This window comes from Oncorhynchus tshawytscha, linkage group LG29, assembly GCF_018296145.1.
Source record: "Oncorhynchus tshawytscha isolate Ot180627B linkage group LG29, Otsh_v2.0, whole genome shotgun sequence".
Lineage (NCBI taxonomy): Eukaryota > Metazoa > Chordata > Actinopteri > Salmoniformes > Salmonidae > Oncorhynchus > Oncorhynchus tshawytscha.
This window is the reverse complement of record NC_056457.1, coordinates 6,432,120-6,576,298: the sequence shown is the minus strand read 5'-3', so window position 1 is coordinate 6,576,298 and position 144,179 is coordinate 6,432,120. Positions and strand designations below refer to the sequence as shown.

Here is a 144,179-nt window from a genome sequence, read left to right as displayed (position 1 = left end):
TCGGTCCGATGCCATTAAAATGTCATTTACCACCTTCACAAGTGCCGTCTCAGTGCTATGATGGGGTCTAAAACCAGACTGAAGCATTTCGTATACATTGTTTGTCTTCAGGAAGGCAGTAAGTTGCTGCGCAACAGCCTTTTCTAAAAATTTTGAGAGGAATGGAAGATTCGACATAGGCCTATAGTTTTTTATATTTTCTGGGTCAAGGTTTGGCTTTTTCAAGAGAGGCTTTATTACTGCCACTTTTAGTGAGTTTGGTACACATCCGGTGGATAGAGAGCCGTTTATTATGTTCAACATAGGAGGGCCAAGCACAGGAAGCAGCTCTTTCAGTAGTTTAGTTGGAATAGGGTCCAGTATGCAGCTTGAAGGTTTAGAGGCCATGATTATTTTCATCATTGTGTCAAGAGATATAGTACTAAAACACTTGAGCGTCTCTCTTGATCCTAGGTCCTGGGAGAGTTGTGCAGACTCAGGACAACTGAGCTTTGAAGGAATACGCAGATTTAAAGAGGAGTCCGTGATTTGCTTTCTAATAATCATAATCTTTTCCTCAAAGAAGTTCATGAATTTATCACTGCTAAAGTGAAAGTCATCCTCTCTTGGGGAATGCTGCTTTTTAGTTAGCTTTGCGACAGTATCAAAAAGGAATTTAGAATTGTTCTTATTTTCCTCAATTAAGTTAGAAAAATAGGATGATCGAGCAGCAGTAAGGGCTCTACGGTACTGCACAGTACTGTCTTTCCAAGCTAGTCGGAAGACTTCCAGTTTGGTGTGGCGCCATTTCCGTTCCAATTTTCTGGAAGCTTGCTTCAGAGCTCGGGTATTTTCTGTGTACCAGGGAGCTAGTTTCTTATGAGAAATGTTTTTAGTTTTTAGGGGTGCAACTGCATCTAGGGTATTGCGCAAGGTTAAATTGAGTTCCTCAGTTAGGTGGTTAACTGATTTTTGTCCTAAATAATATGAATGACACTAATTGGCAGTGTTTTTACAACTAATGTCGGTTTGCCTGAGGCTGATGCCATGCTGGTGTTTGTACACATGCGTATACACACACTCTCATTCAAATAAACACATACAAGAACACACATATACTGTACATGTAACAGTGCCAGACATGCACACAAACATATACAGTTGGCATTGCTGTTATTATTTCAGTTGTCCTTGATGTCGTTTGTTTTAAAATTATTATTTTCTTTTCTTTTTTTGCATTGTTGTTTGCTGTTTCCTTATCCCTATCCCAATCTTTTCCTTTTTTCTCTAGTTCATTCTCTTGGTTGTTGGTGCATTGGGGGGTTCTTGGGGGTGGGGAATGGAATACATTTGATTTTTTATTTTGTATTTTTCTTCGCTCTGATTGGGAATCTGTCAGATGACTGGTATGATGGAGTTGTTGAGCGGCTTCACTGCAAGTATATTGTATGTTTCGAATATTCAATACATTTAAAAACAAACAAACAAAAACAACAGCAAATGTACAAAAGGGGGGAGGGGGGGGAGCAGTCAATGAAAATTGTCCGGTAACAATATTATTAATTGTTCAGCAATCTTGTGGCTTGGGGGTAGAAGCTGTTAAGGAACCTTTTGGCCCTAGACTTGGCGCTCCGGTACCGCTTGCCTTGCGGTAGCAGAGAGAACAGTCTATAACTTGAGTGACTGGAGTCTCTGACAATTTTATGGTCTTTCCTCTGAAACGTCCTATTATATAGGTCCTGGATGGCGAGAAGCTTGGCTCAGGGACTTGGGCCATTCCCACTACCCTCTGTAGCGCCTTATGGTCAGATGCCGAGCATTTGCCATACCAGGCAGTGATACAAACGGTCAGGATACTCTCGATGGTGCAGCTGTAGAACCTTTTGCGGATCTGGAGACCCATTTTCAGTCTCCAGAGGGGGAAAATGTTTTGTCATGCCCTCTTCACGACTGTCTTGGTATGTTTGGACCATGATAGTTCGTTGGGGATGTGAACACCAAGGAACTTGAAAATCTCGACCCGCTCCACTACAGTCCCATCGATGTTAACGGGGGCCTGTTCGGCCTGGCTTTTCCTGTAGTACACAATCAGCTCCTTTGTCTTGATCACGTTGAGGGAGAGGTTGTTGTCCTGGCACCACACTGCCAGTTCTCTGACCTCCTTCCTATAGGCCATCTCATCGTTGTCGGTGATCAGACCTACCACTGTTATATCATCAGCAAACTTAATGATGGTGTTCGAGTCGTGTTTGGTCACGCAGTCGTGGGTGTACATGGAATACAGGAGGGGACTAAGTACACACCCCGGAGGGGCTTCAGTGTGAAGGATCAATGTGGCAGACGTGTTGTTGCCTGCTCTTACCACCTGGGCGGCCCGTCAGCAAGTCCAGGATCCAGTTGCAGAGGGAGGTGGTTAGTCCCAGAGTCCTTAGCTTAGTGATGAGCTTTGTGGGCTCTATAGTGTTGAACGCTGAGCTGTAGTTAATGAACAGCATTCTCACATAGGTGTTCCTTTTGTCCAGGTGAGAAAGGGCTTTGTTCATGTTGGCTACCGAGAGTGTTATCAAACAGTCACCCAGAACAGCTGGTGCTCTCGTGCATGCTTCAGTGTTGCTTGCCTAGAAGCGAGCATAAAAGGCATTTAGCTGGTCTGGTAGGCTCACGTCACTGGGCAGCTCGCGTCTGGGTTTCCTTTTGTAGTCCGTAATAGTTTTCAAGCCCTGCCACATCCGATGAGCATCAAAGCCTGGTGTAGTAGGATTCAATCTTAATCCTTTATTGACGCTTTGCTTGTTTCATGGTTCGTCTGAGGGCATAGCGGGATTTCTGATGTGTCCGGATTAGTCTCCTGCTCTTTAAAAGTGGCAGCTTTAGCCTTTAGCTCGATGCGGATGTTGCATGTAATCCATGCCATCTGATTGGAATCGGTATGTACAGTCACAGTGGGGACGACGTCATCGACGCACTTATATATGAAGCCGGTGACTGAGGTGGTGTATTCCTCAATGCCATTGGATGAATCCCGGAACATATTCAAGTCCATGCTAGCAAAACAGTCCTGTAGTGTAGCATCCATGTTATCTGACCACTTCCGTATTGAGCGAGTCACTGGTACCTCCTGTTTTAGTTTTTGCTTGTAAGCAGGAATCAGGAGGATATAATTATGGTCAGATTTGCCAAATGGAGGGCATGGGAGAGCTTTTTATGCATCTGTGTGTGGAGTAAAGGTGGTCTATGATTTTTTTCCCCCTGGTTGCACATGTGGTATGCTGGTAAATATTTGATTTAAGTTTGCCTGCATTAAAGTCCCAGGCCACTAGGAGAGCCGTAGTCAATGTTTTTACTATACTATCTACTGATACTTAAAGGAATTGGACACAAGAACATTTTATGGGCTAAAGGAACATGATCGAGCAGTTTCGGTCATTCCCTCTGACAGTGAGGACAGTGAGCTTGAGGAGAGTGACAATGAGGACAGTGAGCAAATGGTCCCATTCTCGGGTGGTTGATGGCCTTCATGATCTTTATGGCCTTCCTGTGACATCGGGTGGTGTAGGTGTGCTAGAAGGCAGGTTGTTTGCCACCGGTGATGCATTGTGCAGACCTCACTACTCTCTGGAGAGCCATACGGTTGTGGGCGGAACAGTTGCCGTACCAGGCGGTGATACAGCCAGACAGGATGCAATCGATTGTGCATCTGTAAAGGTTTGAGTGCTTTTGAGTTTGAGTGTTTTTGTTGAAAAGCCGAATTTCTTCAGCCTCCTGTGGTTCACCACGCTGTCTGTATGGGTGGACCAATTTAGTTTGTCCGTGATGTGTACGCTGAGGAACTTAAGACTTACTACCCTCTCCACTACTGTCCCGTCGATGTGGATAGGGGGGTGCTCACTCTGCTGTTTCCACGATCATAAAGTCCACGATCATCTCCTTTGTTTTGTGACGTGGAGTGTGAGGTTATTTTCCCCACAACACACCCCGAGAGCCCTCACTTCCTCCCTGTAGGCCGCAAACTTGATGAATGGAGGCGTGCATGGCCACGCAGTCGTGGGTGAACAGGGAGTACAGGAGAGGGCTCAGAACGCACCCTTCTGGGGCCTCAGTGTTGAGGATCAGCGGAGTGGAGATGTTGTTACCTACCCTCACCACCTGGGGGCGGCCCATCAGGAAGTCCAGTACCCAGTTGCACAGTGCGGTGTCGAGACCCAGGGTCTCGAGCTTGATGACGAGTTTCGAGGGTACTATGTTGTTAAATGCTGAGCTGTAGTCGATGAACAGCATTCTCACATAGGTATTCCTCTTGTCCAGATGGGTTAGGGCAGTGTGCAGTGTGGTTTCGATTGCGCCGCCTGTGGACCTATTGGGGCAGTAAGCAAATTGGAGTGGGTCTCGTGTGTCAGGTAGGGTGGAGTTGATATGGTCCTTGACTAGTCTCTCGAAGCACTTCATGATGACGGAATTGAGTGCTAAGGGGCGGTAGTCGTTTAGCTCAGTTACCTTAGCTTTGTTGGGAACAGGAACAATGGTGGCCCTCTTGAAGCATGTGGTGACAGGAGACTGGGATAAGGATTGATTGAATATGTCTGTAAACACTCCAGCCAGCTGGTCTGCGCATGCTCTGAGGACGCGGCTGGGGATGCTGTCTAGGCCTGCAGTCTTGCCAGGGTTAACACATTTAAATGTTTTACTCACGTCAGCTGCAGTGAAGGAGAGCCTGCAGTTTTTGGTACCGGGCCGTGTCAGTGGCACTGTGTTGTCCTCAAAGCGAGCAAAGAAGTTGTTTAGTCTGTCCGGGCGCAAGACATCCTGGACCGCGACAGGGCTGGTTTTCTTTTTGTAGTCCATGATTGACTATAGACCATGCCACATACCTCTTGTGTCTGAGCTGTTGAATTGCGACTCTACTTTGTCTCTATACTGACGCTTAGCTTGTTTGATTGCCTTGCGGAGGGAATAGCTACACTGTTTGAATTCGGTCATGCTTTCCGGTCACCTTGCCCTGATTAAAATCAGTGGTTCGCGCTTTCAGTTTCGCGCGAATGCTGCCATCAATCCACACTTTCTGGTTTGGGAATGTTGTAATAGTTGCTTTGGGTACGACATCGTCGATGCACTTGCTAATAAACTCGCTCACCGAATCAGCGTATTCGTCAATGTTGTTGTTTGACGCAATGCGGAACATATCCCAGTCTACGTGATCGAAGCAATCTTGAAGCGTGGAATCAGATTGGTCGGACCAGCATTGAACAGACCTGAGCTCGGGAGCTTCCTGTTTTAGTCTCTGTCTATAGGCTGGAAGCAACAAAATAGAGTCGTGGTCAGCTTTTCCGAAGGGAGGGCTGGGGAGGGCCTTATATGCGTCGCTAGTTAAAATAACAATGATCCAGGGTTTTACCAGCCCTGGTTGCACAATCGATATGCTGATAGAATTTAAGGAGTCTTGTTTTCAGATTGGCCTTGTTAAAATCCCCAGCTACAATGAATGCAGCCTCAGGATATGTGGTTTCCAGTTTACATAGAGTCAAATGAAGTTCGTTCAGGGCCATCAATGTGTCTGCTTGGGGGGGAATATATGCGGCTGTGATTATAATCGAAGAGAATTCTCTTGGTAGATAATGCAGTTGACATTTGATTGTGAGGAATTCTAAGTCAGGTGAACAGAAGGACTTGAGTTTCTGGGTGTTGTTATTATCACACTACATCTCGTTAATCATAAGGCATACACCCCCCCCACCCTTCTTCTTACCAGAAAGATGCTTGTTTCTGTCGGAGTGATGCGTGAAGAAACCAGCTGGCTGTACCGTCTCCGATTACAGTCTCTTATGTCTCTCTGGAATGCTCCCCTTGCTCGGATTTCATCTACCTTGTTGTCAAGAGACTGGACATTGGCAAGTAGTATGCTTGGGAGCGGTGCGCAATGTGCCCATCTCCGGAGCCTGACCAGAAGACCGCTTTGTCTGCCTCTTTTACGGCATCGTTGTTTTGGTTCGCCGGCTGGTATCCGATCCATTGTCCTGGGTGGTGGGCAAAACAGAGGATCCTTTTCGGGAAAGTTGTATTCCTGGTCGTAATGATGGTGAGTTGATATTGCTCTTATATCCAATAGTTTCTCCCTACTGTATGTAATAAAACCTAAGATTACCTGGGGTATCAATGTAAGAAATAACACGTAAAAAAACAATACTGCATAGTTTCCTAGGAACGCGAAACGAGGCGGCCATCTCTGTCGGCGCCGGATTATCCGATCCAGTTGCTCGCTTTTTCTGTGGCTTATCCAAGAAGGCTTGAACTTTAACCATTTTATTTGAATTTACAGATGGCATACAAGTTTGTTATTAAGGCACAAGAAAGTCCACATGTTCGAGAAGGCATTTCTGCCAAAAAACACATTTTGATTAAAAAAATGTTTTTTGTTCAAACTGCTCTCCTGTGAAGTCGTGACTTGAAACATATGCCTAGTTTCCTGAATCGGGTCACATATGATACTGTACACATCTGTATACTACCACAAGATGTACACCAGCACAGGAGCATACTAGGTTTGTGCTGCTCTTGGATCATCTTACCCCCACCCAGAAGTAGTTTCAAACACCAGCCTGATCTCATAGAATTACATTTTCAACCTCTCCCTGACAGTCTGTAATACCTACATGTTTCAAGCAAACCTCCATAGTCCCTGTGCCCAAGTCCCATAATCCCTGTCTAAATGACTATCGCCCAGTAGCACTCACATCTGTAGCCATGAAATACTTTGAATGGCTCACATCAACATCATCATCATCATCATCATCCCAGACACCCTGGAACCTCTCCACTTCGCATACCGCCTCAACAGATCCACAGATGATGCAATCTCTATTGCACTCCACAATGGCCTTTACCACCTGGACAAAAGGAACACCTCCTTGATAATGCTGTTAATTGACTACAGCTAAGCATTCAATACCATAGTGCCCTCAAAGCTCATAACTAAACTAAGGACCCTGGGATTAAACACTGTAGAAGGCACACAGACCCCCCTCGCCCATTCGTCGAGATATGTTCAGTTTCCCTGTAGGCCTATTTGGCGGGGAAACTGTGAAGCCAGCTCTATAGCCTATTGCCGATTTCTGTTTCACATTTCTTTAATAAAAGGCTCAATGTCTGTATGTAGCTTTTAATTAATTAATGCCTAACTGTTCTTTATATGGCCTAAAATAAACGTGTTACTATGGGCAGAATATTACCTATAGGCTATAGCATACCGGATTTTTATCTGTTTATGAAAATTGAAAATTTCATGCGGGGAAAAATGAATAGTAAAAAGCCGACATTTCAATTAAAAAAGAATTAGTCACATGACTATAGAAATGGAAACATTGTGATTTTAGAGACACAAAGTAACAATGGGGTTAGGCTATACTGGGCTCTCACAATCATTATTTACATCATTACAATTCAATCAAGTCACAATTTCAGCTTTGGTATTGATAGTGAGTATGTTTCCCTAGTGAGGGGAGACACATGGATAGGCCTACTTTTAGCTACTTTGAAACTACTTATGTTAGCTAACCCTTTCCCTGACTCCTAACATAAACCTTAGCCTTAACCCCTCTGTAACATATAATACGAATTGCAATTTGTAACATACTGTATGAATTGAAATTCGTAACATATCATAAGAATTGTACTTCATAAGAATTGTACTTCATAACATATCATGGATCCACAAAATAATACATACCATACCAAAAGTAAAATACCATACTAATTTGAGTGTCTCGGATTTGAGTTTACTAAGTTACGTCTAAACCTGAGACTAAATACACGCACACGCACACACACACACACACCACCCAGAGGTAATCAGCCTAGCTGAGGTTTTCCAGCTTGAGCTAAGCCGATGGTTAAGAGTACGTCCCAAATGGCACCTTATACCCTATATAGTGCACTACTTTTGACCAGGACCCATAGGGCTCTGTTATGTAGGGTGTCATTTGGGATGCAGAGCACAGGGCTTTGTACCCAAAGAAACACAGCAGGGAGGAATGTCAATTATTACCAAATTCAGGAAGGGAAAGATTACAAACTCCCATGAAATGGAGGGGCTTCAAAAGGTATAAAAACTGCCTTGTTCCCCTGTAAATCGCTAGAAACTTGAACCAGATGTATTGTACCGGAGTGCATTTGTGCAGAAACATAACATCGTTCTTGAAGATTGCCTAAAATGTTATTAGATAGGCTAATGTAGGGAGCTGGTGGTGTGTGTGTGTGTGTGTTATGCTGCTGGAGTAATGATGTAATCACAGTTATAACATTGAAAGACCAATGGATGGGGTAGCTAGAGGAAAACAAAGGACCTGTGAGTTCAAGTTACTTCTGTAAATACAGTATATCTACACTGATTGTACAAAACATTAAAACAAACATTCCTCATATTGAGTTGCACCCCTCCCCCTTTTTGCTCTCAGAACAGCCTCAATTCATTGGGTCATGGACTACAGGGTGTCAAGTGTTCCACAGAGATGCTCCACTGCTTCCCACAGTTGTGTCAAGTTGGCTGGATGTCCTTAGAGTGGTGGACCATTCTTGATACACATGGGAAACTGTTGAGTGTGAAAAACCCAGCAGTGTTGTAGTTCTTGACACAAAGTGCTGAGCTGGCAGCTACTACCATACCCTGTTCAATGGCACACACACACACAATCCATGTCTCAATTGTCTAAAGGCTTAAACATCCTTATTTAACCTGTCTCCAACCCTTTATCTATACTGATTGAAGCAGATTTAATAAGCGACATCATTAAGGGATCATAGATTTTTACCTGGATTCACCTGGTCAGTCTATTCCATACACTCTTAAAAATAAAGGTGCAAGTTGGAACCAAATACCGTAAGGTTCTTGAGAGCGATGCCACAGGGGAACCAACCGTAAATGGGATGTTTTTTTTTTTCCAAAACCAGAAATGTTTTGGCCATAATAGGACCAGAATTGTGGCTTTGCTGTAGGGTTTAAAGATTTATTTATTTCCCAGGCTGCCTTTGAAGTGAAATATCCACAGAGCAGTTGTTGTTGGGGTTTAAAACCTCTCTGGTACCAGTGGGACAGTAGCGTCCCACTTCGACAACGGCCAGTGAAATTGCAGGGCGCCAAATTCAAAACAACAGAAATCCCATAATTAAAAGTCCTCAAACATACAAGTATTAGACACCATTTTAAAGATAAACTTATTGTAAATCCAACCACTTTACAGCGAAAGCACACCATGCGATTATGTTTGGTCAGCGCCTAGTCACAGAAAACCATACAGCCATTTTCCTGCCAAGGAGAGGGCTCACAAAAGTCAGAAATTGTGATTAAATTAATCACTAACCTTAGATGATCTTCATCAGATGGCACGCACAGGACTTCATGTTACACAATACATGTTGTTTTGTTCTATAAAGTTCATCTTTATGTCCAAAAACCTCGGTTGAAATTGGCGCGTTATGTACAGTAATCAAACAAACATCCGGTGCAACGTCAAATTACAGAAATACTCATCATAAACATTGATGAAAAATACAAGTTTTATACATTGGATTAAAGATAAACATATTGTTAATCCAGCCGTTGTGTCAGAGTTCAAAAAGGCTTTACTGTGAAAGCACACCATGCGATTATGTTAGGTCAGCGCCTAGCCACAGAAAACCATACAGCCATTTTCCAACCAAAGAGAGGTGTCAGAAAAGTCAGAAATAGCGTTAAAATGAATCACTTATCTTTGATGATCTTCATCTGGTGGCACTCCCAGGTCTCCATGTTAGACAATAAATGTTTGTTTTGTTCGATAATGTCCCTCTTTATGTCCAAAAATCTCAGTTTTGTTGGTGCGTTTAGTTCAGTAAGCCAAAGGCACAAAGCGCGCTCTCAACATCCAGACAAAAAGTCCAAAATGTACAATAAAAGTGTGTAGATACATGTCAAACGATGTTTAAAATCAATCCTCTGGTTGTTTTCAATAATATTCAATAATATTTCAACCGGACAAAAGCTTCGTCAATAGAAAAGGAGAAACAAGAAATGCGCAATCCCAATCATGTACTGGACTCATGTCTGGAAATTTCCACTGTCCACTCATTGAAAGTACTGTATCTCCCTCATTTTTCAGAGTAAAAGCCTGAAACAATGCCTAAAGACTGGCCACATGTAGAAGAAGCCATCGAGATCGTGAACTGGATCCTAAGTCTTTGTATGGTGGATAGGCTTTCAATGGAAAAACAGCCTTTCAAAATAATAGTACTTCCTGGATGAATTTTCCTCTGATTTTCGCCTGCCATATCAGTCCTGTTATAGTCACAGACATTACTCTAACAGTTTTGGTAACTTTAGAGTGTTTTCTATCCAAATCTACTAGTTATATGCATATCCTATCTTCTGGGCCTGAGTAACAGGCAGTTTAATTTGGGCACGCTTTTTATCCAAAATACCAAATGCCGCCCCCTACCCTAGTGAAGTTAACTGCCTTGCTCAGGGGCAGAAAGGAACATTTTTCCACCTTGCCAGTTCTAGGATTCAAACCAGCAACCTTGCGCTCTTAACCGCTAGGCTACCTGCCGCACAGTTCCCAGTACCACCCATGACTGTGTTTGTTAGTGACAGAGACAAGGTTGTTGCATTAATTCATTTTCAGTCCTGTGGCCTTCACCATGTGAGATCCTAAGGGAATATGTTGTCATTCAAAAGTAATTCTTCAATACAATAGATTTTCCATAAGGCCTTATTTTAAGGGCCTAGTTTTATTCTAATGCAGTGGCCTGAGTAGCATAAGATGAATTAATGAATTAATCAATCAATCAATTTACATGCAAAAACATAGATATTGAAACAAACATAAAAAATCAACCTGCAAGAGCTGAGGAAGAATCATTTAAGAAACTTTATTTTTTTTCAGTGTATATAGGGGATGTGGTGTCATTTGGGAATCACCTCCATATAGCTAGATAAGTACATCAACTTCCATCCACAGAGGCTTGTATAGCCTGTAACCTGATTTGAGGCTCTCCGTTCAGCTCGGTAACTGAGGGAAGGCTCCCTCCTTAACACAATTACCTCTCATTCACAAACATCCATTTGAGAGCAGAGCTCTGCCGGACCACCACTCAGAGGTGAGCTGGGGATTTTTACCTGGAATAAACCCAATCTTCATGGTTCAGTCCCAACACTATTCCCTACATAGTGCACTACCTTTGACCAGGGCCCAGAGGGCTTTGGTTAAAAGTAATACCCTATCTAGGGAATACGTGCCATTTTGGATGTGGCCCATGTCACAATGTGTCACCAATTATACAGCTGTGCCAGCAGGATGATTCAGAACAGGGTCACCTTGGACCGTATCTCTGCCTCATCTAGGGGAGATTGGACTGGTTCAATTGTGAGTTTGGTTGGGGCGGGAAAGGAGTGGAGGGCTGACTTTTTCTTTTCATTAAATCTCTTTTATTAAAGGAATGCTGGAAGGGACAAACTGGGGAGAGAGGGGAGGGTTGATTCAGGTGAGAAGAAAAATGTGTCCCAAATGGCTCCCTACTCCTACAGTTCACTGCTTTTGAAAAGAGCCCTATTGGCCCTGGCCAAAAGAAGCGCAATATAGGCAAGATGGTGCCATTTGGGACGTAGGTGAAAAGGCTGGTCAGTTGTGGTGATGATGGTGATAAGTCAGTTGATGTGTTGTCAATTCTCTCTGTGAACTGACAAAGATCAGTGAGCGGCAGCTTGCGTCTCCACGCGGAGCAGACGTCTGTCAGTTTGCATTGTCACTCAGGCCAGGGCCAAGGTCGTCTACAGACCATATCTGTCACTTTCTAGGGGATACTAGGAAGTGACAGATAGTCAATGGCTTTTTCCCTTTTATAATTAATATATGCCATTTAGCAGACGATTTTATCCAAAGCGACTTACAGTCTTGCGTGCTTTTTTGATTTTTGATTTTATATATGGGTGTTCCCCATGCTCTACCAACTGAGTTACAAGGGACTCTTCTTCTCATCATCTAGGCATGTATGAATGAAGACCACAGACTCAGACCCATAGGCCGCCAGTGGGACAAATTCTAAGACATATTTGGAGGAAATGCGACTAAAAGATTAACATGACATTTTCTGGAAACTAGTAGCGATACTGGAGTAGATCCCTTTTTCTTTGTTGAATCATTGGAACAAAACTGTTCCAATGATTGAAAGCGGATGAGGGAGACCAATTTGAAGCATTATTTTTAACTGAATCAGATACAGTTTGAATCTTAAATCTCTGCGACTTCTCCACCCTATCAATAGTCAGCCAGACCTCTGAGTCTATCAAAAATACGTTAATCCGCCAGCTTCATTCTCATCTCTCTCTCGTTCTGGTTCCACAGCTTTCTAATTGCCTATTGTTCTGTAGCTGTACAGTCCGGATCGTGCACTGACAAGCAACCAACCAGCATCCTCACAAATTCATGTGAAGACCACTACAGAGGTTTCACAGGGCACTCAGCAATTCTACAGTTGTTTTCCTCTCCCTCTCTCCATCTCTCTTGCTCTCTCCATATCATCTTTCTGTCTGGTAAGAGTATATGTCAAGATGTAACGTCCTCATGCATTTGTCATTTGTCAATCAGTTGTCCTCTCCTCTCATCCACATGAGTTGCTTACATAAAATCATAAGCCTGACTGAATGTTCAGATATTATGTTCAGATAGGTTCAAAGTCATCACAAACAATGACCAACATAAAGACAAAAGTATGACAACAGACTTAATACCAGTCTGTCCCAACATGTCAACCCCCAGATAATTTAACAGGGGGACAGGATCAAACCTATTTTGCTCAGGCATCTAGCTAGCAGCATGAGGTTTTGAGTTGCAAAGCTACAGGTAATTTACTAAAGTTACTGGAATTTTCAGTAATTTATGGCAATATACAGTAATGGTAACTTTGGTAAATTATACTTGAACAACTTAAATATATATACAGTACCAGTCAAAGGTTTGGACACCTACTCATTCCAGGGGTTTTCTTTATTTTCACTATTTTCTACATTATAGAATAATAGTGAAGACATCAAAATGATGAAATATCACATATAAAATCATGTAGTACACAAAAAAGTGTTGAACAAATGGTAGTCACCTGGAATTCATTTCAATTAACAGGTGTTCCTTGTTAAAGGTGAATTTATGGAATTTATTTCCTTAATGTGTTTGGGTCAAACAGTTGTGTTGTGACTAGGTAGGGGGAGTATACAGAATATAGCCCTATTTGTTAAAAGACCAAGTCAATATTATGGCAAGAGCAGCTCAAATAAGCAAAGAGAAATGACAGTCCGTTGCTTTGAGACATGAAAGTCAGTCAATGTGGAAAATGTATGGTGCAGTCGCAAAAACCATCAAGCTCTATGATGAAACTGGCTCTCATGAGGACTGCAACAGGAAAGGAAGACCCGAGTTACCTCTGCTGCAGAGGATAAGTTCATTAGATTTACCAGCCTCAGAAATTGCAGCTCAAATAAATGCTTCACATAAAAATGAGTTCAAGTAACAGACATATCTCACCAACTGTTCAGATGAGACTGCGTGAATCAGGCCTTCATGGTCAAATTTCTGCAAAGAAACATCCACTAAAGGACACCAATAAGAAGAAGAGACTGGCTTGGTCCAAGAAACACAAGCAATGGACATTAAACTGGTGGAAATCTGTCCTTTAGTATGAGTCCAAATTTGAGATTTTTGCTTCCAACCTCAAATCAAATCAAATCAAATCAAATCAAATTTTATTTGTCACATACACATGGTTAGCAGATGTTAATGCGAGTGTAGCGAAATGCTTGTGCTTCTAGTTCCGACAATGCAGTAATAACGAGCAAGTAATCTAACTAACAATTCCAAAAAAAAACTACTGTCTTATACACAGTGTAAGGGGATAAAGAATATGTACATAAGGATATATGAATGAGTGATGGTACAGAGCAGCATAGGCAAGATACAGTAGATGATATCGAGTACAGTATATACATATGAGATAAGTATGTAAACCAAGTGGCATAGTTAAAGTGGCTAGTGATACATGTATTACATAAGGATGCAGTCGATGATATAGAGTACAGTATCAACGTATGCATATGAGATGAACAATGTAGGGTAAGTAACATTATATAAGGTAGCATTGTTTAAAGTGGCTAGTGATATATTTACATAATTTCCCATCAATTCCCATGATTAAAGTGGCTGGAGTAGAGTCAGTGTCATTGACAGTGTGTTGGCAGTAGCCACTCAATGTTAGTGGTGGCTGTTTAACAGTCTGATGGCCTTGAGATAGAAGCTGTTTTTCAGTCTCTCGGTCCCAGCTTTGATGCACCTGTACTGACCTCGCCTTCTGGATGACAGCGGGGTGAACAGGCAGTGGCTCGGGTGGTTGATGTCCTTGATGATCTTTATGGCCTTCCTGTAGCATCGGGTGGTGTAGGTGTCCTGGAGGGCAGGTAGTTTGCCCCGGTGATGCGTTGTGCAGACCTCACTACCCTCTGGAGAGCCTTACGGTTGAGGGCGGTGCAGTTGCCATACCAGGCGGTGATACAGCCCGCCAGGATGCTCTCGATTGTGCATCTGTAGAAGTTTGTGAGTGCTTTTGGTGACAAGCCGAATTTCTTCAGCCTCCTGAGGTTGAAGAGGCGCTGCTGCGCCTTCCTCACGATGCTGTCTGTGTGAGTGGACCAATTCAGTTTGTCTGTGATGTGTATGCCGAGGAACTTAAAACTTGCTACCCTCTCCACTACTGTTCCATCGATGTGGATGGGGGGTGTTCCCTCTGCTGTTTCCTGAAGTCCACAAAACCTCCGTGACTTTGTGACGCAGAGTAGTTGAATGGATGATCTCAGCATGTCTGGTTCCCACCGTGAATAATGGAGTAGGAGGAGGTGTGTTGGTGTGGGGGTGCTTTGCTGGTGACACTGTCTGTGTTTTATTTAGAATTCAAAGCACACTTAACCAGCATGGCTACCACAGCATAATGTAGCGATATGCTATCCCATCTGGTTAGCGCTTAGTGGGACTATCATTTGTTTTTCAACCGGACAATGACCCAACACACCTCCAGGCTGTATAAGGGCTGTTTGACCAAGAAGGAGAGTGATGAGTGCGGCATCAGATGACCTGGCCTCCACAATCCCCCGACCTCAACACAATTGAGATGGTTTGGGATGAGGTGGACTGCAGAGTGAAGGAAAAGCAGCCAACAAGTGCTCAGCATATGTGAGAACTCCTTCAAGACTGTTGGCAAAGCATTCCTCATGAAGCTGGTTGCGAGAATGCCGAGAGTGTGCAAAGCTGTCAAGCCATATCTCAGACTGGCCAATAAAAAGAAAAGATTAAGATGGGCAAAAGAACACAGACACTGGACAGAGGAACTCTGCCTAGAATGCCAGTATCCCGGAGCCGCCTCTTCACTGTTGACATTCATATTGGTGTTTTGCGGATACTATTTAATGTAGCTGCCAGTTGAGGACTTGTGAGGCGTTGGTTTCTCAAACTAGACACTCTAATGTACTTGTCCTCTTGCTCAGTTGTGCACCGGGGCCTCCCACTCCTCTTTCTATTCTGGTTAGAGCCATTCTGGTTAGAGCGCTGTTCTGTGAAGGGAGTAGTACACTGCGTTGTATGAGATCTTCAGTTTCTTGGCAATTTCTCGCATGGAATAGCCTTCATTTCTCAGAACAAGAATAGACTGACGTGTTTCAGAAGAAAGGTCTTTGTTTCTTGCCATTTTGAGCCTCTAATCAAACCCACAATTGCTGATGCTCCAGATACTCAACTAAAAAAGGCCAGTTTTATTGCTTCTTTAATCAGTACAACAGTTTTCAGCTGCGCTAACATAATTGCAAACAGGTTTTCTAATGATCAATTAGCTGTTTAAAATTATAAACTTGGAACAGTGTGCCATTGGAACATAGGAGTGATGGTTGCTGATAATGGGCCTCTGTATGCCTATGTAGATATTCTATTAAAAATCAGCCGTTTCCATCTACAATAATCATTTATAACATTAACAATGTCTACACTGTATTTCTGATCAATTTGTTATTTTAATGGACAAAAAATGTGCTTTTCTTTCAAAAACAAAGACATTTCTAAATGACCTCAAACTTATATCTGTGTCTATATTGTTCATGAGTTTCTAGTGGATAGACCATATGGTTCAAGAAAAAAACGCCTAATTAATGAAAAAAGCATCTACAGCCAGACTAAGCCTGTTTGGCACAAATTATTTATTTTTTACCACAAAGACATACTGATAGTACATACATACTGATAGTAAAATGAGTGTGTAAAAAATCGAATTAAAAATCCTGAAATACTCCTATTAGCAATGGTATTCACTAAATTAATGGTTTGTATATATTTAGGATTGTCACGTTCTGACCTTAGTTCCTTTGTTATGTCTTTGTTTTAGGTTGGTCAGGGTGTGAGTTGGGGTGGGTAGTCTATGTTCTTTTTTCTATGTGTTTTGCCTAGTATGGTTCTCAATTAGAGGCAGGTGTCGTTCGTTGTCTCTGATTGAGAATCATACTTAGGTAGCCTGTTTTTCCCATTTAAGTTGTGGGTGATTGTTTTCTGTTTTGTGTCTGCACCAGACACAACTGTTTCGGTTTCATTTCGTTCGCTTGTTGTTTTTGTCATTAAGTGTTCTGTTCTATTAAATATCATGAACACTTACCACGCTGCGTTTTGGTCCAATCCTTCATACTCCTCGTCAGAGGAAGACGAATCTCGTTACAAGGATCATGTTTTAAAGCTTTATCATTACATATTATTTAAGTATTTAATATATTTTACATGTGATAATACCACAGAGGGTCAGAAATACAATGCCTTGCTAAAGTATTCAGACCCCTTTTGATTTCTTCACATTTTAGTGTGTTACAAAGTGGGATTAAAATGTATTTAATTGTAATTTTCTTCAACCATATACACAAAATACTTTAATGTCAAAGTGGAATATTTTGTATTTATTTTTTGGGATTGATAAATGCAATAACTAAAATACAGTCAGTCATTGCATAAGTATTCAACCCCTTTGTTTAGGAAAGCCTAAATTAGCTCAGGAGTAAAATTTGTTTTAACAAATCACTTAAAAAGTTAAATGGACTGTGTGAAAGACTAGAGGTTGACATTAATATTTTTATATTATTACTACTAAACCTTCCTCTGGCCCCATGCATACAACATCTGTAAGGTCCCTGAGTTTAGCATTGCATTTCAAGCACAGATTTAACTACAAAGACCAGGGAGGCTTTTCAAAAGTCTCGTAAAAAAGGGCAATGATTGGTAGATGGGTAACAATAACAAATCAGACACTGAATATCTCTTTAAGAATGGTCTAATTAAAATTATACTGTGCATGATTAATTAAACCACCACAAAGATAAAGTCATCCTTCTGAACTGAGTTGCAGGGAAGGAATGAAACTGCTCAAGAACGTTAACATGAGGCCATTGGTGATTTTAAAACCGCTACAGAGTTCAATGGCCATGGTGTGGGAGAAAACTGAGGATAGTTCAACATTGTAGTGACTCCATAATAATGACCAAAATGACAGAGTGAAAAGAACACATATACAAAATATTCCAAAAACATGCAACTTGTATGCAACAAGGCACTAAAGTAATAAAGTAGTAAAAAAACAAAACATGGCAAAAGAATATACCCTTTGGCCTAAATGCAGGTAACTGCATCCTTATTTTCAAGCATGGTGGTGGCTGCATCATAGTATGGGTATGCTTGACATCAGCAAATAATAGGGAGATTTTCAGGATAAAAAGAAACAGGATAGGGCTAGTCACAGGCAAAATCCTAGAGCAAAACCTGTTTCCGTCTAAAATGACATACCCAAATCGAACTGCCTGTAGCTCAGGACTTGAAGCAAGGATATGCATATTTTCATTACCATTTGAAAGGAAACACTTTGAAGTTTGTGGAAATGTGAAATGAATGTAGGGGAATGTAACACATTAGATCTGGTAAATGATAATACAAAGAAAAAACATGTGTTTCTTTATTTCATTTTTGTACCATCTTTGAAATGCAAGAGAAAGGCCATCATTTATTATTCCATCCTAGGCGCAATTTAAATGTTGTATGTGCAAAGTTTTGGACTGAAAATGTTGTATCAAGACTGCCCAAATGTGCCTAATTGGTTTATTAATACATTTTCAAGTTCATAATAGTGCACCCTTGTCAAACAATAGCATGGTATTATTTCACTGTAATAGCTATTGTAAATTGGACAGTGAAGTTAGATTAACAATAATTTAAGGTTTCTGCCCATATCAGATATGTTTATGTCCTGGGATTTTTTTTGTTTGTTACTTACAACATTATGCTAATCACATTAGCCTACGTTAGCTCAACCGTCCCGTGGGGGGACACCGATCCCGTAGAGGTGGATTTAGGGAGCTGAATACTTGAACTGCCTTCGGAAAGTATTCATACCCCTTGACATATTCCACATTTTGTTGTTACAGCCTGAATTCAAAATGGATTAAATAGATTTTTTTCTCACCCATCTACACACAATACCCCATAATGACAAAGTGAACCTGTATTTAAACATTTTTGAAATAAATAAAAAATTACATACTGAAATATCTCATTTATATAAGTATTCACAACCCGAGTCAATACATGTTCTAATCACATTTGGCAACGATTACAGCTGTGAGTCTTTCTGGGTAAGTCTCTAAGAGCTTTGCACACCTGGATTGTACAATATTAGCCCATTTATTATTTTCTAAATTGTTCAAGCTTTGACAAATTGGAGCATTCACTGCCTTCTTGGTAGATTTGGCCTTGTGATTTAGGTTATTGTCCTGCTGAAAGGGGAATTCAGTGTCTGGTGGCAAGCACACTGAACCAGGTTTTCCTTTAGGAGTTTGCCTGTGCTTAGCTCCATTCAGTTTTTTTTTATCCTGGGAAACTGCCTAGTTCTTAACGATTTAGAAGCATACCCATAACATAATGCAGCCACCGCTGTTGTACTCAGTAATGTGTTGTATTGGATTTTCCCTAAACTTAACACTTTGTATTCATGACAAAAATGTATTGCTTTGCCACATGTTTTGCAATATTACTTTAGTGCCTTGTTGCAAACAGGATGCATGTTTTGGAATATTTGTATTCTATACAAGCCTCCTTCTTTTCACTCCGTCAATTTGTGTTAGTATTGTGGACTGACTAAAATGTTGTTGATCCAGCCTCAGTTTTCTCCTATCACAGCCATTAAGTCTCTAACTGTTTTAAAGTCACCATTGGCCTCATAGTAAATCCCTGAGTGGTTTCCTTCCTCTGGGAATTAGGAAGGACGCCTGTATCTTTGTAGTGACTGGCTGTTATTGATACACCATCCAAAGTGTAATTAATAACTTCACCATGCTCAAAGGGATATTAAACATCTGCTTAATTTTTTTAAGCATCTACCAATAGGTACCTATCTTTGCGAGGTCCATGGAAAGCCTCTGTGGTCTTTGTGGTTGAATCTGTATTTGATATTCACTGCTCGACTGAGGGACCTTACAGATAATTGTATGTGTGGGGTACAGAGATGAGGTAGTAATTTAAAAATCATGTTAAACACTATTGCAACGTATTAGTCCATACAACATGTGTTGTAAATTATGTGACTTGTAAGCAATTTTTTAATCCTGAACTTACTTTTGTATATATAATGTATGTGGACACCCCTTCAAGTGAATGGATTCGGGCTATTTCAGCCACACCCGATGCTGAAAGGTATATAAAATCGATCACACAGCCATGCAATATCCGTAGGAAAACATTGGCAGTAGAATGGCCTTACTGAAGAGCTCAGTGACTTTTTTTGTATTAATCTTTAAAAGTGATACTTCCACTTTAACATGCGTTTTGTATATATTGTTGACAAAAAAATACAAGTAAATACATTTTAATCCCACTTTGTAACATAATAAAATGTGAAGCAATCCAAGGGGTCTGAATTCTTTTGCAAGGTAATCTAACTAGACACCTGTGAAAATCTGAGGTACCCTAAAAGGCCACAAGATTACAAAAGTTCTAGTAGTTTACTGGTAAGTTTCCGGAAATATACCCTCCCTTTGCAACTCTACTGAGGATGCATCCCAATTCCCCACATATATTGCTATACACTGATTATACCAAACATTAGGAACACCTTCCTAATATTGAGTTGCACCCCCCTCCCCCTCCCTTTTCCCTCCTCCCTCCAGAACAACCTCAATTTATCGGGGCATGGACTCTACAAGGTATCGAAAATGTTCCACAGGGATGTGGCCAATGTTGACTCCACTGCTTCCCACAGTTGTCAAGTTGGCTGGATGTATATTATTGATACACATGGGAAACTGTTGAGCGTGAAAAACCTAGGTGCATTGCTGTTTTTGACACACCGCTGCGCCTGGCACCTACTACCATACCCCGTTCAAAGGCACTTATATTTTGTCATGCCCATTCACCCTCTGAATGGCACACATGCACAAACCATGTCTAAATTGTCTCAAGGCTTAAAAATCCTTCTTTCACCTGTCTCCTTCCCTTAATCTATACTTGAAGTGGATTCACCTGTTCAGTCTAGGTCATGGAAAGAGCATGTTTTGTATACTCAGTGTATAGTGCAGTAGTTCTTGACTAGAGCCCAATGGCCATTGGGGACACAGTCCCAGAGAGAGAGGAGTAGTAATACAACCCCCATTCAATTTCCCTGGTTCTGAGAATGAAGAGTAACAGAACAGAGTGAAGTGAAGCTCATCCATTACATTAGACTTTTCAGTGAACCTCTCAGTGCTACTTCTAAAAGATCTGTCATATCCCTATCTGCTCCATGCCACTCTCACAACACAGCCCTCATCATAGCTCAGTCAGCCTGACTGTCCAAAAACCAGGGCACACCGTTTTTTTTAAAACTCTGAAACAAATCAAATTAAATTGTATTTGTCACATGTGCTAACAACCTTACCATGAAATGCTTACTTACAAGCCCTTAACCAACAATGCAGTTCAAGAAATAGAGTTAAGAAAAATATGTATTGAATAAACTAAAGTGAAAGAAAAAATAATCTAAAAGTAACACAATAAAATAACAATAAAAATGCTATATACAGGGGGTACCAAGTCAATGTGCGGGGATACGGGTTAGTGAAGCACATTTTTTAAGTGACTATGCAAAGATAATAAACAGCGAGTAGCAGGCGTGTAAAATCAAAATCAAATGGGGGGGGAGGGGGTCAATGTAAATAGTCCGGGTGGCATTTTGATTAATTGTTTAATTGGTAGAAGCTGTTAAGGAGCCTTTTGGTCCTAGACTTGGCGATCCGGTATCGCTTGCCATGCGGTAGCAGAGAGCACAGTCTATGACTTATGGTCAGATGCCTAGCAGTTGCCATACCAGGTGGCGATGCAACTGGTCATGATGCTCTCGATGGTGCAGCTGTAGAACTGTTTTCTTTAAATGTTTTCTTTTTTAACTCTGTTTATTCAGTTTTACACACAAGACAACACAAAACAATATAAATAATATACTCAACTAGAAAAAATGCAAATAAAAAATAATAGCTTTAAAGATACCATACTTTAGACAAGATAAACACACCGGGCAGAAGGCTACAAAGGTTAAAGGGCAATCTGTAGTACAGGGACAGAGCAGACACCTCACCATTGTTCCTGTAAACACACAAGGGATATGGGTGGTGAAATGCAGCCACTCACAGACAGTCATGGCCACGGACCGACCATCCACCAAAAGCAAAGTTTACAATGCTTTAAAAAATAATATTAATAATTTTATGTAAGTGTGAACAAAATAAAAATAAAAACAGGGCAAAACAGGCTCACGTTTTAGTTTCTGACCGGGCATGATGAACAAGGCATCCGCAGGTCACAATCAATAAGCACTTCATCAACCTTAATGTCCCCCCCCCAAAAAAACGTGAAGAAATGCTCATCCAGCCCTTAAGTCAGAGGAGTCAAATACAGACTTATTTTTGTTTTAATATGAATGACATCAGATGATGGACTGTTTAAAGTAAGACCGGAATGGAGCCCAAGCCTCATAAAACAGTTTGGGGTTCTCACGTGTATTAAATTACATTTTTTCTATGGGGGAACTGCCATTTTCCAGTTCTGTAGTATTAGCCGTCTAGCTAAATGAGATGTATGAGCAAGTGTCCAACTGAATTCTTGACAGGGGGGGGGGTACTTATGGGCAGTACTCCAAAAAGGGCTGTAAGGGGAGATGGATAGATAACAGTGTCATATATATCAGAGAAACATTTAAATATGAATTCCCAGAAACGTGACAGTTTGTGACAGCCCCAAAACATATGATGTGGCTCGTTCCGTTTTACATCGGACACAGGTAGGATCAAAATCAGAGAATATTCTTCCTAGTTTGGCCCCGGACCAGAGGATACGGTGAACCACCTTGAATTGAATGAGGCTGTGTCTAGCGCTAAAAGAGGATGAATGCACCCTGTGCAGCACAGATTCCCAGGTGTCTTCCCCAAGTTCCTCCCCTAAATCCTTTTCTCATCGAGTCATTTTTTGCGACGAGCAATCCCGTATCCGGGAGCGTAATCATAGCCTCAAGCTCATTACCATAACGCAACGTTAACTATTCATGAAAATTGCAAATGAAATGAAAGAAATATATTCACTCACAAGCTTAGCCTTTTGTTAACAACACTGTTATCTCAGATTTTCAAAATATGCTTTTCAACCATAGCTACACAAGCATTTGTGTAAGAGTATTGATAGCTAGCATAGCATTAAGCCTAGCATTCAGCAGGCAACATTTTCACAAAAACAAGAAAAGCATTCAAATAAAATCATTTACCTTTGAAGAACTTTGGATGTTTTCAATGAGGAGACTCTCAGTTAGATAGCAAATGTCAATTTTTTCCAAAAAGATTATTTGTGTAGGAGAAATCGCTCCGTTTTGTTCATCACGTTTGGCTAAGAAAAAACCCAGAAAATTCAGTCATTACAACGCCAAACTTTTTTCCAAATTAACTCCATAATATCGACAGAAACATGGCAAAGGTTGTTTAGAATCAATCCTCAAGGTGTTTTTCACATATCTATTCGATGATATATCATTCATGGCAGTTGGGTTTCTCCTCTGAAGCAAACGGAAAAGTACTGCAGCTGGAGATTACGCAATAATTGCGACGGAGGACACCAAGCGACCACCTGGTAAATGTAGTGTCTTATGGTCAATCTTCCAATGATATGCCTACAAATACGTCACAATGCTGCAGACACCTTGGGGAAACGACAGAAATTGTAAGCTCATTCGTGGCCCATTCACAGCCATATAAGGAGTCATTGAAACACAGCGCCTTCAAAATCTGGGGCACTTCCTGTTTGAAATTTCATCTTGGTTTCGCCTGTAGCATCAGTTCTGTGGCACTCACAGACAATATCTTTGCAGTTTTGGAAACGTCAGAGTGTTTTCTTTCCAAAGCTGTCAATTATATGCATAGTCGAACATCTTTTCGTGACAAAATATTGCGCTTAAAACGGGAACGTTTTTCATCCAATAATGAAATACCGCCCCCAGAGTTCCAAGTTCCACTCAACGAAGTCAAAAGCTTTTCCCGCACCAAATAAGGGTTCTGTAAGTCATTAATGATTGCATATACATCTGAAATTGCACCCCTAGGAAGCTTGTTCAGCTCAAAGATGCTCTCTATAGCTGTATTTGCAGGACTATGGGGAAATTCAGGTGTGTTAGCTCTGACAAAGTTCCTAGTCTGGAGATAGCAGAAAAAGTGGGAATTGGGGAGGTTGAACTTTTCCTGTAGCTGAGCAAGAGGCAAATGTATCATCAAAGAATAATTGGGCTAAAGAGGATAGTCCTAGTGAGTGCCAGATGCCAAAAGCCCCATCATTTAAAGATGGAGGAAATAAAATGTTCTGATTGATTGGGCCTGATAGCCTTTAGCCTCCGAGGCTTTTCTCTAAACAGAACTGATTCCAAATTTTAAGAGACTGCTTTACAATTGGGTTGACACACCTTTTGCCTAGGGACACTGGGAGAGACGAGCACAACACAGAAGAAAGTGCAGCAGGTTTACATGAATCAAACTCCATCTGGACCAAGAGTAGTCTAAGGCCTGTAGGATCAGTCTGCAGCCAGTACAGAAGGGCTCTGAAATTTGCAGCCCAATAGTATGTCTGAAAATTTGGAAGAGCTAAACCACCCAATGCCTTAGGCTACTGTAAATGTTTTCTACCAATCTGTGGTACCTTGCCATCCCAAATAAAATACATCAATGTTTGATCCAGTGAATTAAAAAAAGATTTTGGAATAGAAATGGGTAAACATTGAAAAAAATGTAAAAATTTGGGCAACACATTCATTTTAATAACATTAATCCTTCCAATAAGAGAAAGAGGTAGTGAATTCCAAATAGTAAAAGATTGTTTCAAACTGTCTGCTAGAGCAATAATGTTTTCCTGAAACAAATTTGAATATTTCCTTGTCACTCCCAAGTAGGTGAATTGATCCTAACCACTAACCTAGTGGTTAGAGCGTAACCGGAAGGTTGCAAGTTCAAATCCCCGAGCTGACAAGGTACAAATCTGTCGTTCTGCCCCTGAACAGGCAGTTAACCCACTGTTCCTAGGCCATCATTGAAAATAAGAATTTGTTCTTAACTGACTTGCCTAGTTAAATAAAGGTAAAATAAATTGATCCCGGACAATCCTAAACTGAAAACTTGTAAAAAAGCACTCCGCCCACAACCGTAAGGCTCTCCAGAGGGTAGTGAGGTCTGCACAACGCATCACCGGGGGCAAACTACCTGCCCTCCAGGACACCTACACCACCCGATGTCACAGGAAGGCCATAAAGATCATCAAGGACAACAACCACCCGAGCCACTGCCTGTTCACCCCGCTATCATCCAGAAGGCGAGGTCAGTACAGGTGCATCAAAGCTGGGACCGAGAGACTGAAAAACAGCTTCTATCTCAAGGCCATCAGACTGTTAAACAGCCACCACTAACATTGAGTGGCTGCTGCCAACACACTGACTCAACTCCAGCCACTTTAATAATGGGAATTGATGGGAAATGATGTAAAATATATCACTAGCCACTTTAAACAATGCTACCTAATATAATGTTTACATACCCTACATTATTAATCTCATATGTATATGTATATACTGTACTCTATATCATCTACTGCATCTTTATGTAATACATGTATCACTAGCCACTTTAACTATGCCACTTTGTTTACATACTCATCTCATATGTATATACTGCACTCAATACCATCTACTGTATCTTGCCTATGCCGCTCTGTACCATCACTCATTCATATATCTTTATGTACATATTCTTTATCCCCTTACACTTGTCTATAAGGTAGTAGTTTTGGAATTGTTAGTTAGATTACTTGTTGGTTATTACTGCATTGTCGGAACTAGAAGCACAAGCACTTCGCTACACTCGCATTAACGTCTGCTAACCATGTGTATGTGACAAATAAAATTTGATTTGATTTAAAGCAGCCGTATTTACAGGAAAAAGCTCACTCTTTCCTAGATTCAGCTTGTACCCTTAGATTGATCTAAACTTTTTAAGAACAGATAGGCACGTGGCAATGAGGTATCAGGGTTGGAGATAAACCAAAGGTTGTCAGCATATAGCGAGACTGCTCTAATCCCGTCCTGATTATACCTATTGCGATGGCAAGGGGCTCGATTGCTAAAGCAAACAACAAGGGGGAGAGTGGACAAACCTGTCTGGATCCGCGGTGCAAAAAGAGTCAGAGGACAGGTTGTTGGTCTGTACCGAAGCCATGGGAGAAAAATAAAGAATCTTTATCCACGCAATGAATTTGAGGCCAAAGCCAAATCTATTAAGGGCAGCTGTTAAGGTAGTCCCACTCAACGAAGTCAAAAGCTTTTCCCGCATCAAGTGAGACCACCACCTCTGGGTCCCCTGACGCTGGGTAGTACAGTATATTCATAAGGCGTCTAATATTGAAAAACATATTCCTATTTCTCACAAAGACGCAGATAAAGACGCAGATGAGGAGTTTGTCAGAGTGTATTACTTGGTGCAGCGTGCCTTCCATACGAATGGTGAAGAGCTTGGGTAAGATTTTGTAATCACAGTTTAAAAGTAAGATTGGGCAATAGGATCCACATTCCAGGAGGTCTTTGTTTTTCTTTAATAGTAATGAAATTGAAGCCTGAAAAAGACTAGGCTGTAGCTTTGAGGTATTATTAAGGCACTCTGCAAATAACCAAGACAAGAATGGGCCAAGCAGACCAGAAAAAAAATCCTGTAAAATTCGGTTGGAAAACCTTCCGGACCTGGTGATTTACCATTTTTCATTGCGGACACTGCTGTTGCAATCTCCTCAGGTGTATGTGAGTCTGATTCAATTGTAGGCATATTTAAATTATTAAAGAATGAATCAATCAGCAAAGGGTCTTGAGGAGATTCAGAGGTGTATAGCGCAGAGTAAAATTGTTTGAATTGATCACTGATCTCTTTATGTATAACTGTGATGGCACCAGACAGGGTCCTAATTTGTGGGATTAAACGTGAGGCCTCAGATTTACAGATCTGATGTGTAAGGAGTTTACTGGCCTTGTCACCTTGTTCATACACTCTGTATCGAGCTCGTAAGAGTAACTGTTCAGCTTGCCTGGTAGAAAGCACATCAAATTCAGATTGGAGTAGTTGGCGCTCTTTATATAGATCAGACGAGGATCTGTAGCTTACTTCTCATCCAATGTGGCTATGGCTTCGCTCAGGTCCCGAAGTCGCTAGGAGCGAGCTTTGTTTTGGTTGGCTGTATAAGAAATAATTTGGCCACGTAGGTATGCTTTGAGAGACTCCCATATGGTAGAGCAGGACATACCTGGCGATTAATTAATTTCTAGGAATGAGGTGATTTCAAAAGAAATGAAATTGACAAACTCCTTATCTGAGAGTAAAATGGGGTTAAGACGCCATTGATACCACCTACTGTATGTGAAAAATGCAAAAAGATGCAGAATAATCTGGCCATGTGCATGAAGTTCCCTCAGCGCTCACAACAAGCAACCTCTGACAAAAGTCCCTCTACTTCTATTCGAGGTGAAAATTATGAATCAGACATCTTATTGATAGCAACAGCTCATGTCATGGTCCTCCTGGAATCAGAAGTTATTTTGACTCAACGGAGGAACGTAGTCAGAGAAAGGCTGATGAACGTCTTGCTCGAGCTGTGTATGCAACTGGTTCACCTCTGATGCTCACAGGCAATGTGCATTGGAAGAAATTTCTGAATGTTCTTCGCCCAGCATACACCCATCCAACCAGACATCAATTCCCATATATTCCCATTAATTCCCACAGAAAGTTTTCACCTCTGAATTTTCCCCAAAATGTGCAACCCTAAGCGTGATCACACAGTTGTCTGGAACAACTAGTGCTCTGCTGCATGCTTCAGTGTTGCTTGCCTCGAAGCGAGCATAAAAGGCCTTTAGCTCATCTGGTAGGCTCGCGTCACTGGGAATCTCGTGGCTGGGTTTCCCTTTTGTAGTCCATAATATTTTTCATGCCTTGCCACATCTGACGAGCATCCAATGATGGATTGTGTGTTTCAGTGATGAGTTGAGAGGGCTTTCTGCTGAAGGGCTGATTAATATGCCAATGCTGCATGTCAAGAGGATGCGCTGTCCCACAAATGTTGCTTTAAAAGTGGCAAGCACTCTGATGCCAGTCACTAAACTATACAGGATCTGTATGGTTTACTTGATCTCATCTGCACACAAAGCCCCCCGTGAGGGATGCATGATGGGATTGGGATGAGGGAAGGTGTAGTGGTGGTGTTGTGTGTTATTGTATTTTTGTCTGTACTGAGCAAAGCTGTCACACAAGTAGGCGCAGCAATATGGACGCTGGATGGCTAACCTTCTCATTGCATTGTTGGAATCCCAAATGGCACCCTATTCCCTATAGTGTACTACTTTTGACCAGGCACCGGCTCTTGTCAGAAGGCATGCACTATATAGGGGATATGGTGCCATTTGGAATGCACAATAGGTCGATTATCCTAGATGCCACAGGAAAACCATTTTACCTCTCTGAAGAACCAAAAATGTTTTTTTTTTTACAAAACCAGAAAGGTTTTGGCCTCCAGAATCAGAATTGGATAGTTTTAAGCCTTATTTGCATATTTCCCAGAGTGCCTTTCGAGTGAATTTGAGAGTTACCATAACACCCATGACTGTGTTTGCTAGTGGTAGACATCTACCACTGTGGTGTTAGGGAAAAACACAAAACCTCTACCCTTGAGGTCCTGAGGAATGAGTTTGGGAACCGCTGTCATAAGTGAATATGTTGTCATTTAAATTGTATAATTTAAAGCAAGGCAATACAGTACATAATTCAAAAGCCCTTCTTTTGAGGGCCTAGTTTCACCCTAATACCATCTGAAACTCCTAGTTCACAGGCCACATCAGGACTGCAAGTAACATTATGCTGGCTTGCAAAGTGATGTGTAATTCAAATCAAATCAAATTGTATTTGTCACATACACATGGTTAGCAGATGTTATGCGAGTGTAGCGAAATGTTTGTGCTTCTAGTTCCGACAATGCAGTAATAACCAACAAGTAATCTAGCTAAGAATTCCAAAACTACTAACTTATAGACACAAGTGTAAGGGGATAAAGAATATGTACATAAAGATATATGAATGAGTGATGGTACAGAGCGGAATAGGCAAGATAGTATGGTATTGAGTACAGTATATACATATGAGATGAGTATGTAAACAAAGTGGCATAGTTAAAGTGGCTAGTGATCCATGTATTACATAAAGATGCAGTAGATGATATAGAGTACAGTATATACGTATACATATGAGATGAATAATGTAGGGTATGTAAACATTATATTAGGTAGCATTGTTTAAAGTGGCTAGTGATATATTTACATAATTTCCCATCAATTCCCATTATTAAAGTGGCTGGAGTTGAGTCAGTGTGTTGGCAGCAGCCACTCAATGTTAGTGGTGGCTGTTTAACAGTCAAGATGGCCTTGAGATAGACGCTGTTTTTCAGTCTCTCGGTCCCAGCTTTGATGCACCTGTACTGACCTCACCTTCTGGATGATAGCGGGGTGAACAGGCAGTGGCTCGGGTGGTTGTTGTCCTTGATGATTTTTATGGCCTTCCTGTGACATCGGGTGGTGTAGGTGTCCTGGAGGGCAGGTAGTTTGCCCCCGGTGATGCGTTGTGCAGACCTCACTACCCTCTGGAGAGCCTTACGGTTGTGGGCGGAGCAGTTGCCGTACCAGGCGGTGATACAGCCCGACCGGATGCTCTCGATTGTGCATCTGTAGAAGTTTGTGTGCTTTTGGTGACAAGCCGAATTTCTTCAGCCTCCTGAGGTTGAAGAGGCGCTGCTGCGCCTTCTTCACGATGCTGTCTGTATGGGTGGACCAATTTGGATCAGTTTGTCTGTGATGTGTACGCCGAGGAACTTAAAACTAGGGGGATGTTCCCTCTGCTGTTTCCTGAAGTCCACAATCATCTCCTTAGTTTTGTTGACGTTGAGTGTGAGGTTATTTTCCTGACACCACACCCCGAGGGCCCTCACCTCCTCCCTGTAGGCCGTCTCGTCGTTGTTGGTAATCAAGCCTACCACTGTTGTGTCGTCCGCAAACTTGATGATTGAGTTGGAGGCGTGCGTGGCCACGCATTCGTGGGTGAACAGGGAGTACAGGAGAGGGCTCAGAACGCACCCTTGTGGGGCCCCAGTGTTGAGGATCAGCGGGGTGGAGATGTTGTTGCCTACCCTCACCACCTGGGGGCGGCCCGTCAGGAAGTCCAGTACCCAGTTGCACAGGGCGGGGTCGAGACCCAGGGTCTCGAGCTTGATGACGAGCTTGGAGGTCACTATGGTGTTAAATGCCAAGCTGTGGTCAATGAACAGCATTCTCACATAGGTATTCCTCTTGTCCAGATGGGTTAGGGCAGTGTGCAGTGTGGTTGAGATTGCATCGTCTGTGGACCTATTTGGGCGGTAAGCAAATTGGAGTGGGTCTAGGGTGTCAGGTAGGGTGGAGGTGATATGGTCCTTGACTAGTCTCTCAAAGCACTTCATGATGACGGAAGTGAGTGCTAATAAATAAATAAATAATTTATTAGTGAGTGCTAATAATTCCTATTGGAATCCAGCCAGATTGTTTAAACATCGAAACTGGAACAACCATTTCAGTAACGGATGCAATAAATCCAAGAAACAGATTGGAATAGTATAGAAAAAATATGTGTTAATGACATTTGAGTCGCATGGGACGAATCAAACAATTTATTTGCAAAAACATAGATTGAAACAAACAATTAAAAAACCTACCTAGAGCATACGTGTGGTTTTGGTTAAACTTGGGTTATGAACACCAACACTGAGGTTATTTTTACACCACTGAGTGTTAATTTAACTCTTTACAGTGTTAATGAAAGCCTTGAATCAACACTAGAAATGTTACACTGAAAAATCAACACTGGCCAATTTGCTGTGTGCTATGAAAGAGACTGAGGAGGGGTCAAAAGTAGTGCACTATACAGGGAATAGGGTGCCATTTGGGATGCAGAAAAGTATGGGGCTGTTGGGATGTGAACTGAACACATTTGTGGTTGCTTGCATCTCATTGTCATTGTGTTATTTTATGGGACAGATGTGTGAGACAAGGGTGAGAGACTGGAACAAGGAATTGCTTTAGCGCGTCATACCTACTGTATTTCTGTCTGCTTGAATAGCGAATAGCTCATATACACATGAAACTTGAAATTACCCCAGGAATCGATAGAACATCGCTCAGAGATGCACAAATACGATATAACATTCAAAAGAGGGAATCGTACTTTAATGTACTGAATAAGGCATAGGATACCATTTGGGACATACCCAATCGTCTATAAGATGTCCCAAACTCCCTCAGCCCCTGCAGCAACATCACTCATTTACAGGCTCCAGGGTAGATGGCTATAACAAAGGCTTGAGTGAAGCATCGCACATTTAAATTACATTATCGTCCATAATTAAAGCAAAGAACAGCTTTCCACTGCACTGATAGGAGCAGGGAATTCCAGAGGGATGTGGGTTCAGTAGTGGACCCCAGAGGGATGTTGGTTCATTTCCCAGACACATCAGGTATTCATTCCCACACCTATAATGTTTTTTATTAACAATTAATCTCAATTAAAACAAATTTCCCCCATTCAACCTAGAGTTAGAGTTTCATTACAAGGAATGTAAAGTAGCCTATGCAGGACATACTGTATCACTGACACCAGCGTCATGGCTTTGACTGAACCATGGTTGTATGTCTCACCCTTATGGAAAATCACAAGATGAAATCATGTAAAAACATGTGTTTTGGAACACTTCGCGTGTTGATGTGGATTTTCACGTGATCGCAAAACCTTTCACATGTGGATTCAAAGATTCACATGGGATTTCACAGATGCCCTGCAAACAAAAATGGTCTTAATGATACACACAATGCTTTAATCTTACGTATTTGACTACATTGTGTGTTTATTTATACAATAATTTTTATTCAACATGTCCTTACCTGGAATTTGAACTCACAACCTTTTGGTACACTGCATTCTAATCATCCTGCTACACAACCATGTCTGTGGCAATAACATATTTCACCTGTGTTCCTGTATTCCTACACTTTGGACTTCAAAGTAAATCTCAGCTTTGTTAAAACTACACAATTATATTTATCATAGAGATTCAGGAGTAACATTAAAACTGAATAATATGCCAAATCAGCATTCAACAATACAGAAAACCCTCAAATTGCTGAAATAAGTCAATTAAATTAGTGATGAGAGAATAGTCAGAATAAATGAAATAGCAGTGCAGATGCCACTCTTTTAGTAGGTGCAAAGGAGTATAGTACAATGTGTGTTGGACCGTTACAGCCTTTATGGTGCAGCAGAAAGGTCAGTGTAATTCAAATCCAGAGATTGTGAATTCAAATCCCAGGTTGGTTCATACCTTAGCTGAAAAATGATAACACATGCAAATGCATGTCATCATGTGAAGTTTAAAAAACGTTTCACATGTGAAGTGTTACAAAAACACATTTTCACATGTGAAATGTCACAAACTGTTTTTAAAAAATATCCTAAATGTTTTTTAATAAGTTACCAGCTACTGAATTGGTTGTGAAAATAGTGGAAACAAGTTTTAATGTACCTTAAGAGATGTATTTTTACAGTAAACATACTGGAAAACAACTAACTGTATTCAGGAAATACAAAGAAATTCAAATTCAAATTATTTTCAATAATTTTGGAAATGGGTTCACTTTCAGAATTGACTGGAACTTAAATGGAATTGATCTCATATTGGTCAGCACCCTTGGGCCGCAACCGCACCTAGAATTTGAACTCACAACCTCTTTGATGCCAGCAAACTGAATGTACTGCTTCACCAACAGGTTTATTTGCAAGAACACATTTCTGCACTTTGCAAAACGTTTCCTGGAATTGAGTCAATAATTGTGCCATTATCTGATAACACCATCAAAAAAGTAGCTGTGCTCAGGGACACTTGACATTAAGGTCTAGATTCAATCAGATAAAGCATGAACATGCTATTGCCAACATCAGCATAGCTGGTGCAGATCCGTAAGTGTGCATTAACACTTGAGATTTGAACCGGCAACCTCTTGGTCTGGATTGCATTATTGTCTCAGCAGTTCCACAAGATGGTTATTTGCTACCAAGAACATAGATCCACACACTCTCAAATAGAATTCAATCTAGTACAGGCTTATCTGAAACACAAACCAGATAGAATATAACAAGGAATTTTTCGAACTATTGAATAGTTTGGGGTAGGCCTCGTCTCTGACAAATGCTCCTCATAGCCAAATGCTGATGACAGGTTGCCCTATGCTGGGGAAAGATGATGGGCGTTAAGGTTATTATGCTGGTGGTGATGGGGAGGTGGAAGGTCGTTGGAAGACTGTTGCTGCAAAACAACAAGTGGGTGACACAAGGTTTGAGTTTACTTATGAATACTCCCCTAGTTTCATGCCCATTGGTTGAAAGGAAAGAGATTTTTGCACGAGTGAGCCAATAGGTTAACCAGCAACAGTGGCGGGATTGCATTAGTATGCCATGCTCATAGGCTGAAGTTAATAGGTGAATGACATTCCACATGCTTGCTAATAGGAAAGGAGGAGGAGATTATGACACCCGATAAATACCTGCCATGCTGATGAGGTAACATAGACACTATCATATACATACTGTACCTGATATGCTCATAAGGTTTCATTATAACCACTACCATATAAATCCCTGATTTGCTGATGTGAGATAGGAAGCGATGTGAATTGAGTTTACTAGATTCATGAAAAGTGATGATCCATTCAGACCAGCCTTATTGATTAAACTTTACTAACTACATCAGTACGGTTATGGTACAGTGTTGTTCCCAGGTGTACAAAAAGGTAAAAGGTACACATACGGTACCTTCAGAGGTACAGATAGCAACTCACATGGTACTAGTTGGAACCTTTTAAGGTACATGTGTATAATCTAGTATTATTGTTCAATTTTCTACCAAATATATTGAATATAATGCTACGTTTATAACCAGGTGGGAGGTGGGAATTTACCATTTGTGAAGTCATAACTATCAGTTAGATGCATTTATGTGCTTTGAAACATCAATCTTTGAAACATTATTTGGCTAATTGCCAACAAGCTGCGTCCACCATAAACTAAAAGTACAGCTATCATGCTTGTAAACAGAGTTTAAAACCATATTAATAGATTGCTGTTAAGAAAAAATGTTTTCTTGTTACATTAAACTGCAGATAACCTTAATAAATGCATTTGCCATTATTTCATTAGTAGGGGATGTCCGAGGTCTGCATGTGGGAGAAGTTGGAGCTCTGGGATGATTTTCCACTCAGGCATTTTCCACTAGTAACTAAACTCAGCAAAAAATAGAAACCCTGTCTTTCAAAGATAATTTGTAAAAATCCATTGTAAAGGGTTTAAACACTGTTTCTCATGTTTGTTCAATGAACCATAAACAATTAATGAACATGCACCTGTGGAACGGTCGTTAAGACACTAACAGCTTACAGACAGTAGGCAATTAAGGTCACAGTTATGAAAACTTAGGACACTAAAGAGGCCTTTCTACTGACTCTGAAAAACACTAAAAGAAAGATGCCGACGGTCCCTGCTCATCTACGTGAACGTGCCTTAGGAATGCTGCAAGAAGGCATGAGGACTGCAGGCGTGGCCAGGGCAATAAATTGCAATGTCCGTACTGTGAAACGCCTAAGACAGCGCTACAGGGAGACAGGACAGACAGCTGATCGTCCTCGCAGTGGCAGACAACTTGTAACAAAACCTGCACAGGATCTGTACATCCGAACATCACACCTTCGGGACAAGTACAGGATGGCAACAAAAACTGCCCGAGTTACACCAGGAATGAATAATCCCTCCATCAGTGCTCAGACTGTCCGCAATAGGCTGAGAGAGGCTGGACTGAGGGCTTGTAGGCCTGTTGTAAGGCAGGTCCTCACCAGACATCACCGGCAACAACGTCGCCTAAGGGCAGGAACCCAGACTGGCTATAACAGCCTCCACTGCAGGCCAGTCAAGTTCTTCCACACCGATCTCGACAAGCCACTTCTGTATGGACCTCGCTTTGTGCACGGGGGCATTGTCATGCTGAAACAGGAAAAGGCCTTCATCAAAGTGTTGCAAAAAAGTTGGAAGCAGAGAATTGTCTAGAATGTCATTGTATGCTGTAGCGTTAAGTTTTCCCTTCACTGGAACTAAAGGGCCGAGCCAGAACCCTGAAAATTTGCCAGAGACAATTATTCCTCCTCCACCAAACTTTACCGTTGGCACTATGCATTGGGGCAGGTAGTGTTCTCCTGGCATCCGCCAAACTCAGATTCATCCGTCAGACTGTCAGATGATGAAGCGTGATTCATCACTCCAGAGAACATGTTTCCACTGATCCAGAGTCCAATGGCGGTGAGCTTTACACCATTCCAGCCGACGCTTGGCATTGCGCATGGTGTGTGCGGCTGCTCGGCCATGGAAACCCATTTCATGAAGCTGCTGACAAACCGTTCTTGTGCTGATGTTGCTTCCAGACTCAGTTCGGAGTTGCTTCCAGAGACCGTTTAGAACTCGGTATTGAGTGTTGCAACTGAGGACAGACGTTTTTGGCAGTGCCATTGTGTGAGCTTGTGTGGCCTACCGGTTCGCGTTCGAGCCGTTGTTGTTCCTAGACATTTCCACTTCACAATAACAGCACTTACAGTTGAACGGGACAGCTCTAGCAGGGCAGAAATTTGCCAAACTGACTTGTTGGAAAGGTGGCATCCCATGACAGTGCCACGTTGAAAGTCAAGGAGCTCTTCAGTAAGGCCATTCTACTGCCAATGTTTGTCTATGGAGATTCTATGGCTGTGTGCTCGATTTTATACACCTGTCAGCAACAGGTGTGGCTGAAATAGACAAATCCTCTAATTTGAAGAGGTGTTCACATCATTTTGTATATATGGTGTATTTACTTTATTTTTACTGCAACTTTAGGCAAAGCGCAGAAATGTATTCTTGGTAATAAATGTCTAGACAATCTCCATTATGTCCATAGACCTACTTCAGGTAGCTAGAAACTAATAGTGAGGTTGACTCCCAAGTAATCAGCATACTAACATTAACACCTTCATTTAGCTGTAAAAATACGGAAACTACTTTTAGATTTACCATCATACAGTGTTCTGAGAATGTCCTAAAAAAGTCATTGGGACATCCCTGGAACAATAATGTAACTAGACAAAACCTGGAGGGGACCATGACTTTACATTTGAATTAATGTCTGTCATACCTTTTTAAGTAAAGTATTCTAAATTACATTTGACATCTCAGCTTTCACATGTGCTCAAATGTTGTCACATGTATAGTGTTATGGTACAGTATCACATTCCTCATGTTGTCACATTTATTTCACATGAGATCGTGTTTTCACATGTCATGTGTAGTTTCATGTTCTCACATGTTGACATTTTGCATCCCCATGTTGTCACATTTATTTCACATTCATTTAATGTGAGATCATGTACTCATGTGCTTACATGTCACATGTTGCTTCACTTGTATTCACATGTTATCACATGTTATCACATATGATCACTGAAATTCATCTGTTTTTTTGTAAGGATCACTGATGTAATGGACAGGTCGTAGAAATTCAGTGAATAAAGAAATTCAGTGTAAACACGAAACTGACAAAGGTGAAGACCATTAATAAAAAGCCAACTTTCCCCTACTTGACTACGCAACGGATCACCTACATTGTGTCACACAAGGTGGCTCTCTCTACACATCGGAAGTGCTAAACTCAAATTGAATTGTTTCACAATACCTAGCAGTTAAACAGAACGGTCTTCATAATAGAGGAGAATTAATATTAGAGGGCGTATCCATCTGTGCGGAGGCTGATATATCAAGGGTGAGAGAGCGCGGAGGGAGGGTCTTCGTTTGGTTGGTAGGAACAGGCACGCTGTAAACAACCACTCCGTGAAGTAGCCCACTCAAACTACATCAAGGCGAAGCCAGCATTTTTTAAATCGCTGTCTATCCAGTGTAGTCTATACTCGTGCGGCTGAGACAGCCCAGGTACAGACATAACATATCAAACAGACACTGAAGCCGAATGTGGATTGCTGCTGTACTTTCAGTATAGATGACACACAGCGGATATATAAGGTGAGATTGAGATGATATTGTTGACGTGTATATTGTATGGTAGGCTTTAGTGTTTGAGTTGTCTAAACAATATAAACTTATTTATTGGATAAGGCTACAAATGTTCAGTAACATACACTGTCTGCAGCTTGCTACCCTCGTTAGCTTGGTGCTTTATCCTTTCTCTGATAATAATGTTACAGGAAACGTTAAACATGTGTTATGACACCGATTGCTGCAATAACACATTGATTGCCCCTTTATATTTTAAAATAATTTAGCCTACACATCAAGCTTCAGTTTGGTTGACAAATAAGTGTATCATGCAATGCATTGATGGGGAGGTCAAAATTCCAATATATCACGTTTTTTTTTAGAAAGCTAATTGGTATTTCAAAATGTCTACCCTGTTAATAGTGTTATGTAAAAACTGTGTTACAGTCTTTTTGTAGTTGCTTCTATTTGACTTCAGAGCCCACTCTGCTCCCTGATATGGAGAGAGAACAGAGAAAGATAGACAGACCATGACATAATAGGAAGGTTTTGCATTGTCTCCAGTCCATCGCATGATTTGCCTATTGCTTGTAGGCCTAGGATATAGAGTAGGGCCTAGTCTGATTTAATCTGGCTGTAATACACAATTAATTGGTATATATCTACAGCCTGAAACAAATGCCTGCAAATGTGTGTAAATGTTCCTTACAAGCCAGAATGTTGAATACAATTAAATGTAAACTTACTCTACTAGTTGTCTGTGCGGTATGTCCTTCAGCTGCTCGAAATTTGAGACAAAATATCTACAGGAAAATATATTTGTTTACCCAACATTTTAGAGAGCCTGTAGGTATGTAGTTCGTTTTGGCACCTAGGTTAAATTTGTTTTATATTAGATATTTAGTTTTCTCTCGTCAATAGCTATTGAACCAAGCATGCCATGACAGTGAACTCCGAATATTGCTGTATATACCAATTTATTCAAGTTTTAATGTCATGTGCATGTACAGTGAAATGCCTTCCTTGGAAGATCTAAACCCAACAATGCAGTACTTCATATCATTGTAGTACTAAATATAACATAAGGTAGAACAAGAACACACAAGATATCAAAATAATAAATAAGAACATGAGAAAGTAAGAAGCTATATACAGTACAGGGTCAGTTTCAATACCATATTTACAATGTGCAGAATACTGGAGTGAAAGAGGTAGATATGTATAGGGGTAAGATCACTAGGCATCAGGATGTATGATAAATAGAGTAACAGCAGCGTATGTGTGCAGAGTCAGTATAAATGTGTGAGAAAATTGTGTGTGTGTGTGTGTGTTGGAGTGTCAGTGTGCTTGAGTGTATAGAGACAGTGGAAAAAACAAATACAAAGAACAACTCAGTGCATGTAGCCATTTGGTTGCTATTTTGCAGACTTATGGCTTGGAGATAGAAGCTGTTACGGAGTCTGTTGGTGTCAGACTTGATGCACCGGTTACTGCTTGTTGAGTTGAAGCAGAAAGAACAGGCTATGGCTTGGGTGGCTGGAGTCATTAACAATTTTCCAGGCCATCCTTTCACACCATCTGATATACAGGTGCTGGATGGCAGAGAGCTCCGTCCCAGTGATATACTGGGCTGTCTTCACCACCCTCACCCACATTCCCAGCGGGTCAGAAGTTTACATACACTCAATTAGTATTTGGTAGCATTGCCTTTAAATGGTTTAACTTGGGTCAAACGTTTTGGCCCATTCCTCCTGACAGAGCTGGTATAACTGAGTCAGATTTGTTGGCCTCCTTGCTCGCACACACTTTTGCAGTTCTGCCCACAAAATGTCTGTAGGATTGAGGTCAGGGCTTTGTGATGGCCACTCCAATTCCTTGACTTTGTTGTCCTTAAGCCATTTTGCCACAACTTTGGAAGTATGCTTGGGGTCATTGTCCATTTGGATGACCCATTTGCGACCAAGCTTTAACTTCCTGACTGATGTCTTGAGATGTTGCTTCAATATATCCACAAAATTTCCCGACCTCATGATGCCATCTTTTTGTGAAGTGCATCAGTCCCTCCTGCAGCAAAGCACCCTCACAACATGATGCTGCCACCCCCGTGCTTCACGGTTGGAATGGTGTTCTTTGGCTTGCAAGTGTTCCCCTTTATCCTCCAAACATAATGATGGTCATTATGGCCAAACAGTTCTATTTTGCTTCACCAGACCAGAGGACATTTCTCCAAAAAGTATGATCTTCGTCTCCATGTGCAGTTCCAAACTGTTGTCAGGCTTTTTTTATTGCGGTTTTGGAGCAGTGGCTTCTTCCTTGCTGAGGAGCGTTTCAGGTTATGTCGATACAGGACTCGTTTGACTGTGGATACAGATACTGTTGTACCTGTTTCCTCCAGCATCTTCACAAGGTCCTTTGCTGTTGTTCGCACAAAAGCACATTAATCTCTAAGAGACAGAATGCATCTCCTTCCTGAGTGGTATGACGGCTGCGTGTTCCCATGGTGTTTATACTTGCGTACTATTCTTTGTACAGATGAACGTGGTACCTTCAGGCATTTGGAAATTGCTCCCAAGGATGAACCAGACAAGAAGATCCACAATTCTTTTTATGAGGTCTTGGCTGATTTCTTTTGATTTTCCCATGATGTCAAGCAAAGATGCACTAAGTTTGAAGGTAGGCCTTGAAATACATCCACAGGTACACCTCCAGTTGACTCATGATGTCAATTAGCCTATCAGAAGCTTCCAAAGTCATGACATAATTTTCTGGTGTTTTCCAAGCTGTTTAAAGGCACAGTCAACTTCGTGTATGTAAACTTTTGACCCACTGGAATTGTAATACAGTGAATTATAAGTGAAATCATCTGTCTGTTAACAATTGTTGGGAAAATGACTTGTGTCATGCAAAAAGTTGATGTCCTAACCGACTTGCCAAAACTATAGTTTGTTAATTAACAAGAAATTTGTGGAGTGGTTGAGAAACGAGCTTTAATGACTCCAACCTAAGCGTATGTAAACTTCCGACTTCTGTATATGTACATATTTACGTCAATTACCTAGTACCTCTGCATATCGACTTGGTACTGGTACCTCGTGTATATAGCCAAGTTATTTTTACTTTTTGTTTATTTATTTCTTTTTAAATGTTTCTATTTCTATTTTTTTTCTCTGCATTTCACTGTTAGTCTACACCTGTTGTTTATTAAGCATGTGACAAATAACATTTTAATTGATAATTTCACAAATGCAAAATATAGACTTACTGTACACTTTTATCTGGCTTTATCACAGTTGCAGGCAACAGTATTTTTCAGTTAGCACACATTTCTGGCGACCTTCTTCTGTTACACACAGGTGTTCGGATTATGCTAGATAACTAATTAGCGCAGGTGGTCGCCTCTGTCTTCCGTAAACAGGCGCTGTAACATGGATATATGGCCGTGTGGGAACACTAACCATATAAAGGTGTGTAGTAATTTAACCTTTTATTTTTTTGAAAATGATTTCTTGCTGATATGAAAGATAAGGACCTTATGCTTCCAATATCGTATGGCAAGCAAAGCGTGTTCACTTGCAGAATGAGCGTCGGGGCTCTTAACCAAAGTCCCCTCGGCTTAAGGCAGTTAGCGTATATGAATGGGGTCGGTGGCAAAGAGCTTTGATAAGATAATACTGAATATTTGAAAGCCTGTTTTAACAGTAAAGGATACTAATACAATCTGTAAATAAGAACCATTGATGGCATTGACTTGTAAGCATAATCAGAAATGACAAGGATAGCAAAACAAGATATTGTTTTCAAAACCGGATGTTTTAGAGAACCACACATAGCAGAGATACAACATTTGGGGGGAGATTTTCAGTTTCAACATTTCTTTAGCCCCATCCCTCAGCAGTTTACCAAAACAAGAGTTGGAGGTGTCCACTTTGCCCTTTGTTCCCAAACCCCTACTTTCTTTAGATAAATATATGGATACTATCCATTGGATAGTTAGGTTTCTGAACTGTGTTGACAAGTATTTTCCAATACAAATTAAAAGGCTGGAAGGTAAGAATGCTGGAGGTCTGGATCATTTTAGGTTCACAAAGGTGGGCATGGCACTTTGGTCGATATTTTTGCATACACAGTAGCTGAGGTGTGATGTCAGTGGGAGTATTAAAAATAAATACAAAAATACACATTTCTCCAGTATAAATAGAGCAGTGATTGACACCCAGTCTTATTTAATCAATGTGTTGGTGGGAGGACATATGACAAAGAATACCAATTCAATTTAGGTTTCAGAATGAATATGCCTCTGTTGATTTTACAGTTGGATAATCTCATGAATAAATAGAGAAATATTCAATGCCAGGGCTTTCATCATCTCTTTCATACATCCTTCTATATTCACACCCTTCAGGTGTTTGTCTAACATCTCCTGGGAACCTTCCTCCCTTTCTCTCCTCCTCCTGTTCTTAATACAGACTTTCTACCCAACTCTCTCTTTCTCACCACCCCTCTCCCTCTCTTCATATCTCCCTCTCTCTCTGTGTCTCTCGGTCTCTCCCCCTCTCTCTATCCCCCCTCTCTCGATCTCTCCCCCTCTGTGTCTCGCGGTCTCTCCCTCTCTCTATCTCTACCTCTCTCTCTCTCCCTGTCCCATTTTCCAAAACTGCTCCACCACCTCCACTGTTCCCTTCATTAATTTCTCCTTTCCCAAGATGGCTTTCTCAGTACCTCTCCTCCTCCTCCTCTTCTCCTCTCTTCCCTCCATTTGCATCCTGGCGCTACGCTCCACGCGTCTGGCTGGAGTCAGATGGCTAATTGTGTCCCATCTGTTGGGAGAGGTCTGTGCTAAATCCAGGCTAAGGCCCTATTCTGAGATGAAGGACAGTCTCTGAGGAGTGGAGTGGCGAAACAGATTTCTACTTTTCAATTCATATTACCTCCTTGCCTTACCTTTCGTTGTGGCTGGCGACATCACATTCTTGGTCCACAGCTCAAATTGACTGTAAATATCACAGTAGCCACTAAGCCACAGTAAGAACAAACTATTTAACAATCCTATCAACTTTTCTTCTAAAACATGTTACAATGGTTAATAATGCAACAATTCACAAGCATGTGCAGACAATTAAAGGGTATATTTTCTCATCTTTACACATTAACACATGGGGCGGCAGGGTAGCCTAGTGGTTAGAGCGTTGGACTAGTAACCGGAAGGTTGCAAGTTCAAACCCCTGTGCTGAAAAGGTACAAATCTGTCGTTCTGCCCCTGGACAGGCAGTTAACCCACTGTTCCTAGGCTGTCATTGAAAATAAGAATTTGTTCTTAATTGACTTGCCTTTTTTTTAAATAAAGGTAAAAATTAAATTAGCAAACAATACACAGCTAACTAACTCTATGCTTAATGATCTAGTAATGTTTACCCCCCATATGAATGACACTGTTTGCATACAGTGTCATTCATACTATAATATAGGCTACACAACTAGGTAACGTTAGCTAGCTAAAGAAAATTATTTCTGCATCCTCACATAAACGTTGTGGCTGTAGCTTAATGCTAATGTTCAGCTGAACCATAGCTGGAAAGGAGAGCTCTTAGGCTTACACTGGCTACAGTATTAAAGTTACCTTAGAACAAACCAGGCTTAATTTTATCAAAATCATGGAAGTCATTACAGGGCTGGACATTAACTTTGTCTTTTGGATAAGTAAGACTGATTATTTATTTTTTTGGTCTGAAAGCTCAAGTCAATTATCCCCCTAAAATGAATGGTCTGTACACCGTTGGCCAAAAAGGTGGCTGAAAATTGTCTTTTGGATGCAAGAAACCACTGCACAAAATACATTTAATTATTATCACTGCTATTGACAATGGAAGGCTGCTGGTCTCTGATCCCTGTATTATATCTCCTGCCATTGTGGCTTTGACTAATGCACTTGGGGAAAACCATCCACGTCGCGGACACCAACACCTTCTTCGCCCGCTTTGAGGATAACACAGTGCCCCCGACACGGCCCGCTACCATGGACTGTGAGCTCTCCTTCTCGGTGGCCGACTCGAGTAAGACATTTAAGCGTGTTAATAACACTCTCACTGCTGCCGACCCAGAAGGCATCCCTAGCCGCATCCTCAGAGCCTGCACAGACCAGCTGGCTGGAGTGTTTACGGACATATTCCCAGTCTGCTGTCCCCACATGCTTCAAGATGGCCACCATTTTTCCTTTACCCAAGAAAGCAAAGGTAACTGAACTAAATGACTATCACCCATAGCACTCACTTCTGTCATCATGAAGTACTTTGAGTGGCTAGTGAAGGCTCATATCACCTCTAACTTACCTGACACCCTAGACCCACTTAAATTTGCTTACCACCTCAATAGAGCCACAGATGATGCAATCACAATAGCACTGCCATATCCCATCTTTACAAGAAGAATACCTATGTAAGAATGGTGTTCATTGACTATAGCTCTGTATTCAACAACATAGTATTCCATAGTAGCACCATAGTAGCTCATCATTAAGCTTGAGGCCCTGGGTCTGAACCCCGCCCTGTGCAACTGGGTCCTGGACATCCTGACGGGCCGCCCCCAGGTGGTGAAGGTAGGAAACAACATCTCCACTTCGCTGATCCTCAACAGTGGTGCCCCACAAGGGTGTGTGCTCAGCCGCTCCTATACTCGCTGTTCACTTATGACCGCGTGGCCATGCACGCCTCTAACTCAATCATCAAGTTTGCAGACGACACAACAGTAGTAGGCCTGATTACCAACAATGACAAGACAGCCTACAGGGAGGAGGTGAGGGCCCTGGGTGTGTGGTGCCAGGAAAATTACTTTACTCTACGTCAACAAAACAAAGGAGCTGATTGTGGACTTAAGGAAACAGTAGAGGGAGCACCCCCTCATCCACATCGACTGGACCGCAGTGGAGATGGTGGAAAGGTTCAAGTACTTTGGCGTACACATCACTGACAAACTGAAATGGTCCACCCACACAGATAGTGTGATGAAGAAGGTGCAACATCACCTCTTCAACCTCAGGAGGCTGAAGAAATTTGGCTTGGCACCTAAAACACTCATAAACTTCTACAGATACACAATTGAGAGCATCCTGTCGGGCTGTATCACCTCCCGGTACAGCAACTACACGCCCGCAACCGCAGGGCTCTCCAGAGGGTGGTGCGGTCTGCACAACGCATCATCGGGTGCAAACTACCTGCCCTCCAGGACACCTACAGGGCCCGATGTGACAGGTAGACCAAAAGGATCAGGGACAACAACCACCCGAGCCACTGCCTTTTCACCCTGCTATCATCCAGAAGGTCGAGGTCAGTACAGGTGCATCAAAGCTGGCACCGAGAGACTGAAATACAGCTTCTATCTCAAGGCCATCAGACTGTTAAATTGCATTCACTAGCACATTAGAGGCTTTGGCCCATATACATAGACTTGAAATCACTGGCCACTTTAATAATGCAACACTAGTCACTTTAATAATGTTTACATATTTTGCATTACCCATCTCATATGTATATACTGTATTCTATTGTACTGCATCTTAGTCTATGCCGCACTGACATTGCGCGTCCAAATATTTATATATTCTTAATTTCATTCCTTTACTTAGATTTGTGTGTGTTGAGTGTATTGCTGTGAAATTGTTAGATATTGCTGCACTGTTGGAGCTGGAAACACAAGCATTTCACAACACCCGACATAACATATACTTAACACGTGTATGGGATTTTGATATCCCCCCACAAAGTAAAATACTGCACTGAAGGATACTGTATAAAACACATGTGGTCTGCCAACAATCCATCTGGAGAGCTACTGTGTGTGTGCTGGCTCTTGACTCAACCTTAATCAAACACACCAGAGTCATCGTATCAAGGTCCTGTTGAGCAGCTGATTTCTGGGGTGTTTGAGCAGGGCTGGGGAAGAAGCCTGCACACCCAGTACCTCTCCTGGACTCTCCTGGATAATGGTTGGCCACCCTGCAACATTACAATTCCCACCAAATACTTTTTAAGTCGGTTATTAAGTAATTCCCTCACTCAATGAACCAGGGATCAAGTGGCTAACGTGTGTGAGGTAGCTAACGAAGATGTTTATCTATATTTAAGTCTTGAATATTCAGTGTTCCGGCCAGGGAGATATTGACAGTATAGGCATTAGGCTACTTGTCAATTAGGCTATTCTAATATATATTTTTTTGTATTACTTTGTCAGAATTACATAGCCACTATTGAATAGAGGAGAATCCTAACCAATTTTGAGCACTTAGGAGACTGTTTTACAACTGGAGTATGCAGCATTGGTTTCATCAACTGCACACCTGTATCAACTGTTTGTCGGCCATTTGTGGTTATAGTCTACACGAGTGCCGGTGGAAAGTTATTTTAGGACATCAGACATGACAAGGACATTAATACATGCTAATAGCTAAATAGTTAACCATCCAAACTACACTATGTTTTGAATTGGCTAACTCGTTAGTCTGTTTTAGGCTTTATCATTATTGTACCTGCTCGCTCTCTCTCTCCTCTGGCAATGGCCCATTGAAACACATGCAGGTGAGCTATACTGCAACTGGGCAAATAACTCATGAACTAGCAATGAATAGCAACAAATGTGCACAGGCAGCTAGGTTCACTTTGGTCTCAAAAACGCATCTTGAAAGCCATCAATAATTATACTCCTATTTGCTGTGAGATCTGTCAATGCAGGCCTACAATTATACTCCAGTGCACTCTGCAGAGATTGGGAGGTAAGTGCATAACACATCGTATCCGAGGTACACTTTGGTGGTGTCTAGACTTGACAGTTCATATATTTCTGTATTGTGATAATGGAGTTCTGATCATGGACTTCCGAACACGTCATGAATATACATTTATATTTAAATGTGTCCACCATGTCCATGTTGTGTCCATTCCCGATCTATATTCAAGTTCCAGTATGCATTCTACAAACTGTGGAATAGGCAGCATATGATAATACCATAACAACTGATGGCAGTAGCTAACTACTGTAGCTAAGTAGCCAGCTAACCTCTGTAGCTAGCCACCGAGTTAGCAAGCAACACTAAAGGGATTGCAAATAAGTCTCTCGTAATTTATTTCGAAATATTAGCTAGCTGGCTAGCATTTATGAGGCCTGGCAAACACGTTCCCCATACTCTAGAAATGTATTTCCTCCAACGTTATAATGAAAAGGTGCCTCTAGGGCACAAAATACATGTTTTCTGGAGACTTGTGGGAGGAATGCTGATGACGTTGCCCACTATGCGATTTTGGTAGCCGGATTGCGTCCAGACTGAGGAGGGATCTTCAAAAAATGACAGATCTGAACAGAATCGGACCACAAAGCGGCTTTTGTGCGTCTTGACCCGTCTTGTCAATGAGCTCTTCGTATTCTGATAGCAGAAGTCGCATGTAATGTCAAGTGTAGATGACCTTTGATACAATTCTGATCGGAGTAGCCTAATTGTCTGATATTGGGATTTTTGCATAATGTTTTTTAACATGTCCTTTTAAACAACTTAATCCCTTAATCTATAATCTGCTTGTCCGGCAATTATTTTTACTTGCCCTGGGCAAGCGGACAAGCTTTAATGTCGAGCCCTGCATCATATGAAGTAAAAGCAAATTGCTATAATAACATTTGCTGTAAGAGTGCTGGCTCAACAAGATATTTCTGTTTACACTGCCCTGCTTAGAGGGGAGCAATTGTCGGACGAGTGTCGTGTGCTACCTCTGTAGGTAGCGGTCAAGACGTGACAAGTTCATAAATTTACATTGCATTATGTGTTCCCGAAGAGACTTTTATCAAAAATACAAGTGTGACCCTCTCATTTGTGTCAGGATTTTTGTGTTCCCGAAGAGACTTTTATCAAAAATACAAGTGTGACCCTCTCATTTGTGTCAGGATTTTTACCATATTGACTCAGTTCTGCTGGGGGCAATGGCACCATGTTAACCACATTCAGTGGGCTCAGATTCACAGATACACATCTTAGTTTTTTTCCTAGTTGTTCATGGACTCTTACTTGTGCTGTTAGGCTTGGGATGTGATTGAGACATTCCTGTGGCATTGACTGACTTGACAGAAATGTGCAAAATAATGCTCCCTCCCTCTCCCATTCTGTAATATTTTGTACATGTATCAACGAGTTGTATTGGTAACCTCACTCCTTAGATTGAAATGCCTCCACCTGCACCATCACGTTCTTGTTAGCGTTGTTGAGGGCAGAAATGCGTGTTTGTGAGACAGAGGACACAAGATGAATCCCAGTGAGTGAGGGAGATACAGTATACTGTTAATCAAGCAACAGAGCCCCATTACATAAGGATTGGGCTGAAGTGCAGACAGATCAAGTCTTCACTCTTTCTCTCTCTCACGTCTTCTCAAATTCAAGCTGCTTTATTAGCATGAAAAACATTGCATCAATATTGCCAAAGGAAAACTGTATACAATATACATTTAAAAAAATAATGAAGAATTATAATACAAAAATAATACAAATAACAGTAACAGTCAATAGTAGAACTATAATACATATAAAAGGCTAAACATGAAAAAAGAAACTACAACTAACTTAACTGTTATCCTCAACATTACATCAGTACTACAACTACAGTCATCATCATCACTATTACTACTACTACTACCATCATCATCATCATCATCATTCAACTGCTATTTTTACCATCACCCCTACTACCCATACCACTACTATTTGGAATAATGATCACAACAATCATAATAATAATAATATTAATAGTAATAACAATAATACTAATAATTATTATGTTACTGCTTACTATGCTGATGTTATTACTCAGTGTCCCTCAGCCTATGGCAAGGCAAATACATATTTGGTTGGAAGAGGAGCCGTTGCTCCTTCGACCCATGAGTATTTTTTGTTTTTTCTCTGGGTTTAATAAATAAAAATGTGGAATAAATGTAGTAGTTTCTGTGAATAATTCATGTCTTGGTGACAAATATTTCTCACAGTAAAGGAGAAAGTGCATCTCTGTTTCTACCTCCCCTCTCGTGTAGTGACCACATACACCCTCCTCTTTGGGTAGCCATGTTTTTTTTCAGTCTGCCAGTTTCTATTGCCAGTTGGTGGTCACTCAGCCTGTACTTGGTAAGGATCTGTCTCTGCTTCGTATCTCTGACAGTGTAGAGATAATCTGCCAATTCATATTCTCTGTTGGGGCCAGATAGTAATTTAGTCGGCTTTGGGATTTTGTTTTGTTTTTCGTTGTAAATATTGTTGTAAATATGAGTCCTTTAATTGGTTAATGATTTTGTTTATTTGAATTCTTTCTTTTGAAGCAGTTCTGGTGTCAGCTTGGTTGGTTAGGTCCAACACCAGCTGACTGAGAGGGCTCGTTTCTGGGCTCAGCTCTTGGGTTTGAAGTGTGCTTTAAATCGGAGACTTGAATTTGGACTTGAATTTAGTTGTAGACAAAATTGTAATGATCTTTTTTTGTACTTTCATTATCACTAGAAAGCGACCTAATCCTGCACTAGATGAATTAGTTGGGGCAGGGCCTAAACTTTGGTTTTAGAAGTGGGGGGGACATAATTATTATTATTATATTCGCTTTTTATCAGGTTGGATAAACACTTGAAACAGCCTACCCGACTGCTCGGAGGCATTCGCATGGTCCTAAAGCACACCATTGCCTTGCGCAAGCGCTCTCTCTCTCACTCTTGCAAGCTCTCTCTTCCTATATACATTCTTTCTCTCGCTCTCACAATCTCTAACTCTTCCTATATCCCTCCTCTCTCACTCTCACTCTCACACTCTCTCTCTCTCTCTCTCACTCTTTATATATCCCTCCTGTCTCTCTCTGCCTCTGCCTCTGTCTCTGTCTCTCTGCTTTATTGGCATGGAAAACATATGCTTATATTGCCAATGCAAGTAAAATAGATGATAAAGAATAAAAATGTACAGTTGTAACTAGTGCGATGAGAGTCAGGAAGCAAGTTCAGTGAGTGTGTGTTTAAAAAAAATAAACACAACATAATTAGAAACAAGAACAACGCACAGACATGACACAGAAATAATAACTCCTGGGGAAGGACCCAAAGGGAGTGACATATATATATAGGGAAGGTAATCAGGGAAGTGATGGAGTCCAGGTGAGTCTGCCGCACAGGTTTGTGTAACGATGGGGACAGGTGTGCGCCATAATGAGCAGCCTGGTGACCTGCAGGAGAGGGAGCACACGTGACAACAGTAAACATTACACTCACAAAATGTACAAAGGAATAGACATTTCAAATGTCATATTATACAGTGTTGTAACAATGTGTAAAGAGTTAAAGTACAAAATAAAATAAATAAACATACAGTGCATTCGAAAAGTATTCAGAACCCTTTACTTTTTTTTGTTACGTTACAGCCTTATTCTAAAATGTATACAAAAAATTATATTAATCAATCTACACACAATACCTCATAATGACAGCATTTTTGCAAATGAGAAAAAAAAACATGACACATTTCCATAAGTATTCAGACCCTACTTTGAAGCACCTTTGGCAGCAATTACAGCCTCAAGTTTTCTTGGGCACACCTGTATTTGGGAAGTTTTTCCCATTCTTCTATGCAGATCCTCTCAAGCTCTCTCAGGTTGGATGAGGAGCGTCGCTGCACAGCAATTTCAAAGTCTCTCCAGGGATGTTCGATCGGTTTCAAGGCTGGGCTCTGGCTGTGCCACTCAAGGACATTCAGAATCTTGTCCCGATGCCACTCCTTTATTGTCTTGGCTGTGTGCTTAGGGTCCTTGTCCTGTTGGGAGGTGAACTTTTGCCCCAGTCTTTGGTCCTGAGCACTCTGGAGCAGGTTTTCATCAAGGATCTCTCTGTACTTTTCTCCCTTCATCCTTCCCTCGATCATCACAAGTCTCCTGGTCCCTGCCGCTGAAAAACATCCCTACAGCATGTTTCTGCCACCAACCTGCTTCACCGTAGGTCTGAGAGTTTTTAGGTGCCTTTTTGCAAACTCCAAGTGGGCTGTCATGTGTCTTTTATCGAGGAGTGGCTTCCGGCTGGCCACTCTACCAGGCCTGATTTGTGGAGTGTTGCAGATGGTTGTCCTTCTGGAAGATATTCCGATCTACACAGAGGAACTCTGGAGCGCTGTCAGAGTGGCCATCAGGTTCTTGGTCACCTCCCCGATCAAGGCCCTTCTCCCCCGATTGCTCAGTTTGGCGTGGTCGGCCAGCTCTAGTTAGTCTTTGTGGTTCCACATTTTTTCCATTTAAGATTGATGGAGGCCACAGTGTTCTTGAAGACCTTCAATGCTGCATACATTTTTTTGGTACCTCTCCACAGATCTGTGCCTGTCTCAGAGCTCTACAGACAATTAATTTAGACCTTTATGCTCTGACGTTCACTGTCAACTGTGGGACATTAAATAGACAAGTGTGTGCCTTTTACAAATCATGCCCAATCAATTGAATCATGTTCAATCAATTAATTGAATTTACCACAGAAGGACTCCAAGTTGTAGAAACATCTCAAGGATGATGAATGAAAACAGGAATCACCTGAGCTCAATTTTGAATCTCATAGCAAAGGGTCTGAATACTTACGTGAATAAGGTATTTCTGTTTTTTTTTCTGGAAACCTGTTTTCCCTTTGTCATTATGGGGTATTGTGTGTAGATTGAAGAGGAAATGATTTTATTTAATCAATTTTCGAATAAAGCTGCAATGTAACAAAATGTGGAACACTGTAAATATGGGTTGTATTTACAATGGTATTTGTTCTTCACTGGTTGTCTTGTGGCAACTGGTCACAAATATGGATGCTGTGATGGCACACTGGTATTTCACCCAATAGATATGGGAGTTTATCAAAATTGGATTTGTTTTCAAATTCGTTGTGGGTCTATGTAATCTGAGGGAAATATGTGTCTAATATGGTCATATATTTGGCAGGAGGTTAGGAAGTGCAGATCAGTTTCCACCTCATTTTGTGGGAGAGTGTGCACATAGCCTGTCTTCTCTTAAGAGCCAGGTCTGCCTAGGGTGGTCTCTCAATAGCAAGGCTATACTCCCTGAGTCTATACATAGTCAAAGATTTCCTTCATTTTAGGCCAGTCATAGTGGTCAGGTATTATGCCACTGTGTACTATCTGTTTATGGCCAAATAGCTTTCAATTAAAAAAATAATATATATATACAGTGCCTTGCGAAAGTATTCGGCCCCCTTGAACTTTGCGACCATTTGCCACATTTCAGGCTTCAAACATAAAGATATAAAACTGTATTTTTTTGTGAAGAATCAACAACAAGTGGGACACAATCATGAAGTGGAACAACATTTATTGGATATTTCAAACTTTTTTAACAAATCAAAAACTGAAAAATTGGGCGTGCAAAATTATTCAGCCCCCTTAAGTTAATACTTTGTAGCGCCACCTTTTGCTGCGATTACAGCTGTAAGTCGCTTGGGGTATGTCTCTATCAGTTTTACACATCGAGAGACTGAAATTTTTTCCCATTCCTCCTTGCAAAACAGCTCAAACTCAGTGAGGTTGGATGGAGAGCATTTGTGAACAGCAGTTTTCAGTTCTTTTCACAGATTCTCGATTGGATTCAGGTCTGGACTTTGACTTGGCCATTCTAACATCTGGATATGTTTATTTTTGAACCATTCCATTGTAGATTTTGCTTTATGTTTTGGATCATTGTCTTGTTGGAAGACAAATCTCCGTCCCAGTCTCAGGTCTTTTGCAGACTCCATCAGGTTTTCTTCCAGAATGGTCCTGTATTTAGGACGCTAGCGTCCCACCTGGCCAACATCCAGTGAAATTGCAGAGCACCAATTTCCAAAAGAGAAATACTTATTATAAAAATTCATAAAACATACAAGTGTTATACATCGGTTTAAAGATTAACTTCTTGTTAATCCAACCGCTGTATCAGATTTCAAAAAGGCTTTACGGTGAAAGCATAACATTCTGAGAACAGCGCCCAGCTGACAAATCATTACAAACAGTTACCAGCCAAGTAGAGGAGTTACAAAAGTTAAATTAATCACGATAAAATTAATCACTTACCTTTGATGATCTTCATATGGTTGCACTCACAAGACTCCCATTTACTTAATAAATGTATGTTTTGTTCGATAAAGTCCCTGTTTATACCCAATAACCTCAGTTTTGTGTCGCGTTTTGTTCAGTAATCCACAGGCTCAAAGGCAGTCACAACAGGCATATGAAAAATCCGAAAAGTATTAGTAAAGTTCGTAGAAACATGTCAAACAATGTTTATAATCAATCCTCCGGTTGTTTTTAGTCATAATAATTAATAATATTTCAACCGGGCAATAGCTTCGTAAATATAAAAGGAAAACAAGAAAGGCGCACTCTCGGTCGTGCGCAGGAAACACCTCTGGGGACTTTCCCAGACCACTCATTCAGAGTGCTCTAACTCCCTAATTTTTCAAAATACAAGCCTGAAACAATTTCTAAAGACGGTTTACATCTAGTGGAAGCCATAGGAAGTGCAATTTGATTCCTAAGTCATTGGAATCTGTATTGGCAGTCAAAGGAAAACTGCAAACATAAAAAATCGCACTTTCTAGATGGATTTTTCTCAGGTTTTCAACCTACCATATCAGTTCTGTTAAAATCACAGACATTATTTTTACAGTTTTGGAAACTTTAGAGTGTTTTCTATCCAAATCTACCAATTATATGTGTATCCTAGCTTCTGGGCCTGAGAAACGAGCAGTTTACTTTGGGCACGCCTTTCACCCGGAGGTGAAAATAGTGCCCCCTACCCTAGTGAGGTTAACTTTGGAAGCTATAGTAGCTTAGAATTTTGAGAAACGGACTTATTAGAATCAAATCAAATTTTACTGGTAACATATACATGTTTAGCAGATATTAATGCGAGTGTAGCGAAATGCTTGTGCTTCTAGTTCCGACAGTGCAGTAATATCTAACAATTCCTCAACAACTACCCAATACACACATCTAAAGGGATGGAATAAGAATATGTACTTATAAATATATGGCTGAGCGATGGCCGACCGGCATAAGGAAAGAGGCAATAGATGGTATGAGATACATTACTCATCTTATATGTATGTACTGTAAGATATGTAAACATTATAAAAGTGGCTAATTGCTGTTTAACCGTTTGTGTTTAGGGAGCAGTATTTTCGAATTTGGCTAAAAAAACATACCCGTTTGAAACCGCCTATTTCTCAGCCCCAGAAACTAGAATATGCTTATAATTGTCAGATTAGGATAGAAAACACTCTAAAGTTTCCAAAACTGTAAATATATTGTATGTGAGTATAACAGAACTGATATTGCAGGCGAAAGCCTGAGGAAAATCCAATCAGGAAGTGCCTCTTATTTTGAAACCTCAGTGTTCCTATGCATGCCTATCCTCCATTAAAAAGGGAGATCAACCAGATTCCTTTTTCCATGGCTTCCCTGAGGTGTCACCAGTCTTTAGACGTAGTTTCAGGCTTTTATTTAGAAAAATGAGCATGAAGGATCACATTGCGTAAGTGGAAGGGTGGGGGCTCTCAGAATGAGTTTTGCGCAACTGAGTAAAGCGGCCATTGTTTCTCCCGCTGTTATTGAAAAAGCTACACACTCGGTTGATATATTATCGAATATATATTTTAAAAACAACTTGAGGATTGATTATAAAAAACGTTTGACATGTTTCTATGGACATTATGGATATTATTTGGAATATACGTGTGCGTTGTCGTGACCGCTCTTTCCTGTGGATTTCTGAACATAACGCGACAAACAAACATCGCTATTTTGGGTATAAAAATAATCTTTATGGAACAAAAGTAACATTTGTTGTGTAACTGGGAGTCTCGTGAGTGAAAACATCCGAATATCATCAAAGGTAAAGAATTTTTTTGATTGCTTTCCTGATTTTTGTGATATAGCTACTTAATGCTTAGTGTACATAATGTTATGTTGTGCTATCGATAAACTTACACAAACGCTTGGATTGCTTTTGCTGTAAAGCATAATTTCAAAATCTGAGACGACAGGTGGATTAACAAAAGGCTAAGCTGTGTTTTGCAATATTGCACTTGTGATTTCATGAATATGAATATTTTTTAGTAATATTATTTTGACTGTGGCACTACGCTATTCAGCCGTTGCTGATGACGGTACAGTGATGGTTGGCGTCAATGCCTTGAGATAGAAGCTGTTTTTCAGTCTCTCGGTTCCAGCTTTGATGCACCTGTACTGACCTCGCCTTCTGGATGGTAGCGGGGTGAACAGGTAGTGGCTCGGGTGGTTGTTGTCCTTGGATGATCTTTTTGGCCTTCCTGTGACATCGGGTGCTGTAGGTGTCCTGGAGGGCAGGTTGTTTGTCCCCGGTGATGCGCTCTGCAGACCGCACAACCCTCTGGAGAGCCTTGCAGTTGCCATACCAGGCGGTGTGTGGGTGAACCATTTCAGTTTGTCTGTGTATGTGTATGCCACGGAACTTAAAACTTTACACCTTCTCCACTACTGTCCCTTCGATGTGGATAGGGGGATGCTCCCTCTGCTGTTTCCTGAAGTCCATGATCATCTCCTTTGCTTTATTGACGTTGAGTGAGAGGTTGTTTTCCTGACACCACACTCCAAGTGCCCTCACCTCCTCCCTGTAGGCTGTCTCGTTGTTGGTAATCAACCCCACTGCTGTTGTTGTCTGCAAACTTGATGATTGAGGTTGGGGCGTGCATGGCCACGCGGTCATGGGTGAACAGGGAGTACAGGAGGGGCTGAGCACGCACCCTTGTGGGGCCCAAGTGTTGAGGGTCAGCGAAGTGGAGATGTTGTTTCCTACCTTCACCACCTGGGGGGGGACCCTGTCAAAGTCCAGGACCCAATTGCACAGGGTGGGTTTGAGACACATGGCCTCCAGCTTAATGATGAGCTTGGATGGTACTATGATGTGTAATGCTGAGCTCTAGCCAATGAACAGCATTCTTACATAGGTATTCCTCTTGTCCAGATGGGATAGGGCAGTGTGCAGTGTGAAAGCGATTGCATTGTCTGTGTAGCTGTTGGGGCGGTATGCCAACTGAAGTGAGTCGGTAAGGTGGAGGTGATATGATCCTTGACTAGTCTCTCAAAGCACTTCATGGTGACAGAAGTGAGTGCTACGAGGCGGTAGTCATTTAGTTCAGTTATCATTGCGTTCTTGGTGGCCATCTTGAAGCATGTGGGGACAGCAGACTGGGATAGGGAGCAATTTAATGTCTGTGAACATACCAGCCAGCTGGTCTGCGCATGCTCTAAGGACATGACTAGGGATGCTGTCTGGGCCAGCAGCCTTGCGAGGGTTCACACATTTAAATGTCTTACTCATGTCGGCCACGGAGAAGGAGACGGGGGGGCCGCAGTCCTTGTTTGCGGGCCGCGTCGGTGGCACTGTATTAACCTCAAAGCGGGCAAAGAAGGTGTTTAGTTTGTATGGAAACAATCCGTCGGTGTCCGTGACGCGGCTGGTTTTCATTTTGTAGTCTGTAATTGACGCTGCCACACACGTCTCGTGTCTGCCGTTGAATTGCGACTCCACTTTGTCACTTTGTCTCTATACTGACATTTCACTTGTTTGTTTGCCTTGTGGGGGGAATAACTACACTGTTTATATTTGGCCATATTCCCAGTCCTCTTTCCATGGTTAAATTCGGTGGTTCGCTATTTCAGTTCTGCGCAAATGCCGCCATACATACATGGTTTTTGGTTAGGGTAGGTATTAATAGTCATGGTGGGTACATCTCCAAAGAACTTCCTTATAAACTCACTCACCGAGTCAGTGTATAGATCGATGTTATTCTGAGGCTACCCTGAACATTTCCCAGTCCGTGTGATCAAAACAATCTTGAAGTGTGGAATCCGATTGGTCAGACCAGCATTGAATGGTTCTAGTCACGGGTACATCCTGATTGAGTTTCTTCCTATAGGATGGTAGGAGCCAGATGGAGTCGTGGTCCCTATACAGAAAGGGGGTATCCTATGACAGTGCCAGGTTTAAAGTCACTGAGCTCCTCAGTAAGGCCATTCTACTGCCAATGTTTGTCTATGGAGATTGCATGGCGGTGTGCTCGATTTTATGCACTTGTCAGCAACAGGTGTGGCTGAAATAGCCGAATCCACTCATTTGAAGGGGTGTCCACATACTCTCACTCTCTCTCTCTATCTAAAATGAGCTTTCCATGAATACAACCAATAGGCATATTGATACACCAACTGTGCCCCAAATGGCTCTCTATTTATACAACAGGTGGGTCTAATCCTGAATGCTGATTGGTTAAAACCACATTCCATCCGGTTTCTATTCCACAAATTGCCACCGGCTAAATCTACGACTTTAAAGTCCCTATTTACTCCATCTGACTGCACAATCCACTGTCTCATCAGCCCAGCCAGGTAACTTATAAACACTATAAAAAGCATCTAAACATTATCTCACATTTCTTTTAGACTAACATTTTGTTTTCAACAGTGGAGATTTGTATAAATATTGCTGTTGGTCTCTGACATTTGCAGCATTGTTTCAATATTCAAATTCGATCTCCTGCTGTCCCCTACTAATGAACGTGTCGGGAGTCGGAGACAGACAGGCAGGCAGCATTTCTCAGCCAGTCGAAATCATGAATTAGCTGGCATTTTTTTATGGATATATTCCACAAATGTCCATTGAAAAAAGGTTAAACGAAATGCAGCTAATATGCAGTCTTTCCAGCTTAGTTTGAAGTCACTGTGTTACTGCAGTTGCGTTATTTGATAGCTCCTCTGAACAACAATGTCCTTACGAGTGAGCACATTTTCTACGACAGGCAAAATTGCGCCTCATTAGCGCCAAATTGCGCCCAGTCAGTATGGCAATGCAACATTTAGAACACGTCCATAGATACAGAACAAAAAGACTGGGTCTTGTCTCAAGCGACCCTATATTTGTGTCGGGACTATATCTTGTGGAAGGATGAAATTGTATGAATAAATTAATCAATAACGTTTTTAATTACAATGTCAATCATTCTTTGAATATGTTGGCAACCCGTTGTATAGAACACAATGCCCTCGAAGCGGGTGTTTGGACAAAAAACGTAGTGCACTGTATAGGGAAATAGGTTGCCATTTAGAATTTACTCACCCACTGACTTATCCTTAATGACAATATTAAATGCATTTCCGAGGCCTTTCTTGAGCTCCGGTATTTCATAAATACTGTTTTTCTTTCTTTCTCACCTACTAGTTTTGCTGCAATGTCTCCAAATGTAATCAATCACCATCTCTAAGGTGTTCTTGTTTTAGACATCTTCTTGTTAATTATTACTGTTATTTCTAGCTTCCTGGATGTATTGTAAACTTGGGTGCGTCCCAAATGGCACCATATGCCCTACATAGTGCTCTACTTTTGACCAGAGCGCTATGGGAACCCAATTGGAGCTGATAAAAAGTAGATCACTACATGGGGAATAGGGTGCAATTTGGGGCACAGTGGGCAACAGCAAATGCGTCCATTGTTGTCAGATCAAATTAATTTACTCTGCTTCCAGCGTGCTACTAAGACAGGGGTAAGGTAGAGAGGTAGCATCTGCCGTGGTGGCAGTGATTATTTTAGCATCTGCAGCGGTGGTAGTGGTTATTTTGTTGTACTGTGTGCTGTAGCTAACCCTTCACAACATTGAAAGGTGAAAGAAAGCATTACCACACTAACAGTTGTTGTCAGTGCACACCATGGCTTCACAGCACAGGTGGTCTTCTGTTACATTTTGTTTTGTTCTGAACAGACCTTGTTGATTTGCGTACGTACGTACTGTACGTTAGTAGGTAGTGTACTAGCCAGTGTGTGTGGAAGGTTGGGGACACTGAAGTGACAGTGGTGAATGAATAGCACGGTTTGATACTGTTCAATTAATTTCATTCCAGCCACTAATATTAGCCATCTTACCCTCACCAGCCTCTATTGTGTCATGTGTTGGGTCAATTCAGTTGTAACATTGATGCTTTGGCAATATTAACTCAATGTTTTTCAGGCAAATAAAGCAATTTGAGAGAGAAACATAGAGATTGCGATGAATGGCTGTCACAGTAACATTGATAGTTGCAGTGTAATATCCCTGAGCTGTGAATGTCTAACCCTATACAAACTATACAATGATGTAGAGACAGAGAACAGCGATATGACCCCTAAGTGTGTCATTTGTGCGTCCCAAATGACACCCTTATCCCTTCATAGTTCACTCTTTTGACTTGGACCCATAAGGCTCTGGTTAAAAGTAATGCTCTTTAAAGGGAATAGGGTGCCATTTGGGACACACACGTTGTAATTTACTTGGTACAGTCATTGACCTGACACTGCACATGACCCATGACCTTTTTATTATCCAGTCGATGAAATGCAGCCAATGGACTAATCTAGCATAGTTCACTTCCTACCACTCAGATGTGTGGCTTATTCTCTCTCTCTTTCTCTCTTTCTGCTTATTCAGATTGAGGAAGGTTGGATGAGCGTCTGTGGAGCAGACTGGCGAAGAAATGTTTTCTTTTCAATGTATTTTTTTATTACATCCTAGCCTTCACTTTTGTTCTCCATGGAAAATAATTTTGAAAGTTGAATTTATGTTCCCAAAATGTAATAATGATGGTGTTGCTGCTTCCTGTTGACAAGGCATTATGATAATAGCGCAATGTCAAAACACAGTTAACATTTCCAAATCCATAACCAATATGCATAAACAGTTTGTGATATATTGAAAACTGAAATGTACTATCTAAACATACTGTTGAAGTCATACATTTACATAGCCAAATATATTTAAATGTAGTTTTTCACAATTCCTGACATTTAATCCTAGTAAAAATTCCCTGTCTTAGGTCAGTTAGGATGACCACTTTGTTTTAATAATATGAAATGTCAGAATAATAGTAGAGAGAATGATTTCTTTCAGATTTTATTTCTTTCATCACATTCCCAGTGGGTCAGACGTTTACATACACTCAATTAGTATTTGGTAGCATTGCCTTTAAATTGTTTAACTTGGGTCAAACATTTTGGGTAGCCTTCGACAATACGTTGGGTGAATTTTGACCCAAATTCCTCCTGACAAAGCTGGGGTAACTGAGTAAGGTTTGTAGGCCTCCTTGCTCATACACGCTTTTTCAGTTCTGCCCGCATATTTTCTATAGGATTGAGGTCAGGGCTTTGTGGTGGCTACTCCAATGCCTTGCCTTTGTTGTCCTTAAGCCATTTTGCCACAACTTTGGAAGTATGCTTGGGGTCATTGTCCATTTGGAAGACCCATTTGCGACCAAGCTTTAACTTCCTGACTGATGTCTTGAGATAATATATCCATATAATCTTCCATCCACATACTTTTCTCACCTCAAGATGCCATCTATTTTGTGAAGTGCACCAGTCCTTCCTGCAGCAAAGCACCCCCACAACATGATGCTGCCACCCCCATTATTTACGGTTGGGATGGTGTTCTTCGGCTTGCAAGCCTCCCCCTTTTTCCTCCAAACATAACGATGGTCATTATGGCCAAGCAGTTTCTGTTTGGCCACATTTCTCCAAAAAGTACGATCTTTGTCCCCATGTGCAGTTGCAAACCGTAGTCTGGCTTTTTTATGGCGGTTTTGGAGCAGTGGCTTCTTCCTTGCTGAGCGGCCTTTCAGGTTCTGTCGATATAGGACTCGTTTTACTGTGGATATATATACTTTTGCACCCATTTCCTCCAGCATCTTCACAAGGTCCTTTGCTGTTGTTCTGGGATTCATTTAAACTTTTCACACCAAAGTACGTTCATCTCTAGGAGAATGCATCTCCTTCCTGAGCGGTATGACGGCTGCGTGGTCCCATGGTGTTTATACTTGCGTTCTATTGTTTGTACAGATTAACGTGGTACCTTCAGGCATTTGGAAATTGCGCCCAAGTATGAACCAGGCTTGTGGAGGTCTACAATTTTTTCCCAAGGTTTTTGGCTGATTTCTTTCGATTTTCCCATGAAGTCAAGCAAAGAGGCACTGAGTTTGAAGGTAGGCCTTGAAATGCATCCACAGGTACTCCTCCAATTGACTCAAATTATGTCAATTAGCCTATCGGAAGCTTCTAAAGCCATGACATCATTTTCTGGAATTTTCCAAGCTGTTTAAAGGCACAGTCAACTTAGTGTATGTATACATCTGACCCACTGGAATTGTGATACAGTGAGGTATAAGTGAAATCATCTGTCTGTAAACAATTGTTGGAAAAATGACTTGTGTCATGCACAAACTAGATGTCCTTACCCGACTTACCAAAACCAAAACTATAGTTTGTTAACAAGACATTTGTGGAGTGGTAGAAAAACGACTTTTGATGACTCTAAACTTAGTTGGACTTCAACTGTAGATGTACAACAATACATGTACAGTTGATATCACATCATAATCATATCACTTTTTTTTTTAAAGCGTGGACCTAATAAACTGCACACACATCAAAAACCCTACTGTTGTAGCAATAAATTACTTACAGTATAAAATTGTCAGATATAAATATTTTTTTATACAGACTAGCTAAAGGAAAATGTGAAAATTGACAAATTATTCAATGTATTATGACAATTTTCTGGTGGCTCATTCGGCCATGTGGACAATAGGCTTTTTCGCTCATCTCAGTCGTGAAGAGGAATAACTTTGTAGGTGTTTCTGATTAATAAAAAATGCCATGCTGGTGGGTGGTAACAGCATAATATAATAAAAAACCCAGCCCTGAAAATAAATGTAGGCTGAAAATAATGTGTCATATCATAGGAAAAGACACCGCAAATTAAACAAATTTGCTCAAAGTGGGCAGTTCAGATCTGTCACTTCAAAGCCAACTATATCATACTTTGACTAAAACAATGACTAATTGACTTAAATCACGATCGTCTTTCAGCTTGAAAAAGTGGATTTCTTCTGGTGTGGGTGTTTTAATGCAATTTCACATAACTCAAAACAAGTCTCATTTGTCTACACATTTCAGCTGTTTCAACAAACATTGCTCTGCTATTATGATTTTTACTGTAGGAGCACAAAATTCTGTTTACTCTGTCATGCCTGGAGGGGGGCAAGTCTAGGGACATTGTTGTGTGCCATCTACGGAGGTGGTGTACGATAAACCGCATCTCGTACGTAAACCGCATCTCGTACGTCGTATGTCTTAGATTACAGTAGTACGTCTAGCTGCAGGTATTTTTTTTATACCTCGAATCTATCATAGTGTAAAAACGGCCTCTCTCTCGCGCGATTCAGCCATTTTAGCATTTCTGCATTAAGCAGAGGATGAAAGAAACTATTCTAGTTTGAAATGGCTGCACTGAGGAGGGCGCGGCGCGTATCTTGCCGGTGCAATAATTTCTTACGACCCTCAAACACTTCTGGATCATGAATCGGAAGCTACACATATTTCAGCCTCCCAGACCTGGAATACTACATCCACTCCTTTGTTCCCCGCACAGCGGGATTACCTGTTGCTGCTGACCAAGATGACCAAAGGCATGACCGGTGATGGAGAAGAGGAAGGAAAGGGGGCTATACGTCTTTTCAGCTAGTCTCCTCTTCCTAGTATCCTGATGGCTAATGTCCAATCACTGGAAAATAAACTTTGAACTCCAAGGAGGGCTTCATTTGCAGAGGGACATCAGGGAATGCTATGTCTTTGTTTTTACAGAGACATGGCTTGCTATAAAACCAGATGGCTCTTCCATTTTCCATACAGATGAATCTGTACCATGCTGAGAGCCCATACTGCAGCATTCAATGTCAGCAGAGCGAACCCAGATGACTCGGTGGCACACGACCTGTACAAGGCAAGCTCCGAAATCCATTCCGGACACAAAGAAAACTTGAATCGATGTTCAACAACTCATACTCGTGATGCATGTGGCAAGGACCACAGAATATCATGTACTACAAAGGCAAATCTAGCTGTGAGGTGACCCCCGAAGCCTCCCTCCCAGACAAGCTTAACACATTATATGCTCGCTTCGAGGCAGACAATACCAAGCCATCCAGGAAGGCTCTCGCTGCTCAGGACGACCAGGTTGCTTTCGCTGACTGAAGCTGATCTGAGAAATTTAAATGCAGGGGACATCTTCTCTGACATCTTCAACAACCTGTCCCTGTCCTAGGCTGTAGTCTCCAGCTGCTTCAAGGAGAGCACCATCGTCCCAGCCCCCCCCCCCAAAAAAACAAGGTTACAGCCCAAGTCACTGCTGCCCCATCACTCTCTCTCTGGTCATCATGAAGTGCCTCAAAAGTATGGTCATAGCCCACATCAAGGCCAGCAAGCCAGGCACACTGAACCCGCACCAACAGATCCACGGAAGATGCCATTTCCATCGCTATTCACACTGCCCTTATTGTTCCCTCCAAACTTGACACCAAGCTCAAAGCCCTGGATCTGGATACTCTGCAACTGTGTCCTGGACTTCCTGATGGGCAGATCCAGACTGACTCTTAACACAGTGTCCCCCCCCAGGGGTGTGTCCTCAGGCCTCTGCTGTACTCCCTGTTCACCCTAGACTGTGTGGCTTCATATGACACCTACTCTATCATATTTTTTTGCCGATGACACCAGGGTTTTAGGCCTGATAACCAACAATGACGAGACAGCCTATAGAGAAGAGGTAAGTAAACAACAATCTCTTCCTCAACGTGAGCAAAACAAAGGAATTGATTGTTGTTTTCAGGAAGCAGAGAACATGCCCCGATCCACATCGACGGGACTGAAGTTGAGTCAGCAGTTTCTCGGCATCCACATCACCGAGGACTTGACATGGACCAACATCACCACCACTCTTGTCAAGAGGGCGCAACAGCGTCTCTACTTCCTAAGGCGGCTGTAGAAATTTGGCATGCCACCCTGGTTCCTCTCCAAACACACCTCTGAATCATCGAGAGTTTCTTGACCGGTTGCGTCATGGCCTGGTACAGAAGTTGCTCCGTCCACGACCGCAAAGACCTCCAGTGGGTGGTGAAGATGGCCCAGTACATCACAGGGACCGTATTCCCATCCATCAAGAACATCTACTAGAAACGGTGCCTGAGGAAGGCACGCAGCATTATGAAGGATCCCACATACTCCAGCCTTGAGCAATTCACTCCCTTACTTTTGGGCAGACGGTATCAGAGCATGAGGTCTGATACCAACAGGCTCAGAGAGAGTTTCTATTTACAAGCCATCAGACTGCTGAACACTTGAACTGGACTGACCACCTGCACTGACTCTCCACACCTTAGTACACATGCACTCACTCACGCACACAGGCACTAATCCACACATGCACACTTCTACACATATACAGTGGGGTCTGAAATGATTGACACCCTTTATAAAGGGTTAGGGTTGTTTATTGTATGCTCAAAAAAATGAGGAAATTATTGTGGATGCTACCTTGATTACGGATGATCCTGAATAATGATGACTGAGAAAGTTACATACCCCCAAGACATGCTGACCTCTCTCAATTATCAGTAACATGGAAGGTTAGCATGTCTTGGGGGTATGATCTTTAACCCTCAGAAACTTTCTCAGTAATTATTATTTACAATTCATTCAGAATTATTATCCGTAATCATGGTAGCGTCAACATTAATGTAGAAGTGTTTAGAAGCATATTATATTATTGTTGACAATAAAAGTGACTCTAAAATGACACACCACATTATTTATCATTCATTTCTATTGGACACAAAATATTCTGAAACGCAACCAAAACTAACTGCAAATGCATCCAACAAGTTTGTAGAATCACAAGCTTGATGTAGTCATTGCAAGCTATGAATATGGAACCAAGCTTATGATCACTTTTTATATAAAATCATCTTTAGAGGTGTCAAACAATTTCTACCCTAACCTTTTTGATATAAATAAATATTACTTGTTAAAGAAAATATCTTGCTTTGAGCATTTGTATTAATATAAAATATAATTTAAAAAAATGTAGTATACAATATAGCTCAGTATTTGAATAATTTATTTTATACAGTTATTGTTGCTCATCTTTATCAAGGTTGTCCATTTCAGACCTGACTGTACATTCATGCTACACACACATCACTGCTACCAGACTCTTATTATTGTTGCTAAATACTGCACAATTGTAACAAGGGTGGCTTCCCCAAAACATGTGTCAATATTGGACTATAAATTGTGCCTTCCTGTATTAAACTTACACAAAAATAAAACATTATAATCTACTGCCATTTACTTTGTTAGAATTATTTTATTATTGCTTATAGATGTTGCATTATCAAGAAGGAACTTGTAAGTAAGCATTTCGTTGTACGGTGAATACAATGCGTATCTTGTACATACAACTAATACAACTTGAAACTTGTCTCTTTTCCACCCTTCTGTCAGATATAATCAACATATTTTGCAAGATTGTATCCTGTGATTCTAATCATGAATGTGTCCCAAATGGCAGTCTATTCCATATGGGCCCTGGTCAAAAGTTGTGCATTATAAAGTGAAAAGGGTGCCGTTTGGGGCGCACTCCATGTCTGCCTCTGAGATCGTTGTGTTGACATCACGCTACTGTGTAGTTAGCAACAGCATCATCAGCAGGACAGACACAACAGTGCATTCAGAAAGTATTCAGACCACTTCCTTTTTCCATTTTGGTATTTTACAGCCTTATTCTAAAATATTTTTAAAACAAAAATCCCCAGCAACCTAAACACAGTTCCCCATAATGACAAAGCACAAACATGTTTTTAGAAATGTTTGCAAATATATAAAACATACAAAACAGAAATACCTTTTCTTACATAAGTATTCAGAACCTTTGCTATGAGACTCAAAATTGAGCTCAGGTGCATCCTGTTTCCATTGATCATCCTTGATGTTTCTATAACTTGATTGGAATCCACCTGTAGTAAATTCAATTGATTGGACATGATTTGAAAGGGCACACACCTGTGTATTTAAGGTCCCACAGTTGACAGTGCATGTTAGAGCAAAAACCAAGCCATGAGGTCGAAGGAATTGTTCATAGAGATCTGAGACAGGATTGTGTCGAGGCACAGATCTGAGGAAGGGTACCAAAGCATTTCTGCAGCATTAAAGGTCCCCAAGAACACCGTGGCCTCCATCATTCTTAAATGGAAGAAGTTTGGAACCACCAAGACTCTTCCTAGAGCTTGCCGCCTGGCCAAACATGAGCAATCGGGGGAGAAGGGCCTTGGTCAGGGAGATGACTCGAACAAAGATCCTGAGTTCCTCTGTAGAGATGGGAGAACTTAACAGAAGGACAACCATCTCTGTAGCACTCCACCAATCAGGCCTTTATGGTAGAGTGGCCAGACGGAAGCCATTCCCAGTAAAAGGCACATGACAGCCCGCTTGGAGTTTGCCAAAAGGCACCTAAAAAGAACTCGCACCATGAGAAACAAGATTCTCTGGTCTGATGAAACTAAGATTAAACTCTTTGTCTTAAATGCCAAACGTCACTTCTGGAGGAAACCTGGCACCATCCCTACAGTGAAGCATGGTGATGGCAGCTTTGTGCGGTGGTGATGTTTTTTAGCGGCAGGGACTGGGAGACTAGTCGAGATTGAAGGAAAGATGAGAGATCCTTGATGAAAACCTGCTCCAGAGTACTCAGGACCTCCGACTGGGGTGAAGGTTCATCTTCCAACGGGACAACGACCCTAAGCACACAGCCAAGACAATGCAGGAGCGGCTTTGGTACAAGTCTGAGTGGTCAGACAGAGGCCGGACTTCTCTGGAGAGACCTGAAAATAGCTTTGCGGCAACGCTCCCTATCCAACCTAACAGATCTTGAGAGGATCTGCAGAGAAGAATGGGAGAAATTCCACAAAAACAGGTGTGCCCAGGCTGTAATCGCTGTCATAGGTGCTTCAACAAAGTACTGAGTAATAGGTCTGAATACTTATGTAAATTTGATAATATTTTTTTTAATCCATTTGCAAAAATGTTTAAAAAAAATAAAAAATAAATATTTTTCATTTGTCATTATGGGTATTGTGTGTAGATTGAGGAGGAAAACAATTGAAGGCTGTAAAGTAACAAAATGTGGAAAAAGTCAAGGGGTCTGAATACTTTCCGAATGGGAATAGGGTGCCATTTGATATGCCAACTGTCTGGCTCTCACATTCACAGCATCATTATTTAATGTGGAAATTGACACAAACAGTGGTAATTTCTCCTCATAAAAACGTTATGAGAACATCAGTACGACGACCAACACAGTGGTAATGTTATGATTGTAGTGTACGGTAACTTAAGCATATAGTGTCCTTGTAATGATGGGGCGGTGAGTCAGAAGCAGGTGCAGGTGAAACGTTTTTAATAAAACAAAACCAAGAACACGACACCTAACATAAGGCAGTACGCCGATACACAAGTACATTTGCTTTTCATCGATCTGTTCTTTTTTTATTTTAAATAAATGATTGGAAAAATGCAACACAAAAAAAACATGCTTCCCTTAGGTGAGGTGTTATTGACTCTGTTTTCATGTTGGTGCGTGTTTCATTTATTTATAAAAACACTCAGTCCCTGAACTTACTTCATAACTCTCAGTGCAGTCGTTACAGAATAACACCTCACCTAAAGGAAGCATCAGGGAGTGTTTTTAGTTTTTTTTTATGTCAGTGTAAATGACGTCGGGTCCGGAAGCCGCTACAGTCTCTCATGCCTCCGCCGCATCGCCAGGCTCCTCTGCTTACACCGGCTCTCCAGGCTCCCCTGCCTCAGACGGTCTGTCAGGTTTCCACACCCCAGCCAGCTCGACAGGTACCCGCGCCTCAGCCGGCGTGCCAGGTTCATGACACTCACCTAGACTCCATCACCTCCTTGATTTTCTTCCCTAAACAGTTGAAGTCGGAAGTTTACATACACTTAGGTTGGAGTCATTAAAACTTGTTTTTCAACCACTCCACAAATGTCTTGTCCTAACCGACTTGCCAGAACTATAGTTTGTTAACAACTACTTTGTGCATGACACAAGTGATTTTTCCAACAACTGTTTACAGACAGATGATTTCACTTATTCACTGTATCACAATTCCAGTGGGTCAGACATTGACATACACTAAGTTGACTGTGCCTTTAAACAGCTTGGAAAATTCCAGAAAATGATGTCATGGCTTCAGAAGCTTCTGATAGGCTAATTGACATCATTTGATTCAATTGGAGGTGTACATGTGGATGTATTTCAAGGCCTACCTTCAAATTCAGTGCCTCTTTGCTTGACATCATGGGAAAATCAAAAGAACTCAGCAAAGCCCTCAGAAAAATAATTGTAGACCTCCACAAGTCTGGTTCATCCTTGGGAGCAATTTCCAAACGCCTGAAGGTACCACGTTCATCTGTACAAACAATAGTACGCAAGTATAAACACCATGGGACCACAGCAGCCGTCATACCGCTCAGGAAGGAGACACGTTCTGTCTCCTAGAAATGAAGTACTTTGGTGCGAAAAGGGGCATGCTTGCAAGCTGAAGAACACCATCCCAACCGTGAAGCATGGGGGTACTTCGCTGCAGGAGGGACTGGTGCACTTCACAAAATAAATGGTATCATGAGGAATAAAAATTATGTGGATATATTGCAGCAACATCTCAAGACATCAGTCAGGAAGTTAAAGCTTGGTCGCAAATTGGTCTTCCAAATGGACAATGACCCCAAGCATACTTCCAAAGTTGTAGCAAAATGGCTTAAGGACAACAAAGGCAAGGCATTGGAGTGGCCATCACAAAGCCCTGACCTCAATCCTATAGAAAATGTGTGGGCAGAACTGAAAAAGCGTGTGTGAACAAGGAGGCCTACAAACCTAACTCAGTTACACCAGCTCTGTCAGGAGGAATGGGCGGAATTCACCCAACGGAATTCACCCAGGAGGAATTCACCCAACTTGTTGTGGGAGGCTTCCTGAAACGTTTGTCCCAAGTTAAACAATTTAAAGGCAATGCTACCAAATACTAATTGAGTGTATGTTAATGTCTGACCCACTGGGGATGTGATGAAAGAGTAATAGCTTAAGTAAATCACTCTCTACTATTATTCTGACATTTCACATTCTTAAAATAAAGCGGTGATCCTAACTGACCTAAGACAGGGACTTTTTTACTAGGATTAAATGTCAGGAATTGTGAAAAACTGAGTTAAAATGTATTTGGCTCAGGTGTATGTAAACTTTCGACTTCAACTGTATCTGTCACTGACTCTGTTTCATGTCGGTGCGTTTTTTGTGTTTATTGTTCTGTTTATTTATAAAAACACTCACTCCCTGTACTTGCTTCCTGACTCAGTCCTGGAGGTTAGGGGCCTATCCCAAATGCCACCCTATTCCCTGAACAGTGCACTACAATTTTACTAGAGCCCTTGTCAAAAATAGGGCACTATTCTGGAAATCGGGTGTCATTTAGGACGTAACCGATCTTGTGCTTGGTATGTAAGTGGGGTTTTGTTTCATTTCTCCCTTCTGTTCACTGGCCAGGTAGCTGGATATTTTATTCTCCCTCTATTTTTGCTCCCTCTCTGCCTGCCTAGCCATAGGCATATCATTTTACTTTCAGATTTGACTCGGGATTGAATCAGAATGTTAATTCCCCTACTGAAGAATTGCCTTGCTGTAGTGATATCTAGGTTCAGCTGCAGTCAACAGAGTCGTTTTTTTTGCTGGGTAGGACTTACTGGGAGAGACTGGGCTGCTGGAAAGGAGGGAAGGGGCTTTAGCGGAATCTTTAATAGGTTATTATCCCTGGAGGGGAAGTGTGTGAGTGTTTGTTGAAACGGCCGCCCAACTGTGTTGATTCTGCTGGGGTGGAGTCGTTGAAACGCATACGCCTGTGGAGCTCCAGATTGTGGATTTATTTCCTGGTTCCATAAGGACACAGAGCATGTGTCTCAAGTTGCACCATATTCCCTACATAAGGGCACTACTTTCGATCAGGGCCCATAGGGATCTAGACAAAGTAGTGCACTATGTAGGGAATAGGTTGCTATTTGGAATGTAGAAACAAACATCTCCCATAGGGCTGCTTCTCAGTGAAACCTTGCCAATGATCTAAAAAAGGAGAATGAGGGAGAGAGCGAGAGGCAGAGTCAAATCAAGGATATACAGTAGCTTTACACAGAGGATGCTTTTTCAAGTCTGTTATACTTTCATATTTTCAAACCATCTCAGTCAGTTTAGACACACTTTAGTGTACTGCCACGCTTTCGCTCTCTTTATCCCCTTTTTAATTTATTTTACTACCACAATGTTGATGCTGTGTGTGTGTGTGTTTGTTACACAGTGCAGTCTTTCCCATTTAGGCTCACACTCTTACTTATGTGCTTGGCAGTTGCAGCCAGATCTTGGCTGTGTGTGTAAAAAAAAAATCTAAAAGTGAGGGGAATGGGAAGGTAATAAGGAAGGAGTCTTCCATTTCTTTCACACTGTATTTCACTCTGTTTTACACACTAATGTCGGTAGATATAGGCGATAGATGTTAGCTTTTGTATGGGATCTGTCTAACATGGATAATGCCATACTTGACTGTTGCTGTATGTTGTACAGTAGTAGGTGTGTGTGTGCGTGTGTGTGTGTGAGTGTGTGTGTGTGTGTGTGGTATGCTCTTGATTCATTAATTCATATACACACAGACAGAATGACTCATTGACTTTACCTATCTTTCTTTATTTGCTTAAACTGCTAACAGTATGACAAACAGGCCAATCTGGCTACCGCAATAATTTATCATCAAATCAAATGATTTATACAGCACATTTCAGACATGGAATGCAACCCAATGTGCTTTACAGGAAAAAACTATGACAAAACAATGAGAATAAAAGCTGAAATATTTAATACACAAAGTTAAGATAAATACGAAAGAATGACACTAACTGAACAACTAAGAAAAAGCTAAAAATGTGTTTTTAAGATCTCTTTTTAAATATGTCCACAGTTTTGGCAACCCTCAGGTTCTGTGGCAGGCTATTCCAGAGGCTGGGGGCATAATAACTAAAGGCTGCCTCTCCATGCCTATTGGTCATAGGCTTTGGGATAGTTTAAAGACCAGTGCCAGAGGACCTGATGACCTACTGGGTACATAACTTAAAAGCATGTCTGACATGTATTGGGGAGCACAATTTTGGATTGATTTAAAAACCAATAGAAGAAGCTTAAACTCACAGGCAGCCAATGCAGAGATCTTAAAACCAGTGTAATGTGTGCTCTCTTTGGTTTTGTTCAGTACCCGTGCTGCAGCGTTCTGTATGTTTTGCCATTGACTTTCTTGGCTTTCTTGGGTAGACCAGACAGGAGAGCATTACAATAGTCAAGCCTGCATGTAATAAACGCATGGATGAGTCTCCCCATCAGCCTGAGAGAGAAATGGCCACACCTTGGCAATGTTCCTCCGGTGGTAAAAAAAAACAATTTTCATCACATTCCTTATGTATTTCAGAATCTAAAATAACACTTCGGTTTTATTACCTGGTGTTTTATCTTTATTGCCCATGAATTAAAATGTGCGGCTAGATTCTCTCTCTGTGCTTTGGCTCCAACAATATGTACCTCGGTCTTGATTTAGCTGGAGGGTTGTGAGCCATCCAAGTATTTGAATCACTAATACAGTAATAATTTATCTGTAGAGGTAAAAATCCTCTGGTGACACAAATGTAAAGATGTGTATCATCTGCGTAGACGTGAAAATCAATGCTGTGCTTTCTGATAATGCTGCTGAGGGTAACATATATAAACTGAAAAGTACCGGTCCCAAAGTCTAACCTTGTGGAATGCCACACGTGATATGTATTTTCTCTGAGTCATGTTCACCAAGGGTGTGAGGGGTGGGGATAGGATCGAGAAGTCAGGTAGAAGGCTTAAGTTGTGATATCAATTCTAATTTTATTTGTCACATGCGTCGAATACAACAGCTTGTAGACCTTACAGTGAAATGCTTACCTACAAGCCCTTAACCAACAATGCCGTTCAAGAAAAAGTTAAGAAAATATATACTAAATAAACGAAAGGAAAAAAAATAATAAACTCAGCTAAAAAAGTTATGAGAAATTAAGACACTAAAAGAGGCCTTTCTACTGGTCCCTGTTCATCTGTGTGAACATGCCTTAGGCATGCTGCAAGGAGACATGAGGACTGCACATGTAGCCAGGGAAATAAATTGCAATGTCCGTACTGTGAGACGCCTAAGACAGTGCTACAGGGAGACAGGAAGGACAGCTGATTGTTTTCGCAGTGGCAGACCCTGTGGAACAACACCTGCACAGGATCTGAACATCCTAACATCACACCTGCGGGACAGGACCAGGATGGTAACAACAACTGCCCGAGTTACACCAGGAATACACAATCCTACATCAGTGCACAGACTGTCCGCAATAGGCTAAGAGAGGCTGGACTGAGGGCTTGTAATGGTTGTTTTAAGGCAGGTCCTCACCAGACATCACCGGCAACAATGTCGCCTATGGTTACAAACCCACCGTCGCTGGACCAGACAGGACTGGCAAAAAGTGCTCTTCATTGACGAGTCACGGTTTTGTCTCACCATGGGTGATGGTCGGATTCGCGTTTATCGTCAAAGGAATGAGCGTTATACCGAGGCCTGTACTCTGGAGCGGGATCGATTTGAAGGTGGAGGGTCCGTCATTGTCTGGGGCAGTGTGTCACAGCATCATCGGACTGAGCTTGTTGTTATTGCAGGCTATCTCAACGCTGTGCATTACAGAGAAGACATCCTCCTCTCTCAGGTGGTACCCTTCCTACAGGCTCATCCTGACATGACCCTCCATCATGACAATGCAACCAGCCATACTGCTCGTTCTGTGTGTGATTTCCTGCAAGACAGGGATGTCAGTGTTCTGCCATTGCCAGCGAAGAGCCCGGATCTCAATCCCATTGCGTACGCCTGGGACCTGTTGAATCGGAGGGTGAGGGATAGGGGCATTCCCCCCCCAGAAATGTCCAGGAACTTGCAGGTGCCTTGGTGGAAGAGTGGGGTAACATCTGACAGCAAGAACGGGCAAATCTGGTGTAGTCCATGAGGAGGAGTTGCACTGTGGTACTTAATGCAGCTGGTGGCCACACCAGATACTAACTGTTACTTTTGATTTTGACCCCCCCTCTTTGTTCAGGGACACATTATTCAATTTCTGTAAGTCACATGTCTGTGGAACTTGTTCAGTTTATGTCTCAGTTGATGAATCTTGTTATGTTCATACAAATATTTACATATGTTAAGTTTGCTGAAAATAAACGCAGTTGACAGTGAGAGGACATTTCTTTTTTTGCTGAGTTTTATATATCAAAAAGTAACAATAAGAGGACATAACAATAACAAGGCTGTATACGGGGGGTACCGGTATTGAGTCAGTGTGCTGGGGTACAGGTTAGTCGAGGTCATTTGTAAAGTGACTATGAATACATTATAAATAGTAGTGTAAAAACAAAGGGGGGTCAATCTAAATAGTCTGGGTGGCTATCTTATGGTATCACTTTCCTGAGCATGTCTATGTCAACCAGGGAAAATAAATCCATAGTGCCTTTGCGTGGTAGGCTAGGGCACATACTGTTTCATCAAACTTCTCATCAAATCAAAATCAAATGAAATTGTATTAGTCACAGGTGTAGACCCTACAGTAAAAGGCATACTTATAAGCCCCTAACCAACAATGCAGTTTAAAAAATTCTAATAAGAAAGGAAATAAACGGAACAAGTAATTAAAGAGCTGCAGTAAAATAACAATAGCGATACTATATACAGGTGGTACAGAGTCAATGTGCAGGGGAAACCGGGTAATTGAGGTAACATGTACATGTAGGCATAGTTATTAAAGTGACTATGCATAGATAATAACAGAGTAGCAGTGGCGTAAAAGAGGGGGAGGGGCGGCAATGCAAATAGTCTGGGTAGTCATTTGATTAGATGTTCAGGATGTTCTTATGGCTTGGGGTAGAAGCTGTTTAGAAGCCTCTTGGGTCTAGACTTGGCTCCCCGGTACCTCTTGCCGTGCGGTAGCAGAGAGAACAGTCTATGACTAGGGTGGCTGGAGTCTTTGACAATTTTTAGGGCCTTCCTCTGACACCACCTGATAGAGGTCCTGAATGGCAGGAAGCTTGGCCCCAGTGAATGTACTGGGCCGTACGCACTATACTCTGTAGTGCCTTGCGATTTGAGGCCGAGCAGTTGCCATACCAGGCAGTGATGCAACCAGTCAAGATGCTCTCGATGGTGCAGCTGTAGAACCTTTTGAGTATCTGAGGACCCATGCCAAATCTTGTCAGTCTCCTGAGGGGGAATAGGTTTTGTCGTGCCATCTTCATGACTGTCTTGGTGTGCTTGGACCATGTTAGTTTGTTGGGGATGTGGACACCAAGGAACTTGAAGCACTCAACCTGGTCCACGACAGTCCCGTCGATGAGAATGGGGGCTTGCTCGGTCCTCCTTTTCCTACAGTCCACAATCATCTCATTTGTCTTGATCACATTGAGGGAGAGGTTATTGTCCTGGCACCACATGGCAAGGTGTCTGACCTCCTCCCTATAGGCTGTCTCGTCGTTGTCGGTGATCAGGCCTACCACATTTGTGTCATCTGCAAACTAAATGATGGTGTTGGAGTCATGCCTGGCTGTGCAGTCATGAGCGAAGAGGGAGTACATAAAGGGACTAAGCATGCACCACTGAGCGTGACGGGTATGTTGTTACCTACCTTTACCACCTGGGGGTGACCCGTCAGGAAGTCCAGGATCCAGTTGCAGAGGGAGGTGTTTAGTCCCAGGGTCCTTAGCTTATTGATGAGCTTTGAGGACACTCTGTTGTTGAACGCTGAGCTGTAGTCAATGAATAGCATTCTCACATAGGTGTTCCTTTTTTTCCAGGTGGGAAAGGGAAGTGTGGAGTGTATCATCTGTGAATCTGTTAAGGCAGTATGCAAGTTGGGTTAGGTCTAGGGTTTCTGGGATAATGGTGTTTATGTGAGACATGACCAGCCTTTCAAAGCACTTTATGGCTACAGACGTGAGTGCTATTACCTTAGTGTTCTTGTGTACAGGGACTATGGTGGTCTGCTTAAAACATGTTGTTATTACAGACTCGGACAGGGAGAGGTTGAAAATGTCAGTGAAGACACTTGCCAGTTGGTCAGCGCATGCTGCAGTACACATCCTGGTAATCCGTCTGGCCCTGCGGCTTTGTGAATGTTCAACTGTTTAAAGGTCTTTCTCACATTGGCTGCAGAGAGCGTGGTCACACAGACGTCCGGAACAGCTAGTGCTCTCATGCATGTTTCAGCGTTATTTGCCTCTAAGCGAGCATAGAAGTAGTTTAGTTCCTCTGGTAGGCTCGTGTCACTGGGCAGCTCTCGGCTGTGCTTCCTTTTGTAGTTTGTCATGGTTTGCAAGCCCTGCCACATCCGACAAGCGTCGGCGCCGGTGTATAATGATTTGATCTTAGTCCTGTATTGAAGCTTTGCCTGTTTGATGGTTAGTCGGAGGGCATAGCAGGACTGCTCATAAGCTTCCGGATGACAGTCCTTGAAAGCGGCAGCTCTAGCCTTTAGCTCAGTGCGGATATTGCCTGTAATCCATGGCTTCTGGTTGGGGTATGTATGCACTGTCACTGTCTTGCTTGATACCGAGCCTAATGTTGGTTATCTTTGAAATATGCCACAAACTCATCACATTTAGATGTGGAGGGAAGTTCACATAAATCCTACCCCCAAAAACCTATCAGGCCATCAATGTTCGAGAAGAGCACTCTAAGTATTCTGATTTAATAGTGATCATGTTAGAAAAATGAGCCTGTCTGGTATTTCTAATTGCCTTGTTATATATTCCAAGTTGCTCTCTCAGAATATCATAATGGACCTGCAACTGTGACTTTATCTACTTCCGCTCTGCCTTTCTGCAATTCCACTTTTAATTGATTAGTTTCCTCACTCATCCAAGGGGCTCTCCGATTGGATGTTGGCCTTTTCAACTTTACTGGAACTATGACATCAATGATTTCCCTCTATTTGCTCATAAAGTTGGTAACTAAATCATCCTGCACATTATGTGTTCACTTCACTCTAGAGTGTCTCCATGGCAGCCCTTACATTAGGCTGTGGTGCTCTGCCAGCACCTTGCCAGAGGGGAGGTTGACAGGAGATGGTGGATGGCCACGGTCACGTGTGTGTCCCCTAGTCTGAACCCTGTGACCTCCCTCTGGCTGTACTGCCTGTGGACAGATGTTAACCTAGCAGCTGGTGATATACTCCAGCGGCCGGATTCACGAAACCTTCTTAAGAAGAAATGTCTTCTTAACTGCCATTATTCCCTTAAATATACACTTATGAAGAAAGTTAAGCAAATGTTCTATTCCTCAATAAAGTGGAAATTATTTTCCTATGATTCTTCCTTAGAAAAAAGTTAAGAAGAAATGGGATTCTTGAAAATAATGTTCTACGATTTCTTCTTGGAAATGTACTTAACGTTAGGACAGCTAAACTCTTGTCTTGTGAGGAATGTATACTTTTGTCACCATGAATGTTTTCTTGCGCCACAAACACAGTGGGCTACTGGACAATTAAATACAGCAAGAAAACTAATTAAACGCGCATTATCTACCTAGCTAATAATTAACAATATATTACCATGTTCTAGAAGTGTTGAAAAGCTAGCGTTAGCTCGTGAATTTGCAAAGAAGATCTTGGCTCACTTAGCCCCTGGTGAAGGATGGAATCAGGGGTTGGGGTTCTAATGGGCGAAGGGAGCAATAGGGCAGTTCTGGCAATGTCAGATGGGCTTGTCCATCTTTAGGCTAGTGGGCCGGTCTAAATTCGGGGTTTTGTACAGAATGATAATTATTAGGCTAATAATGGGGGCCTCAAAGAAAAATTGGGCTGGTGTGCGACCGAGAAGAAAAAATGGTTGGGTGTATTAGGAATGCTGATTTCTGGTCCCAGTCTGTCCCTGGAAGGAAGTGTGTGGATTTGCAATGAGATTTGAAGGCATAGTTGAGCAGAGAGCCTGGGGCTGAAACCTTTTAATGGTCCTTCACTATATCAAACCAGCTGAACCATTCCAGCCAGGCTCATGTTGATGTTGAACTTTTCCAAGATGAGATGCTGTTTATTTTCTTGTGAACATCTATACGCGTTGTACAATTTGAATTAATTGGACTGTAATCTAATACCTACCACAGAGTTTTTCAAACTCTGCATCCCAAATAGCACACTATTCCCTATGAAGTGCACTACGTTTGACCAGGGCTCTGTTCAAAAGTAATACGCTATATATGAAATAGGGTGCCATTTGAGATGTAAACACTGGCATTCTGGATATGGGTGCATATATACAACAGTTTATACTAATTGTTATTAAAATCCTTTCCTTCCCTACCTGGTGAAGAACAGTGTCTGCTCCCCAAATGACACCATATTCCCTCTCTCTATAAACTGCTCACTGGGTCCTGCACTGCAGCTTCCCTCTGCTCCAGCCTCTCCAATGTAATGTGTGTATATGCGTGTGTACTGTATTTAGGGAAGGGAAAAAAGGCAAAAGAGAAGAAGGCAAATTCCTATCTAGTATGGACATGATATCTTATCTTACATACAGTTGAAGGTGGAAGTTTAAATACACTTAGGTTGGAAAAACTTTTTTTTAACCACTCCAAAAAAGTCTTGTTAACAAACGATGGTTTTGGCAAGTCGGTTAGGACATCTACTTTGTGCATGACACAAGTCATTTTTCCAACAATTGTTTACAGATATTTACACAGCTTGGAAAATTCCAGAAAATGATGTCCTGACTTTAGAAGCTTCTGACAGGCTAATTGACATCATTTGAGTCATTTGGAGTTTTCCCTGTGGATGTATTTTAAGGTCTACCTTCAAACTCAGTGCCTCTTTGCTTGACATCATGGGAAAATCAAAAGAAATCAGCCAAGACCTCAGAAATGTAGACCTCCACAAGTCTGGTTCATCCTCGGAAGTAATTTCCAAACACCTGAAGGTACCACGTTCGTCTGTACAAAGAATAGTATGCAAGTATGAACACCATGGGACCATGCAGCCGTCATACCGCTCAGGAAGGAGACGCATTCTGTCTCCTACAGATGAACGTACTTTGGTGTGAAAAGTTTAAATGAATCCCAGAACAACAGCAAAGGACCCTGTGAAGATGCTGGAGGAAACAGGTACAAAGGTATCTATATCCACAGTAAAATGATTCCTATATCGACATAACCTGAAAGGCCGCCCAGCAAGGAAGAAGCCACTGCTTCAAAACCGCTATAAAACGCCAGACTACGGTTTTCAACTGCACATGGAGACAAAGATCGTACTTTTTGGAGAAATGTCCTCTGGTCTGATGAAACAAAATTATAACTGTTTGGCAATAATGACCATTGTTATGTTTGGAGGAAAAAGGGGGAGGCTTGCAAGCCGAAGAACACCATCCCAACCGTGAAGCATGGGGGTGGCAGCATCATGTTGTGGGGGTACTTTGCTGCAGGAGGCATTAGTGCACTTAACAAAATACATGGCATCATGAGGATGGAAAATTATGTGGATATATTGAAGCAACATCTCAAGACATCAGTCAGGAAGTTAAAGCTTGATGGCAAATAGGTCTTCCAAATTCAATGACCCCAAGCATACTTCCAAAATTGTGGCAAAATGGCTTAAGGACAACAAAGTCAAGGTATTGGAGTGGCCATCACAAAGCCCTGACCTCAATCCTATAGAAAATGTGTGGGCAGAACTTAGAAAGTGTGTGCGAGCAAGAAAGCCTACAAACCTGACTCAGTTACACCAGCTCTGTCAGGAGGAATGGGACAAAAAACAAATAAAATTAAACAATTTGAAAGCAATGCTACCAAATACTAATTGAGTGTATGTAAACTTCTGACCCACTGGGAATGTGATGAAAGAAATAAATGCTGAAATAAATCACTCTACTCTTATTCTGACATGATGATGGTGATCCTAACTGACCTAAGGATGGGAATTTTTACAAGGATTAAATGTCAGGAATTGTGAAAAACTGAGTTTAAATTTATTTTGCTAAGGTGTATGTAAACTTCCGACTTCAACTGTAGTTAACTTTAATCTGAGCCCTATGGGCCCCGGTCAAAAAAAGTGCACTGCATAGGGAATAGGGTCCCATTTGAAACGCAGCCTATGACCGTGTGTACCTGGTAATGAGGAAAGCATTTATTGTGCAGCAGGCAGCAACTAGCGAGGTAATCAGTAATTCATTGCTTTAATGCCTGGACAGCACTGTAATGGTTCTGGAGATTAACAATTAGACTTGTACAAGGTGTGTGCCTTGTCCTTCTTTCTGTCTCTTTCTCATTTTCTTGCTTGCTCTGGCTCTCTCTCTACCTCTCTTTCTCTACCTCCAAAGAGATGAGCAGTAGGAGATTATGAAATTCTGAATTTGCAGCCGGCTTTTGTGAAATAATAGAGCTGTAATTAGGAAGAGCAGGGAAATGTTAGAGCCAATCTAGCCAGATCTGTCTGGTTTAGCCAACAATTCTGGTGTTGATTGTTATGCCAAACATGTAGCCATGTAATGACAATTTACGATTAATGAGTTGGCTGAGGCACAAATAGATCTAGCAGGCTAGGGAAATCAAATCTACCTTAGTTCCTTCCCACAGATCCCAAATCCAACAATCATTATGCTACAGACAACAGTCCTGTCTGTCTGTCTGTCTGTCTGTCTGCCTGCTTATTCTCCCTCCTTTTCCATTCCCCCTAATTACTACAGAAAGCTGGGCTGTAGAACCAAAGCTACGTAAAATGATGCAGATGACAAGATAGAAAGAATGAATGAATGAAGGAGAAATAGAGCAGCAGAAAAGAAGAGCTGAGAGAAAGGGAGAGTGAGTGGTGGAAAGAAAAAAACCAGGGACAGAGAATAAGTTGTCTGGCTTGTCTTGACATTTCTCTCTGTCTCCCCGGGGATAAATCCGGGTTTTAAACGATCTAGACTACTGATGGAGGAAAGGTGTGGAGAAGGAGAGAGGGAGAGCAAAGGGGAGAGGGGGGGAGAGAGAGCGGGAGAGGAAGAAAGGAGGAAAGAGTGACATGAGAGGAGGGGATAGGGAGAGAGAAACTACTTACACACACAGCAGGTAATGCTACTAGCACATAACATATGCAACTTTATAGTACAGCGTTTCTCTGTACCAGTGACTGTACCGTAGTCCTCCTCCTTTTTTTGCCAGCTCTTTTTTAACCAGCTCAAGTTTAAGACAAATACAACATCTAAAAGCACCACTGGAGATACAACTCACCAGTATATCGTTGCCTCCCTGTTAATGCAGTCTGTTTCTGCATCTTATCTGCTGTCACTCTCTCTCTCGGTCTGTCTCTTGTCTGTCCGTCTGTCACTCGGTCCATCTGTCTGTCTTTGCTTCTCCTTGTGCTCTTCTGTTATCACTCCTAAGTGTTAATTGCTGTTACATATAGAGCCAACATACAGTGCCTTGCAAAAGTATTTATCCCCCTTGGCATTTTTCCTATTTTGTTGCATTACAACCTGTAATTTAAATTGATTTTTATTTCGATTTCATGATATTGACATACACAAAATAGTCCAAATTGGTGAAGCGAAATGAAAAAAATAACATGTTTCAAACAATTCTACAAAATAAAAAACAGAAAAGTGGTGTGTGCATATGTATTCACCCCCTTTGCTATGAAGCCCCTAAATAAGATCTGGTGCAACCAATTACATTCAGAAGTCACATCATTTGTTAAATAAATTCCACCTGTGTGCAATCTAAGTGTCACATAATCTGTCACATGATCTCAGTGTATATATACACCTGTTCTGAAAGGCCCCAGAGTCTGCAACACCACTAAGCAAGGGGCACCACCAAGCAAGCGGCACCATGAAGACCAAGGAGCGCTCCAAACAGGTCAGGGACAAAGTTGTGGAGAAGTAAACATCAGGGTTGGGTTAAAAAAATATATCAGAAACTTTGAACACCCATTGGAGCACCATTAAATCCATTATTAAAAAATGGAAAGAATATGGCACTCTAACAAACCTGCTAAGAGAGGGCCGCCCACCAAAACTCACAGACCAGGCAAGGAGGGCATTAATCAGAGGCAACAAAGAGACCAAAGATAACCCTGAAGGAGCTGCAAAGCATAGGACCACTTTAAGCCGTAAACTCTACAGAGCTGGGCTTTACGGACGAGTAGCCAGAAAAAAGCTGTTGCTTAAAGAAAAAAGTAAGCAAACATGTTTGGTGTTCGCCAAAAGGCATGTGAGAGACTCCCAAAACATATGGATGAAGGTACGCTGGTCAGTTGAGACTAAAAATTAGCTTTTTGGCCATCAAGGAAAACGCTGTGTCTGGCGCAAACACAACACCTCTCATCACCCCGAGAATACCATCCCCACAGTGAAGCATGGTGGTGCTAGCATCATGCTGTGCAAGCACCACCATGTTTCTTTGCATCTTCAAAGTGGTAGGCATGTTGTGTAAATCAAATGATACATACAAACCCCCCAAATTAAATTTTAATTCCAGGTTGTAAGGTAACAAAATAGGAAAAATGCCAAGGGGGGTAAATACTTTCGCAAGCCAATGTATTAAGGAACTGGCAGTACATCTATCCCTCTGTTTTCTTCCGACCTCCACTGCACTCACCTCTGAGCGGTCTCTGCTAAGCCTAGCATCCTTTCCCACAGCACTTGTACTAGAAGACCAGGGAATCACACTGCCTGTGCTGGGCCCATCAACATCCCAGTTGTGAATGAATAAACACATGTATTAGATAAAGAAGAAAGTTGATGGAATAAATGCCTAAGAGATTACCATTGGCTCATAATACGTTATGAAAGCCTAACTACTTACATTATATTGCAAATATAAGTGCCTGGCTGTCATACATGCACCCCCCGTATCCTAAGGGTTAATTACTATTACAAATATAATATAGAACCAAAATATCAATAAACTGGCAGTACTGTACATTTCGCTCTCTCGCTGTCACTCTGGGTGTTTCTCAATATGCATACTACCGTGCTCCACACTCTCATGCTCCAAGTAGAATCTCTGTGGACATTCTCTTGACTATGTTTTTGTGAGGACGAGATTGTGGAGAATGCATAAAACATTTAAGAAACATCTGCTCTCCCCCTACCTCGCGCTGCATCTCCCCATTCTCTGAAACGTCTTCCAGCCAGGACAATGGCAACAATAGAGACAAAACAAGACATACACAAAGCAAAAATGTTACTTCATAACTATCAGCAAGATACAGTTAAAGTCAGAAATTTACATAAACCTAAGTGTAAGTCATTAAAACTTGTTTTTCAACCACTCCACACATTTCTTGTTAACAAACTATAGTTTTCTTAAGTCGGTTAGGAGATCTACTTTGTGCATAAAACAAGTAATCTTTCCAACAATTGTTTAAAGACAGACTATTTAATTTATAATTCACTGTGTCACATTTCCAGTGGGTCAGAAGTTTACATACACTAAGTTGACTGTGCCTTTAAACAGCTTGGAAAATTCCAGAAAATTATGTCATGGCTTTCGAAGGCCAACATCCTAGAGTCACCTCTTCACTGTTGATGTTGAGACTGGTGTTTTGCTGGTACTATTTAATGAAGCTACCAGTTTAGGACTTGTGAGGCGTCTGTTTCTCAAACTAGACACTCTGACGTATTTGTCCTCTTGCTCAATTGTGCACCGGGGCCTCCCACTCCTCTTTCTATTCTGGTTTTAGCCTTCATTTCTCAGAACAAGAATAGACTGACGAGTTTCGGAAGAAAGGTTTTTGTTTCTGGCCATTTTGAGCCTGGAATCGAACCCACAAATGCTGATGCTCCAGACACTCAACTACTCTAAAGAAGGCCAGTTGTATTGCTTCTTTAATCGGAACAACAGTTTTCAGCTGTGCCAACATACTGTAATCGCAAAAGGGTTTTCTGATAAATTAGCCTTTTAAAATGATAAACTTGGATTAGCTAACACAACGTGCCATTGGAACACAGGAGTGATAATTGCTGATAATAGGCCTCTGTACGCTTATGTAGATATTCCATAAAATTCCGTTTTGACCTACAATAGTAATTTACAACATTAACAATGTCTATAATGTATTTCTGATCAATTTGATGTTCTTTTGATTGCCCCCAAAAATTTGCTTTTTAAAAACAAGGACATTTCTATGTGACCCTGAACTTTTGAACGGTAGTGTGTGTGTGTGTGTGTATATATATAAAACATGGTCCGGCCCTTCTGGCATTTGCCAGATGGCCAATCCACCCATGGGCAGGTTGATGTATTAGTTATTACACACAGTAGAGTAGAGTTGGCCTATAATTTGGTTTTAACTTGATGTAATTAGGAGATTAAGGCCTCAGCAGTTTTCCCCCAGCTAATTTGTTTAGAAGATGCTAATTTCCCCCAGGTGCCTTGCAGGAGTGCCGGTGGTGACAGCTAGCTCAAACACAACACTGACTCAAACGTAACAATGGTCTACAGGTGTCCACAGTGTTACTTTTTGTGGTTTGTCACAGTTTTGTTTTACTGCAGCTTACCTCACACACATGTGAGCATACACACACACACACACACACACACAATGCTAATAGCCACTGAATAGAGCTGTAAGGGGAGGTACTGTGTGTCATCAGTGGGCTGTAATGAATGGTGATAAATGGGTGGTTTGGCTGGTAGTGTGTACCACCCAGCATGGCCTCACAATGGGAGACAGAGACAGCCGAGCCACGTTTCAATCAGCAGCCAGACGGCTGCACATCATATGAGCTGACAGTACAGACAGAACTAAAACACAACCAGCTTCTGTGAGATATGGGGCTCCAGAGATCAGGGTTTAAAGACTGAGGGGGAAGTGAGGAGTGAGAGCAACAGAGAAAGACAGTGAGTGATACCTATTTCAGACAGAATTTACATTGTTTTCTGTAAAAATGAAGGCAATGTTTATGACCCCTTTCAAACAGTCCTTTTATTTGCCACTTTCTTGCAGGTATAATTTATATACACCCAAGTGTAGCCTGCATCGCGGAGGGATGAGAGTAGGGGGTGTGCCAATGTGGCCATAGCCTACTTGTATTCGTAATCATATCCATAATTGACTGTTGATAGTCTGATAGAGGACTCCAGACTGAGACCATTTAGTCACATTTTGTGACTGTTTGACTTGGCTGTGCGAGTAAAAATATGTATTGGTCACATCGGTGCAAGCTGCACATTCTAAACAGGTCACCTCCATCATAATTTCCTGTCATTTGGCTAAAAAGATGAAAGTGATTGCCCAGCCCCTATGCCGGTTTTGCTGGAGCCTGCTTCTGAGATGAGCTAGCCACTCTCAGTCCCATCTGCCCTCTGGGAGAGAAAAATGTGTTCTGAATTTACAGGGAAACACAGCTATGGAAGAGAAGATGGTCCCAGCTTTCTGTAGGTATCATTTGTATTTATCAACTCTCAATAACAACTATTTTCCCTCTGAGATATTTGACATGGCTTTGAGATGGAGTGCATGAAATACGCATCAAGTACAACTGAATTTTATGGGGGGGACATTACATTTACTGTTAGTACATGGCTACTAATAGCAATCTAGCTACTGTGTTTTGAGTTTCACTTCCTCAGGTGATTAAGTAGTCCCAAATTCAGGAGATGTTTTATGGCTCGGTTTTCAGAGTGGTAGGCAGAATCTTTAAAGAAAGTACCGCAATCATGACTACCTCTGGTGGGTTTTACTGTGCAACATTTGTTACCACCTACACCTTTCAGATATGTTGAAAATATGGTATAAAGACGACGGAATGGTAAAGATTGCTCATCTGCCTCATATAAAGCTCATTCTTGCGGGAAGCTGCTTCAGACCACCAAGATGCGAACAGTCAGTATCTGGATAACATGTGTGAAGTGCTTGATAATGTATGTGATATCAACAGAGGTATATTTTCAGGCTGATTTAAAATATTGACTGGCTTTCATCAAGCAGCCCACTCAAGAAAAAGCTTCAAACAGTAAACAGTGCCTGCATCCTGATTCAGGTTATCAGTCAACCTACCAGGGTAGTTATAAACAGCACAGGAATTAAATAATCTAAATGTATTGATCACATTTTTACTAATGCTGCAGAAATTTGCTTTAAAGCAGTATGCACATCCATTGGATGGAGTGATCACAATATAGTAGCCAGGAAAATAACCTCGCACTCAACGTCAACAAAACAAAGGAGATGATTGTGGACTTCAGGAAACAGCAGAGGGAGCACCCCCCTATCCACATTGACGGGACAGTAGTGGAGAGGGTAGTAAGTTTTAAGTTCCTCGGCGTACACATCACGGACAAACTGAATTGGTCCACCCACACAGACAGCGTTGTGAAGAAGGCGCAGCAGCGCCTCTTCAACCTCAGGAGGCTGAAGAAATTTGGCTTGTCACCAAAAGCACTCACAAACTTTTACAGATGCACAATCGAGAGCATCCTGTCGGGCTGTATCGCCGCCTGGTACGGAAACTGCTCCGCCCACAACCGTAAGGCTCTCCAGAGGGTAGTGAGGTCTGCACAACGCATCACCGGGGGCAAACTACCTGCCCTCCAGGACATCTACACCACCCGATGTCACAGGAAGGCCATAAAGATCATCAAGGACAGCAACCACCCGAGCCACTGCCTGTTCACCCGGCTATCATCCAGAAGGCGAGGTCAGTACAGGTGCATCAAAGCTGGGACCAAGAGACTGAAAAACAGCTTCTATCTCAAGGCCATCAGACTGTTAAACAGCCACCACTAACATTGAGTGGCTGCTGCCAACACACTGACTCAACTCCAGCCACTTTAATAATGGGAATTGATGGGAATTGATGTAAAATATATCACTTTAAACCACTTTTTAAACCACAGCCACTTTAAACAATGCTACTTAATATAATGTTTACATACCCTACATTATTCATCTCATATGTATACGTATATACTGTACTCTATATCATCTACTGCATCTTTATGTAATACATGTATCACTAGCCACTTTAAACTATGCCACTTTGTTTACATACTCATCTCATATGTATATACTGTACTCGATACCATCTACTGCATCTTGCCTATGCCGCTCTGTACCATCACTCATTCATATATCTTTATGTACATATACTTTATCCCTTTACACTTGTGTGTATAAGGTAGTAGTTTTGGAATTGTTAGTTAGATTACTCGTTGGTTATTACTGTATTGTCGGAACTAGAAGCACAAGCATTTCGCTACACTCGCATTAACATCTGCTAACCATGTGTATGTGACAAATAAAATTAGATTTTGATTTAATATCTAGGAGTTCCAAAGGCTGGGTTTAATACAGTGTATAAGAGGTCATACAATATGTTTTGTAGTGGTTCTTATTTTGTTGATGTAAAAAAATATTTGTTGGTCTGTGTTGTGTAATGAGGAGCAACCAGACGCTTCACTTGACACATTTATGAAATTGCTTATCCCAGTTAATAATATGCATGCACCCACTAAGTAAATTACTGTAAAAACTGTTAAATCCCCTTGGATTGATGAGGAATTGAAAAATTGTATGTTTGAGAAAGATTATGCAAAAGGAATGGCAAATAAGTCTGGCTGTACAAACAATTGGCAAATGTAGAAACCATGTAACTAAACTGAATAAAAATAATAAAAAACTACTATGAAACAAAGATAAATTATATAAAGAATGAGAGCAAAAAGCTTTGAAACACCAATGAAATTTTGGGCAAAAAGGAAAACTCGTCTCCATCATTCATTGTCTATCAACAATGACAAGCCCCCGTGTATAAAAAATTACTGAGGATAATAGCAGATAATTTTGCCACTGCTATTTGCCATAACTTCAATCTAAGCCAACTAGAAAGTGTGTTCCCTCAGGGCTGGAGGGAAGCAAAAGTAATTCCGCTACCCAAGAATAGTAAAGACCCCTTTACTGGCTCAATATCAGTACCAACCCTTAGTAAACATTTGGGAAAAAAATGGTGTTTACCCAGCTACAATGCCATTTTACTGTAAACAAATTGACAACAGACTTTCAGCACGCTTATAGGGAAGGACATTTAACAAGCACGGCACTGATGCACAAATGACTGATGTTTATCTGAGAGATATTGATTATAAAAATATTGTGGAAGCTCTTTTGTTAGACTTCAGTGTGGCTTTTGACATTATGTGTTATGGCTTTACACCACCTGCTATATTGTGGATAAAGAGCTACCTGTCTAACATAATGGAAGCCTCTCCAACATAATCCAGGTATAATAAGAAATTCCCCAGGGCAGCTGTCTAGGCCCCTTACTTTTTTCAATCTTTACAAGCCAGTGTGTCCATGTATGCGGATGTGTCAACACTATACACGTCAGCTACTAAAGCGAGTGAAATCACTGCAACACTTAACAAAGAGCTGCAATTAGTTTCAGAATGGTTGGCAAGGAATAAGTTAGTCCTACATATTTAAAAACTAAAAGCATTGTATTTGTGACAAATCATTCATTAAACCCTAAATCTCAACTAAATCTTGTAATGAAAAATGTGGAAATTGTGCAAGTAAACTGCTTGTAGTAACCCCGGATTGTAAACGGTCATAGTCAAAACATGTTGATACAACAGTAGCTAAGATGGGGAGAAGTCTGTCCATAATAAAGCGCTACTCTGCCTTTTTAACAACATTATCTACAAGGCAGGTCTTCTATTTTTGTCACACCTGGACTACTGTTCAGTTGTGTGGTCAGGTGCCACAAAGAGGGACCTCGGGAAGTACAATTGGCTCAGGACAGGGCAGCTTGGCTGGCCCTTAAATGTAAACAGAGAGGAGGAGAGTGACTAAATCACAACTTGTTTTTGTAGGAAGTGTTGACATGCTTAATGCACTTAGGTGTCTGTTTTAAACTACTAGCACATAGCTTGGACACCCATGCATACCCCACAAGACATGCCACCAAAGACATGCCTTACAATCCCCAAATCAAGAAAACTATTGGAGGCGCACAGTACTAACATTAGAATCAGTAGAATAAGATTTAAAAAACAGATAAGGTGTATTTTTATGGAACAATTGGGACTGTGGAGACACACACACACACACACACACACATACACATGATATCACATGCACTCAACACAAATAAAATAAAAATGATCATGCAAGAGGAGCACACCTGTATCATTTAGGACACACAGGATTGGCTCCGGATTGTCCTGTAATTCTTGCTTTCTTATTGGACATCATGCAGTTGATTTGGTTTTGCAGTTCAAACACGTACACATGGATTTTGTAGATATGTGATAGTAGAGTAGTGGCCTGAGGGACCACAATGTTTTGTAAAAAGTGTTATGAAATGTAATGTCATGTAATATTTAAAATTGTATTAATGTTGCTGGACCCTTGGAAGAGTAGCTGCTGCCAAGGCAGCATGGGGATCCTTAATAAATACAAATGTAGGATTTATGTAAAAGAGACTAGAGAGAGAGGTGGGTGGAGCATATGGGGCAGAAGAAGAAAATGGAGAGGGAGGAGTGGGGGTAGAGAAAGATGGCGTGAGAGTATGTGTTTTAAAAAGAATGGAAAACTGTGAAGGAGATATATTCCCTGCCCCCGAGGTACAGTGTAACTCAAGGTTTCGCAACATAGGCGAGTAATAATGACAGCCTAAACACACGCATGTCCCTCCACCTCACCAGTCAGCGTAACTCAGAGGAGAAACATTTCTCTATTCCACTTTCAGACACACTTTTTGTGTCACAAAGGATAACACACATATCATTTTCCGATGCAGTATATTTCCATTACTATTGTGTTTTAGTCCAATAAGACTGGTTTAAACTGGCTGTCTGCACTGCTCTGTCTGCGGTTGTAGCTAACCACTGACAAAATCTACAGATAACCATCAGCTTTCTGTCGAGAGAGAGAGAAGTTTTGCAGATACAAGGTTATCATTTTTGTTATTGCTTTGAACTGAACAAATTGGAAGGACACATTTTACAAACAGTATTTTAGGAAAATGATAAATGAGCCCCATTGAGCACACCTTAAGGCTGGTCTACACACCACATGAGGGACAGAGTTTTACAGTGTGTGTGTTGCAAATGCATTTCGTGCACTTGATGCATGTGTACTGTGTCTTCCTGTCCTTCTTGGATCTACACACATCGGAGCGCTTCTTCTTGTTGCTACCTGCTGCAATCTAGAATTATGAAAACACTTAGTTCAGGAATTCTACTAACATCTCACTCACTCACATATATAGTTACAGTTGAAGTCAGAAGTTTACATACAGTATACTTAGGTTGGAGTCATTAAAAAAACTATAGTTTTGGCATGTCGGTTAGGACATATACTTTGTGCATGACACAAGTCATTTTTCCAACAATTGTTTACAGACAGATTATTTCACTTATTCACTGTATCACAATTCCAGTGGGTCAGAAGTGTACATACACTAAGTTGACTGTGCCTTTAAACAGCTTGGAAAATTCCAGAAAATTATGTAATGGCTTTAGAAGCTTCTGTTAGGCTATTTTACATCATTTGATTCAACTGGAGGTATAACTGGATGGATTTCAAGGCCTACCTTCATACTCAGTGCCTCTTTTCTTGACATCATGGGAAAATCAAAAGAAATCAGCCAAGACCCCAGAAAAAATGGTAGACCTACACAAGTCTGGTTCATTCATCAATTTCCAAACACCTGAAGGTACCACGTTAATCTGTACAAACAATAGTACGCAAGTATAAACACCATGGGACCACGCAGCCATCATACCGCTCAGGAAGGAGACACGTTCTGTCTCCTAGAAATGAACGTACTTTGATGCGAAAAGTGCAAATCAATCCCAGAACAACAGCAAAGGACCTTGTGCTGGGGGAAACGGGTACTAAAGTATCTATATCCACAGTAAAACGAGTTCTATATCGACATAACCTGAACGGCCGCTCAGTCAGGAAGAAGCCACTGCTCCAAATCCGCCATAAAAAGCCAGACTACGGTTTGCAACTGCACATGGGGACAGAGATCGTACTTTTTGGAGAAATGTGGCCAAACAGAAACTGCTTGGCCATAATGACCATCGTTATGTTTGGAGGAAAAATGGGGAGGCTTGCAAGCTGAAGAACACCATCCCATCCGTGAAGCACGGGGGTGGCAGAATCATGTTGTGGGGGTGCTTTGCTGCAGGAGGGACTGGTGAACTTCACAAATAGATGGCATCATGAGGCAGGACATTTATGTGGATATATTGAAGCAACATCTCAAGACATCAGTCAGGAAGTTAAAGCTTGATCGCAAATGGGTTTTCCAAACAGACAATGACCCCAAGCATACTTCCAAAGTTGTGGCAAAATGGCTTAAGGACAACAAAGTCGAGGCATTGGAGTGGCCATCACAAAGCCCTGACCTCAATCCTCTAGAAAATATGTGGGCAAAACTGAGAAAGCGTGTGCGAGCAAGGAGGCCTACAAACCTGACTCAGTTACACGAGCTCTGTCAGGAGGAATGGCCCAAAATTCTCCCAACTTGTTTTTGGTAAGTTAGACAATTTTAAAGGCAATACTACCAAATACTAATTGAGTGTATGTAAACTTCTGACCCACTGGGAATGTGATGAAAGAATAAAAGCTGAAAAATCATTCTCTCTACTATTATTCTGACATTTCACATTCTTAAAATAAAGTGGTGATCCTAACTGACCTAAAACAGGGATTTTTTTACGAGGATTAAATGTCAGGAATTGTGAAACTGAGTTTAAATGTATTTGGCTAAGGTGTATATAAACTTCCGACTTCAACTGTACATCAGGCCATGGTAGGAGAGTCAGACACAAACACACACACATACATGCAACAACATCACTTACACTTACTTCGGGTAGTGGAGTTGATGGTTCTGTGGTTCGGGCAGATGGTGCATAAGCATCCTCCTCACGATGGCTGCAGAAGCTAGGGTCCTTGGGATATGTTGCCTCCTCTGGATTTGAGGTCTTACCAATGCCTTGTCCAGGTCCTTGAGAAAGAGCAGTCTCTTCTGGAGCTTCCCTCTCTTCCAATCTGGTTTCAACGCTATACAGATGACAAATGCGTTGCATGACGAGATGTTGAAGAATATTACAAGTGGCCAGCGTAGGGTTCTTCTTCTGCAGCTGTAGCCAGTCACCAGCTTGTTTGTTGTCCACCCCTCCTTTTGCGGCATTGTAATCCATTATGATTTCTGTTTTTTGATATTCCTGGCCACAGAGTCTCCGATCCCTATGCAGCGTACTCATGAGTACCACATTTTGCCTTTCTTTGGCACGTAGGTCACTAGGGACGTGTCAGCCGTGAACACAAACTTCGAGGAATTGATTGGCTTGTTCCGTTTATTCAACTGCTGAGGTGGGTTCTCTGGCTTGTTTTTTCTTACTGTTCCTACCATCGTCAGCTGCCTCTTGAGGAGCTCCTGTCCCAGCTTTTGCGAAGTAAAAATAGTTATTGCTTGTGATGTTGTGCCCACAGAGTCCCTGTGTCATATCTAGGACAACCCACACCCCTTGGTTCTTCTCAGGGGCTCCTCCATCTGGCTTCCCCATATACACTTGCAAGGTCCACACATATGATGAAGCAGCATCACAGGCAGCCCAGATCTTGACTCCATATTTTGCGGGTTTAGACTGCATGTACTGCCTGAAGGAGCAGCAGCACATAAATGGCATACGCTGCACATCAACAGTAACGTTGGGCGTCGGGTGGTAAAATCAGGGAAGGCGGTCCACCCACTTGTCCCACACTGACCTGATTGCAGCTAGCTTGTCTCTCCACTGCTGAGCTGGTCTGGTGTCTCAATTATCAAAGCGGATAATCCTGGAATTAATGTGGAAGTTTTCCAGAAACATTTTTGCACAGAAAAGTACTCTGCCAGTTTCTGCATCCCACAGGGTTTCTGTGGATTCCCCATTGGATGTATTTTACGCTGCTGCTACTCTCTGGTTATTATCTATGCATAGTCACTTTAATGCTACCTACATGTACATATTACCTTGACTATCCTCTGTACTGGTACCCCTTGTATATAGCCTCACTACAGTTATTTTACTGCTGCTCTTTAAAACATTTTTTGCTTATCTATATTTTACTTAACACTTATTTTTCTGTCCAGGCCCGTCTGAAGTTTGTTAGAGAGCATTTGGATGATCCAGAAGAAGATTGGGAGAATGTCATATGGTCAGATGAAAACAAAATATAACTTTTTGGTAAAAACTGAACTCATCGTGTTTGGAGGACAAAGAATGCTGAGTTGCATCCAAAGAACACCATACCTACTGTGAAGCATGGGGGTGGAAACATCATGCTTTGGGGCTCTTTTTCTGCAAAGGGACCAGGACGACTGATCCGTGTAAAGGAAAGAATGAATGGGGCCATGTATCGTGAGATTTTGAGTGAAAACCTCCTTCCATCAGCAAGGGCATTGAAGATGAAACGTGGCTGGGTCTTTCAGCATGACAATGATCCCAAACACACTGCCCGGGCAACGAAGGAGTGGCTTCGTAAGAAGCATTTCAAGGTCCTGGAGTGGCCTAGCCAGTCTCCAGATCTCAACCCCATAGAAAATCTTTGGAGGGAGTTGAAAGTCTGTGTTGCCCAGCAACAGCCCCAAAACATCACTGCTCTAGAGGAGATCTGCATGGAGGAATGGGCCAAAATACCAGCAACAGTGTGTAAAAACCTTGTGAAGACTTACAGAAAACGTTTGACCTCTGTCATTGCCAACAAAGGGTATATAACAAAGTATTGAGATAAACTTTTATTATTGACCAAATACTTATTTTCCACCATCATTTGCAAATAAATTCATAAAAAATCCTACAATGTGATTTTCTGGATTTTTTTTTTCTCATTTTGTCTGTCATAGTTGAAGTGTACCGTTGATGAAAATTACAGGCCGCTCTCATCTTTTTAAAAGGGAGAACTTGCGCAATTGGTGGCTGACTAAATACTTTTTTGCCCCACTGTATGTTTCAAATTTGTAATATGTATAATTCCAATTTGTTGTGGCTAACGTTACCTAGGTGGCTAATGCTAAAGTTAGCTAGGTGGCTAACATTAGCTAGGTGAATAACATTAGCTAGGGTTAGAGTTAAGGTTTGGAGTTAGGTTAAAAGGGTAGGGTTAGTGAATGGGTAAGCTAAGTAGTAAGAAATTGTAAAGTTGCTAAAATGCCAAAGTTGTCCTTGACAAGATTCAAACACACAACCTTTGGGTTGTTGGATGTTTGTGTTATACTCTCGCCACCCATCCATCCATCCATCCACCTGGACCAACCACCCTCCTTTTTTTGTTTGTTTTTGACTTAAGTAACCTTCTGTCTCATGTCACCATACTAAACGTAACATACAGGATCATACTAATTTGATTGAGCCGGATTTACTTTTACTATGTTTCGTCTGGTCTATGAGACCAGGCTGCCCATATAGATGATCTACAGATGGTCATACTATTAACACACCATCTGTTGATAAGCAACTGCTTGCTAAGGTTACAATTAGGGTTAGGTTTAGAATAAGGGTAAATGTTAGGGTTGGAGATACGGTAAGGATTAAGGTTAGGGTTAGTGCATAGTTTGTTGAACTGTTGTTGACAGTTAGTTGAACATCTACAAACCATCTACTTGGGACTATCCAAATAAAGTGTTACCCATGTTTCTACTATGATGACTAGCAGCTGGCTTAGGATGTGTGACGTGTGAGTGTACAGTATGTGTACCTCTCATCGACACAGTATGACTTCCCTCTTTCTGGATGTGTCCTGCTGCTCCACATTGACTGGCTTTACTGACTGTGCATTGTATAGGTCCTCTTTATGTGTCTTTCATTGACTGTGTTTAGGTTGTGGTGTGTTATTCATTGACTTTATATGTGTGTGTGTTTCATTGACTCCTCTCTTAATGTATGTGTTTGCCTGGTTCTTAACGACCAGCTCATAGTGTGTCATTCCCATCGATTGGTTCTCTGGTGGTGATCCTCTTAAGGCTTTTGTTTCTGTGCTGATTTCAGTCTCACACTGCTGAAGTGTGTGTGTGTGTGAAGGGTTGCGTACAGTGGAAAAAGAACACCAGGTGTTAGCACTTTACAGTCATTAGGTTCCATTCAGACTGATGCTGTTGTGTGTGAGTCCCAAATGGCGCCATATTCCCATCATAGTGCCCTACTTTTGATCAGGTCCCATGTGGTTAAAAGTAGTGCACTATGGAGGAAATAGGGTGCAATTTGGGACACACTTTCAAACAACAGGGCTTTTGTGTGAAGATCGTCACTAAATGGCTGTGGTATTAACTAGGGTAGAAACCTCACTCATTATTGAAGCCACGAAGTTCAAGGTTGATCACGGCACTTCAGGAATTATTTGCATGAAACCGGATACCCAATTATAGTGAAGTGGAAAATGGCAATCATCCTGTAAATAAATAACAATTTAGAAGACAATCATGGTACCAATAATTACTTATATTACGCCAGATGTCCTTGAACCGATTATGTTAAGTCTCACACAGATGTTAAGGATCATTTAGTAGCTAATGGCAGCCTGCAATACCCCGGTCAGCCTGCAACCTGAGATACTCAAGCGGTGGCAGCACTGAGCTAGCTTGCAACCTCACTTCCTTGAGTAGCTCAAACTCCGCATGTTACAGTTGAAGTCAGAAGTTTACATATACCTTAGCCAAACACATTAAAACTCAGTTTCACAATTCCTGACATTTAATCAGAGTAAAAATTATCTGTCTTAGGCCAGTTTGGATCAACACTTTATTTAAATAATGTGAAATGTCAGAATAATAGTAGAGAGAATTATATATTTCAGCTGTTATTTATTTCATCACATTCCCAGTGGGTCAGAAGTTTACATAAACTCAATTAGTATTTGGTAGCATTGCCTTTAAAATTGTTTAACTTGGGACAAACATTTTTGGTAGCCTTCCACAAGCTTCCCAAAACAAGTTGGGTGAATTTTGGCACATTCCTCCTGACGGAGCTGGTGTAACTGAGTCAGGTTTGTAGGCCTCCTTGCTCACACACACTTTTTCAGTTCTGCCCACAAATTTTCTATAGGATTGAGGTCAGGGCTTTGTGATGGCCACTCGAATACCTTGACTTTGTTGTTAAGCAATTTTGACACAACTTTGGAAGTATGCTTGGGGTCATTGTCCATTTGGAAGACTCATTTGCAACCAATCTTTAACTTCTTGACTGATGTCTTGAGATGTTGCTTCAATATATCCACATTATTGTCCTTCCTCATGTGGCCATCTATTTTGTGAAGTGCACCAGTCCCTCCTACAGCAAAGCACCCCCACAACATGATGCTGCCACCCCAGTGCTTCATGGTTGGGATGGTGTTATTCGGCTTGCAAGCCTCCCCCTTTTTCCTCCAAACATAATTATGGTCATTATGGCCAAACAGTTCGATTTTTGTTTCATCAGACTAGAGGACATTTCTCCAAATAGTATGATCTTTGTCCCCATATCCAGTTGCAAACCGTAGTCTGGCTTTTTTATGGTGGCTTTGGAGCAGTGGCTTCTTCCTTGCTGAGCGGCCTTTCAGGTTATGTCGATATAGGACTCGTTTTACTGTGGATATAGGAAACTTTTGTTTCCTCCATCATCTTCACAAGGTCATTCTGTTGTTCTGGGATTGATTTGCACTTTTCGCACCAAAGTACATTCATCTCTAAGAGACTGAACTCGTCCCCTTCCTGAGCGCTATGACGGCTGCGTGGTCCCATGGTGTTTATACTTGCGTACTATTGTTTGTACAGATGAACGTGGTACCTTCAGGCGTTTGGAAATTGCTCCCAAGGATGAACCAGACTTATGGAGGTCTACAATTATTTTATGCGGTCTTGGCTGAATTCTTTTGATTTTCCCATGATGTCAAGCAAGGAGGCACTGAGTTTGAAGGTAGGCCTTGAAATACATCCACAGGTACACCTCCAATTGACTCAAATGATGTCAAATAGCCTATCAGAAAGTTCTAAAGCCATGACATAATCTTCTGGAATCTTCCAAGCTGTTTAAGGGCACAGTCAACTTAGTGTATGTAACCTTCTGACCTACTGGAATTGTGATACAGTGCATTATAAGTGAAATCATCTGTCTGTAAACAATTGTTGGAAAAACTACTTGTGTCATGCACAAAGTAGATGTCCTTACCAAAACTATAGTTTGTTAACAAGACATTTGTGGAATGGTTGAAAAACAGGGTTTAATGACTCCAAACTAAGTGTATGCAAACTTCCGACTTCAACTGTACGTCTACATAAATCTCACACTCGAGACGCCATCTTAACCAACTTCCTGAGCTTCAAATTCACTATTGAGTCTTCACATACAGTGGGGCAAAAAAGTATTTGGTCAGCCACCAATTGTGCAAGTTCTCCCACTTAAAAAGATGAGAGAGGCCTGTAATTTTCATCATAGGTACACTTCAACTATGACAGACAAAATGAGAGAAAGAAATCCAGAAATTCACATTGTAGGATTTTTAATGAATTTATTTGCAAATTATTTTGGAAAATAAGTATGGCTCTCACAGACCTATTGTGTAACTGGGAGTCTTGTGAGTGCAAACATCCGAAGATCATCAAATGTAAGCATTTAATTTATTGCTTTTCTGACTTTCGTGACCAATCTACTTGGCTGCTAGCTGTTTCATATTTTGTCTACTGAGAGAGATGTCCTTACATAAACGCTTGGTATGCTTTCACCGAAAAGCTTTATTGAAATCTGACACGCCAGGTGGATTAACAACAAGCTAAGCTGTGTTTTGCTATATTGCACTTGTGATTTCATGAACATTAAATATTTGTAGTAATTGAATTTGAATTGGGCGCTCGCTCTGCTAGCTTCAGGGGCTAGCTTCAAACCACAAACTGTTCTACATATGGAATATGATGTTGAGCAATTTAAATATTTACTTACTGCTCTAGTCTCCAGCCGTGGCCAAAAGTTTTGAGAATGACACAAATATTAATTTTCACAAAGTCTGCTACCTCAGTTTGTATGATGGCAATTTGCATATACTCCTGAATGTTATGAAGAGTGATCAGATTAATTTGTGAGCACTACCATCAGTCCTGTGTCATGCCAACAGTAAAGCATCCTGAGACCATTCATGTGTGGGGTTGCTTCTCAGCCAAGGGAGTGGGCTCAGTCACAAATTTGCCTAAGAACACATCCATGAATAAAGAATGGTACCAACACATCCTCCGAGAGCAACTTCTCCCAACCATCCAGGAAGAGTTTGGTGACGAACAATGCTTTTTCCAGGATGATGGAGCACCTTGCCATAAGGCAAAAGTGACTAAGTAGATTGGGGAACAAAACATTGATATTTTGGGTCCATGGCCAGGAAACTCGCCAGACCTTAATCCCATTGAGAACTTGTGGTCAATCCTCAAGAGGCAGATGGACAAGCAAAAACCCACAAAATCTGACAAACACCAAACATTGATTATGCAAGAGTGGGCTGCCATCAGTCAGGATGTGGCCCAAGTTTATTGACAGCATGCCAGGGCGGATTGCAGAGGTCTTGAAAAAGAAGGTTCAACACGGCAAATATTGACTCTTTGCATCAACTTCATGTAATTGTCAATAAAAGCCTTTGACACTTATGAAATGCTTGTAATTATACTTCAGTATTCCAAAGTAACATCATACAAAAATATTTAAAGACACTGAAGCAGCAAACTTTGTGGAAATTAATATTTGTGTCATTCTCAAAAAATGTGGCTACGACTGTACTTCTAATAATCTGATACTTACCCTTTTCTCATCTGCAAACATGTGGCCATCTCTCTACTCTTCCAATAATTCAAATGTAGTCCTAAACCAAACAGTCTTAGGATTAGTGAGTGTCTCCTTTTGCCAAATGTCAAGCTGTTCTCCTTTCAAGAATGCGGTGTTAGTATATCTGTTGCACTGTGCTGTGCTGCTGTTCCAGGAGTTTTCATCTGATTCTGATTGTGTCGGTAGAGATTGTGAAGGAGGTTTAAACAAAACCCTCAGACTTTGTGTGTCAAACTTTGTAGGAGGAAGAGCTAAATAGATGCATACAAAAAAGGAAAATATTACATGAAAATATGCTAGAATTACTGTATATTAATGAATATGCAATCCCAACATACCTGGCTCATGTTGACTTTATGTGGAAAGAGTGTGTGTATGTGTTTACAGTATGTTTGCATATGTGTGCATGTCTGTATTTTTTTGTGTGTTTATTTGTTTTGTGTCTGACCTTTTGATTATCCCACTCCCCCCCCACTTCCCTTCTCCCTCCCCTGGGCTGTTGGGTATTATTTGTGTGGAGACATGAAAGAGAGAGGTTCAAAGTGGAATGGAGAGATGGACAGAAAGAGAAATAAAAACGAAGTGGTGGAAGAGACAGACGGAAAGAGAGCAATAATAACACCTCGTCAAGGAGAGTGTGTTTATATGTCATGGTCAGGGGGGAGTGGATCCCATACTTAATGTAAGTATGGGATCGACCCCCCTGGATACATCAAATCAGGATACATCAAATCATCCTCCCTCTGCCCACTTTCCCTGTCTCTGCCTCCCCTTCTCCCCCTGTCCTTCCTCTTCCCCTGCTGCCTTTACCCCTGCCCCCCCCTTCCCATGTCCCATCTCCCCTGCCTCTTCCCCTGTCCCTTGTCCCTACTCCTGTACCTGTCGGTGTATCTGTCTAGCTATCTGTCAGACAGACAAGCCCATATGGTACTGAAGTTGGGAGATTAAAAAATGGTTAGCAGATGTTATTGCGGGTGAAGCGAAATGCTTGTGTTTCTAGCTCCGACAGTGCAGTAAAATCTAACAAGTAATATCTAGCAGTTTCACAACATATATCCAATACACACACATCTAAGTTAAGGAATGGAATTAAGAATATATAAATATGGATGAGTAATGTCAGAGCAGCATGACTAAGATACAGTAGATTAGAATACAGTATCTACATATGTGATGAGTTCTGCAAAATATGTAAACAGTATTAAAGTGACTAGTGTTCCATTTATTAAAGTGGCCAGTGATTTCAAGTCCTATGTATATAGGCAGCAGCATCTAATCTGCTAGTGATGGCTATTTAACAGTCTGATGGCCTTGATAGAAACCTTTTCAGCCTCTCGGTCCCAGCTTTGATGCAAATGTATTGACCTTCCCTTCTGGATGATAGCGGGATGAACAGGCAGTGGCTCAGGTGGTTGTTGTCCTTGATGATCTTTTTGGCCTTCCTGTGACATCGGGTGCTGTAGATGTCCTTGAGGGCAGGTAGTATGCCCCCGGTTATGCGTTGGGCAGACTGCACCACCCTCTGGAGAGCTCTGCAGCTGCGGGCGGTGTAGTTGCCGTACCAGGTGGTGATACAGCCTTACACAGATGCACAATTGAGAGCATTCTAAAAGTTTGAGGGTTTTAGGTGCCAAGCCAAATTTCTTCAGCCTCCAGAAGGCGCTGTTGCTCCTTCACCACACTGTCTGTGTGGATGGATCATTTCAGTTTGTCAGTGATGTGTACGCCGAGGAACTTTAAGCTTTCCACCATCTCCACTGCGGTCCCATCGATGTGGCTAGGGGGTGCTCCCGCTGCTGTTTCCTGAAATTCACGATCATCTCCTTTTGTTTTGTTGCCGTTGAGTGAGAGGTTATTTTCCTGGCACCACACTCAGAGCCCTCACCTCCTCCCAGTAAGCTGTCTCGTCATTGTTGGTAATCAAGCCTACAACTGTTGTGTCATCTGCAAACTTGATGATTGAGTTGGAGGCATGCATGGCCACGCAGTCATGGGTGAACAGGGAGTACAGGAGGGGGCTGAGCACACACCCTTGTAGGGCCCCAGTGTTGAGGTTCAACGAAGTGGAGGTGTTGTTTCCAACCTCCACCACCTGGGGTGGCCCGTCAGGATGTCCAGGACCCAGTTGCACAGGGTGGGGTTCACACCCATGGCCTCAAGCTTAATGATGAGCTTGGAGGGTACTATGGTTTTGAATGCTGAACTATGGTTGTCTGTAGACCCTGCCACATACGTCTCACGTTTGAGCCGTTGAATTGCTACTCCACTTTGATTCTCTATACTGACGTCATGCCTGTTCGATTCCCAGTCATCTTGCCATGGTTTAATGCGGTGGTTCACACTTTCAGTTTTGCGCGAATGCTGCCATCTATCCACAGTTTCTGGCTAGGGTAGGTTTTAATAGTCACAGTGAGTACATCTCCTTATACACTTCCTGATAAACTCAGTCACCGTATCAGTATATTGATCAATAATATTCTCGAAAGATACCCGGAACATATCCCAGTCTGCGTGATCAAAACAATCAAAACAACAAGTGGTGTGCATGCCTCCTAAGTCAGACTAGAAGACCAATCTGAGTATCTCTCCTCCGCCAGCGGTGTTTTGAGTCGGCCTCTGGAATCAGTTAAATTGCTCTGGGGGGTGCAAACAAAGGATCCACTTCAGGAAAGTCGTATTCCTAGTCGTAATGCTGGTAGTGCTGGTGAGTTACCACTGCTCTGATATCCAATAGTTCTTCCCAGCTGTATGTAATAACACCCCAAAAATTCTGAAATAATAATTTAAGAAATAATACATAAAAAAACGAAATACTGCAAAGTTTCCTAAGAGCTAGGAGCATGGAAGCCCTCTCTGTTGGTGCCATTTTTCCCTTGGGGTATACTACTTTTGACCAAAGACCATAGTGCTCTGGTCGAAAGTAGTGCACCGCTGATATTGAATAGGTTGCCATTTGGGATGCATGGCCTAACAATCTCAGCATAATGAACACCTTCCTACTTAGCTACAGAAGTCAGACCACCAGACTAGACCTGACACTAGATTCCAAATTCTCATTTATGACGGTATTTGATGTTTCTGAAAAATAAAAGTTCTAAATGTTCTTTATAGGTAGTGCATGACCCTAGGATTGCAACAAATACATTCTACGTTGTTTTAATGGGCTTTCTCCATTCAAATGGCTTTATACTGTTCAAACAAAAATAATGGGACATAACTGACTGTTTTTAATATTATTTGTAGAACATGACATAGGAATCAAAATCTTCTTTTGTTGCCTCACTCTGGTACTTGACCAATGTTTGCCATTTTGCATTGCATAGCATTCATTTGTTTGTTAACATAATTTGTTATCATTTACAAACAGTGTCACATTTCTTTTGTCGTAGTATACCTCTATTCCGTTAAAAAAATAATCCTTTATGAGAATAATTATTATACTCTTACCTTGTAATTTCAGTTCTTACGTTAGCCAGTAGATTAGTGAGTCGGGCAATTTCCCAGGGTCTCTACTTGGCAAGCTTGCTCTCCTGAAGTTGACTTGTGCTTGTAAGTTAGCAAGCAGTTCTCAGCGGAAATTATGTTGAGTCATTACTGAATTATTTAATGTGACAAATTAAACATGAAACATTCCGTTGGAGAACATCCAATAAAAATCCACACCGGTGTAATTGAACGCTTCCTCTGTGTGTAGTGTTTTCAGTTCAGCTGGCTTGATGCTTGGTCCAGAGTGAACTGATAATGTATATTATTAAAGGTGAAGATTTTAAACATCACATTTGAGTCAGTTAGCAGACACTCTTATCCATAGCAACTTACAAGTAAAATAAGAGTTAAGTACATTGCCAAGTAAGTACAAAATCCAAAAGTATTTTAAGTACAAAATCCACACCGGATCAATATCGGTATTTTGTAAAATATGATATGCTGCCTAGCCCTACTTTACAATAATTGCCCAATTACAATTGAATCCCTGCAAATTCCTACAAAGAGCTGGTTTTGTACACCCATCATGTTCCCCTCTCCTCCTTCACACATTTTTAAAGTTGTATTTATTTAACCTGGCAAGTCAGTGACATTAACTCATTTTAGATACGTTTCTACCTGCATTGTTATGAAACCAATTAACTAGCCTGCTAATATTTAGGGAAGTTTAGGGATCTTAGGCCTAGGTAACTGGTCTGTAACCTGATTAAACATGTGCAGCTACAGTATGTGAGAAATCAGCATATGAGGATCTTGCTGTATTTTTAAAATTATTTAACCTTTATTTAACTAGGCAAGTCAGTTAAGAACAAATTCTTATTTACAATGACGGCCTAGGAACAGTGGGTTAACTGCCTTGTTCAGCGGCAGAAAGACATATTTTTAACTTGTCGGCCTGGGATTTGATCTTGCAACTTTTCGGTTACTGGCCCAGTGCTTTAACCCCTAGGCTACCTGCCACCCCTAAATGATGTACATATGCCTAAATTTACCAGGATTAGAGCCCGACTGATTTGGGATTTTGGGGTCTGATACGATTTGAGGGAGGAAAAAGTCATCGATTTAGAGATATATCTGCCAATATATTGTTTTTTAGAGGTGGAATGAAAAACACACTTGTTTTTTTTTACACATTGTGCTTCAAATGATTAGCAGTTACAAAGGATTAACATTATTTAAGAACATTTTATTCGTAGTTTTTATCCACCAAAAACCAACTATATCCTCTATAAATAAGACAGTACAACTTGTTTAGTTTACCTTCCTTGGTACAACTTAAATATATGCTATCTATGGCAGTGGATAAGAAGTATGCACAAGTGTTTGTGCTAAACCACCACAAGGGGTGGTTGGTAGAATGAATGAAACTTTGTCTCATGTTCACAAGTTCACAAATAAGCACTGAAATGCGGTAACATGCCTTTCGTAATGTCACCACTAGGTGTAAGCGTTAGCATTTGTCTTAAGTAGATTTACTACAGTGTTTACAACAGTCTAAGGTCATGTAAACACTTTATGGCAACCTTGCAATGAGAGTTCATTATGACCTATACCTCAGTGGTTATGACAAGCACAAGCTAGCTGTCCATTATGACAATGTCTTCTTACGTTACACTGTTACTCAATGGAAAATGTATTGGCTATACATTTCAACTGCACATGGCATGCGCTGATGACTGAAAACATTTATTCAGGCAAACGCTTGCCCCACCCATTTTAGTCACATGTAATAATTTAGCTAGTTAGCTACATATCTCATCATGACTGCAAGCACATGGCCTGAATGATTTATCTGTGCCGACTGTCTTGCTTTTTGCAGATTGCATATTTCAGAAAACAAACTAAATAAGCCTACCTGCTAATATAACAGACCCAGACAGTAACAGTGTTTTTGTATCAAGGACGAGTGTTCACTTTTGCTTGGTGAAATGTACTTTTGATTATTTACTTACTCAAATACGCTGGCTGTGGAAAGCTCCTCACCATCAAACAACCATACCTACTCTCTCTCTCTCTGTGAATTATGTTCAATGAGCAGCTCATAGAGCACCCTCTCTTCAGGCAACCATTGAAAATGACCGCAAATGTGCAGACATATGTTTATTCTATATATATATATATATATATAATATCTGTGCTTTATCTGTGGAATAAAGACCAATACAAATATTTCTGTGAAAGGCTAATATGGACCAATGATAATTGATGTTATAACCGATGTATCAGTTGGGCTCTAGTCATGACCTCTTTTCCAGCCAGTCCAAGCAGATAAGTATTCATTCAGTGGTGACCTAAAATAAATATATACAGAAATAATACCACAAAGAGGCAGGGTTAAACTAATGAGGTTACACAAAACAACACCAAACACTGACAGGCCGGGAGGCCTCCGGTCACAAGTTGCCAATCATCCTGATTGCTCACAGCTGTCAATTTTATCCAGGCTTCCTGGCAGAGCACAGCCTTTGACCCGGTTGGTGCTGCCACCAGGGGATGGAGTGTGGAAGTGTATCCTGGTAGTGATGCCTAACTGTTCGAACACTAAACTACCTCATATATCATAAGACCATTTGATATGGGTCTACTGTATACTGTAGCTCTTTGCATGTCGCTAAGGTGTGAGTGGGTTCCTCTTGCATGCACACTTGAGCAACAAGTCATCATTCGTGAATAGCATTTCTTTTACATAACCCGTGACCTTATTTTTGCATAAAACAGAGAGGAATAGAACTCTAACTTCACTTATCCGTTTCGGTTGTTAATCATTCAGAGTTTTGTTCGGATATCTATCAGAAAATGCATTGCTTTCATGTTGCTGCTCTCTGCTTGTTGTCGCGTGTTTTTCGTTGTCGTTTGGAGGCCTCACATAAGTATCACAGATGCCCCCTCATCTGTCAGAAGAGACGGCGCTCATTTTCCAGCATTTGCCAGGAACGAGGGGGTATGAGGGCGGATGAGGGAAAGGAGGAATATCAAAGGCTGTTGATTTGCCAACATCTGGTGATGTTTGCAGTGGGAATAAAAACATTTGAAAGGCGACTGTCATTAAAAAGGAAATAATAGCTGCAGGGTTCTAGAGGGTGGAGAATTTAAACCACTTGTCACTTTATATCAGTTACCCTTTTTACAAAATATGTCCCCTGGAAAGAAAGAAAGAAGTGTTTTTATTAGCTTTAATCGCTGTATTTTCATGTGTAAGGGGAATAGAAAGGACCTAGGAGGGTGTGTGAGTATGCCAACTTACAGATGTGTCTGAGGGTGATTGAGATGAGAAAGGGTGAGAATGAGACATGAGTGTGTCTAATATTGATGGTTTAATTTCAAGGGATTCAATGCGTCCCAAATGGCACCCTATTCCCTTAGGGCTTTGGTCAAAAGTAAGGTTCTACAGAGGGATGCCATTTGGGATGCAGGCAGTGTCTTGGCTGGCCCAGGGCCGGGGTGTGGTGTAGTGCCAATCATTTCATCGATCCGTTTGTGTTTTCACCAGCCAGAGGTGTCCACCATCGCACTGATGCCAACCAGTCAGATGAAATATCTCACCCCCTTCTTCACACCAACCTTTTCTTTTGCACTTAAAGACACGAGGAGCGGGAGAGCAAGAAAGCGAAAGGGAGAAAAAAAGAGAGGGGATATGAAAATAGCCAACAGATGACAGGACAGTCATCCCTCCAGTGTCAGTGAACCCCAGGGTAGCAGTTGTCATGACTACTGGCTCTGACAGTATGGGTTGAGAATATGGCCCATTCCTTTGTTTTTGTATAGCTCAGATCAGGCTTATTTTGTCACGCACTGATTGTACATGCCTTTCTTTTGTTCCAATTGAGGACAACCACCGCACAGCTTTCGAGTCAGAAAGTTAAAACTATGATCTAGTCAATGTACAGTACATACTGTACATTCATATATTTTATGAGCAGTGTTACTGTAATCCAAGCTTTTTCTTACACAGTAGCAATGCTCTTGAAATACATTTTAGAGGGACACAAAGTACAGGCAGAAAACATGTGTGAAAGCTGTCCCTGTAAATGTTGTTAGCTAGTGATTTGATACATGTTTGTGAAGAGGCTTATTGAGAAAATTACCCTCTTGAATTTTAAATCTCTTTAAAGAGGTGGAATTAGGTAATATTATAATTTGTTTATAAGAACTAATACAGAATATATACAGTACCAGTCAAAAGTTTGGATACACCTACTCATTTCAGTTTTTTTTCTACATTATAGCATAATAGCGAAGACATCAAAACTATGAAATTACACATATGGAATCGTGTAGTAACCAAAAAAGTGTTAAACAAATCTAAATATATTTTAGATTTTAGATTCTTCAAAGTAACCACCCTTTGCTTTGATGACAGCTTTGCACACTTGGCATTCTATCAGCCAGCGTCATGAGGTGATCACCTGGAATGCATTTCAATTAAACAGGTGTGCCTTGTTAAGTTAATTTGTGGAATTTCTTTCCTTAATGCATTTGAGCCAATCAGTTGTGTTGTGACAAGGCAGGGGTGGTATACAGAAGATAGACCTATTTAGTAAAAAACCAATTCCATATTATGTCAAGAACAGCTCAAATAAGCAAATAAAAATGACAGTCCGTCATTACTTTAAGACATGAAGGTCAGTCAGTCCAGAACGTTTCAAGAACTTTGAAAGTTTCTTCAAGTGTAGTCGCAAAAACTATCAAGCACTGTGATGAAACTGGCTCTCATGAGGACCGCCACAGGAAAGGAAGAGCCAGAGTTACTTCTGCTGCAGAGAATAAGTTCATTATAGTTAACTGCACCTCAGATACTGCAACCCAAATGAACGTAACAGACACATCTCAACATCAACTGTTCAGAGGAGACGTGAATCAGGCCTTCATGGTTGAATTGCTGCAACAACAAAAAACACTCCTAAAGGACACCAATAAGAAGAGACTTGCTTGGGCCAAGAAACATAAGCAATGGACATTAGACCGGTAGAAATCTGTCCTTTGGTCTGATGAGTCCAAATGTTTAGATTTTTTTTTGTTCCAACCGCTGTGTCTTTATGAGACTCAGAATAGGTGAACGGATGATCTCTACATGTGTGGTTCCCACTGTGAAGCATGGAGGAGGAGGTGTGATGGTGTGGGGGTGCTTTGCTGGGGACACTGTCTGGGATTTATTTAGAATTCAAGGCACACTTCCACACTTCAAGGCACATAATTCAAGGCAGACCTCCAGGCTGCGTAAGGGCTATTTGACCAAGAAGGAGAGTGATGGAGTGCTGCATCAGATGACCTGGCCTCCACAATCACCTGACCTGAACCCAATTGAGATGGTTTGGGATGAGTTGAAATGGAGATTGAAGGAAAAGCAGCCAACAAGTGTTCAGCATGTGTGGGAACTCCTTCAAGACTGTCGGACATTTATTCCAGTTGATGCATGTTGAGAAATGCCAAGAGTCTGCAAAGCTGTCTTCAAGGCAATGGGTGGCTACTTCGATGAATCTAAAATATAAAAAAATATATATTTTGATATTACAGTTTTTTGGCTACTACAAACCTGGTGGCCAACTACAATAAACATCTGGCCTCTGTGATTGCCAACAAGGTTTTGCCACCAAGTACTAAGTCATGTTTTGCAGAGGGGTCAAATACGTATTTCCCCTCATTAAAATGCAAATCAATTTATAACATTTTTGACATGTGTCTCACTGTTCAAATAAACCTACCATTAAAATTATAGACTGATCATTTCTTTGTCAGTGGGAAAATGTACAAAATCAGCAGGGGATCAAATACTTTTTTTCCTCACTGTACATGATTCCATAAGTGTTATTTCATAGTTTTGATGTCTTCACTATTGTTCTAAAATTTTGAAAATAGTAAAAAATGTATTCAAACCCTTGATTGAGTAGGTGTATCCAAACTTTTGACTGGTACTGTATTTTTATCTCCAAATTTAAAGACCGTTTGAAAGGAAGGACAATAAAAAAGAGGACTGTTTTAGAATGCAGTTGTCTGTAAGCACACACAGGGACAATATGGGGAATTTAACTGAGCGAAGAACCTGGTTGGATTGACTGATAATTAAGGACTAATTGATCCCCAATTGATGGCCTAGATGGGACGTAAATGGCACCCCATTCTCTTTGTTGTGCAGTACTTCTGAGCATGTCAAAAGTAGTGCACTATTAAGCTAATAGGGTGCCATTTGGGACACATCCATAGTAAGGCCCTTCCTTAGTAATTAACGACAGGGGTTATCTTTTCAATTATTTGTTTTGTTATCTCACATGAGGGATCCACCTGAATCTCAGCAGCTTGTAGAATCAATCACACTGTCAGAGACAGATCAGTCAAGAGGCAAATGAGATGAGCCCCTCCCCTCATCATAAAAAGCCACTCCCTCACCCTGTGATCATTCACACTACTGTAAGCGCTCCTCAGCGTGACTTGATCTCTTTTCCTGTTGAACTGTACAAAGGTGTGCCACAAGGTTACACACTGGTGGGGGATGGCAGCACAAAGGGACTGGTACGACTGGAGGAAACTCCCCTCTTGCACTGTCCTAGAAAAGCAACTCATGCCAGCTTGCGTGGCGGAAGCCGAATGTAATTAGGGGGAAACTTGACCGGCAAAGTCTAAACTAGACTTTTTGCCCACATGAATGTCAAGGAAGACCAGGAAAGACAGGGAGTTGCAGCCCATGTCTAGAGTGGTTTAAGCGCTGTATCTCCGAGACCAGGAAACGGGAGGCGGGAGCTACACATTTTAAATGGTTGGAACTTTGAACCTCAACACAAGGTGAAGAAATAAACTCACCTTCCTATAGACTAGAGAGACGGCGAGCTGCAGCTCATGTACATCGTGGTCCGAATCCTGAATTCCAACACAAGGTGGAGAACAAACTCCCCTCTCAGAAAATCACTGAGACAACTGCGTTGAGTCAAAAGAGAATCTAAGTGAGACTGTCCTACTATGCTCATCACAAATTGGAACCATCGACACGGCTGGCTAGCTATCTTTCAGAGTGAACAAAAGTAGAACAGACGGGTCCTGACACTTTCGGACAATCAGAGCCTTACAGGCGTGCCACTGAAAGGCCAATCCACATCCTTCCTAAGAAGGCCTGGTTCTGACAGAGAGAAACGGCAAACAGGCACTCGCACGTAAATGTATTTATAGTTTCTTATTCGAAACGGACAGTGGTTAGTGTGCAAAGTATATGATTAATGTGAGAATAGTTCTAAAATATATTGACAATAAGTGTCCCTCTTTCTCCCTCTCCATGTCGTTGTTTAAAAAGCCATATTGTGCCAGTCTGCTAGGGACCTTTGTCTCATGTAGTAAGTGTGTATGTTTATTCTGTTATTATTTAGTTAGCTAATAAATGAATAAACCAATTGGTGTTGTACTGAATCATGAGTAAGGCTGGGGTTTTTGCAGATGCATAAGGTTACGACTGTTCAGAATGATGATATGATAAGAGGTAATGATTAATACGTTGACTGTTTTATGGATGTGATAGGTATATACCTTTAGAGTTTAATTCAGGAGATGGTACCTCTAAACAAGGACCCCCCCCAGGGGAACCTATCTCAAAATGAAAACGTGACTCTTCTCTTCACAGACAATTTCATATTTTCACAACTGGGAATGGTAAAGGTTGAAACCGATCTCTTAAAATCAATAAATGACAAACTGGGCATACTTGAACTAGTCAGTAAGGATTAAAAAAAAGAGTTGAAGGCAAGCCTCGAGATGAATGACGAAAATTCTGTGACCAGCGGCAGAGAGCCACCTCGGCTTCTACTCTCAGTACGCCCTGGTTCTCAAAAATGATGTCATGGCTTTAGAAGCTTCTGATAGGCTAATTGACATAATTTGAGTCAATAGGAGGTGTACCTGTGGATGTATTTCAAGGCCTACCTTCAAACTCAGTGCCTCTTTGCTTGACATCATGGGAAAATCAAAAGAAATCAGCCCAAAAAATTGCAGACCTTCACAAGTCTGGTTCATCCTTGGGAGCAATTTCCAAACGCCTGAAGGTATCACGTTCATCTGTACAAACAATAGTACGCAAGTATAAACACCATGGGACCACGCAGCCATCATACCGCTCTGGAAGGAGGCGAGTTCTGTCTCCTAGAGTTGTACGTACTTTGGTGCGAAAAGTGCAAATCAATCCCAGAACAAAAGGAAAGGACGTTGTGAAGATGCTGGAGGAAACAGGTACAAAAGTATCAAAATCCACAGTAAAATGAGTCCTATATGGACATAACCTGAAAGGCAGCTCAGCAAGGAAGGAGCCACTGCTCCAAAACCACCAATAAAAAGTCAGACTACGGTTTGCAACTGCACATGGGGACAAAGATCATACTTTTTGGAGAAATTTCCTCTGGTCGGATGAAACAAAATAGAACTGTTTGGCCATAATGACCATCGTTATGTTTGGAGGAAAAAGGGGAGGCTTGCATGCCAAAGAACACCATCCCAACCATGAAGCCCGGGGGTGGCAGCATCATGTTGTGGGGGCGCACTTCACAAAATACATGGCATCATGAGGGATGACAATTATGTGGATATATTGAAGTTACATCTCAAGACATCAGTCAGGAAGTTAAAGTTTGGTGGCAAATGGGTCTTCCAAATGGACCATGACCACAAGCATACTTCCAAAGATGTGGCAAAATGGCTTAAGGACAACAAAGTCAAGGTATTGGATAGACCATCACAAAGCTCTGACCTCAATCCTGTAGAACATTTGTGGGAAGAACTGAAAAAGCGGGTGCGAGCAAGGAGGCCTATAATCCTGACTCAGTTACACCAGCTCTGTCATGGGGAATGGGCCAAATTTCACCCAACTTATTGTGGGAAGCTTGTGGAAGGCGACTCAAAATGTTTGACCCAAGTTAAACAATTTAAAGGCAATGCTACCAAATACTAATTGAGTGAATGTAAACTTCTGACCCACTGGGATTGTGATGAAAGAAATAAAAGCTGAAATAAATCATTCTCTCTTCTATTATCCTGACATTTCACGTTCTTAAAATTAAGTGGTGATCTTAACTGACCTAAGACAGGGAATTTTTACTACGATTAAATGTCAGGAATTGTGAAAAACTGAGTTTTAATGTATTTTGCTAAGGTGTATGTAAACTTCCGACTTCAATTGTACATCGACGATTACCTGCGTTGCTCTCCAAGCGGTACAAGCGGTACAAGAGACGACTTCCCTTGTATCCCACTTCCCTGAGCTAGGGTTCAAGATAAATCAGGAAAAAAAGTTGTTTGGTGACCACACAGACTATCTAGGCGTAGTGCTCGATTCTCGATTCTCGATTCTTTTTGAGTTAGTGTTGCAGGAAGCAAATTTCTGCTTGAAAAAGCTAGCCTTGGCTTTTCTAACTGCCTGTGTATAATGGTTTCTAGCTTCCCTGAACAGCTGCATATCACGGGGGCTGTTCGATGCTAATGCAGAACGCCATAGGATGTTTTTGTGTTGGTTAAGGGCAGTCAGGTCTGGGGAGAACCAAGGGCTATAACTTTTCTTGTTTCAAACACTTTTTTATTTGCCCAACGTTGGGTGTTTGGCCAACATCTGTTTACATAGCATAACCTCAATCTTCAAATAAAGGTGACTTCCACCTGGCTCTCAGCTCTCCATCACAGGAAGAGCTTCTCAATCTTCATTCTTGGCACTCCTCTAGGGTGTAGTGGCAACAAGGAAAATGGTGATGACAGATGCATCACTCACAGGCTGAGGCGCAGTTCATGAGGTTGAATGCAATAAATGGACCTCACAACTGTGTATTGCTCACACAAATTACCTCTAAATGGTGAGTTTCTCTCTCTAAGACACTTTCATCCTTCCCTTTGTTATTGTAACATTTTGATCAGAATGGATAATACATCTGTTGTGGCTTACATCAACTGCCAGGGTATCACTCGATCCATGCGCTTACCCAGACTTTCCATCGGGATTATTCAGTGTAGCAGAGAACACCTAATGTCACTACACGTGACTCATGTTCCAGGCATAGTGAACGTAGGAGTGGACTTATTGTCCAGGGAGAATCCCCTTCAAAGGGAAGTGGTGAAACAGATCTGGGCGAGATACTGTCAAGCATCCGTAGATCTATTCTCATCGCAAGAAAACGAGCACTGCCTGTTATTCTTTACGCTAGCAGGACATGGACCACTGGGGGTGGACGCACTGGCACACCCTTGGCCGAGGGTGAAGAAGAGTAAAGAAGGCTCCTCCCTCATCTTGGTAGACCCTCGATGGCCAGACAAGCTCTGGATAATGTAGATCATTCTCCTCGGGTACGACGAGCCCTGTCAACTCCCGTTACGCAGGGATCTTCTGACCCAAGTGAACGGCGAGAATTTCCACCCTCATCCGGACAATATGGCCCTCTGTGCCTGACCATTGAGAGATTAAATCTGGATGCGACAGTCCTGCCTCGCCGAGTCATTGACACTGCCCACATGAAAAAAGACTACAGTTTATTACAGTATTTACTATATAGAATGATATACTGTAGTAAAATGTAGTATACTGTAGAATACTATACTACACACTGGTATCCTTCAATACTATAGAAGTAAATAGTACACTATTATCTGCAAAAAAACACTGTAATAAATACTACAGTAATGTCTGCCAACACTTTTTAAACTATAGCAAATACTACAGTATTTAATTTGCATATACCCTTCCCATTCCCCATATCGAAATTTGTGCCACCCATAAGAAAGAAACCTTCAGGCCATGTATAGACCATTTAATGTTCACAGGTTATAGAAAATGTGCTCTTTTAGTATTTCTCCAGTATGTTTCATTCAGGAGAACGCCTCCACTTCTATGTCAAAGATAATAAACCAAAAACACTATAGTAAATACTACATTAATGTCTGCAAAAACACTACAGTAAATACTACATTATACTACTGTCCTCAGAAATACTACAATCAATACTACACTGTACTACCATCTGCAAAAACACTACATTAATCACCATAGTATATACTACAGTTTTACTACAGTATTTATATTACAGTTAACTACAGTATCCTATATTTAAAATTTTAACATTTCAGTCATTTAGCAGACACTCTTATCCAGAGCAACTTAGAGTTAGTGCATTCTTCTTAAGATAACTAGATGGAACAACCACATCACAGGCATAGAAAGTGCATTTCCCCTCAATAACGTAGAGGATTATTTAAGATAATGTTTGAAAAGTTTTCAGATGTTTTTGGAAGATGGGCAAAATTCTGCTGTCTTAGCTTCAAGGGGAAGCTGGTTCCACCATTGGGGTGCCAGGACTGAGAAGAGCTTGGACTGGGCTGAGCAGGAGCAGCCCACATGTAGGAATGGAAGGCCAAGAGACCTGAGGTGGCAGAATGGAGTGCTCGGGTTGGGTTGTAGGGTTTGAGTATAGCCTGAAGGAAGAGAGGGTCAGTTCCTCTTGTTGTTCCGTAGGTAAGCACCATGGTCTTGTAGTGGATGCGAGCTTCCACTGGAAGCCAGTGGAGTGTGCAGAGGATTTGGGTGACATGAGAAAACTTAGGAAGGGTGAAAAACAGGCGGGCTGCAGCGTTCTGGATAAGTTTCAGGGGTTTAATGGCACAAGCAGGGAGCCCAGCGAACAGCGAGTTGCAGTAGTCCAGATGAGAGAGGACAATTACCTGGATTATGACCTGCGCCGCTTCATGTGCGAGGTACAGTTGTACTATACGGAAGTTGTAGAGAAGGTATTCCCAAATTGGGATATGCACAATGCCGTTGCGGGTACGCCAAATAAATATGTAATTCATTTAAATAAATAATCACATTTTCAAACAGTCGATTTACATTTTCCATATATTTCCAATATAGATTTGGGTGAGATTTCTTTCTCGCCTAAGTAGTCTTGTTTCACTGCCGAAAATGTTATTAAACCATCTAGTGTTCAGCGAAATAACAACCCAATATCAAATACAGGTAGCCTAGTCAAATAGTTAGCGACCATGTAACGCTTTTACAACATACAGAAGTGCGCTGATTATCAAGGGGCAAAGTATTGACCCGTTTTTTTTAAATTGAGAGACGAGCTTAAAGGTTTCTTTACTGACCATCATTTTCACTTGTCTGACCACACGATTGGCCTATCGGGGTGATGTTTTTGAGTCCAGGATTACAAGGACTCTCCGCAAGTATATTTAATATGTGGTACAGAATTGAGGCTATGATTAAGAAGTTGAAGCTCTTCTCTGTCTGCATTGACAAGGACAACACCCAGGTCTTTCCCTCATTGTATGATTTTTTTGTGTGCAAATGAACTGAAGTTTACGGACAATGTCAAATGTGATATAGCAAAGCACCTGAGTGAGTTGGGTGCACAATTACGCAGGCACTTTCCCGAAACAGATAACACCAAGAACTGGATTCGTTATCCCTGTCATGCCCTGCCTCCAGTCCATCTACTTACCGATATCTGAACAAGAGAGCCTCATCGAAATTGCAACAAGCGGCTCTGTGAAAATTTAATTTAATCAGAAGCCACTGCCAGATTTCTGGATTTGGCTGCGCTCAAGAGTATCCTGCCTTGGCAAATGGTGCTGTTATGACACTGATAGCCTTTGTAACCACGCACCTATGTGAGAGTGGATTCTCTGCTCTCACTAGCATGAAAACTAAATATAGGCACAGGCTGTGTGTGGAAAATGATTTAAGACTGAGACTCTCTAATACAACCCAACGTTGCAAAGTTATGTGCATCCTTTCAAGCACACCCTTCTTATTAACCTGTGGTGAGTTATTCACAATTTTTGATGAACAAATAAGGTTTTATATGTAAGATGGTTAAATAAAAAGCAATATTATTGATTAATATTATTTGTGCCATGGTCCTATAAGAGCTCTTTATCACTTCCCACGAGCAGGGTTGTGCCAAAAACTTACACTCATTCTTATGTTTAATAAATGTATCTTATAGTGTGTGTGTGTGTGTGTGTGGCAGGCTTACAATGACCCTGGTGCTAGAGGGTGTCCGCAGCTGGAGGTTGAATGTTTGAAGGAGTACGGGACTATAGAATGTTTGGGAACCACTGTTGTAGAGCATGAACTTGCAGCAGCGGGCCACTGTTTTATGTTTGCAGAGAATGACAGGGTGTTGTTGAGGGTCATGCCAATGTTCTTTGCACTAAGGGAGGGCGACACTGTGTAGTTGTCAACCTTGATGGAGAGGTCTTTGAGCGGGCAAGCCTTCCCTGGGAGGAAGAGCAGTTGAGATGCGTGTCGCCACCTGGGTGTCGGAAGGGGGTAAGGAGAAAAGCAGTTGAGTGTCATTCGCATAGCAATGAGGGGAGAGACCATGTGAGAATATGACAGAGCTGAATAACTATTTGTATAGAGAGAAAAAGAAAAGAACCATGAACTGGGGGACACCAGTATTGAGAGTACCTTCTGCAGAAACAGATCCTCTCCACGTCAACTGGTAGGAGTGGCCTGCAAGGTAGGTTACAATCCAAGAATGTGAAGAGATTGAGAAGCTAGGCCCTGAGAGGGTGGAGAGGAGGATATGATGGTTCACGGTGTCGAAGGCAGCGATAGCTGTAGGAGGATGAGAACAGAGGAGAGAGCGAGTCAGTTTTGGCAGTCCGGAGAGCCTCCGTGACACGTCTTGTAGCCTGACTGGTTAGGGTCAAGAAGATTGTGTTATTGTGTGTTTTTTTTCTCAATCTCAATTTATTTTGTACATAATGTTTCTACCACCGTTCTCTTATGATCGAAAAGAGCTTCCAGATATCAGGACAGTGATTACTCACCTAGTACTGGAATAAGATTTTTTCTTTAACGAGTCGGACGCAAAGGATTTACTTCAGACACCCGACAAGGCCCTCATCCCCGACATTTGCAGTAGAAAGAGATGGAGATATCGGGGACGTAGGTCGGGGTGCCTTGTAAGGATCCGATGACGAGTGAGTAATATGCCTTTACCATCGGTCCAATTAGCCAACGTATGTTCATTGGATAATGAAATAGGCAAACTACATCACGTATATCCTACCAACGGGACATTAAAAACTGTAATATCTTATGTTTCACCAAGTCGTGGCTGAACAACGACATGAATAAAATACAGCTGGTTTTACGCTGCATCGGCAGGATACAACAGAAAAAACTAGACCACCTTTACTCCACACACAGAGACACGTACGTAAAGCTCTACCTTGCCCTCCATTTGGCAAATCTGACCATAATTTTACAAGCAAAAACTAAAGCAGGAAGCACCAGTGACTCAGTCAATAAAAAACTGATCAGATGAAGCAGATGCTAAGCTACAGGACTATTTTGCTAGCACAGACTGGAATATGTTCCGGGATTCTTCCGATGGCATTGAGGAGTACGACACATCAGTCACTAGCTTCATCAATAAGTGCATCAATGACGTTGTCCCCACAGTGACTGTACATACATACTAGGGATGCACAATATGTCGGTGAACATATCGGAATCATCCGATATTAGCTAAAATTGCCAACATCGGTATCGGCCCGATATCTAGTTTAACAGCGATGTTAAAAACTGATGTCAAAGCTACCGTGCATACCTATATAACGTAGGTACATGATGTAATAACGCCACGTAAAATGTTGCGCTACATGTGCAACACAGCATTCCTAACCTAGCCCACACAATGTCTGCTGTGTGGATCGAGCAGTCAACAAGTTGAGCAGTCATTTGAAAGAGTAAGAACATTTCAGCGAGACAACTCAAAGGCTAAATCCATTGAAGCCAAGATAATGGAATTCATTGCCCTTGACAATCAACCGTTTTCTGTCGTGGTCTATGTTGGTTTTCGCCGACTGGTCGAGCACCGGCACACACTACCAAGTGTGCTATTTTTCAGATGTTGTCCTACTGGAGTTACACAGTACACAGTAATAGCTTCATGACATACATACCATGAAATGCTGTTTGGGTATTTGCGTGTCAAAAAAGATACAGTAGCACTGTCAAAGCTGTACAAAAAAGTCTGCAAACACCGCCACAAACAACTTGTTTACAGTACCGCGTTGGTAATAAAGCATCATTAGTTCGCTCGTCACTTCTGGGGTAGCTAGCTTTAGCTTGGTACCTAGCTAGCACCTGAAAACAATGACCAGAAGAAACTGCAGTCATTTTCATTATTCTTAGGAATGATTTAGGAATCCTTGTGAGTAAGTATTAACTAGGTTGCCACTTGTTGTTTGCCTATTGAAATTGAACTTCAGTTCATGAAAATAAATATCTAGCCAGCGACTTAACCCTGTTGCCCAAAGCTAAGGTTATAAGCAGTCAGCTAGCTTCATCTGAGGCTCGACCGGACCGGATTATGTGTTGTGAAGCTATCCACAATAAAGAATTAGGCACAATAGTGGAATTTGCGGTTTGCCTTCAAAATAAAAGTATGTAATTGACAGTGATGCAAATTAATACAAATAGTAGAATTATGTCATACTTTTACTTTGAAGGTTAACTGAAAAGTCCACTATCGTGGCTCATCCTTATTGTGGCTATCTTCACATAGATGGGTCCGACCACCATTAATCAAATAAGAACTGTCTCATAAATTAGGGTTATTTTAGATGATGACACCTAGCTATATAGTTTGCTACCTAACTATATCTACTGAAACAGATTATGTTGTGTTATTTGACACGTAAAATAGTGTTATTTGACGTGTATCTTTTTTGACTCGCAAAGACCCAAATGGTGTTCCTTAGGAATCCTGGTTGAGAATGAAACGACTGAACAAATGAACAGCAAAACAACACAGCAAGTGAAGGAAATAGGTTTTGATTATGTTTTGCTGGTAATAGGGATATAAATAAATGCCTACAAAATTAGTTTTTGGTCAGTGTGGTGTGTGTGTGTGTGTGTGTGTGTGTGTAACCTTTATTTAACGAGGCAAGTCAGTTTAGAACAAATTATTATTTACAATGACGGCCAAATGACGCTGGGCCAATTGTGCACCGTCCTATGGGACTCCCAATCACGGCCGGATGTGATACAGTCTGGATTCAAACCGGGGACTGTAGTGACGCCTCTTGTACTGAGATGCAGTTCCTTAGACCGATGTGTCCATGTGTGTGTGTTAACTATTTAACTGTACTAGAACTGCCACAAACATTTTAAATATTGAGTATCGGTATCGTTTTTTGGCAAGGAAAGTATCAGATATCTGTATCAGTCATATCAGTGCATTACTAGTACATACCCCAACCAGAAGCCATGGATTACAGGCAACATCCGCACTGAGCAAAAGGGTAGATCTGCTGCTTTCAAGGAGCGGGACTCTAACCCGAAAGGTTGTAAGAAATCCTGCTATGCCCTCTGACGAACCATCAAACAGGCAAAGTGTCAATACAGGACTAAGATTGAATCGTACTACACTGGCTCTGACGCATGTCGGATGTGGCAGGGCTTGCAAACTATTACAGACTACAAAGGGAAGCAAAGCCACGAGCTGCCCAGTGACACGAGCCTCCCAGACGACCTAAATTACTTCTATGCTCACAAGGCTGCAGGGCCAGACAGATTACCAAGATGTGTACTCTGAGCATGCGCTGACCAACTGGCAAGTGTCTTCACTGACATTTGCAACCTGTCTGAGTCTGTAATACCAACATGCTTCAAGCAGACCACCATAGTCCCTGTGCCCAAGAGCACTAACATGTCTGTAGCCATGAAGTGCTTTGAAAGGCTGGTCATGGCTCACATCAATACCATACCAGAAACCCTATACCCACTCCAATTTGCATACTGCTCAAACAGATCCACAGATGATGCAATCTCTATTGCGCTCCACACTGCCCTTTCCCAAAAAGAAGAAGGAACATCTATGTGAGAATGCTATTCATTGACTACAGGTCAGCGGTCAACACCATAGTGCTCTCAAAGCTCATCACTAAGCTAAGGACCCTGGGATTAAACCCCTCCCTCTGTATCTGGATCCTGGACTTCCTAACGGGCCACCCCCAGGTGGTAAGGGTAGGTAACAACACATCCGCCAAACTGATCCTCAACACGGGGGCGTGCTCAGTCCCCTCCTGTACTCCCTGTTCACTCATGACTGCTTGGCCATTCACGACTCCAACGCCATCATTAAGTTTGCAGATGACACAACAGTGTCACCGACAATGATGAGACAGCCTATAGGGAGGAGACCTGGCCGTGTGGTGCCAGGATAACAACCTCTTCCTCAACGTGATCAAGACAAAGGAGATGATTGTGGTCTACAGGAAAAGGAGGAGCAAGCACGTTCCCATTCTCATCAATGGGGCTGTAGTAGAGCAGGTTGAGAGCTTCAAGTTCCTTGGTGTCCACATCAACAATAAATTATCATTGTCCAAACACACCAAGACAGTCGTGAAGAGGGCACGACAAAGCCTATTCCCCGTCAGGAGACTGAAAAGATTTGGCATGGGTCCTCAGATACTCAAAAGGTTCTACAGCTGCACCATCGAGAGCATCCTGACTGTTTGCACCACTGCCTGGTATGGCAACTGCTCGGCCTCCGACCGCAAGGCACTACAGAGGGTAGTGCGTACGGCCCAGTACATCACTGGGGCCAAGCTTCCTGCCATCCAGGACCTCTATACCAGGCGGTGTCAGAGGAAGGCCCTAAAAATTGGCAAAGACTCCAGCCACCCTAGTCATAGACTGTTCTCTCTGCCACCGCACAGCAAGCAGTACCGGAGAGCAAAGCCTAGGTCCAAAAGGCTTCTTAACAGCTTCTGCCACCAAGCCATAAGACTCCTGAACAGCTAATCAAATTGCTACCCAGACCATTTGCATTGCCCCCCTCCTTATTTTACGCTGCTGCTACTTTCTATTTATTATCTATGCATAGTCACTTTATTTCTACCTACATGTACATATTATCTCAATTACCTCGACTAACGGGTGCCTCCGCACATTGACTCTGTACCGGTAACCCCTGTATAATTCCTCGCTACTGTTATTTTACTGCTGCTCTTTAATGACTCGTTACTTTTATGTTATATTTTTTACTTAACACTTATTTTTCTTAATTGCATTGTTGGTTAAGGGCTTGTAAGTATTCAGCGCATGTGACAAATACAATTTGATTTGAAATGTTGAAACTGTTCCTTACTGTTCGCAAAAAAATGTCCATTACAAGCTAGAACACTTTACAATGCAAGAAGGTACCTTGTTAGCTTACAGCTGAAGTTAAAATCAATTCACTACCCTAGTACCTTGTTTGTGATAGTACCGTAACTCAAAATATTGCTGATTTCAAAGCTGATTGTCGCCAAAAACTTTATTCGCTCACTTTGTCTCCCGATCCTCAGATCTGTCCTAGTCAAGATCATATTTGCTCAAGCTTTGAAGTCTGTGAATGATGTCATGGGTCTCAAAAGAGACAGCGCACAGCTTTATCAATTAAGATATTGCTTATTTTATGCAAATGTTGTTGAAATCAGCCAAAAGAGCTCAATAACTAAATTAATGCACATACTCCTATTGAATATGCCTAGGCTACGCCCAGTTTATCAATAGACTACAGATTTACCATTCAAATAAAGCCTTTTATGTTATGTAGTCTAATGTTATGTTATGTAGTTATGTAGTCTAATTGATTGCATACTGTAATTGATTCATTAATGCATACATTCAAAAATCTAACATTTTAAAATGTAATAATATTGAACTCAGAAGGTCTTTCTGGATCAAGTGCCATTCTGTGACTTTGGCAAATACGCCTTATTTATTTGCCATGCTATCGAGTATCGTGGTGGTATCAAGTATTGTGGTACTTAACCTGGTACTCCCTAAGAGGAGAGGTCCCAATCTTGTCAGCGGTTATCACATTGAATTGTGGAAGCTATTATATTGGCCTACTATAGCAAGAGGTTACAGCCTTCGGAAGGCCTGAGAGCTCACTCCATAGGTTTAGCTACTTCTTGGGCACTATTTAATGGCATCTCCTTGCAGGAGATTTGTGATGCAGCTTTTTGGGCATCCCCTCTTATGAGATTCTACCAGCTAGACATCACTGTGCCTACTTTGTGTGTTGGGAGTGATTACAGCCTGGAGTGTTGGGGCCTCTGATACAGTTAGACTACCTGGCTTCGGAGAGCATGCTGCCATTCGGGAGTTGGCCATATCCCGCATGTGAGATATTGAAAGGTATAATTGAAAATGAACTGAAGATTACTTCCATAACCCCAGTTCTCTGATACAGTCCCTTACAAAATAATTCATCCCCCTGTTATGGTTTTCTTCCGTCGAAGGAGAGTCAGACCAAAATGCAGCATGGTAAGTTAGATACATGTTTAATAACGAAGAAAAAACGAACAATACAAAAACAACAAACGGAACGTGAAAACCTATACAGCCTATCTGGTGACAACTAACACAAAGACAGGAACAATCACCCACAAACCACTCAAAGAATATGGCTGCCTAAATATGGTTCCCAAATCAGAGACAACGAGAATCACCTGCCTCTGATAGAGAACCGCCTCAGGCAACCATAGACTTTGCTAGAACACCCCACTAAGCCACAATCCCAAAACCTACGAAAAAACCCCAATACACAAACACACCACAAAATAAACCCATGTCACACCCTGGCCTGACCAAATAAAGAAAGAAAACACAAAATACTAAGACCAGGGCGTGACACCCTGTCAAGGATTTCCTCCTCTTCTTCCGAAGAGGAGAGGCGAAACGGATCAGAGGACCAATATGCGGCGTGGTAAGTGTCCATGGTTCTTTTAATATGTGAATGTACACATGAACACTACAAAACAATAAACATGGAACGTGTGAAACCCTAAACAGTCCTATCTGGTGCAAAGACAGAGACAGGAACAATCACCCACAAACACACAGTGAAACCCAGGCTACCTAAGTATGATTCTCAATCAGAGACAACTAATGACACCTGCCTCTGATTGAGAACCATACTAGGCCGAAACATAGAAAACCCCAAATCATAGAAAATCAAACATAGACTGCCCACCCAACTCACGCCCTGACCATACTAACTAAATACAAAACACAGGAAATAAAGGTCAGAACGTGACACACCCCCTTTGCATTTTTCCTATTTTGTTGCGTTACAACCTGTAATTTAAATGGATTTTTATTTGGATTTTGTGTAATGGACATACACAAAATAATCCAAATTGGTGAAATGAAATGAAAAAAATAACATGTTTCAAACAATTCTACAAAATAAAAAACAGAAAAGTGGTGCGTGCATATGTATTCAACCCGCTTTGCTATGAAGCCCCTAAATAAGATCTGGTGCAACCAATTACCTTCAGAAGTCACATCATTTGTTAAATAAAATCCATCTGTGTGTAATCTAAGTGTTACATGAGCTGTCACGTGATCTCAGTATATATACACCTGTTCTGAAAGGCCCCAGAGTCTGCAACATCACTAAGCAAGGGGCACCACCAAGCAAGCGGCACCATGAAGACCAAGGAGCTCTCCAAACAGGTCAGGGACAAAGTTGTGGAGAAGTATAGATCAGGGTTGGGTTATAAAAAAATATCAGAAACTTTGAACATCCCACAGTGCACCATGAAATCCATTATTAAAAAATGGAAAGAATATGGCACCACAACAAACCTGTCAAGAGATGGCCACCCACCAAAACTCACAGACCAGGCAAGGAGTATCTGTCCATAGGACCACTTTCATCCGTACACTCCACAGAACTGGGCTTTACAGAAGAGTGGCTAGAAAAAAGACATTGCTGAAAGAAAGAAATACACAAACATGTTTGGTGTTAGCCAAAAGGCATGTGGGAGACTCCCCAAATATATGGAAGAAGGTACTCTGGTCAGATGAGACTAAAATGTAGCTTTTTGGCCATCAAGGAAAACGCTATGTCTGGCGCAAACCCAACACCTCTCATCACCCCGAGAACACCATGTTTTTCTTCGGCAGGGACTGGGAAACTGGACAGAATTGAAGGAATGATGGATGGCGCTAAATACAGGGAGATTCTTGAGGGAAACCTGTTTCAATCTTTCAGAGATTTGAGGCTGGGATCATTTTGCCTGAAGAATTGAAGAATTGCAAAAAAATCCCAGTGGCTAGATGTGCCAAGCTTATAGAAACATACCCCAAGAGAATTGCAGCTGTATTGCTTCAACAGGTGGCTCTACAAAGTATTGACTTTGGGGAGGTGAATAGTTATGCACGCTCAAGTTTTCCGTTTTTTGTCTTATTTCTTTTGTTTTTCACAATAAAACATATTTTGCAACTTCAAAGTGGTAGGCGTGTTGTGTAAATCAAATGATACAAACACCACAAAAATCTATTTTAATTCCAGGTTGCAAAGACATCAAAATAGGAAAAATGCCAGGCGGGTGAATACTTTCGCAAGTCACTTACTCACTGTAAGTGAGATATCTCACTGCATTCCCCTACTGGTAAGAGTGTGAGGATGTTCGGCATGCGCGAGAATGATGAATGGAGGGACTTACCTTATTTGCCACTCGACCGGTCTCTTCGACAGACGTGTTTGATTGGTTTTCTTCGAGCTTCTGAGATTCTGGTGAATCTCTCGTGAGATATCTCACTCATAATATTAGAAAACTGGGATTACGCAAGTAACCTTAAGATATAGCTGTAGCCTCCCATTGTGTTTTGCTATATGGGCTAAAACAATACTTTGTCTGCATCCCAAATTGTCTGCAACCATATTCTCTGTCATATTCTCTGATCATCAACTAGATTCAGCCATTTTTGAATGGATGGTCAGGGGCTGGAACATAATTACAAATAATTTGTAGACTGCATAATTATCTCAAGAAACCCAAACATAATTCATATTTGACAAACACAATCATTTCAAACCTTTCTTACATTTGTATACGATCATGATCACATCTCATTGCTTAAGAATACTTGTGAATCACTTGGATCTCATTTCCTGATGTTTTTATAGTATTTTATATCCAACAATGAAAATTCCCATAAATAAATCATATTAAACCCTGACCTATACTGCACCACTTTTGACCGGAGCCCTATGGGCCCTTGTCAAAAGTAGTGCACTATATAGGATATCCAGTTGAAGTCGAAAGTTTACATACACATAAGACAAACACATTTAAACTCAGTTTTTCACAATTCCTGACATTTAATCCTATCCTAAATTCCCTGTCTTAGGTCAGTTAAGATCACCACTTTATTTTAAGAATGTGGAATGTCAGAATAATAGAGAATGATATATTTCAGCTTTTATTTCTTTCATCACATTTCCAGTGGGTCAGAAGTTTACATACACTCAATTAGTATTAGGTAGCATTGCCTTTAAATTGTTTAACTTGGATCAAATGTTTCGGGTAGCCTTCCACAAGCTTCCCACAATAATTTTGGCCCATTCCTCTTGACAGAGCTGGTGTAACTGAGTCAGGTTTATAGGCCTTGCTCGCATGCGCTTTTTCAGTTCTTCCCAAAAATATTCTATAGGATTGAGGTCAGGGCTTTGTGATGGCCACACCAAAACCTTGACGTTGTTGTCTTTAAGCCATTATGATACAACTTTGGAAGTATGCTTGGGGTCATTGTCCATTTGGAAGATCCATTTGCGACCAAGCTTTAACTTCCTGACTGATGATGTCTTGAGATGTTGCTTCAATATATCCACATAATTTTCCTACCTCACAATGGCATCTATTTTGTGAAGTGCACCAGTCCCTCTTGCACCAAAGTACCACCACAACATGATGCTGCCACCCCGTGCTTCACGGTTGGGGTGGTGTTCTTCGGCTTGCAAGCATCCCCCTTTTTCCTCCAAACATAACGATGGTCATTATGGCCAAACAGTTCTATTTTTGTTTCATCAGACCAGACCTCCAAAAAGTACGGTCTTTTTCTTCCTTGCTGAGCGTTGTTTCATGTTATGTCGATACAGGACTCATTTTATTGTGGATATAGATACTTCTGTACCTGTTTCCTCCAGCAATTTCACAAGGTCCTTTGCTGTTGTTCTGGGATTGATTTGCACTTTTCGCACCAAAGTGTGTTCATCTCTAGGAGACAGAACGCGTCTCCTTCCTGAGGTGTATGATGGCTGTTTGGTCCCATGTTGTTTAAACTTGGGTACTATTGTTAGAAGGTACCACCAGATGAACGTGGTACCTTCAGTCATTTGTAAATTGCTCCCAAGGATGAATCAGACTTGCTGAGGTCTACAAAATAAAATCTTAGGTCTTGTCTGATTTCTTTTGATTTTCCCATAATGTCAAGCAAAGAGGCACTGAGTTTGAAGGTAGGCCTTGAAATTGACCAATTTTCTGGAATTTTTCAAACTGTTTAAAGGCACAGTTAACTTAGTGTATGTACACTTCTGTCCCACTGGAATTGTGATACAGTGAATTATAAGTGAAATAATCTGTCTGTAAACAATTTTTGGAAAAATTAGTAGATGTCCTAACCGACATGCAAAACTATAGTTTGTTAAGAAGAAATGTATGGAGTGGTTGAAAATTGAGTTTTAATGACTCCAACCTAAGTGTGTGTAAACTTCCGACTTCAACTCTATATAGGGTGCCATTTGGGACGTAGACCTTAACTCTATTATTTGGGTGGGTGGCTGTTGATTGGTTTGTAAATGGTCAAATTTTAAGTCAATAATATCTATGGGTGGTTAACTTTACATATTTGGAGTCTCTGTAGTTGGTACACACAGCATGGATTATAACTTTAGTAGCTAGCTACCTCTGCACCAGTTTAACAACATGAGGATCTGTTATGAGAGAGCGAGAAACTTCATTGGACGAGCATTTGAACATTGAATTGTTATTCATTTTTTGGCAGAGATTTCTTCTAGAACATAAACTTTCATGTGCTTTAATAACAAATGTGTATGCCATCTGTAAATACGTAAGAATAGAATTGCCTAGTTGGTTTAGCCACGGAAAAAGACAGGAACCTTCCCACTAACTATGATTGGCTGATATAATGGATTGGCTCTACATGCTGAGAGATAAGTTCTGATTGGTCTGCCATGTAGCACGCTTTTGTCTATAACATGAGCAGCTCAGTATGCGTAGACAATCCTTTCTACCGCTGCTTTTTTTAAAGCATTGCTGCTGCTCTCAACAACATTGCTGCCCAGAATTTAGCAGGTGCTATCGACAAAGATCAGTGTGAAAAAGTTGTGATGGACTACATTCTGCGCACGGTCACTGTGAACTGGAGTGACTAGACACATCAACGGGCCAAACAAGTTGTAGCTAGCTTCTAACCAAACAGAAAATAAAACCATTTGCATTGCTAGTTATAGCCTAATGATAACTTGCTAGCTAACATTGAATGTAGTTGCTTAGCTTTAGCTACCTGCAGATTCATTCTCTGGCATTTCATGGTGGGTAGCTATGAAAATCTGTTTGTACTGTAGCTGTGGTTTAGGATTATGGTTCATTGTTTAGCTAACTAGCTAGATGTCTAAACAAAAGACTCCACTTTGCAAGATAATTATTACATGACCCATCAAGTTAGCCAGGTGTGTCTGGGGGTGAATACTGCCATCTATTGTATTTCGTTATATGTACATATCTAGACAATAGTGACCCATCCTCTTAGCTAGATGTGGCTGGGGTTGTGGTTATAGCATTTCTTTCTTTCCCGTGACCCATCAAAACTGTCTGGGTAAGCATCTAATAATTATGAAATATATTTTATCTGGATACTTCAGATCAGGATATAGGGGACAACTACAAATACCTAGGTGTCTGGTTAGACTGTAAACTCTCCTTCCAGACTCACATCAAACATATCCAATCCAAAGTTAAATCTAGAATTGGCTTCCTATTTTGCAACAAAGCATCCTTCACTCGTGCTGCCAAACATACCCTCGTAAAACTGACCATCCTACCGATCGTCGACTTCGGCGATGTCATTTACAAAATAGCCTCCAATACCCTATTCAATAAATTGGATGCAGTCTGTCACAGTGCCATCCGTTTTGTCACCAAAGCCCCATATACTACCCACCACTGCGACCTGTACGCTCTCGTTGGCAGGCCCTCGCTTCATACTCGTCGCCAAACCCACTGGCTCCAGGTCATCTACAAGACCCTGCTAGGTAAAGTCCCCCCTTATCTCAGCTCGCTGGTCACCATAGCAGCACCCACCTGTATCACGCGCTCCAGCAGGTATATCTCTCTAGTCACCCCCAAAACCAATTCCTCCTTTGGCCGCCTCTCCTTCCAGTTCTCTGCTGACTGGAACGAACTACAAAAATCTCTGAAACTGGAAACACTTATTTCCCTGACTAGCTTTAAGCACCAGCTGTCAGAGCAGCTCACAGATTACAGCACCTGTACATAGCCCATCTATAATTTAGCTCAAACAACTACCTCTTCCCCTACTGTATTTATTTATTTATTTTGCTCATTTGCACCCCATTATTTCTACTTTGCACATTCTTCCACTGCAAATCTACCATTCCAGTGTTTTACTTGCTATATTGTATTTACTTCGCCACCATGGCTTTTTTTGCCTTTACCTCCCTTATCTCACCTCATTTGTTCACATTGTATATAAACTTATTTTTCTACTGTATTACTGACTATGTTTGTTTTACTCCATGTGTAACTCTGTGTTGTTGTATGTGTCGAACTGCTTTGCATTATCTTGGCCAGGTCACAATTATAAATGAGAACTTGTTCTCAACTTGCCTACCTGGTTAAATAAAGGTGAAATAAATATATAAATAAATAAATATAGGCCAAGGACAATATAAAGTCTGGTTTTTCCCTTATTGTAGGCTACTACTTAAACCGCTGTTACTCTTAATCGTTGTTTTTTTACTACACTACCTTACTCACTCTGTTTATCAAATGGCTTCACATGTGAATCCTTAGAGAGTGTCACGCCCTGACCTTAGTTATCTTTGTTTTCTTTATTATTTTGGTCATGTCAGGTTGTGACGAGGGTGGTATGTATGTTTTTCTCTTGTCTAGGGTTTTTTGTAATTCTTTGGGGTTTTTGTATGTCTAGGTATATGTAGGTCTATGGTGGCCTGAATTCGTTCCCAATCAGAGACAGCTGTTTATCGTTGTCTCTCATTGGTAATCCTATTTAGGTTGCCATTTTCCATTTTGGTTTTGTGGGTTATTGTCTATGTGTAGTTGTATGTCAGCAGTCGTGTTATATAGCTTCACGGTCGTTTTGTTATTAAGTTTAGTGTTCTTTGTTTAATAAAGAAGAATGTATTCATATCACGCTGCGCCTTGGTCTCATCAATACGACGAACGTGACAGAGATGGGTGGGGCTAAGGTGTGAATGATGCTGAAAAGGTGGAGACAAAAAAGAGCTCTCTGGTAGGTGTACCAAAACATTCAAAGGCCATTTTCTCAAAAGTCGGGTTTCAAGTTTAGCAACTTTCAAAGCAGAATTACTTTCCCATTGTTCCTCAACTAGAGTGTATGATATAGCATTTTGTAAGTCTCTACTTTTATCCAATGAGAAAAAAAATCTCCATCTCAAATTCTGCTACCTACAGTGCATTCAGAAAGTATTCAGGCCTCTTCACTTTTTCCACATTTTGTTACATTACAGCCTTATTGTAAAATTGATTCAATTGTTTTTCCCCCCTCAAATCTACACACACTACCCCATAAAAACAGTTTTTTTTGCAAAGGTAATAAACAAACTACTGAAATATCACATTTACATAAGTATTCAGAGCCTTTACTCAGTACTTTGTTGAAGCACGTTTGGCAGTGATTACAGCCTCGAGTCTTCTTAGGTATGATGCTTTAAGCTTGGCACACCTGTATTTTGGGAGTTTGTCCCGTTCTTCTCTGCAGATCCTCTCAATCTCTGTCAGGTTGGGTGGGGAGCGTCGCGGCACAGCTATTTTCAGGTCTCTTCAGAGGTGTTCAATCGGGTTCAAGTCCAGGCTCTGGCTGGGCCACTCAAGGACATTCAGAAAATTGTCCCAAAACCACTCCCGCATTGTCTTTGCTTAGGGTCGTTGTCCTGTTGGAAGGTGAACCTTTGCCCCTGTCTGAGGTTCTGAGCACTCTACAGCAGGTTTTCATCAAGGATCTCTCTCTATACTTTTTTCCATTCATCTTTCCCTCGATCCTGAATAGTCTCCCAGTCCCTGCCTCTTAAAAACATCCCCACAGCATAATGCTGCCACCACCATGCTTCACCGTAGGGATGGTGCCAGGTTTCCTCCAAACGTGACACTTGGCAATCAAGCCAATGAGTTCAATTTTGATTTCATTAGCCCACAGAATCTTGTTTCTCATGGTCTGAGAGTTGTCTTGACTTAACAGTCATCAGATTAATGAAAGTAATTTATTGAGTCAACTAACTATGTTTATTTGTTACCCAATTTAAATGAATCATGTAACAATTACCTCATTAGGATTTTGGGGCACCACGAGAGCGGTTGTTTGAATATTTTACCATCTCCCGAATTAAACTCTAAAGGTCTTTACCTATCACACCCATAAAACAGTCAAGGTTAAATCATAACCTCTTATAATATCATCATTCTGAACAATCACAACCTTCTTGGAACTGCAAAAATCCCAGCCTTACTTATATTTCAGTACTACACAAATTGGTTTAATTATTTGTTTACTAGCTAACTAAAAAATAACACAGAATAAACACACACTTAATACATGAGGAAAAGGTTCCTAGCGTACTGACAAAATATGGTGGCATGTTACACAATGACATGGAGAGAGAGAAAAACAGAAAGAGAGACTTATCACTGACACATTTTAGAAACTATTCTCACAGTAATAATATACTTTGCACACAAACCACCCCCCATTTGAAGTAAGAAATCATTCATGTATTTACGTACTGTGAAAATATTGTACAATCCAGGAGTGAAAAGCTCTTACAGACTTCCCCAGAAAGACTCACAGTTGTAACCGCTAGTGATTAACATGTATTGACTCAGGGGGTTGAATACTAATGTAATCAAGATATGTTAGTGTTTTATTTTTCATAAATGTTTTACATGACAGAGTATTTTGTGTAGATCCTTGAAAAAGGGTGTGTGAATACTTTCTGAAGGCAATGTATTTGACCTGATTGTTGTAGCGAACGTCCTCTACTTTCGTCACACGTGTTGAATAAGCTTGATACCTCTGGCAATGTTATTTCAAAGATTATTTTCAACAGCAAACCAGTTTGACCCACTGAGAGTTTTACACTGGAGAGGTACTCGAAGGCTTAAGAGTTGTAGCGCAGATGTGTTACTGTTACTGTGGTTATAATGACAATGTAGCTGGTGTTGATATTGAGAAGGTGAAAAGAAACAGTTTCAGGGCTGGCAAGTCAAATGAACAATATTCTCTGATATATTCTCTCTCTCGCATATATCTCTATTCCTTTACAAGAACACCAAGCCACATTTGTGACGACACTCAAGTATCTTCCAATGTTAGATCTCCGCTTGCCTCCCTCTGTTTCTAGATATCATCAGTTTGACTGATGGAGTGAGGAAAGCTTTGCCTTTCGGTTGTGTAGAATCTAGTGTGTTAAGTAAATACGTTTTAAAGGCGTGTGTGTTTGAAGACTATAGTGTGTGTTCGTGTGTGTTTGAAGACCATCTAATGGCGGCGGCCATCAAAAATAAATGGATAGATCAAGTTTTAGTAGAATATAAAGTGGTGTGTGTATAAGCGTTAGTAGAACATCAAGTGTTACAAGTCCTCTCACGCTGTAGTGCTGTGCTGCTCGAGTTAAGAAGGTCAAGCTGTCTCTTTCAGTGTGTGCAAGTTTGCATGTGCACACACACTGACATTCCGGGGAATTGCCAGGACATTCTGGTCCTGATAATGTAGGAAAACATGTACAAAAAAACACACACACACACACTCCTGCTGCGTTACCTGTCGATGTGTGAATGATCTCATTCTCAGTCCCGAGTGGTGTGTGTTAAGTACCAGCTGGTTAGCAGCAGGATGTGTTATTTCAAATAGGCACGTTCTTCTCTTCCCTGCAACTCATCCCCAGGTTATTGCTGTAAGATATGTATTTTTCTTCTGTCAATGCACCTGGTAAAATGATGGTTAGTCAACAACTCTAAGGGGTGCCCTGTAAAATCTTTTTTAATTTTCTTTTTTTACTACAAGTGACATTTATTGGTAGCACTTTACATTAAGTTGCCCCTATTAGTATGTAATTAACACAGTAATGACTGAGTTAACAACATAGTAGTTACACTATATAATTACATGGCAATAGGGTTGTTACGGATTCAGTTATTACACAATTGGAACAAGGAATGTGTAATTACACATTCTCTTGCTGAAGGTTATTCCACGTGTGTAACTACTAATGTTATTACAATATGTAACTAAGGTTTTGTAATTATACGTTTGAAAGTCACCTGTGATTTACCATGTTAATAACACTAACCTGTAATACCAGGGTTGATAAACAGGCTAGGGCTTGGTAACAACAATTGTAACAAGGCACACCCAGTCATTAACAGGTCATTTTCAAGTTGTGTATTTCTATGTTATGAATGAAGTGTAATGTGAGAACAATGTAGTTACATATAATTTACTTGTAATTCTCATATATCTACTCAGGAGCAAGTAACTTAATGTAAAGTGAAACCACTATGTAGTTACAATGTAACAGACTTTGCAGACAATAGGCTAACCAGGAGAAATTGGGAGACAGGAGAACATTAGGTGTAACCATTTTTAGGCACATTGTACTGACAATGTACTACTCTTCAACAACCAACTTTGTAATTACAATGTTGTTACAAGGGATGTACTGTACATGTATTTACAATGTACTTAACCAGGAGCAACCAACTTAAATGTAAAGTGAAGTGACATTTTAATGACTTTGTAATGACAACGTAACAACCTTTGCAACAATAGGCTAACCAGGAGAAATAAGGAGACAGTAGAATATTTTTCAGTTTTGACTTTTTAATGGGTTTGAAAAATTAATATTCAGAAATGTATATTCAAACCATTCAGATGCAATGCCCCACCAACAAAAAAAAACTGAATTAAAATAATGATTGTGCTATTATGCAAAACGTAGCCTACCGCATATTATGCATGGCAGAAGAACATTACAAATCTGATTTGACATTGTCTTCGGTACATAATTGGTCTAGCTTAAACTCCAAAGTCGAACCAGTTATATTCATTACCATTGAATGTGGACTGTATTATTATGCATACTGAATGGACTGGTTACCTTATACTAAGCTCCAAACGTTTTATCCATGAGTCTGGTATAAGGTATGCGCCTAGGGCCTAGACAATGCAATTGATTGCGCAGGGCGGCATACAGAGTTAGCCTACAATTATAGTGAATTTGTTTTTCATTTCAAATAGCCTAGTAAGAGGGCATTTTTTATATTTTCATCATGAATAGGCTGACACATTACCTTTAGCTACAGAATATCTCTCCACCATGTGTTTCCACCTCCTCCCCTCTCTCCTTCATTACTTTCTCAAGAGCGCAGAGAGAGGGGCTGTCCGATACGTTTTGTTGTGAAAACATCTTACTATCGATGTTCCCTGACCAGATTTCACTTGGTTTCCAAAAGTAATCACTGGGTAAGCTGCAGGAACAGGGTTGGACAGACCATGGCATGCAGAGTTTGGCTGTAATACCACCAGTTGTGCAGCAAGAGGATGCATGCTCCTAAAACAGTGGTTGATGTGTGGAGTGAGATAACCGGAGTAGCTACATGGCATGAGAACCGGAGGGAAAGTGGCTTTCGATGACGCATTTCTTCTGTTCCTGCCCATTTGAAAATGGGCCATTCTGAATCAAAACTAATTTGACATATTAGTAAAGACAAGATTAAATTGAGAATAGTCTGATGGGTGTAAATCAACCCTGTCTTTCAAGGATCATTTGTAAAAATCCAAATAACTTCACAGATCTTCAATGTGAAGGATTTAAACACTGTTTCCCATGCTTGTTCAATGAATCATAAATAATTAATGAACATGCACCTGTGGAACTAACAGCTTACAGACGGTAGGCAATTAAGGTCACAGTTATGAAAATTTAGGACACTAAAGAGGCCTTTCTATGCCCAGGGTCCCTGCTCATCTGCATGAATATGCCTCAGGCATGCTGCAAGGAGGCATGAGGACTGCAGATGTGGCCAGGGCAATAAATTGCAATGTCCGTACTGTGAGACACCTAAGACAGCGCTACAGGGAGACAAGACGGACAGCTGATCGTCCTTGCAGTGGCAGACCACGTGTAAAAACGCCTGCACAGGATTGGTACATCCAAACATCACACCTGCGGTACAGGTACAGGATGGCAACAACAACTGCCCGAGCTACACCAGGAACGCACAATCCCTCAATCATTGCTCAAACTGTCCTCAATAGGCTGAGACAGGCTGGACTGAGGGCTTGTAGGCCTGTTGTAAGGAAGGTACTCACCAGACATCAACGGCAACAATGTTGCCCATAGGCAAACCCGCTGGACCAGACAGGACTGGCAAAAAGTGCTCGTCTCACCAGGGGGGATGGTCGGATTCGCGTTTATCATCGAAGGAATGAGCGTTACACCAAGGCCTGTATTCTGGAGCAGGATCGATTTGGAAGTGGAGGATCCATCATGGTCTGGGGCGGTGTGTCAAAGCATCATCGGACTGAGCTTGTTGTCATTGCAGGCAATCTCAACGCTATGTGTTACAGGGAATACATCCTCCTCCCTCATGTGGTACCCTTCCTGCAGGCTCATCCTGACACGACACTCCAGCATGACAATGCCACAGCCATACTGCTCGTTCTGTGTGATTTCCTGCAAGACAGGAATGTCAGTGTTCTGCCATGGCCAGCGAATAACCCGCAACTCAACCCCATTGAGCATGTCTGGGACCTGTTGGATAGGAGCGTGAGGGCCATTCTACCCAGAAATGTCTGGGAACTTGCAGGTGCCTTGGTGGAAGAGTGGGGTAACATCTCACAGCAAGAACTGGCAAATCTGGTGCAGTCCATGAGGAGGAGATGCTCTGCAGTACTTAATGCAGCTGGTGGTCACACCAGATACTGACTGTTACTTTTGATTTTGACCCCCCATTGTTTAGGGACACATTATTCCATATCTGTTAGTCGCATGTCTGTGGAACTTGTTCAGTTTATGTCTCAGTTGTTGAATTTTGTTATGTTCATACAAATATTTACACATGTTAAGTTTGCTGAAAATAATTGCAGTTGACAGTGAGAGGACGTTTCTTTTTTTGCTGAGTTTATGATCACTTGATGAGAAACAGCGTGTGCAGCCTGAGGAAAGGAACAGAGCACAATATTTTTTTACAACAGCCTGTGGCATGGCGCATAGCCAGATAACATACAGTAGGCCAACGCATATTCTGTTCTTCTGAAATACATTGTCTTCATATCATAATGTTTCTTTAGACCTGCCTAAAATAAACGATGTCAGGCCTCCCGGGTGGCGCAGTGGTCTAGGGCACTAGACTACCGCGCCACCCGGGAGACCACTAGAGACCCTGGTGGTAGCTACTATCTTGTCTCATCGCTACAACTCCCGTACGGGCTCAGGAGAGACGAAGGTTGAAAGTCATGCGTCCTCCGATACACAACCCAACCAAGCCGCACTGCTTCTTAACACAGTGCGCATCCAACCCGGAAGCCAGCCGCACCAATGTGTCGGAGGAAACACTGTGCACCTGGTTAGCGCGCACTGCGCCTGGCCCGCCACAGGAGTCGCTGGTGCGCGATGAGACAAGGATATCCCTACCGGCCAACCCCTCCCTAACCCGGACGACGCTAGGCCAATTGTGCGTCGCCCCACGGACCTCCCGGTCGTGGCCGGTTACGGCCTGGGTGCGAACCCAGAGTCTCTGGTGGTACAACTGGCGCTGCAGGACAGCGCCCTTAACCACCCGGGAGGACCTGGTGGCGCATTCTGGCATTCTGGCTCAATCCAGACTCATTGCATAGAAGAAACAAACATTTGTGAGCGTGGAGTTTGGCCAGAGCAATGAGTCTGGGTAGCCAGGCTTATCTTTTACTAAATTGTATTTAATTATAGAATGGGTTGATGCTATTGAATATAGAAGATAGAGACATTGTATCATCAGTTGGATCTGGTTAGATATTACTATAATATTGATTGCTTGCAAGCCATGACTGACATCAAGCAAAGGATACTAAACCTGGATAGGTGGATATAAGCTTCTTATTTCACATTGAGTTAACAACATTAAGGCCGGATTCAATCGAACAGCTATACACCTGTTAAAGACAATGTTCCCATGGTTATGGAGACCGCATGCATACATCCGCTAGTGCTGAGCGATTAACTACAATTTCATTTTTCGGGGGGGGTTACTAAACAACAACTTGGTTTTGTTTTTGTCCCGGCTCCGGCTACACTTTTACGCCTGCTACGTTAGGTTAAGTACTGACAGACTGTATAGAACGCATTAGAGAGACATGTATACAACACAACGACGAGAAGGATAGAGACAGTTCATGGAAGTATGCCTTTTCTCCTTTGAAGAACTAGTAAAATACGTTTGTCAGACAGCCCTGAGGCATACTTAGGCAGGCTAGCCTAGCTAAATAGGATGACTAAAGACAGTACATTATAGGGAGCACAGAGATAACTTTAGATGGTCTGGCTGGCTGCTACTGCCTGAGCAGAGATGAGATGATGACTGAAGCCCTTTCCTGCAGAATGACTAAAGTGCCCTCTAGTGTCCTCATGGGTGGAATATTATTAATATTTTTCATAATTTCATAATTAATAAACATGATTTATTTTTAACCAATGAAATTGTGGTGTTTCTATGTCAAATGGTTTTGTTATATTTCTGTCTTATGTGATCTATTTAAAGTGTAATATTGGGTGGCAAACGCAATATGTAATACACGGTACAAGTGTATTTTCTTTAAACCCGTAAGTAAACATGTTTGTGGGGTGTATACTTTTATTTCAAAGTAGATTTGTTTAATTAAGACTACCAAGGAACACTCTGTGTGACCCTGATTTAGCCCACTGCAGTTAAAGGTTAAGGAATTAAAAATAATAAAGTAATCAAATAAAAATGAATATACACAACTAAAATATTTTATTATTCCTATTTTTCTGTGGATGTCTACTCAATGTTGATCTGACAATGGAATATTTTCAATGTTTTGGCAATTGAATGTTCGCAATTTTCAGCTGTAGAATTTCCATCAAAAAGCTCTAAAATCATTGGAATGTCATTCTTCTTTAAAAAAAAATTCAAATCGAATCGAATCGACCTCAAAAAGCACTAATAGCTCAGCTAATATCCACTCAATTGGAAATTCATACATGAAAATATACTACAGTTTACTATACAATACTACAGTACTTACTATAGAATTAAACTGTAGTATACTGTAGAATATGATAATACACACTATATTATCCCTCGATCATGTGTAGTACTGACAATAGAACAGTGGCGATTTTAGCCTGTAAATCTTGTTGGAGCGAAATAAATTAAGTTTTATGTATCAAAGCCACTACACAACACTAAACAATACATGAATTGCTGTCTTTAGTCCACAAAAAACACGACAGTGAATAAATACTACAGTAAATTCCGCAAAAACACTCCAGTATTTATACATTTACAAGGTAAGCATTTCCTTTGTGTGGACAGCACTGTTATGATAAAATTGTTTATCCTCAGAAAGACCACATTCTCAAATGATTAACGCCACATTATTTATTATTTTTCTATGGACATTTCTATGGACATTTAGCCAGCTGAGACATTCAATTAATAAGTATGGCTCTATTGTTATGTCTAGTCTGTCCAGTTTTCCACCGGGGTGTGTTCATAAGAAAGGAAAGGTAGCCAAGAAACTTGTCAAATATTGGCGTTGGAGGAGATGCAAGCTCCTCAAGAGATTTATGGTCACCTCCCTCTCCAGGACACACACACATACTCCTCTGCCTCTTCAGCTGTTTCACTGATGTATCCCAGAGGTAGTGGAGTGTGTATATGTTGGTCACACTCATGTGGGTGTGTGGGCCAGAGCCCATATAGTACCGATGCCTGGCAGGCTCTCGTACTGCTGATGGAGACTCTGTGTGTGTGTGTGCTGATGGAGACTGGCTCCTCAAGCTGGAAATTGGCATAATGTGTCCTACAGCGGTCTGCTGCACAGGCCTCTATCAGGGATTCCATCTGTCCTGGACACACACAAACACACACACACACTTTTCATAATCGAGATGCCTCCTTCGATGCCTCTTCTCTGTTTCGCCTGCGTGTGATGTATAAGAAAAATGGAGTGGAATTGAGATTAATTGTTGAGTGGAGGATTAACATAGGAGTGAGTGTGGAGCGTAAAAGTGCTTGATAACTCAGACAAGGGTGTGTCCTAGACCTAGCCTCATGCCATGTAATTTCAACTAACCTCCTAGTTTCAATGTACAGAGAGTAAGAGCTTGTGAATCTCAGCCAGAGTTTTTAATCTTTGTACCTGTAAGTAAGTGGCCACTCGTGTGTTAAGTCGTTCACACCTCAAGGCATTTTACACATATGGGGCCAAGCTCCCTGCCATCCAGGACCTCTATACCAGGCGGTGTCAGAAGGCGGCCCTAAAAATTGACAGACTCCAGCCACCCAAGTCATAGACTGTTCTCTCTGCTACCTGACAGAAAGCGGTACCGATGCACGTCTGGAACCAACAGGACCCTGAACAGCTTTTAAACCCAAGCCATAAGACTGCTAAATATACTGAACAAAATATAAAGTGTTGGTCCCATGTTTTATGAGCTGAAATAAAAGATCCCAGAAATGTTCCATACACACAAAAAACATATTTCTCTCAAATGTTCTGCACAAATTTGTTTACATCCTTGTTAGTGAGGATTTTTACTTTGCCAAAATAATCCATCCACCAGACAGGTGTGGCATATCAAGAAGCTAATTAAACAGCATGAACATTACAGAGGTACACTTTGTGCTGAGGAAAATAAAAGGCCACTCTATAATGTGCAGTTTTGTGACACAACACAATGCCACCGATGTCTCAAGTTTGTGGGAGTGTGCAATTGTAATGCTGACTGCAGGAATGTTCACCAGAGCTGTTGCCAGATAACTGAAAGTTAAATTCTTTACCATAAGCTGCCTCCAGCGTCATTTTAGAGAATTTAGCATTACATCCAACCGGACTAAAAAACGCAGACCACGTGTAACCACACCAGCCCAGGACCTTCACATCTGGCTTATTCACCTGCAGGATCGTATGAGACCAGACAACTGATGAAACTGAGGAGCATTTATGTCTGTAATAAAGCCCTTTTGTGGGTAAAAACTCATTCTGATTGGCCGGGCATGGCTCCCAAGTGGGTGGGCCTATGCCCTCCCAGGCCCACCCTTGGCTGTGCCCCTGCTTTGTCATGTGAAATCCATAGATTAGTGCCAAAGGCATTTATTTAAACTGACTGATTTCCTTATATGAACTGTAACTCAGTGAAATCTTGAAATTGTCGCATGTTGCGTTTATATTTTTGTTAACCAAATAGCTACCCAGACTATTTAACCATCTGCATTGATAGTCCTTTTTTTGCACTGTTTTTTTTGTCTCATCACATACGCTGCTGCTACTGGTTATCATCTGTCACTTTATTCTTAGTTATATGTACTGTATAAATGTACCTCAATTACCTCGTACCCCTGCACATCAACTCAGTACGGGTACCCTGCGTATATAGCTAAGTTATTGTTATTCATTTTGTATTCATTGTTACGTGTTCTACTTTTCTATTTCACAATTTTCTTTCTCTCTGCATTGTTAGGAGGGCCTGTAAGTAAGCGTTTCACTGTTAGTCTATACCTGTTTGTTTACGAAGCATTTGACGAATAAGGGAAATAGGGAAATAGTGTGCCATTTTGGATTCAAACTTGGTCCTCTCTTTCTGAAGGTAATAGGCGTTAACCTGGGTTTCTTTTTCCATCCTCTCCTCTCTTCTTTTGTCTTCCTCCCCTGCTACATTCCTCACCTCCCTCTCTGACTTGCTCCAACAAGTTTATCATTTTTGAGAATGTGTGTGTCCCTGGTTATTTTCAGCAGCTGTCAGTGAGGAGGAGTGAATGTTCTCCCTCTGCTGATTGTCCTTGCTGTGGAGCGAGACAGGGGAGACTGGAGGGACAGAGAGTGTGTTTGTGTGTTACAGCCCCTCTCAGCTGAGGGAGTGTGTCTGTCCTTTCAGATGGTCCCAGGGGCCCAGAAGGGCTGTGAAGAAGGGACAGGGTGCACGAGTAGGGCACTCACCATCATTACTAAATCATATTCCCTTCCTTGCACAGTCATATGATATGATGGACCAAACCTTGACTGATACTAAGACTTTTTAAAATTCATTCACAGTTGCTTTTGAGGGTTTTCTAGAGGATGTTTGACAGTGAAGTGTGTTCTCTCCCACACTAGGTTTAATGTGAAAATGAGTCACAGAACTATAATGTCAGAGAAAGGGAGCGAGAGCTAGGGTAAATAACAGAGAATAGAGGGGAGATGGAAGTGGATGAAGGAGGTAAAGAGAGAAGAGTGGAAGAGTGGGTGTATAGGAATATTGAATCACAAAGAATTTCTGCCAGATCAAAGCTAATCCTTATTTTAGGAAGGGTTTTTACTAATACCCCTGGCTGTCTTACCCCTCAAAGGCAGGGCTTTCTTTATCTTTCTCTCTTCTTCTCCATCAGTCTCTCCGCCCGCTCTCTCATCCCCTTCAAATTTAAAATTACAGATTTTTCTGCATTTGACTTGACTTTGACATGGTGGTAGAGAACGCAGAATGATTTAGAGAAACTAGGTCGGGCGGATAGTGAGGAGAGAAGCGGGTATCGCGTCAGGACCAACTCAGAAAGATGCATTTTGCCTGGGAAGGGAGAGAGGAAAAGAGAGGGGGGATGCTAACCACTCCAAATGGGTTATGTTAACAATGGATTTAGCAACCTAACAAGTCAGACACCTTTGTATCCCAAATGGCGCCCTATTCCCTAACTAACGCACTACTTTTGACCAGGGCCCATAGGGAATGGGATGCCATTTGGGACACAACGGTCTTTTCCACATGGACGTCTTCACAATGGCTGCAAGTCCATTACAACGAGGGAACAAACAGGTGTAAGAGCTGAGGGGTTTAACTTGACAAGCTGAGGGGTTTAACTTGACAAGATCTAATTTGCCAATACTGTTGACATGACTGTAGAGCTCTCCAACCTCATTCCTGGACAGCTACCATCCTGTAGGTTTTCATTCCTAACACGATAGGAACGTATTTCCACCAACGTTATAATGAAAAGGTGCCTCTCGGTCCCAAACCACAAGTTTTCTGGAGACTTGTGGGAGGAGTGCTGATGAAGTCTCCCGCTGTATGTGCTTTCGGAAGCCTGATTGTGTCCAGACTGAGGAGAAGTCCGCACACAATACATACCTGACCATCTCATGAAGTGGTCAGCCAGATCTGAACACAATCAGACCACAAAGCGATGTTTGTGCATCTAGACCCTTCTTTTCAATGCAATATTTGTTTTCTGATAGCAGAAGTTACATGTAAGGCTCAAGTGTAGACACTATCTAAGTTACTAAGACATGTGGCTAATACCGTACAAGCTACAGTGTCCCTATAAGGCTTAGAGATGGAAGAGGAAAGACAAATCTCAATTTACTTTGAGTCCAAACCTCATTTCACACTCCCAACTCACAGGAAAATAAAGCGTAGGAAGAGATCCTCATTAGCATTTTAACAGCAATATTTTGACAGAACCTAATCATCTATCTGCAATGTACATGGATTAACTAACATGGCTGATATGATTATGCAAGATGAAGTGTGGGAGTAAGAAAAACCAAAACAAACTTTCACAGAGCCTGTGCAAACTAATGGGGTATTAAACAGATCACAACATTTCCTTTGCAACTTTGGGCGTTCACCCTAACATTTCAAGTCCTCCATGAAAGCAGGCTGCTAAGAGAAGGACAAACTCATTTGCTTTCATGGAGGACTGGCTTGAATTCAGAGGATGACCACACAAATTATTTTCACCATGAGCAAAATCTATTGGTTTTCAATCCAAAGTTGCAAAGAAATGTTCTGATCTGTTTAATAGACACTTAAGAGCCCAAGCAAAATGTATGAAAATGTGGTGGTATAGCAGCAACAGCGGCATCTAGTGATCAAAAACGGAGACTTCTTTTTGGTAAATAATGCAGACGACTTCAATGACTCATTTCTCTGAACAGTGGGGGAAAAAACATCAGATTCACAGGGAATACATTACATAGTATAAAGTAGCAATTCTCCAAGCTGCATCTTTATAATACTTGTCAAGCATAGAGAACTGACACTGTATACTGGTTGTTGAGGTGGGATTGCCGTGGGGCTTGGGGGATCTGTGGGTTGTTTTTGACAAATGTTTTGTATTCCTCATGCCTTACTCATTGGTAGGATGAAGTCTGTTCCATATCCGATGTTGGGTACTATATTTATTTAATATTATCTGAATCCTGTAAACTAAAATGGCCAATTTGGGTGCAATCAATTAGCTATATTTCCCTGAAATCAATTCAAATGTAAACAAAATCATGTTTCAGAAATGGCAATCTTACCTGTTTCTAAGTACAGGAACGATTTCAGAACAATCTGAGATGGTGGGTGTCATGGCTTGCTGAAATGACATGGAATGAATCACTTGGGGCTCCGGGTGGCACAGTGGTCTAAGGCACTGCATCTCAGTGCTTGATGCATCACTACATCACCCTGGTTTGAATCAAGTCGGTATCCTAATCACAATTCACCCAGTGTTGTGTGTGGTGTGTGTGTGTGGCGCTACCCAGGGGGAAATGAGGGAGACAAAGGCTGCCTGTTAAATGGCACCCTATTCCCCCATAAGTCTCTGGTCAAAAGTAGTGCACTATATTTGGAATAGGGTGCTATTTGGGGGACACACAAAGCCAACATGCTCCTGCTCTTAGAAGTGATGCCCACTTCTAAACACACACACTTTTATTAGATTTTTTTATTTCACCTTTATTTGACAAGGTAGGCCAGTTGAGAACAAGTTCTCATTTACAACTGCGACCTGGCCAAGATAAAGCAAAGCAGTGCGACAAAAACAACACACATAAACAAACGTACAGTCAATAACACAATAGACAAATCTATGTACAGTTGTGCAAATGTAGAAGATTAGGGAGGTAAGGCAATAAATAGGCCATAGAGGCGAAATAATTACAATTTAGCATTAATACTGGAGTGATAGATGTGCAGATGATGATGTTCAAGTAGAGATACAGGGGTGCAAAAGAGCAAGAAGATAAATAACAATATGGGGATGCGGTAGTTGGGTGTGCTATTTACAGATTGGCTGTGTACAGGTACATTGATCGGTAAGCTGCTCTAACAGCTGATGATTAACAGCTGAACCCTCTCTGACTCGTGGTCCTCTTCAGCCATTAATGCTGCTGTCTTCTCTCTTGTTTCACAGATGAACCACCATGTGACCTTGATCGTCCTGTGACATCACATCGACACTGAGACGGCGGGTGGGTGGAAGGACACACACGGTGGGACGCAGAGCAGAGCACAGAGATGAGAGCACAAGAGAGGCTACATACTTAAACAGCGCAGCTTTGCTGTGAGGAGGATTCAAGCCCCTTGTAGAGGATCTTGATACCATTTGGATTTCTGCTAATACAGTCAAATAATAAGAGACGTTCTTCTTTGTCATCTTGGTTTGTGTTGCAGTAATCAAAAACACCAGCATTTTACATCAAAGGGTCCCAAGCATCTTTTCATTTGTTTACGCAAGAGGATAAGAGTTGAGCACGTTCTCGCCTTCTTCTGAAACTAGCCTTGTGAAGCCAGCCTATTCTGTTTATAGTAAGTGAAACGAAACGTGAGCGCAACGGTCAGTCTGCTCGGCTATCAAGGACCCATAATAACAATCCATAACAAAATGGAGACTCTGTCTCTCTCGCAGGACTCCATCTTGGAGTGTCAGATCTGTTTTAACTACTACAGCCCGCGGCGGAGGCCCAAGCTGCTGGACTGCAGACACACGTGCTGCTCCGTGTGCCTGACCCAGATGAGGTCCAGCCAGAAAGAGATCCGATGCCCCTGGTGCCGCGGCGTCACCAAACTCCCCGCCGGCTTTTCCGTATCCCAGCTCCCCGACGACCCCGACATCATCACCGTTATTGCCATTCCGCACGCCTCCGAGCACACGCCGGTCTTTATCCGCCTACCTAGCAACGGCTGCTACATGCTGCCCCTGCCTGTCGCCAAGGACAGGCCACTGTTACCCGGTGAACTGGGCTGCCGGTTCTTGCCAGGTGGCAGTGGGCAGCAGAAGGTGGATGTGGCGGTGGTGGCTATGCCTGAGTTGCAGCCCCTGGGTCTGGGGATGAGTCTCGAAGGCCTGGAGGAGACAGAGAGAAGGGGAGTCGGGGGAGGTGGTGGTGGAGGGGGGAAGGGCTCCACGTGGTCCGGGGTGTGTACAGTAATCCTGGTAGCCTGCGTCCTGCTCTTTCTCCTGGGAATCGTGCTCCACAACATGTCCTGTATCTCTAAACGCTTTACTGTCATCTCCTGCGGCTGAAGGGACGGGCCAGAAGGCATGTCAATTAACATGCCTCTCCCACCCCCTACTGTGGCTCCACCCCTCCTCAGCCAGGACTATGACGAGAATAAGGGATTTTACACATATCAGGGGTGGCCAAGGAAACTGCCGACAGACACACAGGGAGTGAGACAACCAGGACAACCACGAACAAACTAGGGAAAGAATCTTGCCTCCAATTGTTGACTTGGAGTTATTCTGGATACAAATACTCTATCCCTCTGATTTGGGGTACCCTATGGACCTGAGGACAATGGTAATTCACCATGGCCGATCTGTCCTGGTCTGTTTCTTTCTGTGGTCAATAGAGTTACTTCAGTCAGTGATCATGTTGTTTAGCTAAGTGTCAGTACTGAGTACATATCTCCAGCTGGAGCTGCAATATACAGTGTTAGGACCTTTTGGCAGACCTGGGATCAAATACTTTAACAATCTTTTCAAAACCTTTAAGGGATTGCTTGAGTCTGTCTGGAGTGACAGGTGGGCAGGGTTTGGCGTTTTTGGGACTTTTCTATTGGTTTATTAAGCCAGGAAATTTTAAACGGGCACAGATGTATTTTAAATTGATTTTTCAAGTAATTGAAACCCAGATCTGCTTCTAGGCTGCTTTTGTCTTTGCTGCGATTTAGCAGTGTATACATTAACTATGTACAGTCCACCAAGCCACCTTTGGCCAAGTGTTGCTCATAAAGGGACTGCATAAAGGGACTGAACAATCAATACTGGTGGTGGTGGTTCACTGTCCCAAATGGCACCCTATTCCTCATATAGTTCTCTATTTTGACCAGGGCCTATAGGGCTCTGGTCAAACATAGTGCACTTGAAAAACAAGTATTTCGCTGCATCTTAGATAACATCTGCAAATCTGTGTTTTTTTTATTTGATATTGGGAATAGGGTGCCATTTGGGAAGCAAGCCTGTGTTTCTTATTTTCTCAGAATCACTCTAACGTTCTGAAAACAGTGTTTACTTACTGTTGCTCCAATATGTAATGCAGTACTGTATGTATGTATGTGTTTGTATTTTGATCAATAATGTGTTAAACACAAAAACAGGGAAATATGTGATTGTGTGTTGTGCTATATACATATAAACCAGCCTATATTTGACAGAAAGCACACACTACATGTATTCAGTAGCCAGCCAGCCTAAAGTAATAATGATTAAGTTACTGTTGAGTATTACAATTAATTGCCTAACCCCGATACCCTTCACTGAGAACAGATGGTCATTGCTTTTAATATTGAACTCTCTCTCTAAGTCCCAAATGGCACCCTCTTCCCTATATAGTGCACTACTTTTGACCAGTCAAAGGTAGTGCACTATATAGGGAACGGGGTGCCATTTAGGATGCATCCTATGACTTTGACCTGGTTATCACAGGTGCCCATACACTCTCTCTCTACTATCAATCTCCCTTTAGGTTAATACTATATTTGATGTTTGTATGGGGGGTGTTGGTTCACAGTGAGGTGGAGTGTGGTTATTGGGAGGGGTTAGGAGTGGGCGGGCGGGTGGGGAGTCCCCATCTTAATGCTAATTGCATTGATTTCTGAACCGTTTTAAATACTTTCTCTTCTATGCCGGTGTTTCTCTTCTGCTGTGTTTCAAATGGCATACCATTCCCTGTATAGTGTACTACTTTCAACCGGGGCCGGTAGGGCCCTGGTCAAAGTAGTGCACTATATAGGGAATAGGGTGCAATGTGGGACACATACCATGTCTTTGTTGTTGTTACCAAAATGATTGTGATCCAGTTTCTACTGTATTAAAGCAATTGAGTGTAAACACCAACAAACAAACAGGGTGAACTATTTTGTATAGCAGCCATGTACAGAATGATTGTATTTATCCTTGTTGTCCTACTTTCTATTTGTGTTCTACATGTTTACTTCTGTCTGTCTGTAATAGTAGCCTGGTCTAGAATCAACTCTTATTGCAGCAGGTTAGAACCCTTGGTGGACAGTGTTTGGTAAAGATGTGGTTGGACTGGTCTAAGATCAGTGCTAAAGACAGTGGGTTATTTAGGCACCTTGTTAGGTTTCCAAAATTCCAGTAACTTTCCCAATTTTTCCAGAAATCCTGGTTGGAACCAATCACAGCCAGAGAAAAAGGAGGAGGTGGTAGAAATTAGAGATTTCAGTTGTTGTGGGATTGGCTGTTTAGCTCTTACCTAGGGATAATTGCACTGGGTTTCTAGCCTAGCTATTAAACTGAGATTGTGCCATCTCACTTACTGACTGGCTTTTTAAGGAGTCCAATATGGAGTTACATTAGTGCCAAACATAGTAGCAGCCCAGGATTTCTGTTTGATGTTTAGAGGGGAAGGATAGAGAAAGGGTATGTGCCAAATGGCACCCTATTCCCTTTAAAGTGCACTACTTTTTTCCAGGGTCCCAAAGTGCACTATATAGGGGATATGATGCCGTTTGGGATGCAGGCATA

At 41.6% G+C, this 144,179-nt stretch overlaps 1 protein-coding gene across 1 annotated transcript; it reads left to right on the top strand.

Annotated features, from left to right (window-relative positions):
• Positions 1–36,569: 36,569 nt before the first annotated feature.
• Positions 36,570–143,231, top strand: LOC112228027 (E3 ubiquitin-protein ligase RNF152). Its single transcript, XM_024393147.2, has 2 exons — positions 36,570–36,805; positions 140,601–143,231. Exon 2 carries the CDS (start codon positions 141,072–141,074, stop codon positions 141,711–141,713), a length of 642 nt encoding a protein of 213 aa, XP_024248915.1. The 5' UTR covers positions 36,570–36,805; positions 140,601–141,071; the 3' UTR covers positions 141,714–143,231.
• The last annotated feature ends 948 nt before the right edge of the window (positions 143,232–144,179 follow it).

Coding starts and splice junctions, on each gene's coding strand:
- LOC112228027 (XM_024393147.2), top strand. CDS start 141,072: ATGGAGACTCTGTCTCTCTCGCAGGACTCCATCTTGGAGTGTCAGATC.